This window comes from Lemur catta, chromosome 1, assembly GCF_020740605.2.
Source record: "Lemur catta isolate mLemCat1 chromosome 1, mLemCat1.pri, whole genome shotgun sequence".
Lineage (NCBI taxonomy): Eukaryota > Metazoa > Chordata > Mammalia > Primates > Lemuridae > Lemur > Lemur catta.
This window is the reverse complement of record NC_059128.1, coordinates 224,740,182-224,866,281: the sequence shown is the minus strand read 5'-3', so window position 1 is coordinate 224,866,281 and position 126,100 is coordinate 224,740,182. Positions and strand designations below refer to the sequence as shown.

Genomic DNA, 126,100 nt, shown 5'->3' with positions numbered 1-126,100 from the left:
TTTTTTATGTAGCTCTTCTATTACTTCTAAACTGTCCTCAAATCAAAGATTTGAAAAAGCATATAAGAAAAAGACCAGGTATTTATTGAACACATACTATATGCTAGGGTGGACCCAGCTACATTTGCATACTGCATTTAACCCCACAGTGACCTCTGAGTTAGATATTAATATTACCCTCATTTAGCAGAGGAGGAAACGAAGGCTGTGAGAAGGTAAATTATTGACCAGAGGCTACCCAGGTGATAGTGCTAGAACCCAGGACTGGAACCCAGGTGGAACTGTTAACAAAGGCCTGGGTACTTTCCACTATACCATGATTGACTCAGGGGCTTTAAGTTCCTTGTATTATAGAATCTATGGTCTCAGGCAGAGGTCTTTGATCTATGCTGCCACGTGAGACCCCACCTGCCTCTCCATCAAGGAGGAAGTAATAGTGATGAGTAAACTTGTATTATAAGCTAATTCCTTCTACTTTCCTGTGTCCCTGACTTAGAGATCCTTACTAAGACCTCTTTGTAAGGTTGGATCTGGTAGTGAGTGACTTTAGCCATCATCTTCTACCAACGACAGCATGTAGGCATGAGGAAACAGAAGTCTAGAGAGGTGAGATTGTTGTCCAGGGTCACGTAACTTCTATACAAGAAGTATTAAGGAAGTCTGATTTCATGCAAAGGCTAGTTGGTCACTTTTTAGGTCTACTCTATACGAGCCTGACAATTAATCAAAACACTCATGACACTACTGCAATCCTAGATCTCCTAGTAACCAACTATGAATATTATACAACTGTTAAAAGTACTCATTAAAATGCTTAATGACATGGGGAAAGGCTCACACTATCACATAAAAATTTTGAAAAACAAGATGTTAGCATGTATGTGTAGCGTGAGCCCAAGTTGTTTAACTATATGCAGATTAAAAAGATAGAATGTATTATTAACAATAAATACTGGTTACCTATGCATAATAGGATTATAGGCAATTTTTATTTTCTTTTTTGTACTTGTGTTTTATGAAACATTCTATGATGAACATGTATTATTTTTAGAGGCCAAAAAACTATACTTTAAAAAATCTTTAAAAGATATCTTTGTGAAATACGATCCACATGCCATATCACCACCCATTTAAAGTGTACAATTCAATTGTTTTAGTATATTCACAGTTGTGCAATCATCACCACTATATAATTTTAGAACATTTTCATTACCCTAAAAAGAAACACTGTACCCATTCATAGTCACTCTCATTCCCTTCACCACATCCCGCCGTCCTAGGCAACTGCTAATCTACTTTCTGACCATATAGATTTGCCTATTTTGGACTTTCATATAAATGGAATCGTACAATATATGGTCTTTTGTAACTGGCTTCTTTCCCTCAGCATAATGTTTTCAAGGGTCACCCATGTTATAGCATGTATCAGCACTTCATTCCTTTTTATTGCTGAATAGTATATTCTATTGTATGGATATAACACATTTTTTTTATACATTCACCAGTTGATGGAGATTTGAGTTGATTCCACTTTTTGGCTATGATGAATGCTGCTGCTGTGAACATTTGTGTCTTGGGTATATACCTAGGAGAGGAACTATTTTTTAACCTTTTGAAGAATTGCCAAAGTGTTCCAAAGTGGATGTACAATTTTATATCCTCAACAGCAATGTATGAGGGTACTGATTTCTCAACATCCTTGCCAGTACTCATTATCATGTCTTTTTTATTTTAGCCATCCTAGTAAGTGTGAGTGGCATTTATGGTTTTGATTTGCATCTCCCTCATGGCTACTGATATTGTGCATCTTTTCATGTGCTTATTGGTGATTTGTATAATATATCTTTGGAGAAATGTCCAGTCATATCCATCACCATTAAAAAATGGGTTATTTATCATTTCATTATTGAGTTGTAAGAGTGCTTTATATATTTTGAATACTAATCTCTTATCAAATATATAATTTGCAAATATTTTCTCCCCTTCTGTGGGTTCTTTTCACTTCTTGATGATGTCCTTCGAAGTGGTAAAGTTTCTGATTTTGGTGAAGCCCAATTTATTTTCTTATTTTGTCACTATCCTTTTGGTACTATGTCTAAAAAATTATTGCCTAATCTAAGGTCATAAAGATTTACTCCTATGTTTTCTTCCAACAGCTTTGTAATTTTAGCTCCTACCTTCAAGCCTATGATCCATTTTAAATTAATTTTTGTGTATGGTATGAGATAGGGGTCCAAAAGATTATTCTTTCCTCCTTGAATTGTCTTGATGTCCTTGTTGACAATGAAGTGACCATAAATATAAGGGTTTATTTCTGGACTCAGTTATATTCTATTGATCTATATGTTTGTCCTAATGCCAGTACAGACTGTCTTGATTAATATAGCTTTTTAGTAAATTTTGTCACAGGGGAGTGTGAGTTCTTTAACTATGTTCCCTTTTTTGAAGATTGTTTTGACTATTTATGTTTTGGCATTTCCATATGAATTTTAGGATCAACTTGTCAATTTCTGCAAAAAAACAAAAACAAAAAGCACCTTGGATTTCTATAATGTGTTGAATCTATGGATCAATTTTGGGAGTATTGCCATCTTACTGATATTATGTCTTTCCATCTATGAACACAGATGTGTTTTCATTTATTTAGGTTTTCTTTAATTCTCCTCAATCATATCTTATAGTTTTCAATGTATAATTTTTGTAATTATTTTGTTAAAATACTTATTCCTAAGTATTTTATTCCTTTTGATGTTTTATAAATGTAATTGTTTTCTTAGTTTCATTTTTAAAATGCTCATTGCTAATATAAAGACATACAATAGATTTTTGTGGATTCCTTAGTATTTTCTATATAGAAACCATGTTATCTATAAATAAAGATAGTTTTACTTTTTCCTTTCCAATCTCGGTTGCTTATATTTCATTTTCTTGCTAAATGCCCTGGCTATAACCTCTAGTACAATGCTGAATAGAAAAAGTAAGAGCAGACATACCTTGTCTTGTTCCTGATCTCAGGGTGAAAGCATTGAGTCTTTCATCATTAAGTCTGATGTTAGTGGTGGGTTTATTGTAGAAGGACTTTATATCAGGTTGAGAAAATTTTCTTCTATTACTTGTTTGCTAAGTGTTTTTATCATGCATAAATTTAAGATTTTGCTAAATGCATTTTCTGCATCTATTAAGACGATCATCTGGTCTTTGTCCTTTATTCTATTACTATGATGTATTATACTGATTGATTTTTGTATGTTGAGCCAACCTTGTACTCCCAGTACAAATCCCACTTGGGCATAGTATATAATCCTTTTTACATGTTGCTGGATTCAGTTTGCTAGTATTTTGTTGAGGATTTTTGCATCTATATTCAAAAGAGATATTGGTCTATAGATTTCTTTTCTTGTAATGTCTTTGTCTCTTTTTCATATGAGGATAATATTGGCTTAATAGGATGAGTTGAAATGTGGTCCCTTTTATTTTTTTGGAAGATTTTGTGAGGAATTGGTGTTAAATTTTAAAAATTCTTTAACTTCTATTTATTTTCTTTATTGTTTTCATATTCTCTATTTCATTCCATTCTAGTCTTTATTATTTCCTTCCTTCTGCTTGCTTTGGGTTTGGTTTTATTTTCTTTTTCTACTAACTTAAGTTGAAAGGTTAGGTTATTGCTTTGAGATCTTTGTTTTTTTAAATATGGGCATTTCCAGCAATAAATTTCCCTGAATCACTGGTTTAGCTGCATATTATAAGTTTCGTATGTTGTATTTTTATTTTCATTCATCACAAAGTATTTTCTAATTTCCCTTGAGATTTCTCCTTTGACCCATTGTTTATTTAGGATTGTGTTGCTTAATTTGCACATATTTATGTATCTCCTAAATTTCATCCTGTTATTAATTTCTAATTTCATCTCATTATAATAAATTTTAAAAATTGGAAGTGTGGGCCAGGTGCAGTGGCTCTCACTTGTAATCCCAGCACTATGGGAAGCCACTATGGGAAGGCAGGAGGACTGCTTGAGGCCAGGAGTTCGAGAACAGCCTAGGCAACATACCAAGCCCTGCCTTGACAATAAATTTAAAAATTAGCTGGGCATGGTGGCAGGCACTTGTACTCCCAGCTACTTGGGAGGCTGAGACAGGAGGACTGCTTAAGCCCAGAAGTTTGAGGCTGCAGTGAGCTATCATTGCATTACTGCACTCCAACCTAGGTGACAGAGCACCTGTCTCAAAAAAAAAGAAAGGAAAAGAAAAAAATTAGAACTATGAATTCTTTAATTTTGTTCTTCTTTTTCAAAAATTTTGTGGATAATTGATATCTTTTGCATTTTCATATCAGTTTTATGATCAACTTATCAACTTCTGGTCAAAAGCAATCTGGGATTGTGTTGAATCTATAGATCAATTTAGGTAGCATTGTCATCTTAATAATATTAGCTTTTTTGACCCATCAACATGTTACATATTTTTGTTTATTTAAAGCTACCTTTTAAAAAAAATGTAAAATTTTTTGTAAAATGTAAAATGTAAAATAAAATATGGAGGTCCTGAGATTAAGTGAATTTGGAGAGAAAAAAGGCAAGTATGTGACACACTAGGGAAGTGAAGTCAACTTTAGTATTATTTTGCTACTGTTTTATTTTTGAAGGGTGTAATGGCTCAGACCCACCCTACTGCAAGAAAGATAAAGAGAAGGGAAAAAAGAAGGGGAAAGAGAAAGGAGGGAAGACAAGAGAGAGAGAGAGAGAGAGAAAGAGGCAGAGGCATGCAGGGAGAGAGAAGAGGCAACATGTATTGGCCCAGTTAGATAAAGACTGAAAAGATTTATCTCATTTAGTGGCTTGCAGGTCTTTCATGACCTTAGCAAGAGCTGCTCAGCAGAGTGATTGCCCAGCAACCAAAGCAGAAAAGATTAAGGATTGATAATAACAATATCTTCCTCATGGCGTTGCTATGAGAATTGAAAGATTTAATAAAGTTAAAGTTCCCAGTATAATTCCTACAACATAGTACACTAACAATAAATTGTAGATGTTATCATTAATGATGATATTATTTTTATTATTCTAATATATTAAGAATGTCTTTGAGAGGGTAGGATTATAGATTGTGCCCTTTAGGCACTGTTTTAGAGTTATGAAATCATTGACTAATAAGGGGCAAAATTTTAAATAAAAATCAGAAAAATCTGTTTAAATAAGCTGACCAGGCATAATTGGCTGTGTATAAAAAGATAAAAATAAGAAAAGGTAACTCCAAATTTAAAAAAAAAGCATATGCTTATTTTATTTTTCGAGTACACTGTGGACAATTCAGACAGTATTGCAAGAAGAGATTATAATCTTTTTCCTTCCTATGAACTTATTATAATAAACATGTATTTTTCTGATTAAAGAAAAAATATAATGTGTAGGCACTAGATAGACTTCAGAGAAGAAAAACAGGTTTATATGACATAATATCAAATTGGAACCTTATCCTAAGAAGAAAAGATTAAGAGATTGTTTAATTTTGGTCTTAGATATTTTAAAGGATTGTTGTAAACTAGATGTTGATTAACTGTTCATGAGATTTGTGAAGGAGATAATAAAATGGAATAGCCATAAATTAAAACATGAAGATTTCAAAATATCATGAAAAAGCTTTTCAAAACGGTAAGAGGTTACTGAAAAATTGTTATTTATCTGAAATTCACATTTAACTCGGTGTCCTCTGTTTTATCTGGCAGCCCTATATTTAAGAGATGAGGAAGTTGAAGCTCAGAGATGGTCAGGAGGGGGAATTCAAACCTCTGGAAGAACAGAAAGTAGAAACTAAAGAACTTTTTCATGCTTTCTGTGCTTATCCCTAGAAGAAAGGGACCCAAAATCATGATTATGGAGGCTACTTCCTCTCCTATTGTTCTGTGTCTTTGGGGAAGCCAGGTGGAAGCATTCATTTATTCATCAACAAGTATCAGCAGAATTCTTAGTCAGTGCCAGACAGTGGCACTGCATCATGAAGACAGACAAGACAGACATAGTTCCTGCACACAGTTTAGTGAGGAAGGCACGGATCAAACAAGTGAGCATTGCAGAGTTATGGCAGAGAGAAACTGGGTGCAGCAGGAGCACGCTGAGGGCCCCCTTACCACTGACACCATCTGGGAGCTTGCTGGAAATGCAAATTCTCAGGCCTCACCTGAGACCTGCTGAATGACAAACTCCAGGAATAGGCCTAACAATTTATGTTTTAACAAAGCCTCCAGGTGATTTTGATCCACACAAGTTTGAGAACCACTAAGGTAGGAAATAAACCCTTGGTGGTGGTGAAGACACCCAGAGCATCTCCGTCCTGTCCCTCCCCGTAGGGATGGGATGCCAGCTCCTCAAGGCTGTGTTCGGCAGGTGAGGAAAGCAGAACTCCTGGCTCCGTGCCCTAGTCCAGTAAAACAAGACTAACCAGACAGACTAATAAATTTAAATTTCCCATTTGAGTTGGCCTTTCCTTCAAAGGAAATAAAAGGGGGGCTTACTTATTCCCCAGACTTTTAAGTCTTTCCCACATATTCAGGAGAAGTGAGAGGTCTTTGAATATTACAGTGGGCCTCAGGTTCTCTTCTGAGAGCCCTAGGATATGTTATTAATTAGCTGGCTTCAAGGAAATCCCTATTTTTTATAACGTTAAATTTCAACACCCTACAAAAAGGTCCTAGGAGTGCCTGCAGGCCCCTATATTTTACTTTTCTTCACCTCTTTTTAAGTACTTATTTGTATAAGGCCCTGTGAGATCTGGCATCTGCCTATTTTCCCAGCCTCACAGCTCACTGTTTCTCAACACATAGACATTGCTCATTGCTCTGGGCTTCCTGACTCCTTGTGGTTTCTAGATTGTGTTTGTTTTTCATACTGCCAAGCCTTCGTACAGACTCTGCCTCTTCTCAGAATGCCTTTCTTATCTTGATCTGCCTCAAACATTCCTGCTCATCCTTCAGGATTTGACTCAGACTTTAAGCCCTTCTTAACTCTTTTTCTGTTGTTTCCATTTGTTCGATATTTCATTTGTTCACTCATCAAATATTTGTGGGCCCCAACTCTGTGCCACATACCCTTTCACGCATTGGAGATGCAGCAGTGAACAAAACAAATTCCTATCCTCAAGAAGCTTACATGCTAGCTGCAGGAAAAATAGGCAGTAAATAAACAAATCATTAAAACATACAGTATGTCACTGTATGGGTCCATTTACTTGAAATGACAAACCAGGAACAATTAATCTATGCTGTTAGAAGTCAGGACAGGGTTCCCCTGAGAGTGTGGGAGGGAGAGAGTGACTAGGAGAGAGCATGAGGAGGCTCGTGGGGTGTTGGCAATATTCTGTTTCTTGATCTGAGTGCTGGTCACATGGTTGTATTCAGTTTGTGAAAATTAGTTGGACTGGACACTTACACGTACTTTTCTGAATGTGTATTATAAAGTAAAACATAAAACATATTTATGAAGTATATCATATGGTGAATAGTCATACACAGAAAAATAAAGTAGGGAAGGGAGATTAGCAAGAGGGGAGGTGGAAGGGAGGGCTGTAATTTTAAGTAGACTATCTGGAGAAGCCTTACTGAGAGGTGAAACTTTTACGGAGATTTGAAGGAGGTGAGGGAGCCAGGCCTTGAGGTAGACAAGGGTTGGTGGGTCTGAGGAACAGCCAGGAGGCCAGTGGTTGGAATGGAGAGAGTGTGAGAGAGTACAGGAGTTGAGATCAGAAAGATAACAGGAGGCTAGATTGCATGGTGCCTTACAGGACATTGTAAGAGTTTTGGTTTTTGCTCTACTATGGGAAGAGATGGAAGCCATTGGAGGGTTTTGAACAGAGGTGTGAAATGATCTGTCATATTTTATAAAGATCTTTCTGGGTACTCTTGAGAATAGATGCAAGCGAGGCAAGGATGAGAGCAGGGTGATCAGTTTGAGAGATTATTAGAATAATCGAGGGAAGAGAGGATGGTGACTTGGTCCATGGTGTTAGCAGTGGCAGTGGTGGGAACAAACTGGATTACATATATGTTATTCAAGATAGAGCAAATAGAATTTGCTGACAGACTAGCTGATAGGTGTTAAGGGAAAGAGAGGAGTCAATGATGGCAAAGGCCTTTGCCTTGAGCCACTGGAAGAGTAAAATCACCATTTATTCTGATTAAGAAGTCCTGGAGTTTGGTTTGGGACATGGTAAGTTAGAGATGCCTATTTGAGGGCAAATGTTGAATGAGTGGTTGGATGTGAAATTGGAGTTTAGGAGAGATTCAGGCTTGAAACATAAATCTAGGAGTTGTCAACCTATAGATGGTATTTCAAATTACGAGACGAGATGGGCTTATCAACGAAGTAGGCATAGATGGAGAAGAGTAAAGGTCCAGGAACTGAGCTCCGGGACCCTCCAACATTTATAGTCAGGAGAATGAGAAGGAGTAGACAGTGAAGTAGAAGGGAAACTAGGAGTGTGTCATGACCAGGAAGCCAAATGAAGAAAGCCTTTCAAGGAGGAAGGAGTGTTTGTTACTTTGGGTGTTACTGATGGGTCAAGTAAGACGAGGATTGACAATAGATCATTGAGAGAAGGAATATGGGCAACTTTTGGAAACTGTGAATACATCACTGGAGTGCCAACACAGAGGACAGTTTGACTTCAAAGAGGGGCAGCAGAGAAATGTGTATCAACAGGAGAAGCTACAGGGGCTCGTTTTTCTCTTTCTTTTAGATGGGAGAATTAACAGCATGTCTATGTGTTGATAATGAACAGACAGAGAGGGCAAACCTGACAATGCAGGAGAAATTGAAGAAGTGCGGAGTAACGTAAGCAGAGGGATGGGGTCTAATGCACAAGTAAAAAGTCTGCTGTTTGTAAGATTATGTAAAAAGAGGAAAGACAGGATATGTGGGCATAGATGCAGAAGGGTGGATAGTGTGGCAATGAAAGCTTGAGGAAATTCTTTTCTGCTTGCTTTTAATTTTCTTAGTGAAATAGGGACAAGTCATCTGCTGAGTGTGAGGCTGGGGTGGCAGTGCTGAGGAGAAAGAATGAAAGTCACCTAGGAGAGGAAGAGAGAATAACTAAAGAAATATAACCAGCATCGTGGGGAGTACTAAAGACACTTTTGAGATTCACAGACATGAATTTAAAATGAGAACACTCAGCATGGTTCTGTATTTTTCTCTAGTTTCATGTACCTGCTTGAGTGCAGAAGTAGAATGGGAGAAGAGTTGGGTTAACCAGATGTTGGAGTTCTGCCATGCAAGCGTGACAAAGGAAGACAGTCGCATGCTAGAAAGTGGTTATAATGATCAACCATGGAATCTAGGCTGAGTTAGGAAGGACAAAGGATGCAAAGTGAGAGAAAGGCAGTGAAAAAATGTTAGGATCATTGGCTTTTAGGTCCTGATGGCAGCCAAAGAATTTTTAGAGTTGGGGTGGAGAGAGTGGGTTGGAAGGATAGAAGGTTGTGGTGTAAGAGTAGGATGCTTGAAACTGAGATAGTGGAGAGGTTGTGATTATTGATAATGATCATCTAAGTTCTAAACCTGGAGAAGGGAGCTAAAATAAGAGAGAAAAAAATCCTTGGAGAAGAAAAGGTCAAGGTCCAAAGAAAGTCAACAGATAGATCATATATGAGATAGTGACACCAAGAATTATAACAGAAGTGATGGAGAGCTTGACAGAGCCAGCAGCTAAAATCAAGGAATGGTGGGACAGGGGAGAGGAACAATAGAAAACTATAACATGGAAGGGTAGTGGATGGCAAAGCCTAATGACTTGAGATTTTTAGAGAGAAGGGAGGGAGAATGATCTAGGAGCCATAATGAGAAGCAAGAAATTTACCTACCCCCATGTATGAAGATGTTGTAAACAAAACCACCACCACTTGAAATGGCTATAGAGGAGGGGGTGTCCTTCGAGGAGAGACAGGTTTCAATTAGAACAAGAAGGTGAGGGAAATGTTAACAGAAGTTGAAAATAGAAGGGATTTGCTGATGATTGATCAAAAGTTCCGGAGGGCACTAAAGAAGAGTTTCAGAAGTTAGGAATGGGTTGGGATGGAGTAAGAAAAGGGAAGGTACAGAGCTATATGGACTCAGAGTCCATGAGATGAAGGATAAACTGGGGGACTTTGGCTTCTTGTGGTTAAACATGAATTGGGGGAAAAAGGTAATGATATTAGATATGGGGTCTCAAGACAGGTCATTGCAAAGGTGTTAATGTGTGTGTGTGTGTGTAGGGGGTGTGGGTGTTGCCAGGATTACACAGAATTCTGAGGTTCCATTTTTGCTCTCAGTAATGGAAGTATAGAGGCCAGGGTGGATCTGACTTGTCTGTAACCAGTAGAACTCTGAGACCCCCTTATGATCTTGTTGATGATGGTATAGGAGTTGGAGAATGGGAAGCAGAACAGCCACATACAGCAGCTCAGGTTGTGCATATTACAATTCAAGGGTGCTCTATTTACATAGACTGTCATGTGACTGGCACCCCTGGAAGAATGTAGTGTGACTGCCCTGGAAAAACACACTCTCCATAGCACCTCAAACACATTGCATTTGCAAACTTATTGCATTGCTGAAATTCATTATTTATCTTGTCACAAGACTGTGAATCTCTCATGAGCAGGGATAAAGTGCTCTCTTTTCTGGCTCCTGACATATAGTAGGCTCTTAGAACAGGTGTTAGTTCTTAACTCCTGAGTCTTATCACCATGGCGCTAGAGATGCAAAATAACTTAGAACCTTGAAATGGAAATGTATGACTTCTTGATTCCTTTTCTTAGGGTACATCAGGAACATCCTCCTCCCTTCTACTCCTATAGGCTCACAAGCTAACAAGCAGACTCTGCAGTCTTTCCTTGGCCTGGCATGATTTCCTTTCAGAGCATACTGGAACATGGTGGATTTGCTGACCTAATGACGTCAGCTCCTCTGCCGTGTGTCTCAGCTTCACAGGCTTAACAAATGCGGAAGTGCTATGCCAAGGCCTTAGGCCTGTTTTGCTTCTGTTTTCCTTCTTTCTCAGGAAGTTAGTAGGAAATATCAGCCCATTTACTCCCCTTAATTGTTCCCCAAACAATATTTGTTGAATCAATGAACGGGTAAATTAGAATTTTATCTAACAAATGAAGGAGAGCTGTGGGGTAATGAACGAGTTATTTCCAGGCTACCACTTTTAGGTGGAACAAAGAATTCATTTTTTGCAGCCATTACTTCCTGTGTGACTTTAGGAAATGCCTTGTAGCTAAATGTAGATGCTGCCTCTACCACAAAACTCTGTCCTACCATGTTTTTCTGTATTTCTTTCCTTTTTTTTTTTTACAGGGAGAAAGTATACCCATACCCATGACTACTATTAAGAGATCTGAGTAACATCCTCCTAAGAACCTTACTGTCTTGCCTTTAGCCGCTGGTGCTCCCGGTTTTCTCCTGTGGATAATACTCCTTTTGTCCTAGACACCTACCTATCATAAGCAGATGAAAGTAAGGAGGTAACAGGTCCAATGTGTTGCATGTTGACTAAAACTATAGGAGTTCTTATATTGTGCCTCCCTTGAGTCTGTATATTGAAGTTTTGCTTCTTTATCTCTATTTCTCTGTTTTATTTATAAGATTTATTTGATCTTATTCCTCTCATGTATTAAATTCTGAGTAAAATTTAGAAATCGTAACTGCAAAATGAAAGAAGATTAAAAGCCTGATGAACTGTCTACTTTGTGTATATTTCCTTGGTGTGGTGCTTCAGTGATGGATGACTTATTGGAGAATTCAGAGGAGGGAAAACCTGCTTCAGGTTTTCTCTAAACCAGATTTTTTGTTTATTTTTGGTAATGATGTATCTTAGTCTGTTTTCTGTTGCTATAACTGAATACCTGAAACTGGGTAATTTATAAAGAAATGAAATTTATTTCTTATAGTTCTAGAGACTGGGAAATCCAAGAGCATAGTGCCGGCATCTGGTGAGGGCCTTCTTGCTGTGTCATACATGGTAGAGGGCATCACATGGCGAGAGGGCAAGAGTGTGCATGTCAGCTCAGGTCTCTCTTCCTCTTCTTGTAAAGCCACCAGTCCCATCATGGGGGTCCCACTTTGATGACCTTATCTAATTCTAATTGCCTCCTAAAGGCCCCACCTCCAAATACCATCAATATATGAAATTAGGGAATAAGTTTCCAACACATGAAATTTGGGGGACACATTCAAACCACAGCATGGTTTTACATGGGCACTTTACTGACACAAGGGAGAAGCTGAGAAAGAGATATCTTTTTAAAAAGAATTATGGATGGGGATTATATGTGTTAAAGCTTTCTCTAGGCCTTACTGGACAAAGGCTATGAAAATCTTAGAAATTCAAAGAAGGTGAAATTAGCCCTCACACTTTTCTGATTTGCCTAATTGATTTCAGTCTTTATTATTCTTATAACCTACCTTCCAAATCTCTCCTACCTCTGTGGTTTTTCTATATAGATTCTCCTCTGCTATGGTCTGAATGTCTGTGTCATCCCTAAACTCAAATGTTGAAATCCTAACTCCCAAAGTGGTAGTATCAAGATGTGGGGCCTTTGGAAGGTGATTAGATCGTGAGGGTAGAGCCCTTATGAATGGGCTTAGTGCCCTTATATAAAAGAGCAGTTCCTTGTCCTTTCTACCATGTGAGGACACAGCAAGGAGGTGCCATCTGTGAACCAGAAAGGGGCCCTTACCAGGCACCGAATCTGTTGGCACCTTGATTTTGGACTTCCCAACCTCCCAAACTATGAGCAATAAATTTCTGTTGTATATAAAGCCACCCAGTCTATGGTATTTTGTTATAACAGGCCTAACGGACTAAAACAGCCTCCTTTGTTCCTTTTGGGGTTGAGGGGAAGAAGGATAATATCTTTCCTGGTGGATGGGCCATGTGGGACTCCAGCTTAGGTTATGGAGGATAAGAGGAAAAGGTATGGAGCAGAGAGGGAAAAGAAAAGACAACAGTCCAGGCATCAGAGATTTTAATTGGCTCAAAACTCAATTTTTTTTTTTTTGTTTTGAGACAGAGTCTTACTCTGTTGCCCGGGCTAGAGTGCTGTGGCGTCAGCCTTGCTCACAGCAACCTCAGACTCCTGGGCTCAGGCAATCCTCCTGCCTCAGCCTCCCGAGTAGCTGGGACTACAGGCATGCGCCACCATGCCCGGCTAATTTTTCTATATATATTTTTAGCTGTCTGTATAATTTCTTTCAATGTTTAGTAGAGACAGGGTCTCGCTCTTACTCAGGCTGGTCTCGAACTCCTGAGCTCAAACGATCCGCCCGCCTCGGCCTCCCAGAGTGCTAGGATTACAGGCGTGAGCCACTGCGCCTGGCCAAAACCCAAATTTTTGAATCATTGGATTCAGATGATGAAATAATTGCAGTGAGAATAAGACCTATTTCTGCTTCTGCAACCCCTGCAGGAAGAAGGAGGCCCATCAGGCAGATTTGTGCAATTGTACAGATCTGACGTCTGCATTCCTAAGGTAAGCTTTTGCCAGGCCAAACCTATAGGGTGTGTGCTGAAGGTTGCTGGGGGACCCACACTGGCTGGCATGACTCCTGGATATGGCATCTCTGGGCAGACCAAGTTGAACTGGGGATCACTTTTCAGGGAACTTCAGAGGCCTACACTCATATGTCTACTTAAAAGAAACCAAACCAAGAAGATGTGCAGTTATTCGAACAACATGAAGGAATATATGAATTAGTTATATGTCCTCAGCAATTACATTATAGAGAACACTAATTAGAAATTAATGGTTCACATTGGTGTGATGATCTTTAAAATAAAGAAAATATTATGGCAAGGTAGAATGAACACAAGAGGGAACTGTGTTTGAATCCTGACTGTGTTTCTTGCTAGTTGTATAGTCTTTAACAAGTTTCCTTAAACTTTATGATCTACATGTTTTTATCTGTGAAATATCTTTTTCACAGGGGCATTGTGAGAATTATGAGAATACAAATAGGCATTAATAATTGGTAATAATAATGATACCTGATACTTACATAGCACTTTCTATATGCCAGAAACTATTTGGAAAACAATTGCATACATTAGCTCATTTTAATCCCCCAAAACAAACAAACAAACAAACAAACAAAAAAATGAGGTAGGTACTACTACTATGCCACCTTAAAGAAGAAACTGAGGCACAGAGAGGTTAAATAATTTCCAGAAGCATAAAAGGTAGGAGCAGAGCCAGGATTTAAACCCGGGAAGCCTGGCTGTTAATTAAACACAGCATTATCTTGTCTCTCAGTGAAGTATCAATCAGTAAGAATGACTTGCTGATACAGGACAATTAGGAAGAAGTTAAGCCATGAAATTAAGAATGACTGGCATTTATGAAAGACAAAGAATATGCGAAGGTATAAAAATCACTAGCTACCAGCTTTGACCATGAAGTCTGGTGGAAGAATTCTGGAGCAAACACATTGTCCCAGCACCTCGGAAAATGACAAATTCTGCTAACTTGTGTAATTTAAAAGTAGGCCGGGAGACCCTGCGCACGGCGTGCGCGTTTCCGCCCAGGAGCGGCCTCTCTTGATCTCGCCTGCAAATGGGCCGGGTGGCCCAGGGCCCCTGACCCCGCCGCTCGTGATGGCGCCGAGGCCCGCGAGGGGTCCCTGCCTGGGTTCCCACCAGCCCCTAAGCAAGAGCATGGCGGCCGTCCCGTGCGGCGGTTGGTTCGTGGCCACCCAAGACTACTACCGGCGCCCCCTGGGTTCCATCTCCAGCAGCAGCCCCTGCGGAGGTGCCATGCGGCGTCCCCTGGGGAAGCTATCTCCCAGCACCTGGGTCTCCCCAAGGCTGACCTGGGTCACTGATGGGCGAGCTTCTTTTTCTGGAAGTCCACTCTCCTGTTCACGGTCTCTGTGTTGAAGTCCCCAAAACACTCAGAATCCCCCCAGGCCTCTAGTAGCTGACACGTGTGGCCTGGCTCTGGAAGCCCGGGGGAAGCAGCCCGCAGCCAGCCCAGCAAAGCCAGCGCAGGGCCGCCATCCTGACCTGGGCGGCCACCACCGGCCCCAGGCTTGCCGAGGCTCTGGGAGGTCAGGACCCCACCCCCCCGTAGACGAGGCAGGCGGCACCAAGCAGAGAAGCAGGTGGGTTCTTTCATATCAACACAGCAAACACAAAAAGGTAGTCAAGAGAGTCCTGTTCTTTACTGTCCAAGCCACAGGTGAGCTTTCCCGACAACTATTCACCTTGCATCAAGTGGAAAATAAACTGCAAAGCAGCCAGCAAAAAGAAAACAGAACAAAAACTAGGCCGGGAACTAGAAGAATACGGTCCTTTTTCTTTTGTAGGAAATTTCCATTCAAACATATTTCATTCTCTTGACAATTTTGTACAGCTTCCTGGTTAAATATTTTATTCTTATTTCATTAACAATCTTGTCTTTCTTATTTTTCCTAGCAGCACATTGTTTTTACAGGCCCTACCATTGTCAGGTTTCTGTGTTTCTTATCTGTGCATTCCAGTGATAACTAGCAGGGTGCCTTTTCTCTTCCTTTCTCCTTTTCGTTTGTTTGACCTGTTTTCCAGCAAGTTGTGTTACTTCATTCCATATGTGGATGGTAGTCCTTTATCAGTTTTGACCTCTCAGTAGATCCAACATCATTTCTCATCTGCATTCTCTACATGCTGTACTTCCATATATGAATCCAACCCATAACTACCATTTTCCTACCTGTGTATACTTTTTGTTAATGATGCCATGAGGAAGCCGGAGAAATACCCACACCCAGAGTTTGTCAAAAGTGTTTTCTTTCTTTATGACGGGCCCACCCAACTCAACATTTTTTTTTTCTCATTTGATACATTTTCCATGGGCCAACTTGTAACCACAAGAAGTAGCATTTCCACATTGTCTATTCCCGAGCTGTATCCCCAGCCTAGGTCTCTTCTAGAAACTTTCTATCCGACTCATAAGACATCTCCATTTGGCAGCTAAAATTCAACGTGTGTAAAACTGAATTTATCATCTTCTACTCCTTCCTTCCTTCCCCAGTCAAGTGACTTCTGCTCTCTTCCCAATCTCAGAAAATGGCATCACTAGCCCCCAAATTGTCCAAGCCAGAACCTTGGAGTCATTCTTGACCGTTACTTTCACTTTAACTCCCATAGTTGGTCAATAGCTAGCTCCTGTCAATACTACCTTCTTAACCTTCTGTTAATCCCCACTGCCATCACCTTAATTCAAATCACCATGATTTCTCACCTCATTCCTGATATAGCCTCCTCACTGATCTACTACTGCTAGGTCTCACCCCTTCCTATCTATGTTGCAACTGAGGTAAAGGGTTCTTTCTTAAACTGAATCTGACCATGCCTTCTCCTGCCATTAAACCTTCATTAGATCTCTCTTGTGCTCAAGATACAGTCTGTATAAATATCATATGTAAATATTATCAATATATGTTACAAGGCCAACAGCAACTATTTTTACTGAGCAGTCATGTACATGACAGGGACTTTACATGTTTATTTCATTTAATCAGCACAGCAACATTATGAAGTGTTGTTATTACCTTGATTTTGTAGAATATGATAGCAACAACAAAGGCTAATAGACTTAGCACACGTCAGGCACTTTCTAAACTTTTTGTATCTTTTATTTCATTTAATCCTCATAACAATGCTATGAAATATAAATTACTATTTCCATTTTACAGATGAAGAAACTTAAGCACAGAGAATCTAATCTGCTCAAGGTTTTACCTCAGTAAGTAACGGAGTGGGATTCAGAGCCAGATCTGAATCTTAAAGCCGTATTGACTCTTTCACATGCCTGAATCTCTGCACATGCTACTCCTTCTGAATGGACTTTGACTAGGCTAATTCTACTTGTTCAGATTTCAGCTTAGAAAAATCTTCCATGATTGCTGACTCCACAGCATTGATCTTCTTGTTTCCATAACAATGTGTGCTTCTTTCTTTCTTTTTCTTTTCTTTTTTTTGTGACAGGATCTTGCTCTGTCTCCCAGGCTACAGTGCAGTGGCACCATTAGAGCTCACTGCAACCTCAAACTCCTGGACTTGAGATCCTCCTGCCTCTCAGCCTCCCCAGTAGCTGGGACTATAGGTGTGTGCCACCATGCTAGGCTGAATTTTTTAATTTTTTGTAGAGACAGGATCTTGCTCTTGCTCAGGCTGGTCTCAAACTCCTGACCTCAAGCAATCCTCCTGCCTCAGCCTTCCAAAGTGCTAGGATTACAGGCGTGTGCCACTGTGCCTAGTCATAAGAATGTGTGCTTGCTTCTTATCTTTGTTATAGTATGATCACAGGATATCGCACAGATTGCTGGCCTGTCTCCCTGAGTTTGATTATACTTGTAATCCTAGTCCCCTTTCCAGTGCCTGACATGCAGTACCCAATAAAAGCCTCTTCAATTCTATCCGTTCACTTCATCTATTTGGACTTCCCAGGTCTCATCTGTTAACAGAGCATGTATCCATATTTCTTTTTAACAGATTCTTTTACACACCTAAAGCTTTTTCAAACATGCATTATAGTAAACAACCTCCGGTTTTCCTCATTCTGTATTAGCATCTTGAAAGGACCTACCTGGTGGGTAGCTATATACACCAATGCATGAAGGATGGTATAATTCAGGGTGTCATAAAGGGTATCACAGGAGTTTTCAAGACTAATTGGGCACACATGCAGAAACAAGGACCATCTATGGTTTACCCTACTTATTTTCAAATAACAATCTATACAGGCTTCTTTCTGACTCAGAGTAAAAGCCAGAGTCCTTACATGGCCTGTTAGGATCACAAGATCTACCTTCCACACTCCTCAATCCCTTACCCTGTCCTGTCCCTTCTCTGTCCTCATGTTCTGCTCTCTCCATCATTCACTTCAACCCAGCCAAGCTGACACTCCTGCAGTAGCTCTCTCATCAGGAATGCTCTTTTACGGACATCACAAATCTAACTCCCTCAGCTTCCAGGCTTTGTCCACTTTCCCAAGGCAGCCTATCCTGACCGCCCTATTTAAAACTGAATCTGAGAGACTGAGATGCTCTCTCGCCTTTAAAAGCACTTCCAATCCCCCTTCTTGCTACACGTAGTCTTTATCACCTTCTGACACACAACACACCGTGAGCTTTACTTATTTATTATGTCTGTTGTCTATCTCTCCCTGCTAGAATGTAAGCTCCACAAAGGCAGAGATCATTATCTCTTTTCACTGGTCACTAATGAGTCTGAGCACTTAAAACAAGCATTTAGAAAATGCCCAGAACATAACATAGACACAAAAAATGTTTGCTAAGTGGACATAAATGGTATGGATCTAATCTCCACTTTTCCCTTAAAAAAGAACTGGAAATCACCTTTAACCAGTCATAGAATAGAATGGGTCATAGAACAGTTGTGGTCCTGTTTGGATCCTCTTCTGTACTGTTCTTATTCCAACTGGAATATTCTATTCTGGAATATTCCCTTGATTAGAAATTAGATTTATCTCATATGCTCCTTGACCCTGGCAATGACTGCATCGTACCATGCTCTGTCCTCACCTGGAGTGGACATTTCCTGCATTTTTTTGAGGGCCTCAAAGTTCTGCTGTGGCTGTTTTCTGTCCTTAAGCTTCAACAATGGCACAGATTTGAAAGTTCTTTCATCTTAAAGACAAAAAGGAAAATATGGATAACTTGGGTTATATAAATAGTGAAGTTTTCAACAAGAAAAAGAATACTATGGATAAAGTCAAAAGGGGAAAAACAAATTGGGAGAAAATATTTGCCACACTCACGGCAAAAGGCTTATAACATACTTCTGAACTATTGCAAATCATTAAGAAAAAGGCCAGTAACCATTAAAAAAACAAGCAAAGGGAAGAAAAGGACAAGAACCAATAATTCGTGGTAAGATGCTCAATTTCACAAAAGGAATAATAAATAAATTAAAAATAAAACAACAAAGACTTACCATTTGTCCTTGATCAGAGCTCAAAAAGTTTGAAGACAATGTGTTTTGCAAAAATGTAGGAAAACAGATACGTTCAGTATATGTGTTTTTGGCGGGAATGTATATGGGTGCAACCTCTTTGAAGGGCTTTATGGGCAATCATAAATTTATCTGTACACCACCTTTAAGAGGATGATTTTTTCATTGTATTTTCTTTGATAAATGTGGATTTTTGCAACCATGTGCACATATTATCCTTTTCAATGAAAAAGTTAAATAATTAGAAACAAATTAACTCCTATTGATAGGAAGACCCTCCCATTCAGACAGGAACATTTTGCTTCCTATGTCACACCATGAAACAGCCCCCAGCAGCAGTAGCTGAGTGTGTTGTCTTCATGTCCCACATCCAAGCTAGGTTTACTTCAAGGCTCTGAGGGCATCTGCTCAGATCTACCTACTCATTCATATTCCTTTTTCCCCCTCCTTCCTTCTCCTTATTTCAGAAATAGTTCAAGAGGATTGATGGGAACTTGATAGAGGTGTTCTAAAAAATAAAGCTCATCAAAGTAACTTATATTTATTTGCACCATCCATAATGTTAAATTTTGATGAAAGGAAACTTACTTTCTAAAATTGTGCTTTGTTTAGGCTATTTTAATGTTTTATTTCCTAAATATGTATGTACTATAACAGCAGGAAAAGTGCTCCCAGAATATGGTGGAAGGTGGGGAGAAGCCAGCCAGGATTTAAAAGTGGTTATGAACAAGGTACTCTTCAAAGGGGGTTAAAGATTCCCTTTCGAGAATGAAAATCTGAAGACTCAAATTGTGATATATGACATCAGGAATCCGCAGCAATAACATCACCAAAGAGATTGCCTTTTAATATTTGATTAGCATTTGGATAATATCCCAAGGTGATCTGGCTATTATTTTAGGAAAACAAGACTTCCACATATGACTGAAATGAAGAAACCTTAAACTTCATCAATTATAATGTACTCTTTCAGAAAACAGAATTATTGGAGGTAGGGAGTGCATGATAGGTATAAAAATGGCAAGTTGGAAAGCAAGTATTTGTCATGTGTCTCCAAGATGAGCAGAACAGTCTTAATTCAGTCCATTTGGAAATGTTTATTTCCATGGAATGTGTATTGAGGAAAAGCCATTAAGGTTATCCAACCCGTCCCTGGCAATGATTCCATGTTCCCTGTACTACCTTCCTATGTTTGACTTCTCACAAGTTTACCTGCAGCCAGCCTCACTGGATGCCATTCTAGTCTTTCAAGACCCATGGAGGCTTCAGGAGGTATTTAGTTTAACCTCCTCCCGATACAGAAACACACCCTGCTATGGTCTGAATGTTTGGTGCCCCCATACTCCAATTCATAGGTTGAAACCTAAGCCCCAGTGCAATGGTATTAAGAGGTGAGGACCTTGGGAGATGATTAGGTCATGAGAGCTTAACCCTTCCTCATTAATGGGACTAGTGCCCTTATAGGAGAGGCCTGAGGGCGCTTGTTCATCCCTTCTGCCATGTGAGGACACAGCAAGAAGGTTCCATCTTTGAAGCAGAGAGCAAGCCCTCATCAGACACGGAATTTGCTGGCGCCTTGATCTTAGACTTCCCAGCTTCCAGAACTATGGGCAATACATTTCTGTTGTTTATACTTACCCAGTCTAAGGTATTTTGTTAGAGCGGCCTGAATGGACACAGACACTCCCTGGCTTCTCGTCACCCTCTACCCCAGACCCACTATCCACAATCCTTTTAAAGAAGCTTGTTCTACCAGCCCCGGGGGAAACTTTTCCTCCCAGCTGCAGTCCCCAAGACTTTTTAGGAGAAACTCTTCAGCCCCTTTTCAGACTCCTGAAACTCAAATCCACTTTTATGAGGTAAATAGTTAATGTTCCACAACACATTATTTGGCCTCAGTTGGGACAAAGGAAACCAACAAAAACTATTACTTTAATTTCTTTATTTGTCAATAGTGTCTGGGAAAAAAAAAAGAATCAGGAGTAACAAAAACAAGTTAAATGCAATATGGAAGCCTACTAAATACAAATACATTTTCACAAACACATAGGCAACAGAAACCTGTTCAAAGTGTTTCTTGAAATTTGACTATTTAAAAACATAGGTGTAAAGGAAAGACATTCAGGCTTGTCCACATGGGCTTATTTGCAGGTGGAAGAGCCCTGCTTTCTAAAAACAGTGATAGAGTCCAAAGTCATGGCATGTGGGAAAGTTTCCATGGACACTGGATCGTAACAGATGCTGTAATGTTTATAAAAGCAGACACACACACACACACACACACACACACACACACACACACACACACACACACACACAGAAAGCCCAAGGAAGCTTGCAGTCTAAGCCCTATGCTTTTAGAGGGCTGAAGGAACTGAACCCGATTCAATGCTGTTTTTTTGCTCCATGCAAAGCTCTACGCAAGACTCCCCAGACAAGGCTATTTAGCAGCTTTCCATGAATGGTCCTCAGATCATGTGATTCTATGGTACAGACAACAACTGCCCTATTTACACAGAAGCAGCAGAACTCAAGAATGTGGATTTGCTCTTGGGAATTCAGTGTTGCAGGGTAGAGTAGTCTTGGATAGTAACCACTATCCTAAATGTGACTAGTGAAGAGACACTGTGGTTTCTCGCTTTAAATAAACTTGTACTCCTGCCCTCTCCCATAGTGTCCAAGAGCTGGCAAAACTTTTGATTAAGGCATGCTGCTGTGAGTTCTCCAAGGCACTTGGACAGGGAGCTGCATTTCAGACTGCACAAGTGGGGTTCAAAGAGTTTTTGAATGGGATGATACATAAAAGCTTGAAATGCTAAACAAAGTGGAATTTTCTCCTTTCAAATGAGAACAAGGAGAACTATTTAGAAGGAATTCCATTTTGGGCACATTTCTCCCAGTTGCCTGTGCAGCAAAACCTAAATAGTTTCCTTCTGATGGTCTTTAATCTGCTTTCTGCAAATGAGATCTTATGTCAAAATTTTAATCTTTGTTATTCAAAATGCATCTTAAACGTGGTGGTGAGTATGGTTAATAATCACAGAGGTCAAAAGACACAGGGCTGACTGAACAACTGACTTTTCCCCATCACAGTTTTAAGATTCAATCTCCATTTTTCCTCCTCTTGAATTTGAAAATTTCTTTTGTCCTCATCTCTAAAGGGAAAGGTCTTTCTCTTTCCAACCAGAGATTAAACATGAAATGCCAAAGTGAAGACAAAGTGGGATGGCTCTTTCGGCTCTCTTCCTGGGCAGGCGTTACCCAGAGGGCTCTATACCACAGCACAACCTGCAGGGTCATTCAGGCTGAGGTCAGATTTGGTCATTTTGTTTTTGGCTGTCTTCTTGTTGTCACAATAAGGTTTCCTTTATTCTGAGAAAGGAAAATCACAGGAATCTGTCTACCTCTGGACCAATGACCAGAACCACAGAATATATAATTTATCAAATCAAAAGGCTAATGCATTCTTACGAGCTCACTGAGGAAACTGAGGCCCAGAAATAGGAGGAGGCAGGGCCAAAACCACTCTTCTAGTTAGCGGTGGATCAATGAACGTATTGGTAGGCTGGGATATCTTAAGCCCTGCTTAGCTGCACTTGTCTCCAACCTTTGGAACACTGACTTGCCTGAACTTCTCAGAATAAATAAAAGCAAATTAACTTTTGGATCTTGAAAGCTCTGTATGAAGATACTTCTTGCTTCTGAGGCACCCTCGGCTCCTCTGGCAGACAGCTGCCCCGTGGAAGCTGGGGGGCCAACTCTGGGCTGCATCTAGCATGGCAGGGTGGGGGGCATCTGGGTTATATAGGTCCCTGTACCAGGAAGAACCCCAAACTCCTTCCATCTCTGAAATGGTAGGACTACTGGAAAATAATTACAAAAGCTTAATATCTAGTCAAGAAAATAAAATATTAAAAAACAACAATAACATAATGATAATAATTGAAGAATAAAGTCAACTTGCAAAAAAAAAGTGTTTTACAGAGAAATAGCACCTTTGGTAAAAAGTATTTTAAAAATTTGGTTAGGTCTCTAAGGGGCTCGAAGTATACAAGTATCTGCATCATTTGGGCGCACCCTCCCAGAAACTCCATCCAAGTCTGAGGGACACTGGGTAACTAGTAGGATGGCTGTGTATTTAGAGGCAGTGGTTGGGACCAAGAGGAGAAGCAGATGCTGCAGGTCTGTCATGCTGACAGCAACAGGAAGGGGCCAGAAGCAGAACATGTTCCTTTGCATTGAGCTTCCCAAAGCCCTCATCCAGGGACAGCCTGCTAAGTTCTCTCTGGCACTGTGTGCACTCCCTGCAGCCCGCGGACAGCTGCAGTGGACTCCGAAGGGGTTCAGATCTGGGTCTGCTCCTCTTCCAACCCTGATGCAGTTTCTTTACCTGCCTCCAGCCCCAGAGCACCGTTTACAGTTTCTCTCAAAGCACTCCTAGAAATGAAGGCTATGGCCCTTCCCCTCCTAGCCAGCCACCCCCATATCCTTTATTGCAAAACAAATAAACAAAATAAAACTCATTGCTATACAAGCAAATACTGGTGATTTGGCGATTGTAGCAGACACTCGTGTATACTGGACTCAGCGCTGAAGTGGAAGAGAAGGTGCTGGACTCCAGACACCGTTAGGTGCCTCTTCATTAGATCTCTTTGGTGCTCACCCTCTTGGTCTTTTCAGCTGTTTCCTTTGAGATGCAAGAGAAAATAACATCACGGAAATATTACAAAATCATGGGCATTTATCTAGTTCTCAAGACTTTGACAGCATTGACAGACACATGCTTATGTGGAATTTTACTTTATTTGTGTGGCTCCTCCATGACGGACGAACAACTAGAGAGCAAGAGCCATGTCCTACTCATGGCCTGGTCATGCAGGAGCTATTTACTGAATTAAGAACTGACTCCATTTGAACTCCTATGAAACAACCAAATCAGAAATTATTACTCCCACTTTAAAGATGAAGAAAAGGATACTAAATGGAAGTGCTACAAACTGTTCTGAATCCAACAAGTCCAAAAAAGTGTTAAGAGCAACAGGCTCTACAGGCAGATTGCCTGAGCTTCAATCATGGCTGTGCGACTTTCTGGGACCTTGGGCACATTATGAAAATTTCTGTGTCCCAATGTCTTCAACTGCAAAATGAGGGGAATAAAGTACCACATCTTACAACAGTGCCTGGGCACATTTCTCCAAAGAAGATATACAAATGGCCCATAAGGACATAAGAAGATGCACAACATCATTAATCATTAGGGAAATGCAAATCAAAACCACAATGAGCTAGCATTTCATACCAACTAGGACAGCTAAAACAAAAAGTAATAATAACAAATGTTGGCGAGGATGTGAAGAAATTGGAACTCTGCTGGTGAGGATGTACTGTGGTTGCAGCCACTTTGGAAACCGCAACAGGTCAAACGTGGAGTTATGATATGACCCAGTAATTCCACCCGTAGGTATGTGCCCAAGAGAAATGAAAATATATGTTCACACAAAAACTTGTGCAAGAATGTTCATAGCAGCATTATTCATTGGAGCCAAAGAACTGAAGCAATCTGAATATTAATATCCATCAGCTGATGAATGGATACACAAAGTACAGTATATCCATACCATGGAATGTTATTCAGCCATAAAGAGGAATGAAGTCCCAGTTCATGCTGCAAGGATGAATCTTGAAAACATTATGCAAAGTGAAGAAGTCAGACAGAAAAGGCCATATGTTGTATGATTCCATTTATGTGAAATGTCCAGAATAGGCAAATCCATAGTCAGAAAGTAGATTAGAGGTTGCCAGGGACTGGAGAAAGAGGAGAATGGGGAGTGACTTCTAACGGGTTTGGGATTTCATTAGAGGATGATCAAAATGTTCTAGAATTAGACAGATGGTTGAAAATCTTATGCATATACTAAAAACCACTGAACTGTACATTTCAAATGCATGAATTTTATGGTATACAAATTATATCTCAATTAAAAAAAATAAAAAAAATCTGACAACAGCACTGTTGCTTGCAGATACTCTCGGTGCTCCATCCTTACCCCACCTTGGGTTTAATGTTCCGGTGTACACTGGACTGACGTCTCACTGCCAGTGCTGCATCTCCTTGCCTGAGAGTTTCCTCTGGCTGCCAGAGCCCACTCTGTCCACACATGCTGGCAGGCCACAAATGCCAGGGACTTAATCTTTCCTGGTAGCAGGCTCAGGCATTGGGTGATGGGAGTTTTTGTAGAAATACCCCCAGATCTCTCCCTGCTCATCTGTTCCCAGAGTCCCCAAAAAGGATTAAGTTCCACTTGCTCATGGTGGTGCCACGCCTGAATACATACTTATTATTGCTTCCTCCCTTCCAGGACTCATTTCCCAAATCCCCTTTGGGTGTTTCCTAGGGTTGTCTCCCAAATAAACTATTTGCACTCGAGTCCTTGCCTCAGCATCTGCTTCTGAGAGGACTCACATAAAACAGACATTTAAAAATGTTAGCTATTATGATTCACTTCCCATTATAGGATAACTTCTCTATCCTAGATCGCAGTAATTCCTATGAAGTTTTTTTCCCCTGGTTTATGGGGTTGAACTCATTTGAGGACTCAAGATTGGTGAAATCTGGAAAAGCAAAAGACTAGAAGTTTCTGTTTTTGCTTAAACAACTGACATGAGATTTCTACACTATCAGTGACAATAACAACAAAATGTACATAACAAACAATCGATAAATATGAGCATTTACTATTAATATTAATCATTCTTTTTACTCATCTCAAACATTTCATCTCAATAGTTCAGCAATTCTTATGATCATTATATTCCTTAAAAACTTCCATGTCAGAAAAAAGGCTTGCACTGCTAGACATGGTCTACAGACAGGTAGTTAAGATGCAATATCTTCTGTTAAGACTACACAATAACCCTGTGGGAAGACAGGCCCAGCAGTCCAACATTTCCATAATATGTCAGTGGATCACTATTCTGCCAAGAACACCTTCTGCAAGGAGGCCTTCAACTTAATAACTGGAACCTGAACAGAATGCTTATTTATTGTCTTCTTGAGCCTCCAGAAAAGAGAATCTTTGTCAATCACAGGCTATTTTCTAGCCAGACGGCTATTTAACTTCAATCCTTTATGCTGTGGTTCAAATCCACTAATTTCCCACTCCTTGAGTGTGACTATGTACCAGGCCGGCCCTGTGCTAGATGCGAGGGTACATGGTGAGCAAGTTTTGGAGCCTGCTCTCGAGGAGCTCATAGTCTTTACGTCTGGGCCCTGGTCACGGCAGGAAACACTCCTGTTTCTTTAAACCATGCTCATTTGCTAACCACTTCCACCTCATTTGCACATCACCACCTGGCTGGTTCTTACTTATGCAGCCACTCACCAAGTTTTAACCTATATCTGCTGGGACCTATTGGACCCTGTGAAGGCTCCCCAGGGAATTGTTGGCACCATGGTTTGACAGTACAGGTGATGTGGTGTCATTCAGGAACCACTGTATTGAACAGAGTGTGTCTCCTTGGTCTCCTGGGGCAGGAGGCAGCATCTGAGTGGCATAGGACCTGGTGGACCAGCAGTACCTGAACCAGCATGGAGGCTGCCACTCACCTGGTGCTTTTGGAGCTCCTGGACATATCTGGTCATCTCCTCCTCTGTCTGGGTCTGGGGGCCCTTCTGATTCTTTCCTGCAAGAAGAACTAAAGCTCAGAGCAGAGGTGGTTATGGTAAACCAGTGAGGGACCCCACCAAGATCAACCTTATAGATTCTCAAGTCATCTCCCATTTAACACATGGAAGGGGAGGTGAATTACCCACACTTCTCTGAGCACGAAGCCATGAGGGGGTCCCCGTGTAACTGACACCTCCAAGGTAACACTGTAAACACAGCACTGTAGCTCCACTCTTCCCTGGCCTCTGTTCCTGGTGTCCCCTTCAACTGCTCAGCACATCCCTGCCAGGGGCTGGCCTTGCAGGAAAAGCTGGGGTGAACACCTGGATCCTGACTCAGGAAATTCCTCTGAGGCAGTGTTCTCAGCCTCAAAATGTCCTGAAAATATAACGGCCTAGGTTCCACCTGCAGAGATTCCAATGTAATCAATGTGAGGTGGGACCTGGACACCAGTAATTTTTTTAAAGTATCTCTAGGTGATTCTAATGTGCAGCCTGGGTTGACAACCATTGCATCTAGCAATGTTTCCCGAACTTGCACAGTGATAAACCAAAACAAAAGCAAAAACTACACAGGTTCCCAAGCTGCTCTTTTGCAAGTTCCAATTCAGTAGGTTTGGGATGAAGCCCAGGAATCTCTCGTTTGCTGAGCATAACATTTACCATTAGGAACCACTGCTAGGACATGTCTTCTAGACACTGGCATTAACCTGCCCCTCACAGCAGTTTTCCTTGGCTCTGGCTCCCCCTGGCTTCACGTCTTGATGCCCCTTCTTGTTTGTCCCATTGAGAATTGTGATCTAAGACCAGACTACTAACTTTCGGGTACTAACCTGAAAATGCCTTGCAATGCTACTTCTACTATTTCCTCTCAGATCCGTGGCCTATATACCGAGATGTGGTCAGCCCCTGGGGCACCACTATCTAGATTGCTCTTTATATCCACATAGAGCTTTGGACCTGGCCAGCCAGGGAGGGAGGACCAGCAGTCCGTAGCTGTGTGGCTGTGGAAATGGGAAACATCCCATAGAGGTGATAACTTGAATTTTGTCTGATGCATGTGATGGGGATTATTATCCAGATGATCACGCTACGGTTCTGTAAGCTGGTGCATACCGACTGCCTGTGTCTTAGAAATGGAGGGCTACCTTTTCAGAGCCAGAACAGGACAGCCTCTTTCACCTGTCCCTAGAGTTAGGCTGGCTTCCTGCCTTCCCACACTGAAAACAGACTTGGCCCTGGACAATGGTAGATCAGTGATCCCTTGGATACCGCTGGGCTCCTTGTCTGGAAGAACCTTTTCCTAAGTCTTTGACCTCTGTCTCCTGGTTACTATTTTACTTTATCATCCTCAACATGATCCTAGGCACCAGCCTGCTCTTTCTTGACTCAGTAAACTTACTGTAGGTTCACCCCATCTGGTATAACTTTTGGGTTTAGTTCCAACTGACCTTTCTTCCCAAACCCAATGTGACACACCATTCCAACCTGGCTTCAACACCCTTCTCTGTCTTGCCTCCAATCTGAAGGGTCCCTGGCTATCTGCTAGTGCTTGGCTTTGATTTGAGTCCCTCTTGATCTTTGGCATCACCGTAGCCCAGGACCCTGATGGGAAGCTCGTGGTTCCAACATACCCTGTAGCCTCACATAGGCCCCCAACTCTCTGACATCTCCATATCCCCAGCCCACCCCGCCCATATCTCAATTACGTAAACTTTCTTGCTCTTTCTTTTTTTTTTTTTAAGGATCGTCCATTTCTGTTAGTTGAAAGGATGGTCTACAAACATTTTTTTCTTTTTCTGCTGGGTAGGGCAAGAGGAGTCTTTTGTCTTCCAACCACCAGAGTCTTTTACTTATAGTATTTCCTAAGATGTTGTAAGGATTAAATGGGTTAATCTGTAAAGTACTTAGAAAATTACCTGGCACATGGTTTTCACTGAATAAGTATTTGCTTTCATTATTATTATTCCAATCTCATGTCAGCATTTACTCTTGCCCTAGGTTTGGTACTGTCTTATTCAAAGCCTCTGGAGTGATGTCCAAACTTAATGCATATGGGGTAAGTGCTCTGTCCCCAAAGCTGCCTACCGGGAGCTCGACCTTACAAGCTTGGGTCTGTCACTTGCTCCCCGGGTTCCTTGCTCCCAGCCACTGCCCCTTCTCCATCATCCCCACCCCGACTTCTCTCATGCTCATCTCACGAATCTCTCTCTTTGCTGTTCCTTCTTTCCACCTGGGGCACAGCTCACCGTCACAGGTCATGGCTGTACAGACCCAGTTTCCACAGGCACAGACACAGCGATTACAGTCCACCTCGGTCTCAGCCCCATCTGCGTATGTTTCATCCTCCAGGGCACACTCTGTTGGGCCAGAAATGGAGGGCAACAGTTTAGTTGTGTGGGTAGAACAGGCCATCTTTGCTACGCTCTGCACATGTTACTCTTTTCCCAGACAAGACCTGCCTGTCCCTCGGAGGCACTGAATCTGAGAAAAACGCCACCATCAACCTAAAGACTTTGGGGCCCCAACTTCACTAAGGGGATGATGGGCTGGGGCCCATTCTAGAATCATGGAAGGGGATTTTCTCAGCTAGCTCTAGAAAGTTCCACCAATCTTCTCTCTCTCCCCACCAAATGCCTCCATCCCATACAACACTCTAGTTCTTAGGTAAGGCATACTCTTCTCAGGAGGGTTGAAAGATGGGTTGAGGCACTTGAGAAACTCTTGGAAGCTAAGTTTCCAGTCAGCATTTTCATCAGACAATTCAATGAGAGCATCAATACAGAGTCCTCTGAAACAAAACACAGGAGAAATGTATGAGCAAGACCTCAGCTTCAGTTTGGAAGAAAGGAAGTAGGCATCAGGATCACATATACTTGGGGCCTCCACAGGCCACCAAGTAGACGGGTGTTAATGAAAAAGTTTCTCTCTACACTGACCTGCTACAATCATTATCCACCCTGACTTAAGCATCCAACCTTTAGTTTGTTATCCTTGGCATCAGATCACTCAAGTTGTTCAAATGTTCCTCTTAAGATGACTGACGTTTCAGGAATGGTTTTGTCTACCTTGATTGACAAACGTTTTCGTACCTGCACACCTTTCACTAGCAATTGCCTTTCCCTATGGTGTTAAGTGTCAAATCAACCAAACGAGGAAAATCAAAACAGAAGAGATATGACAGATGATATGAAAGGAATATGAGCTTTGAAAGAATGGGGAGCTCAGGCAAGAATCGCCACTATCACCATTCTAGAAAGAGATTTTGAGAAAAGCTTTATAGAACCTCAGGTCTATCACTCTCCCTGTGGTCTGGATTTGAGCCCTGGCTCAACCACTTACTGTCCACATGGGCTTGAGTTAGTTAGTCAACCTTTCTGAGCCTGTTTTCCCATCCATAGAAGAAGGACAAGAAGCCCTCCTCCACTGGTATGAGGACCAAATGTTGAAACTGTAAAATATTATCTAATTTCAGGTTATCAAAACATGAAAGAATTACACATACTATACTTTAAGGCCATGGACTATTATTAAGGAAGAATCTTTCTAGAAGCTGTGCTTTGTACTTATTTTGAACACAAGAGGTGCTTTTCCTATTTTTAATTCTTACTGGTGTACCGAAACCACACCAAAATATTTTTTATTAATATTTCTTCTGGAACAATACCAGAAAAGGAGAGGGACATACATTTGTAACAATTAGGACAATCTACATGAAAGAACACTGATTATTTTAAAAATCAGAACTAATTTCCAAGCTCCGGCAGGCAGAAAATGTCTCTGTGAAAACTACAAGCTGGCCAGACTGCTCTGTGAATGAAAATGGTCAATGCCAGTGTACTTCAATCGGTTCACAAAATACCGTCATTTGCTCAAAACCGGCTACCAAATGTTTGGTGATGAAGGCAGAAGTAACTGGCTCAGAGTCCGGGAGAAGAGCCAAACCTGAGGGGGCTCTGCAGAACAATGATGGGCTTTATGAACTGGGCCGTGATGAGTGGGTGGCTCTTTAAAGCCAACCAGTGCAAAGGCGCTGCCACATGCTGGGGTGTGAACACTGCTGGGGTCAGAAGAATCAACAAAGACCCTGAAATAACCTGCTCCGAACGAGTGAGGACCTTCTGGGTCATCACTGAACTAAAACACAAAGCAAGAGAAAAACCTGATGATGTTCAAAGTTTGCAGACTGCACTTCAGGAAGTGATCACAATTCATTATCAGCTGGATTCAAAATTTATAGCAAATATTCTGTATGAGAATAATATTATCACTATTGATTTGATACAAAATTCTTCTCAGAAAACTCAGAATGATGTGGATGTAGCTGATGTGGCTTATTATCTTGAAAAAGGTGTTCAAGGTTTAATCTTTGTTCCATTCTTCTAAGAAAATGGGCCTGAGAGTAAATGGGGAACAACTGGATCTGGATCCTGGTCAAACTTTAATTTACTATGTTGATGAAAAGGCACTTGAAGTCTCAATGCAGGATCTAAAGGCTGGTGTTATTGTTGCTCTAGTGGTTGTGACAATAGCAATTATTGCTGGAATTGTTGTGCTGGTTATTTCCAGAAAGAAGAGAACGGCAAAGTATGAAGAGGCTGAGACAAGGGAGGTGGGTAAGATGCATAGAGGACTCAATGCATAACTACTATAATTTGAAGACTAACTACAAGAAGGGAAATTAGCAAACGGACTCAGATTACAAATGTATGAGCATAGGACAATGAGAAGATCTTTGATGATTACTATTTTGTTAGTTAGCATCATATATTTGTAATAGTGACATCTGTACTCAAAATATAAGCAGCACAAATTGGCTTTACTAATCTTAAAATTTGACCACAAGAGTCTTATATATGCAGCTCTAATGGAAAACCCAGAACTTGGACTGCATAGTTAAAATTACTTAATGTGTAACATTGAAGAGTGTACATTAAATACGCTTCCACAGTAGAGTTTGAATAACTGCTGTCTCCTTTGTGATTGAAAGCTGCCTTTTCTATTTACTTTGAGTCTTGTACATATAAACATTTTTTATGAACTATGAAATAAAACATTTTGAACTGAAAAAAAATCAGAACTAAAGCTATTTTAAACCTACACTAAAATAATAGATTAATGTAATTCCTTCAGAAAATTAATTAGTAAAATATCACTCACAACATTCAGAAACAACCTTGCTCTGATATGACCTTGACAATTATTTTAAAATTATGTTTCTCTATTCCTTGCAAGTTCTGACCCAAAACAATAACTATTTGATCAGATATCAGTGGGACTCAATATATTCATAATGTTTATAGAATAGAACAGGGCAGAATTCCCATCTTGCTTGTTTACTTCACATTGGCATTGGTGGCTCTTCTGCAGGTAGGAAGGGGTTCAAATCCCCTCTCCTAGGCAGCGTTCTCCTTGTGGACCACTCCCTGACCCCTCACTCCTCTCACCTAAGCAGCTTGTTGTTCTCCTGGTCTGCATAGGTAGTGATGTTGATGGCAGTTTCATTCTGCTCCACAAATTTCAGGAATTCACTGGAGTCCAAGCGAGAGTCACCATTATCAAAGTTCTAGAAAGAGCATAAAGAGATCTTTTAGGAATGTTTTGTAGAACCCCAGTTCCATCATTGCTCCCCTTGGCCTGACCCATCTCTGGTTCATCTTGTTCTTGCAAGTTTCAGCCCTTCCCCGGCCTGGCCTCAGACAGCTACAGCAACAAAGGCCACCAGGAGCCTTTCATATCCAGACTCTGCTCAGGAAGGCAGCCTGAATAGAGGCCTGAGCTGCCCCAGAAGCCTGGGGTGCCTAAGAGTAGCCCCATCTTTGACACTGTACCCTTGGGTTCAGAACAGCCACCACACCATGTTCTCAAACCCTGATGAAAGGTAACGAGAGAGTCTAAAGTTGCAAGCTGCAAATCAGAATCTCTGTAGTGGGGCCCAGAATGTGTGATTCTCATAAGCTTCTCAGGAACAGCAATGCAGGCAACCTTCAAGCTCACTTTGGGGTTGCAAGATCATATGTTGCCGCTTGATTTCCAGCCTCCCAGCCCTGTTACCAGTGCTTAACTTTCACACTGGTGCCTATAACTGACCACATCAGTGAGAACTCACGGGCAAAGGCCCCAAACCAAGCTGCAGGCAGGGGTGGGGCAGAACCCCCCACCTCTCTGCCCTGTATTGTGGGCCCCACTGCAGACATGTGCACAGGACCCAGACTGCCCAGCGCAGGGTGTGATGACCCAGCTGACATCCCGCCAGCACGAGGTGATGATGTGGTGTGCTCAGGCATTGTTATCTCTATGAAAAGATGCTAAACCAAGACCTCAGCCATTGGGGACCATTCAAGATGCCCAGGCCCCAGCTGCAGGAGGCAAATTACAAGTTGGATATTGCTGCTTTCCTAACGAGTTCCAAGGGTGATTTTCCTCCCCAAATTCTTTCCCTGAGCTGCCTCATACTGCCGCCCTGGGAAATGATCAGCATCCCCATGTTACTTTCATGGGGATCCCCAGATGGTGCAAAGGATTCTGGAAGAAAAGTCTCTCCAGGTTTTCTGGGTAGAAGGGAAGGATGTAGCTACAGACTTTCCTTTCATGACAGCCACGTGTCACATGTGTTGGACTCTAAGGTTGTAAATCTTTCCATAGCATGTATAATGACAGGTTTATATAAGGCAACTATTAGGCCCTTGCTTAGTACCTATTTATTCTTGTCCTAATTCCCAGGAACAGGTCTCAGATGTTCTTTATTCACTGAACATTCACACAGAGGAAACTTCCCTAAGTGTTGACCTAGTGAGGTCTTGATTAATTAATGGAAAATAATTAAATATGCTTGGCCAGGGGCCATTCTTAGTAGCACAGGACTTTCTGAGTCCAAATGTTCCATGAACTGGGCAGACAGGAGCAACCCTCAGAGACCCCAACATCATGAGGGCCCGAGAACAGAGTGAGTGCAAGGAGGGGAACAGTCCAGCATTGGCTGCAGACCCAGTGCTGGAGGGTCCCAGTGGGCACCCCGAACCTGGAAACTACAGTCCAGGTAGCTCTCAAAAGGCAATACTGTGCACACTTCAAATTCAGTGGGACCACAATCCAGGCCTGAAACTGCAGGGAGGTCCACCCTATCTGTATTCTCATCTCATTAGGACCCAGTTGAGTCTCCCCCACCAGATTTGCATGTGGAACCCACAGAATTCTGGTACCCAGAAACAGCCTGGAGTGCCTGGGGTGGGGTGGAGTGTCTGCCTGTGGGGTCATGATCTTGCATCACAAACCAACCTAACTCATTCAGCCTCTGTTCAGCCAACCAGTTACACTGGCATAGTGTCTCTTTATGCCTGCATTTCCCGTCTCTATACAGGCTGAGTGTCACTGATCTGAAACGCTTGGGATCAAGAGTGTGTCAGATTTTGGATTTTGAAATATTTGCAAATGCATAATGAAATACCTTTGGAATAGGACCTGAGTCTAAACACGAAATTCATTTATGTTTCAAACATACCTTATATACCTAGGTTGAAGGTAATTTTATACAATATTTTTTAATAATTTTGTGCATGAAACAAAGTTATGACTTTGTTTTGACTGTGACCTGTCACATGAGGTCAGGTGTGGAATCTTCCACTTGTGGCATCTCACTGGCACTCAAAAAATTTCAGATTTTAGAGTATTTTGGATTTCGAATTTTTGGGTCAAGGATGTACAACCTGTATTTGAGATAACAACACTTTTTTTCTATATAGCTGTAGGGTTGAGGAAAGGCAGGAAGATGTCTGTACAGCAGCAGGGGCAACAGGGGACATGATGCCAAGGCTGGTTCCAGGGTCAGTCCTGGCCACCAGGTATCTGCCACCTGTAGCCATGTGTATGTGCAACATGGTCCCGGAAGGCTCCTTCTACCTGGGTCTTCCCCTCTTCATTCTGTTATGCTTTCAATTAAGAAATAGTGACTGACTCAGTAGGTGAAAGTCAGATTTTGGCTCTATCCAAATTCTGATTTAATTTAGTTTTTGACTAATTTTGATTTAAGAAATGCTGGCTGGGCTGGAGAGTGATTCACTGGTTCAGAAACAGTCTCTCTGAGATATCACATCTCTCACCAACAGGCAGCTGCTGACCTAGAGGGAGGAAGTCTCCCTTTGAAGAGAGCGCCATGTAGGACTCTGATAATCATTGAAAAGTAGAAAGTGAAACCCGTTTTCTCCTGGAAGGCAGTGCCAGAGCATCTGGGAAGAGCGAGCCTTGTGTTTGTCAGTCACAATCAAGCTTGCTGAGTTGAGAGTGAGCAGGCCCCAGAGAAAAGCTACTTTCTCAAGGGGCCTTGCAATGTTCAGAAGGGAGCCAGCGAGAGCGGGTTACTGCTGGAGCAGGTGGAGATGGGTTGGGGGGAGTGTGGCCCAGGTACTCGGGAATCAGATCCAATAGCAGATGTCAGCAATGCCTGAGGCAGGGTGTCCCCAAAGGGCTCCTAAAAATGATTACAAGGTCCCAAGTGGCCCCTTGGAAGAAGTGTCCTGGGCCCCACAGCTCCCATGCTGTAATCACAGGGCAAAGTCCCCGCTCACAACGGGCCCTGCAGGTACTGCTCACTCAGCTTTTTTTTTTTTTTTTTTTTTGAGACACAGTCTCACTCTGTTGCCTGGGCTAGAGTGAATGCCATGGCATCAGCCTAGCTCACAGCAACCTCAAACTCCTGGGCTCAAGAGATCCTACTGCCTCAGCCTCCTGAGTAGCTGGGACTACAGCATGTGCCACCATGCCCGGCTAATTTTTTCTATATATTTCTTAGTTGTCCAGATAATTTCTTTCTATTTTTAGTAGAGAAAGGGTCTCGCTCTTGCTCAGGCTGGTCTCGAACTCCTGTGCTCAAAAGATCCACCCGCCTCGGCCTCCCAGAGTGCTAGGGTTACAGGGGTGAGCCACCACACCCAGCCTCTCACTCAGCTTTTAAACAATCATTTTCTTTCAGTTACATTTTGCTCCTGTCCAGCTCTCCTAGCTCAGCACTACGATGTGCTTTTCTGTAGAAGAGGAAACACTTTGCCCAAGGGTTCTGCAACATGGGAGTGGTTGAGACACAGGACAGAGTGAAGAGGCTGTGGTTTTTCACCTGGGTATGAGCTTGAAAACCTGGAATCCAGAGAGATCTCATCTCTGCCATAGAGGAGAGAAACCTCTATATAAAAACAAGACAAATGAAGTCTTAAATGACCAGATATCCATTGGAACCCAATGCAGTTTTTCTCCATCGGTGGGGTCTATGTCAGAAAGAGGAATCCACAGACTAGACTGGTGCTGACCACACTGGGTGGCCCCAGAGCTGCCAAGAAGTCCCTCAGGTATCTGGAGTTACTCCCGAGTCCTGGCTGGTTAGGCCCTGGGACAGCAGGCCCTGGAAACACGGGAGGGAGTGTTTGTCCAGAGAAGAGCATTTCTGCGGCATCCACCTAGAGATCTGTGTGTGCCAGTGAAGGGGCTTCTGTGGGAATGTGGGTATCTGAATGTGTCTGCATGTAGGACACGTCTCAGTGTGGGGTGTGCATCTGTGCATGTGGTCTGTGTGTCCGCCATGTCGTGGGTGTGTGTATCTTCTTTCTCTGGGCTTCTGAGTGTGGTATGTTTATTTGAGTGCGATGTACCTACGTGTGTCTGTGTTCTTGTCAATCAGCTGGAAGAGTTCCCTCAACTGCTGCTTCTAACACCTCTCAAGCCCTCTGAAAGATCTCCATGCCATGGCAGCCCCACTCATTGCTAAATACCATTTCTTCCTTCATTTTCCTTTAGTAGCACCTCTCCTGCTGTCTCTTCACCTAATTTTGAAGGGAAAAACAATATCTAGGTTCACGAAGACTCTCTGGACCAAAGGAATGCCAGTTCAGTGATCCTTCTCAGGTGAAGGCGCTGTCTAGGCCATGGATAGTCAAGTTACCAACTGAGAGAAATGTCACACTGTGGGGGAAAGAGGGCTGAAGTGGTCCGGGTCTGGGTGAGATCAGAAGGTATCCTGAGTCGGCAGCCAGCTCCAAAAGGTGTCCTATGGGGCAGGGAAAGGGCTAGGCCTTACTTCACTGACAGGCTCTCTAAGACCTTTGTGCCTTTAATTTCCCACAAGGAGCAGCACATGTGTGTTAGATCCCAAAGCCACTGACTCCCACGGATGAAGCTGGTCAGAAGGCAACTTTCACAGCTTCCTGGAAGGATCTGTAAGGAGACACTCAGGGACTCCAAGCAGGTAAGATATGACCAGGCACTAGGAGGAGCAAGTTTCCTTTTTTCTGGATTACCTTAAAGTACTTGTCTAGGATTTCACTGTAGTTGCTGCCTTTAGAGAACCAGCCATCTGGGATGATCTCGGCTTCCAGCCACTGGATGATGCGACGCCGGAGCTCATCGCGGTTCGACTGATAGCAAACGACTGCGGGAAAGGGGAGAATGTCAGCTGAGGTGCAGGGAGCAGGTGCAGGTGCATGTCGTCTGGCGTGTACTTCACGGGGGCTGTGCCCGGGGCTCTGCACATATCATCGCACTGGATCTTCAGCACCCAGGGAGACAGGGCTACCACGTCCAGGGTACGCAGCTGGAAAGTGTCTAGCCTGGGACTCAAGGTCACGCCTCTAAAACATTTATGAAGATTGAGAATATTTAAACGGAGGGATTTGGTTGCATAGGCGAGAAATAAGTAGAGTAGAAAAATAAAGGACATTTTCATTAACTTTAGGAAGCTGAGGGAGAAAAGAAATCAATCAATGGAGCTGGGTCTATCAAAACTCTCCTTAAAATTTTTCACTACCTGCATTATCCTTTATTATAAACAACAGAACGTGAGGCCACGGAAGGGCCACGTGGAAGCCTGGCTCTGGACAGCTATTGTAAGCCTCGTGGAAACAGCAGGGACGACTGAGAGTCTGTGAATGGGGAAGCAGAGGACAGAAAGGCCTGGCAGAAGGGAACCCCTGGAAGACAACACATGTTGGGCACTGGGCCAGGGAAATGAAAATCTGGATATTCCTCCCACTCTGCCACCTCCCAGCTGTGTGATCTGTGGAAATTCACTTAGCCTTTCTGAGCCTCATTTTCTTCATCTATAAGGTAATTACAGTAAGTTCTACCTTACAAGGTCATTGTATGAATCTAAGCAAAGTATCTGCTAAAGAGCTCTGCAACTAAAAATCACGATGAAATTTTAATTCTTCTTAATAGAAAACCCCATAACAAGTCTTATTGGCATTTCCCATTATCCCCTTTCAAAAAGAGTTGCGTCTTCTGATTCTGCTAGTCCCGCGACATGCAGAGCAGTGAAAGAAGGACTCAGTGGCTTTCCTGTCCTTGCACAGTTCAATCACTGCTCAGCAAAAATGGGAGGACACAGCCAACATTCTGACCCAACCAGCCGCTTCAGCTGGCAAGCACCAAAAAAATGTAGTTTTGCAGCTTTTCTGAGCTGTGAAGAGTGATCAGTTCTGGGTCACAAGTTCCGACACACAGAAAATCTTGTGAGCTTGGCAGGGATTGTGGAACACAAAATTTCCGTTATGAAAAGAATTTCCTCCCTAAGCTGCACACTGCAGGAAAAATAGGCACTTACCTGGGCTGGCAGATGGACTTACAGATTTCTTCTCTGCAAGGTAAAAGGAGAAAATGTGTAATCCAAAGTAAAGAAAAAAATAATTTCAGTGTATTTCTAGGATTAAAACTGCCCCATACTTAGGGGGCTATTTGTAAGCTTTTCATCATTTTGTCTTGAATCTTTACTTCCTTTCCTTCCTCCAGGGCCCAAGTGTGGTGATCTTTTTTTTTCCTGCTTTGTTTGACCATTTTGGGGCTACTGAGTTGCCCTTCTGGTCTCATACCTCCTCCTGTCGGGTTGAGGGGTCACGGGGACTTTGAGAATTCACATAGAGAAACATTGTGGACAGGGAATGGAGTGGGAACCATCACCTGCTTAAAACTGCTTGTTTCTCCAAAGAAGGCCAGGCTGAGAGGGGCTGGGCAGGCTGCGGCTTGGCAGGGTGTCTAACTAGCAACAAGCTTGGGACTCCTTCCCTCTTATTCCAATGGCAATGGTTTCAGCACAAAATGGAGGAAACATAACTCTACCAGGGCTGAGGGGTACCCAAATTAGAAAGCATGGGAAAAGTAAAATTTAGCTACTTTCTAAAAAGGTTTGGAATTCACTGAAGGACTTCCTATTGTTGCTGATTATTGACGTGGTCGCCTTATCTACCATCCAGCTGCAGACAGTGCTGGAAGCCCCTCCGGGGGTCTGATGCAGGAAGCCCTGGGCACAGGCCTGGGCAAACCTAGCAGGCTCATGAGTGCCGAGAGGAAGCATCACCAACCAAGTGGGTGGCTGCCACAGCTTTGGGCAGCTGTGGTCATGGTGGAAAGGCCATGTGGTCAGCCAGGCCACGTTGATCTGTTTCCTGGCTCCCCACAGTGGCCACACAGTGGTGACAGCGGCCTTACCTTTGCAGTGTCCATCATAATCTACTTGGATTTTGGATCCAGTGAGGCAGGCATCTCGATGCAGTTCACAGTGGTTGAGGTAGGTCTTGCCGTTACTGCCACACACAGGCCTCTTGTGAGGTTTGCATTGCTGAAACAGACCCACAGGGGGACGTGTGTGCAGTCATGGGTACTGACACACACACGCATGCACACAGACACGCAGGCACACATACACAGAGCCTCTTGTGAGAGGACTCCCCACCGCCAGAGATGGAGCCTCTACCCCACCAGGCACAGGGAGCCTCAGCTCTGGCTTGACCTAGCAAGCCCTGGGCCCTACACCACTTGATGTGGGAGGCCCTCTGTGCCAATCCTGGTCCATGGTCATCTCTTCTATTCAGTGAAGAAACAGACCCCCTGCTATGGTTTGAATGTTTGTGTCCTTTCCAAAATTCATGTTGAAACTTAATCTCCAACACAATAGTATTAAGAGGTGAGGCCTTCAGGAGGTGATTGGGTCATGAGGGCTTCTCCCTTGTCAGTGTGATTAAGGCCTGTACAAAGGAGGCTTCACATGGCATTTGGTCCTTTTGCCCTTCTGCCTCCTGCCACGTGAGGATGCAGCGTTCAAGGCGCCATCTTAGATACAAGGACTAGGCCCTCGCCAGACATCACTTTGATCTTGGACTTCCCAGCCTCCAGAGCTGTGAGAATGAAATCTTTATTGTTTATAAATCACCCAGTCTCAGGTCTTTTATTACAGCAGCATAAGAGACTAAGACTTCACCCTATCAAATCAGCAGACAGGGCGTGCCTCCTTTCTGAGGCAAGGGGTCAGGATCCTTAACCAGGAGGCTAAGTTGGGTATATTTAATTAGCAGAAAGACATGTGATTCCAGGTTATGGGTTGGTTTGACAGAAAAGAGAAAAAAAGGCAAATGTCTAAAAGAGGGGGAAACCCTATGTTTATAGTAACATAGAAATAAAACCACGTGGAACAATATATGCCAAACTGTTAACACTGGTTACCTCAGACTAACAGAGTTATGGACAGTTATGGGGGAAGATTATTAATTTTATGTCTGTAAAAATATCTGTACTATTTGACTTATATAAAGCAACTGTCAATTTTTTAACTTAAAAAATTGTAACATTTTTTTAAAAAGAAAAAATATCTCTGCATTAAAAATCAGGCATCTGCTTTTTAATCCTTGGGATAAAAATTCCACCTGTCTTTCAGATGGACAAGGGATGCTTTTGCAAAGACGATGAAATCACTGGCGCTGCCTGCTGACTGGCGGCTCCCTCACAGCAGCCACGCTGGCCTCGGACGCTGTCGTCTGGCTCCCGACAGCAGGACTCACCTCAATGCAGAGGCAGGTGGGCTCTCCTTTCTCTGTGACGGCACATTCCCGGCCGGCCCCACAGAACACATTGGCACAGATCTTGGATTTGCTCCTTAGTTCTTCCTAAAACATAATCATAAAGGAAACCATGTGACTGAGATGAGCCCATGGTGGTGATTACCTGCCAGGCTTGGGCTTTGTTTGGTCTGGGGTCGTGGCTCTGGGCAAAGGGTCCTGAGCAGCCAGAAGTCGCCTCTAACAGCCAGTGCTACATTCCCAGGCACTGCTCTCTCTAAGACTGTTTCTCGAAGAGCAAGAGTTCCTTTCTCACATGCTTCCTTTCTTCTAAAAATGTTTATCGAGCACACCTATTTTATGCCAACGCTGCACTGAGGGCTGGAGATACAAAGGACAAGCAGTCCCTGTCCTTAAGAAGCCCATGACTCGCAGAGGAAACTCACAAAGAGACACTTAGGAAGCAATATGGAAGGGCAGCAACAGAAGCACCAGCAGGCTGGGGGGCGAGATCAAATGAGACTGTCTGAGAACATGATGCCTAACTGACTCCTAAAGATGAGAAGAGTAAGCCAGGCAGAAACGGAAACATTGGAGAGAAATATGAATATGTGAAGGACCCAAACCTTACTGAGTGGTGTTCAAGGCAATGTCACCTCAAAGACAAAAGAAGGATGGGTAAACCACTGGAAACAAGGATTTGCTGTATTCTTTCTGTACCTATTCAGCCCCTGTTCACATCTGCCGCTGGCTTCAAGATTCAGAGGCCAAACCACCTGACAGACAGTAGAACTATCCTCAAACCATTTGCTGGTCAGGCATTCCTGTCCAGACATATGCAGCAGAACTGACGAAGCAGGGAACGGTCTCAGTGTCTGCCCCCTGCAAATGTGGGTATGGACAGGAACTAACCTGTTGGGGGCACATCCCTTCCCTCCCATTCACTGGTGGCAGAAAGCCTGCCCCATCTCGTTTGCTACTCAGCCCAGAAGTAGTGGTGGCTAAATAAAGGAGAATGTAATTTCCCCAGCCTCTTGCCCTGACTGGCTGGGCAGGCAGAGTCACCGAGACCTCCAGGCCCAAGCTCACTAGGCCAACATTGGCTGTGACCAAACAAAGACGGCAGGGGACGTGATGAGGTCGTGGGACCGGCTGTGGTAAAGGCGGGGATGGAACCCAAGAGTCCACCCTCCAGGCCACGTCTACCATGTCATACAGAGAACTCACACCCACCAGGCCTGCAACAGTAAAATTCTTAGAGTTGGTAAATGTTTCATATCCAAGATTAGGTCAAAAAAAGGCAAAAAACAAAGTAGATGCTTTACAGCTGAGGGGCTGTGTCCAATACAGCCGGTCTGCTGCCACCCGAAGGCTGCTCTGCAAACTCCACGGCATTGTTTTCTGTGCTAAGCCGCCCGCTGCAGTGCAGGGCTCCCATTGGTCTAGAAACTGTTCCCATGCTCACGTTTCATTGGTTCCCATGCTGTTGCTAAACCAATTCTTTTCTGGATGTTGCTAAGGAGAATTCAATAAAGCTGCCAGGCAGGGAAGAAAAGAAGTAATTCCCAGAAGGCTGGCAGGACGGGAGAGCTGTTTTTTCCTAAACAGGGAGTGGAGACTGAATCAAGCATATTCCCCAGGCAGGGCCCCCTTGTGGAAACTGTGCCTGGGAAATGTAAGGCAACACTAAAAAGGAGGAAAGGGCTACTGCTGACCAGTGTAAAAAAATCTCAGATAAGATTACATTCTCCTCCTCCCTCCACTCCAGCCAAGGGATAAAGAGAAATATGCACCCCTGTGGGTGTGTCACATGAGCTACAGACACACAGATGCACAAAAAAGCACCTGCAGAATCTGCCTGCACTCAGACACAGCCGCACACAGCTCCACTAACTGGCCACAGGTCCTTAACCAGTGATTTTCATTCTTTGAGCCTCACGTTTCTCATCTGTAAAATAGCGGTAAATACCTGCCCTGCCCTGTGAAGATTAAATGAGAGAATGTATTTGGAAGCACATCATAAACCGTAAAGCAAGCTGCCTATGAAAAGCGTTATTGATGGGAATGCACTATAGAGCTGCTTGCAGAAAAGCCTGTGGCATTTATGGAGCCTCCCTGTATCTTATACTGCTGGTTTCAGTGAGTATTAAAAATAAGAGCTTTTACTTACTTAACCCAAGTCACTTTTCAAAAAAGGTTCTCAAAAATCCATTTAAAGAAATAGATACCTTTTATTTAAGTTATAACAACTAATATTTTAATGATACAATTAAAATTTATTAAGTATTTTCATACACATTTCATCTTATTGCGTGGACAACCTGGCAAGAGCATGTATATTATTATTAACCCCATTTTGTAGATGAGGAAATTGAAGATCAGAAAGGTCAAATAACTTGCTCAAGGTCCCAAAGCTGGAAATGACAGGAGCGAGAATTCCAACCCATCTCTTCAGACCACAGGTAGGTAAGCTCCCATTTATAAATATCTGGCATCCTGCTAAGTGATTTTTAGTGTATGTTATTTAAGTTCTACAATAACGTCCTAAGTTAGACATCATGACTATCCCTAGAGGGAAGTGAGACTTAACGAACTAGAAAGTGGCAGAGCTAGGATTTTGCCCAACCAAAAGGAAAGCAGTTTATATTTGATTTATTTTCATATTCTTAAGTTAAGGAAATTACGATGGATATGTGAATTGCATAATAAGCAAGTATTGGGAGAAAGTGCATAAAAGTGCATCAGAGGTTTAGATTTGAATTACCCACATCCCACCTCTACTCCTTGCTTGCCATGGTCACGGGCAAGGTACTCTCTTTAAACCTCAGTTTCGTTATGTGTGAAGGGGGAGATGATCCTTAGAGGGCTATTGTGAGGACTGAATGAGATGTACTGAATGCAGCACAGTGCTTGCCACACAACAGAAAGTGGCTACTATTACAGTGTGCAATTTATTTTCTGACAATTTTCCCACTGACACACTGTCATCACCACCTTGGGCTGTCCTGTCCTCGTCCCCCCCTCCCCTACACTGGAATGAAGTCACACAACCGTTCCTCTTTGCAGGTGCCATGTCTGTCAATAGGTGGCAATCTCTCTCTCTGTGTCGCACAGCCCAGAGCCGCAATGCAGAAGCACAAGGCACAGTCTTGCGGCTTACAGCTTGGCCCGGCTGTCCTCCCAGGGAGAGGGGGTGCGGGAGGGCAGGGCGGGCGCCCCGCAGACACAGGCACCTTGGGAAAGGTCTCCCCTGCAGCCTCACAGCCCTCCCCTGTTCTCCCCAACCACAGGCATGCTTTAATGCAGAAACCACAATGAAGACAATTTCTCCAGAGAGGTGACTTTTGTGCCATTGAATGCCCTTCTCCAAGCTCCATCTTCACTGGGAGTCAGAGTATCAGGTGCATCTCTGAGGTGCCTAGAAAGTTCCTCAGGGTGGTAGATGGTCTTATCCATCTGCTGGTGAAGGAAAAGAACACCTTGAGAGAGGATGAATGTGGCATGGGCAAGCTCCTGGGTCAGAGTGATGGCTGCCTGGTGGGGGTGGGGGTCGTGGAGAGAGAGAGAGAGAGGGGGATGGAAGCAGGGCAGCAGGGGGTGGCATGGAGGGGGCTCTCCATCAGTCCATGGGCAGTGAGGACCCTGGAAGCTTGGGACTGGACAGGTGACATGAAGAACGTGGTGCTTTGGAATGTTAATTTGTGTCAGGTCTCTTCCAGTTCTGAAATTCTGATTCAAAGTACAGGGCAGCCTGGATGGAGAGAGGCTGGAAGCAGGGAAACCTGGTAGGTCTAAGGCTGCAATCTAGTCAGGGATGACAAGAGCTTAGGGCCCACAGCTAATATGAATTACAGCACCTGCAACTGAGTAAGAACCTGCACAGGTATCTGTCATTACAACCTCTGTGCAGATTCCTGTATTTTTAGCCCCATGTAACAGATGCAGAGGCATCTGAGAGTCAGCAAAGCTCTGTGATATGTGGAGGCCACATAACTAGTGAGAGCTGAGTCAGGAACGGAACACAGGTTGGCCTGACACCAGAGCTTCGAGGTTCCCTTGCGGGGTAGAATTAAGGCAGTAAGCTGCAGGGACAGGGGACAGCTCCAAGGGCTGACCCAGGGCAAGGTCACAAGGTACAACGCAGTTCTGCAAATGAAATAGAATTGTTTGCTTTACCACTGCTATGATTTTAAGAAGTAGGCTCCAAAGCTGTATGAGAGTTTCACCTATGCAGAGATACCCACGTTGGCAAGTGCATGTTCTCTGTGAGTACGAGGTTACAGGCAGGTCCATTATTATGAAAGTTTGTACCCATAAGTCTGAATGTACCTGTGAGAACGTAATTGATTGAGTGGGGTAGGAGCTGTGCTCTGGAAGTGTGGACACCCAGATATACTGATAAAAACCAACAAAATATCTGCCTTCAAATGGAGAAACATTAGATTTCTAGATTTATCCTTCCACATCATCTCCCTGACGTGCCTCCATGTCGTTTTCATTATGTGTGTTGCAAACTGGGCTCTGGAAGTTTGGTCTCATGGTTAATTTCACATTACAAACTCCCTTGATAAAAGACTGACCAGGAATATTCCCGACTTCTACCAGGGAGAAACTTTCTCTCCAAACATCTGTCAGCCATTGCATGGCAATAATGATACGCTATACCTGGACAGTAATTTTGATTAATGTGTAATTTCTACTATCATTCTTGATTCTCAAAATCTTTTAAGATAGGCAGGCAGGGTGACTGCTAAGGCCCTTCCAGATTTACAATCCCATGATGAAGATGAAACTAAGGCTCATAGCTACATGTGACTGTTCCAAGATCTCACAGTTGTAGAGCTGGAGCCTGGCCCCAGGTTTCCGGACTTTAATTTCAGCCTTGTTCCTTTAAACCATTCTGCCTCTTGACAAATAAAAGCCAGGAAAGGTGTTGTCTTGAATCCAAGGTCTTAAAACATTGAAATTATTATTGCAATCAAAAAAGATCCTTTGCAAGCAAATGGAAAAGCTAGTTATTTGCAAAACCACCAGTAGAGGTGATCATGTGTCTGAGTCTCTGGGCCGACTAGCATTAACTCCGAACATAAAATACACTTTGAATGTTTAAAAAAACGTCTTCTGAAGTGAAACAAATTCTGGAAGAACAGCCTGCTTTGGCAGGGGAGGAAGCTTATAGGCAAAGCCATAAAACTGTCAGCTTAATATACCATCATTTCACTAATGTGAACTGGGCTGGCTCTGTCCCCTCCATTCTTTTCCTCCTTCCCAACTTTCTTTTCTGAAAAAAACAACAAAAAAAAAAAACCAGCCCTACTTATGCCAAGGTGGAATTTTGGCTCCATTTGCCACTATTCTGTGACAGAGTGGCTTTGTTGACGTGAGAAAGGCTCCCCCTGCTTTGCCAGAATTAGTCATGGAAACTTCACAGGAACACCAGGGCCCTTCAGATATACACAGAGTACCACAGAGCTGGGGACAAAGGAATCCACAGAGCTGGGGAGAGCAAAGGGAGGTCTGGGGTGGGGCGTATAGGGTGGGATGCTGGCTGCTCCCAGGCAGCTGTCGTGGTGTGGAATCCAGTAGCACAGGCCTGGGAAAGCTGAGGAGAAAGAGCAAAAGGGCTTCAGGGCCTAGAAATCTAGCTGGAGTACCATGTGACCTTGTTCAAATCTCTCTGATTCTTTTTCTCTGAAAAGAAATGCGCTAGTGCATCCCATATACTCTAGGGAAGGAGGAGGAAGGAGGATTTCTAGCCGTGGTTCTGATGCGCTTGGCAGTCGGTACTGCATTTGTGCAGTCCCTGCTGTAAAAGTGTCCCTCCCTGACGTGCTCACCACGAATCCCTCATTTCAGTGCACCAGAGCCAGACCCAGGTTTTCTGGGCCCTGAAGCATAAACAATTTGGGGAGCCCTCCATAAGAAAAAGACACACAACTGTGGATGCCAACTTGGGCATAGTGCCTTGGAGGGGGCCTTGCAAATAAAAGGTCCGAAACTGAAGCTTAATTAGCTTCACGGTAAATCCAATTCTCCATTTGCCCTGTTACTTTCTTCATAAACCAGATCTTTCCAATAACGGCTTCTGGGCCTTCGGTCTGTTAGTGAGAGCCCTATTTCATATTGTATGCACATATGGCTTATCTCAAGTAGACTCTTAGTGTGCCTTGCACATTTCAGCTTCCCACAGACCCACCACAGGGTCTTGCCTGAGAAAATGCTCAACAAATGGTTTTTCCATTAGTTATTGGGGGGCACGGAGTACAAAGTTTCAGTTATGCAAGGTGAGTAATTTTTGGAGATCTACTGTATAGCATGACAATAGCAATGATAGTTAACAGTACTGTTTTGTGTGTGTATACATATGCACACATATATATGTATGTATTTTTTTTGTAGAGACAGGGTCTTGCTATGTCACCCAGGCTGGTCTCGAACTCTTGACCTCAAGCAATTCTCCAGCCTCCGTCTCCCAAAGTGCTGGGATTACAAGTATAAGCCACCCCACCAGGCCCTGTTTTATATATTTTTAATGTGCTAAGAGGATAAATAGTAAATTAAATCTTGCCAACACATACACACACACACACACACAAAATAGTAACTAGGCAGAGGTAATGGATATGTTAATTATCCTGATTATGGTGATCATTTCATAATGTATACTAATATCAAAACATCAAACCATTGTTACACCTTAAATATATGAAATTCTTATATGTCAATGATATCTCAATAAAACCGCTTAAAAATAAATAAAAATTATTTTAAAATGTCATTTGGGGGTTCAGGTTAGTATCAGTGGCCAGTGACAGCTGCATTCAGGATGTTTTCAGGAAGATATGGCTGGGCTCCATGACATCAAAATAAGAAATGGATTATCCCAAGAGGATTAGCTTTAAGATAAAAAACAAAAACTATTATGGACCTGTCAATCAAGAATTATTTTATTCTCCTTTGTATTAATTTCTGTGTTCAGCGTCTATCTCAGCTTATGGGATATAACACATTCCTGACTTTTACTACTCATTGTGTGACAACGTATTGTGTGCCTGGAAATTACTACATTCAGATTTCAAATGGGACAATGCTGTTTACCTTAACAATTTTAAAAATTATTTTATCTATTCTCTCACATTCTCTACATGTCTGCCTTTTCAGACTGAAGAACCTAAGTTGGCTGAGGCCACCGTCACATGGAAGCCCTTTCATGGCCGCGGCTGCACCGGTGCCATCTCCGGGCCCTCCTGCTCCATACACTTAGGGCTTCCTAGGGGTGGTCCAGACAGGGCACAGCACACCAGGTGCTGGGTTTCCATATAGCGCTAAGTTTTGGTTTTCCGTAATGGTCTTATCTAGTCATAGCAGAAGTATAGCAGCCTTTAGAGAGCACTTCCAGAGTTAGAAACATGCTAGGTGCTTTCATATAGAACTAAACACAAACTCATAGAGATCTAGGAGCTGGAGGATTCATCCCTGTTTGTACAGAGGAGACTGTGAGTCCAAGAGCTCTGCTGTGACTGAGGGAAGAGTCAAACTCAGGTGACTCTGACTCCAGCACCTGAGGAAGGCGTTTCCGCTCTCACGTCTCAGGTCATGGTTCACAGTGATGAGCCGGGGTGTGTCCCACATGAAATGCCACGCTGCCTCCTCGACACAGGAACATCCAGTGACTCCACTCATACTGACAGTGTCTACTGGGCTCCCCAGTGTGAAAACCAGACGCATCTGTCTGAGTCCTCGGTGTGATCCCTGGGAGTTCCCAAGATATCCTGTCTGTCTTCCTAAAGAGTGTTTTTGTAAGGGCCCTATTTTAGAGTTTCACCCTTCAGTTTCTTCAGAATGCCTGGGTGGAACCTTGTAATACAGACTACTTATCTGCCCCGAATTAGCCCGTTAGGTTTGAGTATGGTATTCATTTTCCTCTCCAATCATCTGCCTAAGGCTTGTTCACTTTAGAGGCCAATGTAGGGGGTATGAGTCCTCCAGTCTTCTTCAGTAAAGGCCAAGGCAAATAATTTAAACCTATCAAAAAGCATATCTGATGAATGCCTATAACAGCAAAATAAAAATAACGGTCTGTGGCCAGCATGGTGCAAGTCTGAGGCATAACTCCAAAAGGAGTGGAAGATGTGGCACCTGCCTTCACAGGCATTTCTAACCTGCTGTGGTGATGAAACTGACACAGACCAATGTGGTCCTGAAACAATGGGGCCAACTTCAGGAGATAGGGCTGCATGGAAGATATGGGACTTGAGCTGAGCCCTGAAGAATGGTAGGATCTGGATGGAAAATCTGTAGGGTTTTGAGCAGGAGGGTTTAAAGAATAGTTGGACAGTGGTACATGGCACAAGATGGGTGGGACGGAATTGAGAGCAGAAGGAAGAGATCTAGACAGGGCCTGGGGTGGTGAGAGTCTCACGCAAGGTGGTGGTGGCATGCGTACAGAAGAAGGAATCCAAATGAAATTTCTAAAGAATAACAAGGTCTGGCAACACACTAGACAGAGGAGAGGAAGGAGAGAACGCAGGGAGCTGCCAGGATCTTTGGCTGTGAGGCCTGGAGGGTCGGTGCTGTGTCTCTGTTGGAGATGGAGCCCTGGGAGGGAGCTGAGTGAGGACAGGGCAGGAGATGGTGAGTAGGTTATGGACATGTGTCTAAAGGGACAGTAAAATATCCCATGACAGTTGACAATAAAGGCCAGCAATGCACATCTGGACGTCATCTGTGTAGGAGTGAGAAATGGGGGCAGGGGAACAAATATGCTCAGGAGGAAAGTGTGGGAGTAGAAAGCTGAGGGCAGCCGGGAAGGGGAAGGAAAAGGCTGAGCATGGGGAACACTGAAAGAGCAGGAAGAACAGCCCATATGGGGTCTCTGCAAATCAGAAAAGGCACCTTCCCCTCTGCGCAGATGCAGCACCAGGCCAGGGTACAGGGCTTGGCAAGCAGAGCGCAGCTGGGGTTTCAGCCCCCCTCATCCCCTTCCACAGTCAACAGCCTGCACAACGGTATGAGGGCTATGAAGGCAAAGCAGCCAAGAAAGTAGAGTAGGAGCATTCAGAAAACTGGGAGGAATACCAGGAAGCCTAGAGAGCTCCAAGAAAGGATGATGAATGCCACTGTACAAGAAATAATTTGGCAAACGTTGCGATGAAACAGCAAAAAAAAAAAAAAAAAAAAAAAGAAGAAAGAAAACCTTTTAAACCTTTGCTGAAACCTGAACCAGTAACCTAAAGGGTAGACCACGCAGAGGCAGTGAGGTCCTGTGTCAGGAGAACTGATGCAAGAGGAAAGAAATGGGTTTGTCTCTGTCTCTAACGCACTGTATGACATAGGGCAAAGTGCCTGACCACTGTGGGCCTCAATTTCCTCATCTATAAAATGTACGGGTTATACATGATGCCTAAGTCTCTTAAATTACTAGAATTCCATTAACTAGAAAGCTCAGGAATTTACCATTTCAGATGTTCCTGAATATCACACTTTAATCTCCCAAGGAAACTAACCTAAATGCCCAGACTATAGAGGCTGGTTATGTATAGAGCCGCTTGAGTGCGTTTCAGAGTTTTTGCTGGGTTTGGATGGGGGGGAATTGAAGTTGGCTCTCATAGTCAACGGAGTTTCATAAGCAACGCCTTCTCATTCCCTCCTGCATCATGGCAGAGGAAATCAGGAAGCAGTAATGGGACCCCACTTGAGTGGGCTGATTTCACTCTCAGTGAACTAGCTGGAATCTTCTACCCCCCTAGAATGCTATTAATGAAGTTTTTATTCTACTTGTGTTTGCCTTGCAAGGAAAAAAGGGAAGAAAAGAAAAGAGAGAATGGCTAAAGGAAATTCACATGAGATTCACAATTCTTCATTCCTGCCAAGAACCTGTCACTGAACTATGTCTGGGGCTGCCAGGGCTCACATTTACTCAGCATTCATGCTCTAATTATTTCCACATGTAGTTCAAGGAAAATGGTTGATCAAAAGTTTTTAAAAAATCCCACACACCTAAATCCCAATACCCTCAACTCAAAGACGGGAGAAAGCTCTAGGGCAGCTGTGCGAGAGTTCCAAGACAGCCAGTTTTAGAAGCGTCTGCTGCAGTGCCTGCTACCTCTGGACCAACACCCTGCCCTGTCCCATCACTCCATCCCAAGCAAGCCACCCCCCCACCTCCCCAAGCTTCCCAACCCTGAACCTACTAGGATTCACATTCTCTGGAATTCTAAGTGGAATGCAGGATTTATTCCCCGATTTGGTAGAAGGCAGAAGAGTGATGGATATAGCCTAAGAGGTATCTAGTTCTCCTCTCCGCCCTTTTTGCCCTAGGCGCCACTGAATTTAGGTAGTCCCGAGGTGGTTCTTATACCACATACCTACTAGGAATGGAATCCACTGTGGCAGAGAAATTGGGTAACTTCCCTGAGCTGGGGAATAGTCCTACCACCTGGTCTGTGCCTCCTTTCCATTACCCCAATTTGCACATGGATCCCCTAAACCTGACGACAAAGCCATCTGTTCTCCAAGGTGGTTCACATGACCTGGTGCTGAGTTGGATGTCCAACACTGTCACCTACTGCCATCTACCTGGCCATATTTAATAAAGTCTTTGCTATGGGGCTCAGAGTCTTTTTCCTCTCTCCTTGGTGACTTTATTGTTTATATGGCCTCAAGATCCTTGGCCCCTCACCTCAGGCAAGGCTCCACTTTTGGGGGTCCCTGGCTACAGAGAGCTTCGGGAGGTGTCTGTGTGTAGAGCAGGTAGCCACAGCAGGTTTCAGTCACAAGCAGACTACAATAAAGGGCACAGGGCTCCCAAGGCTCTACGTTTTGAAATGAGAACTCATTACCCTTTCAAAATGTCAACACTGTGAGGTATTGTTAGATGCTTCTTTAACCTTCAGATGGCAGAGGATGTCCCACAAGACCAGCTAGGAAAATAATGTCACCATCTGGGAAGTCTGATTTATTGTCTGGCTTGCTCAAATTCTTCCTGTCCTTCAAGGCTTACCTCAAGTCACACCACTCCATCCTCAGTGACCTTTTACTTTTGATTGGTATGAATTCGTCCTCCTTTCTTTGAACTTCAATTCCTCTTTGTATGAATTCATTTGATCATTTATTTTTTTTAATTTAATTGTGCAGATTTTGTCTTTCCAGCTAACCTATAAGTTCCTAGAGGACAATGATTATGTTTCAGAGTCCTTTCTTAGGTTCTAGCATAGTACCCTGTGCCACTCAATCAACCTTTGCTGAGAGCATAAAAGGGCAGACTGGACCACACTGCCCTGGGGACTTGGAGTAGGGGCACAAAGGAACAGCACCTGCCCGATGCCTCTCCTTGGGCTGTTCCCTCTAGGGCTGGTCTTTTTGGGGAAATTGCCTAAAGACCCCACCCTCCTCCACCAGGCCATAAACATTTAGACTGGAATTTCAATAATTAGAGATTGTCTTAGACCCACAAAAAGACACTGGGGTGTGAGCAACATACGTGTGTGTATGTTGATGAGACAGGAGAGCAATGGGGGACTGAAATGGCTTTCAGTTCTTTCCTTTGTCCACGGCTAGTGTATAACCTAGCTGAGACATGCTGAGGAAATGAAAATTTGGTGGAGGGAAAGAAGGAGGAAGATGAGGTAATGTGGGAATGTGAAGTACCTGGGAGGAAGGCAAAACCGGGTGAGACTCCAGAGTACAGGGTCAGGCAGCCAGAGAGCAGTCTGACACCTTGGTGGTAGAGATGAGGAGGAGCAAGTGAGAAGAGGGCAAGAGAAATTGTGAAAATGAGCTTATCCAAGGCCACTATTTTGAATTAATTCTTCTCAGCAACCCAGCCCCTACATCGTCCTCTGACGTAGAGGAAAGCAGGTTGGTCAGTATTCCTAGACCAGAAAACGAAGCTTCTTGCCTTGCTCTACCCCTCCTCTACTCCCAGAACGTTCTGGGGGGTCTCCAACCACTGACCTCAGGTTCATGCGCTCAGCTGACCTTGCAGTGGGCTGAAACACACTGAAACAAGGGTTGCCAGGGAAGGGCGAGGCCTTAACTATGCCCAGGTGGTTGATTTCTCCTGGGGATGGACACATTAAAGGGAACCGTGATGCCCAAGCAAAAGCTTGGACTGTTTGACAGAATGACAGGGGCTGGGAGGCATAGCAGGAAGGTCAGGGTTGACTGGAACAAAATGCAGTGCAGCAGGGAGAACCAGCAGAGCAGAGCAGTGTGAGTCTCCACTTTAAAAACAGGGACAAAGCCCTTGGAATCTTTGAGGGCAATGTGGCTGCAGAGCAGCTGTGCACCCTGGCAATTACTCTCTAGCCCAAGGGTGCAGAAACAGTTAAAACCCAGCAAGAAACTCCAAGCTAAATGAAGTCTCCATATGTGTGGCTCGGTAGGGTTCTAGGAGAAGCAGACAGATGTAATTAGAAGTTCTCAGACACTGTGTTGCCATGGCAACTGCTGGCCGGGAGAAAAGTGGGGGGAAACCTGGAGTCCAAGGAATATAGTCTTCCAAGGAAATGCCAGCGGCAGGTGGTGTTCATCACGGTCAGGCTTCACGGCTGGCTCCTCCAGCTGCCCACGCCCAGGCTCTCGAAAGCCCTTTCCCTCAGTTCCTCCTCACTGCCCGTTGCCACTGCCCAGTTCTACACCCCGAGCCATTGCAGATGCGAATCAAGGGCTCCCTTCAGACGGCATCCAAAGGAAGCCACAAGGAATTCCTGGAGGAGTCTGTGGGTAGTTGCTGGTCGCAGGGGCTTTCTGGATCTGAGTCTGAGGATTAGTCAGGGAGGCTGCGAGCTTAACTTCTGTATCACTATGGAGCCCAGATCCTCTGCGAGGATGGGTGCCCCAGGACAGGTAGGGGTACATGAATATGGCTCTCAGGCATATATTTTATCCTCCAACCCGGGATATTTGAGAATAAAAAGGGACCTTTTAAATAGATACACTTGAACAATAGGCATAAACTGTGACACATAGTCACCTTCATTATTAAGCTTCTATGGGAAAAACATTATTTTTATTTTATAAAATGGGCATTCTAACCTGGTACCTATGGGCCCCCCAAAACCCAGCTATAGATTTTGGGACTGGATTTTCAAGGGGGCACATATGGTTCAATACCCACAAACACAACAACCTAGGAAAGACGAGAAACCCAAAGAATGTACTACCCTGGGCATAGACTGCTTCTTGTAACCTAATCTTCCCTGATGCAACAGCCACATGAGGACTTTCAGGGGGTTGTGCTGCTGGGAAGCTGGAAACCCGGGCAGATGGGACTGTCTTTGCTTCTAAATCTTGGTCATTACAAATCCTTCCAACTGCTCCTCTAAAGAGAGAATCATTCATTTCACACATTGTCACCAAAATGAGTGGTTCCCTATCAATTGTTTATGGGAACAAAGTGGTCAGCGGAGTGGGATCATTCCACAGATGTGAGACCTGATAAATCTGTCCCTAAATAGGGGTGGTTTCCAGGGGTGCATTCTTACACATTCCTTAGCAACGGAACCAAAAACAGTGGGTCAGGGATCCTGCGGTCATGAAACCCAGGGAAAGGTCAGACTCTCCCAGGGGACCAGCAGAAATGACTATATTTTAGGCATAATATAGCCAGCCTAGATATTATGAGCATGTGGTTCAGCCAAAAGCTCAGTTACAAAATTGTAGCATGTTTAAAAGGTAAGGCCCACCCAGATGCATCTCCTACAATTTTCTCAGAGACTCTGGGAATCACAGCCTTCAGGTATGCATTCCTGATAGTTAATTCGCAACTGGGGCTGGTGGGGGCCCTCTTCTCAACTCTGGCTTAAGGTGGAGAGCCACTGGGCCAACAGGCCTTATTACCTGCACCCATACCCAGACTGGTCCTGGAAGTGGGGCACAAATTTCTGAACTGAATTTGGAATTTCCGCAAGGTTGTGGGGGTGGGGGTGGCTGGGTGGGTAAGGAGAGGCTCCTTAAAACCTGTAAGCATCAATTTTAACACCACTGTTCTCTGCTGAGCGTGTGTGACAGGAAGTTCTGGCACCTCCTGCAGGTCCTCTGGATTTTAATAGTCCGGTTTAGAGGAATGTTAATCTTTCTGGAACAAATTAAGAACTACATAAAATCAGTTCCTTTGTAAAAAAGCAACAATCCAAACACAAATTAATCTGTTTCCTTATCATTGTCCAACATGAAAATGGATGAATGCTACTTCCAGGTGAGTTGGCAATATATAGGATAATCAGCAACAAAATAACCAAACATTGTGCTGAGTGCTGGGGGCTCAGGGAAGAAGAAACACAGCACAGTCCACGGAGCTTATAGTTTAGGTGAGAAGGCGGGGCATAAATCCATGTAATTTTAAATAAAAGAATGACAATCTAACAAGGGATAATTCAAGACAATGTGTGGCTACAAGCAATGTATGGGTAAGTGACAACTGCCTAGAGAAGTGCTGCCCAATAGAAATAGAATACCTGTCTCATATATAATTAAAAGTTTGCTAGTAGCCACATTTTTAAAAGTCAAAAGAAACAGGTAAAATTAATTTTAATAATTTATTTTAAGACAATATATCTGAAATATTATCATTTCAACATGTAATCAATTATTGAGATATTTTATGCTTTTTTCCTACTAAATCTTTGGAATCTAGTATGTATTTTATTTACGCTTACAGCACATCTAAATTGGACTGGCCACATTTCAAATGCTCAATAGCCGTTTGTGGCTAGTAGTCACCCATACTGAAAAGCACAGCTCTAAACAGTAAGTTCTGAGTTCTGACTTTACTGCATCAAAGGAGAGTTTGGGTAGAAAGAGTAAGACTTTCTTTAACTTGGAATGTTTTAGAAGTGCCTTGCTCTATTATCTGAACATATGAGCAAGGCAGCATTCTGGGCTGCATCTGGAACCAGGATACTGAAGTAATGCATACCTAAGTCCTTTGTAAAGTCCAGGCGGCATGGGCACTTAAGCCTAACTCTGACTCAGCTTTCAATGCCTGTGGACAAGTCACTTCACCCTTCTGGTCTCCTCTGTAAGATAAAAATGTTTGCCATTTCCTGTCTTTAGGACTTTGTATGGCTTAGTTCAGAACCAATGATAAAAGGGCTAATTAAACTGTACATATCTTGAGCCTTCTCTTAACTAAATACACTTTTTTGGCATAAGAATCCATGGACAAATTTGGCAATGAGGTGTTTACATTTTCTCAAAACTTTTTGTTTCTCATTTTCTTGGTTTGATTGCTACACTCTCTTGCAGCCAGCTTTCAATATTACACACACACACACACACACACACACACACACACACACACACAATTTTAGTGGCTTGAGATTAAAGTTAATGAAAACATGCACATGCTATTCTTCTTGAAACATTCCTGCCTTGCATTCTTTCTTTGGAGCAGTTGGGAAGTCGCAGCTGGGGGGAGGAAGCTGTAAAACCTACTTGCACAGGCCAATCGGGCCTTAGCTGACAGGAGGCCTACCAGTGAGCGACTGCCAGGTCTTCTGTTCCATTGCAGCAAAGCCCACTATTTTTGCAAAGATTAAACCCCTGTGAGACCCTCAGGCTGTACCAACAATGCACAAAGACCTCCTTTTCTGTTCATTTTGTTTTTCCCCAAGGACTGCGTTAGAAACCCTACATAAAAACCTACTAGCTTAGTTGCTATGAACAGATTATCCATTTGTGGTAGAAACACTTCCAAGTATCACGTAACAGTAGAGTTCTCAAAGCTCTGTTATCCTTCATTTCTAACTGACTAAACACTGGAGAAATGCCACATATTTAACTGTTTGTGGTTACTGTAAAGGGCCCCCAACTCCACTGAAAAGTGGAGCAGTATGCTATGGTAAGTCAGGAAACTCAATGTATAAGTCAAGTAAGAGAGTTTAGAGTTAAGACTGCAGGTAAGTGGGGGTGATCTGCTTCCCGGGACTCCAATGCTGATCACTGTGCTATTGGTGGAACTTTCCCCAGAATAAAAGACTTCTCCTCTGAGATCTTAATGTGCAAATCCAGTGACATTGAATGCCCTTTTCTTTTTCTTTGTTTTACCCATACTGGGACATTACAGTTGCCGTTCAAATGAAACAGGAGAGAGAGCAAGAGCAGGAAGGATTCCAGGAAGTAATGGTCACAGAAAAAGGTGAAGTCAGAAGACAAAGGTGACTAGTGGCTTTGGGCAAAGAATCATCAACAACAGAATTTAATGCTTTATTTTATATTCCTTGAGACATTAGCTTCCTCTGGGAAGGGTGCCCAGTTATATCAGAATTGCTGATCATGGAAAGAAAGAACAAAAATATGTACTATTCAGCTAGCCTCTGCTTAAATTACAGCTTCACTAAAGCTGACAGAATTCGAATCCAGGTGTCTGATTAAGCAAGCCCAGCATTACTACCATGTCCAAGGTTAAGCAAAGTGTTGATGAGCAAGTGTTGTCCACCATGTTCCCAGGTGCACAATACACTTGCAGAATCTGGCACAGAGATGATTATAATTGGGATACAAAGATTACAGGTAGGAAACGATGCACCTCCTTGTATTATGTATGAGACACTGGGCCTCATTAATCCATTTGGCCAGTGGATTGATCCAGCAAATATTTACTAAGTAAGCGCCTACTATATGCTAAGTTTGTTCTAGGTGTTGGCGATGCACTGGAGAATGAGACAGTCAAGGGCTCTGTCCTGCAGGAGGGGAGACAGTGAATAAATAAACAGGAATAAGTTCATTTCAGATTGTGACAAATAAGTTAGGGGGAAAACAGAGTATGTATGACAGAAATCTGGGAGAGAGGGCACCACTTAGATGAGTGGTCACAGAATGCCTTCTTGAGCTAAGACCTGAAGGATGGGAGCAGTTCAGACAGAGAGAAAAGTGCAAAGGTTCTGAAGCAGGGTGGAATCTGTTACATTCCTGGAACAGAAAAAAGGCCGGTGTAGCTACAACACAGTATCCAATAGGGAGAGCAGCAAGAGGTGAGCTGGGAAAGCAGGCAAGGGCTAGACCCATGTAGAGCCTTGTAGACCTGATAAGAAGTCTGTAGTTTATTCTGAATGCAATGGGGGCCACTAGAGGGTTTTGCCCAGGGCATGATCAGATATGTGTTTTACAAAGATTACTCAAGCTGCTTGTAGAGAAATAGATAACAGGGTGGCAATAGGGAGAAAGGAGAGAGCAACTAGGTGCTACTGCAATAGTCCAGGCACAACATGATGGTGGCTTGGACTAGGTAGTGGTAGAGACAGAGAGCAGTCAATGGAGAGGTGATATGCTCTGACAGTACAGCCTACAGGACTTGCTGACAGACTGGATACGGATAGGGAACATGAAAAATCAAAAAGTACTTCAAGGGTAGATTCAGTTGATATCCAAAAACTCGACCAGTTCTAGGTAGGTACAGACATGGCCATGCTGTACTTACCCTCAGACAGGCCCTGGGATCCAGATGAGTCCCATGCCTTCTTGGTGAAACTGAATTAATTTAGGATGTGAGTTTGGCAAGTCTACTAAGACCTGGGGTCAGATGTAAACAGACTCTTCTGGAAGCCTGTCCAGACTGTTCCATTGAACAACTAACCTTGAAATATTTATGATCTTTTTTGAAATGGTGTTCTGTGACAAAATGTTTGGGAAACACTGCTTTACTATACTTTCTTCCTAGAGTCATAAATAATGCACATGAACTCTGGAAAACTCTGAAAAGTCCTGTAGCTAAAAAACCATTTTACCTAGCACATTTCTTAACACTATACAATGAACAATTTGAGGAGCATGGGTCCAGGCTCTTTATGTCTCCCCTTGCAGTTCCACTGTCCCCTGGAATTCAAGCAATAATAACAAGAAGAATAATAGCCACTACCATTTATTGAATGCCTACCTTGTGTTAGGCACTTTATATACATCATCCCCTTTGCTACACACTATATACAGATGCTATTTTAATTTATAGCTTTACATTATCATTTCTCTTGTGAGTTTTCCTTACAGACCATATATTCACTTAGCAAAGCAGTCATATATCTTTTCTGATCATAATGGCAGTGTTCATTCACACTATTTCCTCATGAGCACTTAAGATAAAGACCAGAAATTCTTCACTTTATCACCTTGTCTTCACTGGCTAAACCCACCACGATTAACAGTGTCTGCGTGACCTGCATCACTCCCTGCTCTTCTGCCAGTCTTCCTCCCCTCTATTTTCCTTCTCCCTATTTGCTCCACCCATTTTTAGGACAAGAACCATTTTGGGACAGTTCATCACATTTTTTGAACACCCGTGGCTTAGAACCCTTAACTTTTGTCTCTCCCTCAAAGAGAATGTCATGACTTTCTGAATGTGGCTACTGTCACATCTGAGCCCACAGACCGGCAGTCTAGAGCTCAGAATAGTCCTCAGCTATCTGAGATGGAAACACACACACTCACTCACTCACTTCACCAGCCTAGGTGGAGAGAAGGCTTTTTCCTGGAGTTAAGCAACAAATCACTGGGGAATGAGGAGGTCTTTACATTCCAGGTCACTGTAATGTGAGTAATTAGAGTCACCAAATGACAATGACATTTATACTGGGCAAAATAATGACAGCATTACCTAGAAAAAAAACCCAATCAGCCAACGGAAACATAGCCACTGGGGAGGAAGCCAGTGTGTGCTCTAATCCACACAGCAACTCCACCGAGCAACTTAAGCAGGAAACAAAGAGTCATCTAGTTGATCAAATGTGTAAGGGAATTTCAAGGGAAAGTGCAATTACCTAAGCTGTAAAATGACCAACACAGTGGGCTTAATAATACTCAGTCATTGGTTGTTCTTATAGGGATTTCATATTGCCACCATAGTTTCTTTATTTTTGTCTAAAAAAAGAGAGTGCCTAAAAATAGGGCATGTTATATAAACCAAAAACACCCCAACCTTTATAGTTTCTTATCATCACCCAGGTTTTATCATACATGCTCTTTTGTAGGAAATAAAGAAACACAAAGATTCTTTTCCAATTGTACCTCTAAAAGAAACCTGTTAACTTTGTAACTGTCCTCTAAACAATCTGGTCCACAAGTACCTTGGGGAATTTTACTAAGAAATAAATCACAGACTTGAATGTCTGGCCTCTACTTAAAACACTTCTCAGTCGCATTCTGATCCCATCCCCCAAGAAAGGAAACCCAAAGTGGACTCACACCTGAAGTGGGTGTTCCTACAGGGAACTGGGGTTTTCTTTGATCGTTATCAAGCCTTTGGTGCCATGCAGAAAATTACTCTTCTGTTGAACATGACTCGGACACCAATTAGTGCATAAAGTGAAAGGCTTTACCCTTAAAATAAATAGTTAAACCAGGAAATCTGCTTCTCTGCATGCGGCTGTCAGCAAGGCCAAGGCCACACAGGAAGAGAAAAGAAAGAAAATAGAAAATGCCAAGGTGGAAAGACTAGAGAAAGACCAAAGCACAAACGGACACATTCCTAAAACATCCATGAGACTCCAAGGGGAAGTCAGGTAAATTTCCTGCTTCTGATGTAGGCCTCAGCCTGCTGCTATTAAACACAGCATCGAATTTATGGCACAGGATGCAGAGCCAATATAGTGATGCCCCTGGAGAAGTGAAGCAAGGTGTTCTGAGCCTTGGTGAATGACTGGCACGCGCACATCTGCCTCCACCTCAAGGCAGCTCCTGTGAGCTGGGCTGGGCCACTGAGAAGCCACACTGGGCCCTCCGGATAGGGACCCTGACAATAAAGGGAACTCAGGTATGTCTGAGTCTGTGCTCAGGTTAGGCAGCTGTATTTGTTTTAGTAGTTTTTAGCTTGTCTGATAGAAATTCCACATGTATCAATTTTACACTAAATTTAGATAAACTAGGTATCCTTGCAGAAGTGATCAGAAATCTCTCTGGCCTCTCTTTGAGCTCCCCATCCATTTTCTTTCTCTCTGTCACAAATGTTATGCCACAAACTTGGGTCCTCTCCATAACTAAAAATATATGTGATTAGCCTAACCCTTACAGAAGCTAATAGGACATGTTGATCATGGGATTTGGGAAGGAAAACATCTCTCTTATTTTCAGAATGAGGTACAGAATGAATGAATGAATGAATGAATGAACATACATTTATTAAATTCATTAACAAACTTCACAACCATAAAAATAAGCACGTGTCCATGTGCCTAAGATCAGAAAGAAATCAGGGCTGTATAACAGAAGTCAAATGCCAAACTAAATAAAAAAAACTGTCAAATTAAGGGAAATTTAATAACATATTTGCTTCTCTTCATTAGTTTCCATAGGGATTTGTTTTTGTTAGAGGAGTCTCACTATTTGAGCTAGAGGTAGATACACATGTTCTCCAAGTGGTGAAATTTATGTCAGTGTCTGTGTGTGTGTATTATGTGTGTGTATATACGTACACACATTCAGGACCAACTGTCAGCATAATTTAGCACACTGGGATTATTTGGGAACTGGAATACAGGCAAGGTACCAAGCATTTCAGCACGACTAAATCATCTGCCTTGGCTTGTACTTCCTACTAAGTTCACCCTCACAAGTGACTTGATTTAACCACTGAGGTCAAAGTCAAAGACCAGTGCCCACAGGCGGTAATAGCAGCCCTGAGTTGATTCAGAGATCAAGGCCAGGGGAGCCAGGCAGGAACTTCATTAATACTTGTTCAGGAGATGCTGAATCCTGATCCCGGGCCAGGCGACATGGTGAGAAGGCAAGAAGGATTCCAGAAAACAAAATTAAAGTCCAGACAACTGTTTTTGTAAACCATCTGTAATACTGCATCATTATTTACAAAAGCCAGAAGAAAGCCTTGTTTTTTTGTTTTTTAAATAAGTTCAATAAATCTCAAATTGCACGCTTTGGATTTGATGTTGTCTTTTAAGATTCCTTGCTCAAACTCAAGGGGATCGAGCATCCTTCATTTCTTGCCCCATGTTGTTGAACAGCTGGTTTCTGAAGTGGAAAATCAAGTGATTCCTTTTTGTACAGTAAACAGCATTTGGGATTCCTGGGCATGAAGACTGTTCAGGTGCCACATGCTGTACTGTTTATATTGCACTCAATACACACAGGAGGAAGTAAAGGACACAGAACGCCTCCTGTGTTTATTCATTCTGTTTTCTCATTCCTGGGCTAGCCTCTCTTTCAAATTGTTCCTCCCCAGGCCATAAATTAAGATAAGAGCTAATCAAATATCCTAATTCCATTAATTAGAATATTTTGATAATCCAATCTAGAATATCTGTCTCCTTTTATATGGATAGGATTTCAGGGCTGTGTTTTAGAGCTCACCTAATCTAACCCCCATATTTTGCAGATGAGGGGGCAGGTGACTTGCCCAAGTCCACATGGCATGAGGCTCATTACCTGGGGTGCTACTGTCTGTCCTGGGCTATTCGCCCCAGCCCACCACTGGCCAAAAAATGGAGGTTTGTTTGAAGCCAGCTTACACCAGGGATGGCTACAAACTCAGCCACAGCGTCAGCCAGCACTGCTGCTATCTTCTCCGCTCAGAACCTCTCCAGGCGGCTGAATCCTGACAGTCTCATAAATCCACTCACCTGCTTCCTACGTGTGCGGCTCACGACAGTCCCCCTGAGACAGTTTAAGGCTGACTAAAAAAACTGGGGAAAAGAGTGAAGACAGGCAACCAAAGTCAGAGCTGCAGAACCGCGCAGATTGTGCTGAAAAGGCATGGAGCCAAGCAGACAGTGTCTAGACTTTAACTGGCCTCTCCCAGTGGAGGGGCATGTGGGGAGGAGTGGGGAGCAAGGCCGGAAAGCCTGCTTGGTTTTTGTTCAGCTAATGCAAACACATGACACAACCTCTGACAGGCTCCAGGCTGGGGGTTCACTCTGTCTAAGACATTTCTTCCCAGGGGTTGGAATTCAGCTGTAGGCTGAGGAAGTGCTGCTAATCCAGCAATCAGAGGGAAGCTGGGAATGCTTTTCTTAATTCCTGGGGAATCATAGTTCCCAAACTAGATTGAGTTGGGCAACAGCCAAAAGTAGCACACTGTGGGTACAAAAGAACAGCTTTTTAAAATTTCCATTTGTATCATCTTTGCTTATCCATGAGGAAAATCCATAAAAACACAGAGCTGGCTTTTGATAAAGGCCTGATAATGAAAATTTTCTAAGATTCTGAATGAAATCAATTTATAAAACGTACAGATATAGAAATGACCATCATAGTCCAATAAGTATCACATGACTCAGAGATAATGGTGGGGTTGGAGAGCTTTGCACATCAGTTAGAAAAAAGGTGCCCCTTCCTATGGGTGGGCAGATAAGCCCTGTGCCAAGCACATGACACACTTGTGTAGTGAACAATCTGTACAACCACACCCATAGACTCAGCTGGAGTTTTAGAGTTATCTTGCAATTTGGCCTTATTTAATGTGGAACAGTTGTGAATACATCTGAAAGAGAAATCGCCTTAAAACATCTGAGTCACTAACCATTACGCTGCAAATGACCAGTGTAACAACTACATGCCAACGTGGGTCAGAGAAACAGCTGGACCTGAATCCAAGCGGAGACCATGCCAGTCCATGTCTATGTGGCCAGAATGACAAGGCCTGAAGCGTCAATCTAGGCACTTAAGCTGTTTAACAACTAATGTAACTGGGAGAATTCAATGACCAAGCTTGTACAGTGTTGAGTGCATGTTACCCAGCAAAAGTGTCTTTGGTTTGTTTTCAAAGTTACTTTCAGAAATAAGACACAGTCAGCCTAGAAAACTGAGCATTTATCTTGGGATTGATTTTAAGTCCTGGGTTTGCATCCTGGCTTTACTACTTACCAGGTGGGCTGATTTTGGGGTAACTAACTTCTCTGAGCCACGGTTTCTTCATTGATAAAATGAAGATTATAATAACTACTTAGGTGGTCAGAACTGAATAAGACAAGGTTCTTTCTTTTCCTGCCTGTTGACTGGCTAACTACTGGTCATTTTTCAGAGCACAGCTGGTGGGTCACTTCCTTTTCAAGGACCCCCAGTGCTGGGTCAGATTCTTAGCCCTGCCCTAGCACTTCCCACATTGGATCACTCTGAGTCTGTGTTCCTGTCTGCCTCCTCCAGTGGACTTCAAGCTCTTTGGGGAGAGGGTCTGTGCCTTATTCACCAGCACTAAATCAGTGCCTGACAGAGGAAAGATTTGTGGTATCTTTTACTTTCCTCTTTGAGTTGACTTTGAGAAATTACTTTGTTCCAGATGATGCAAAATAGTGTATCAAGACTTTGTGTACTTTAACCTCTGCATAAAATGTGAGCATGATGGTTTGTGGATACTTAGGCAGCTCCTAATGCAGCTCAGACACTTTGGGATGACCTCTCTGTAATGGCGGGAGGAGGAAGATGAGAAAGAAAAGGCTAGACAAGAAGGTGGAGGAGAAAGATGAAGAGATCAATGAGCAACACAGGGAGCAAGAACAAGATCCGGCTCCAAGGCCTGGGAAGGGGTAGGCAAGGGAGGCTGTGTGAGGACTGGCTGCAGACAGAGCAGTGCCTTCCTTGCAGGACTCAGGGTTTGTGTACAAAGCACCAGGAGGTATGGCCTTGGCTCTCAAATGGACAAATCCCAGCCTGCCCCAGGAATACTTCCTGCCTTGTCTTTGAGAGTAGTTGGTATATGTTTTTGAAACAATGAGAGCAAAGGGCCCTATTCTTTTGTATGATTATATTTTTGAAACCCAAAATTTAGAATTTATTGCCCGGTAACAGGCTATGCTATGGAGACTATACCAAGAATATATGAAAATGACCATCCAAGATATGTTGGCCACCTCTCTAAGTAAGAAGTAGGGACACAGGAGAGAGGAAAACAATGTGGAAAAATTCCAGAGGAGTTATATTACCTATTCTTTTGCCTTTTCTTACTGTTCTCTTGCCAGTTCTTTCCCTTCATTTACTCTGCCTTTCGGGAGAATCCATGCCAGCTTGCCCATCCCACTGCCTATGCACAGGAAGTGCTCCATGCGTGCTTAATTCTTTTCCTGGAACACTGATAAGCATTGTGGCTTTGCAGGGAAACACTATACAGAAGTTTAAGGGCAAGATTAGCTCAGTAGAAGCAAGAGTTTTGATATAAATTCTGGGTGTTAAAGCAGTCACTGAAATAAATATCTTCATTCTCTTTTTAAAAGAGAAAGGAATAGAAGCAAGCAGAGTTCTGCATGCCATGAACACACATGTGCATGTGTACACACACACACATCCCATGGCTTTGGAGTTCCTCCCACAGAGATGCCACAAGAATGATAACAGCTAACTGCACACTATGTAAAAAAACACTCTTCTAACTGCTTTATTATGTAGGAGCTTATTTGAGTCTCACAACTAACCTATGGGGTAGATACTGTGGATTAAGCCAATTTTATAGATGGGGAAACTGGCCAAGAGGGGTTTTAAGTAATTTCCCCAAGATTATATAGCCAGCAAGGACAGTGCTAGTATTTAAACTCAAGCAATCTGGCTTCAAGGCCAGAGTGCTGGACCATTATGCTATATTTCCTCTCAAGGATCAATCAGCAAATGGAGCAACAAGCTGAGCCAGCACACGGGCTGTACAAATATAGAAATGCATAGTGGATGTTGATGTGTAAATTGAGAATTCCCTTGTTCACATCACCATTACAGAGTCAAAAACATTCTTTATCGGTGCTTAGTAAGGTCTGGTAGGAAGCACTTTGACTCCCGCAGATATTTGTTTTTGGTGTTGACTATATACCATGAATAGAGAGAGGAAACCTTTTCTACTACCTAATTGAATAGACAGGCAAAGAGATAGGCATTATCCCCATTTTACAGATGAGGAAAGTCAGTTCAAGAAAATTAAGTAGGTTGACCAAAGTTTCACAACTAGACAAGGCCAGAATTCAAACCGGGTCCACTACCCCAAAGACCTCAATCTTAACTGAAGCCGCAAGTCGGAGATAAGAGGTGACTTTTAAAAGGTGACATGAGCTAGGAAGGGGCAGAGCAGGACTTCTGTGTCAAGGATGCTTTCATTATTCCACATGTTGCTCTTAATAATGAAAGGGTTCTGTAACAGGGTCTATGTAAAAGATAGACTTGGAGACACCCAGATATGAGAACAGGAGAAGACAATGAAGGAAGGAACTCCGTGGAAGGCTGGAGTGACATGAAAATGGGAAGTAAGAGAAAAACACCAGAGCCCCAGGAATAGACACAATTTCAGATAAAGTTCCACAGAAAAAACTGCCATCTACTGGACATACTGACCAGGTGGACAAGGTGGACCCAAGGTCGAAAATGGTCCCAGCTGCCCAAGTGGAGCCTCTCAAATTCTGAAAAGGCAGGGGCCATCCATCCCATTGCCACATTTCAGGATTTTCTGAACCAGTGGCGGGAGATGAAGAAGGGGAATTCCTGCTAAAGCCTTAGATCTGATCCCTAATGGCCAGATCTGAGCTGTACAGTAGCAACAGTGGTAGCAGCTCCTCCAGAACAGGGATCTGTAAGGTACTGCCTTTTAGTCCCACACTGTTCCTAACAGTAGCACATGTGCAAAGTGACTAGCATAATGCCTGACATTTCTATAGGAGATCAATACATTACACTTACTAATTATCATTGAAGGATAGGAGGAAAGACTGGGGGAAAATATTTTGCCTCAGACACAGTATTTTAAATCTTGAAAACAATAAAAAGTAGAGAAAGACAGATACTTTCCCTACACCAGTTCAAGCCAATATCCCATGACACATGCATGCACACACATATAAATCTGGGTCTGCAACATGTCATGGCTTTTGCCAAGAATCACATGACTTGTTTGGCAACAGCTTGGCTGGTCACAAATAGTGTCTGGGATTATTCAGGGGACATAGTAAGAATCACAAATTCAGACTTAATCCTGGGAACAGTTTATTGGTGGTGGCTTCCAGAAGAGCCTATAAAGTCTGTGAAGGGATTAAATGGAAATTCTCCAATCCCAGTAGAAAATGCAGATTTATAGGATACATTTTGTACTCCAACTACCCAAAGAGTATCCTATTAGCAAGTTATTGCCAGACTGCTGCTAATGCAGACACTGTTATCTGCAGCTCTTAGAGTCTTAGCAAGAGCAACTGCTTACTTCATCAGAACAGCCAAGAAAATTCTTGTTATATTTTGTTGATGGCCAACATTAGAGGGTTTGGCTTACTTTAAAGTGTTCAGATTCATCCAAAGAATGCAGAAGCTTGGGCCAGAAACTGGTAAGTGCTGTTTTCCTGACATTTTCATCCATTTGCTATCCCAGTTCTATCACCTATTACCCCATGTTGTTTTTGTCAGTTCCACACAGTCCCAAACTCCTTCTAAAATTACCTTAATTTTGGCTAAAGATGTTTGTCAATGTTTGTCAAATTGGACTGATTTTCTTCCAGCAGGAATAGCAAAGAACTTTCATCTCACAATCAGACTTTGAACGATTGCTAACGGCTACCTGGAATATTGCTGAGTAGGATTTTCAAACCTCCTCCAGGTTCAGTAAAAGAATGCTAGGACTGATTAGCAATGTTTGTCATGGGTAAGGGAAAGGATAGAGGTGATCTGGATGCGATGTTTGTGCCATCGCATGCCACCCTGATTGCGGGCCATGATTCTCATGTGGGGAGGCACTTATTTTTATTGCCTACCAGTGTCTAGTAGCCGCATCACATACATCTGTTGTTTGATTGATAATTTCTCTGAAAGAGGGGATTAAGCAATCGTGGCTAGCTATAGAACCTCAAATAGAGAGCGTTAATTTACCTTCTGATAATTATTAAAGGTTTATTATTGTGAAAATATGGATTGAAACTTGCCAAATGTTACTAGGGCCAGACACCAAGAGAGTGGACTGATTAAAAGATAATCTTTGGGAAAGGAGTCATGAAACTACCCTAGATCATTCTCACTTTTCTTACTGTAACTCTCTCCACACACTGAGTTCACAACATCCTTTCTGCACCAACTCCCTCAGCCTTGATAGGGTGGTGCTTACGTGGGCACATCCAGATATAAAAGTTCATCAAGCTATACATGAAAGACTCGTGCATTTTACTAATGTAAAAGAATTTTACAAATCAAGGGAGGCCCTACGTTAATGTAAAAAAACAAGTGTAAAGATACTTGTTTACTGTGCAGTTACAATCATATACATTGTAGCTGCCACAATTTAAAGCACCAGGCTCCCCACTAGATTGTAAGCAACCTGAGGGCAGAGAGCACTTCCTGTGTTTCCCTCGTGACTCTGTCCTGCATGCAGGGCATGCTCTGCCTGCAACAGGAAAGTCTGTGCCATCAAAGGCTCACTCTTGGAGAAAGTACCCCTCGCCAAAGTCACAGGAGTCAGAATAGGGCACACTGGAGAAAAGTACCCATTTGACCTCCAAGGACATTAATCATCTAGCCCACAAATGAAACTATGTAAGTGTAAATTTTTTTCCAATTGTATAACATCTGGTACCATTAAGCTTAGAAAATTTATGTCTGCTAGCAACATTCTGCCAATGTCCAGTTATTTGAAGAGAACCGGAACAAAGAGACCATGACCTTTTCAATTCTCATGTGTGATCACTGGTATTTACAGCTCATCCTTACTTTTCTGTGGGAAGCATGTGTCTTTCTGCTTCACTGACTTTGAAGACTTTCTTCTCTGGGCCATTTCCTCTAGGGTCATTACATCCACCTCTGCCCACGACCCCTGAGCTTCTCCACCTCATGGCTCCTCCCCAACTTGCTCCTGTGAGCCTGGGAATGCACTCCTGCCTTCTGTCACAGACTTCTACAGGAACTGTAACATGCCCACCTTCTAAGGACGTTTTCAATGGCCAGGGCCTTGGTTTGCTGGGTGCTTGCCCATCTGTTGTGGCTACTCAGCAGAATGCCTGCTGTTTTAACATCCCAATTTCCAACAATAGTCTTTAGAATCAGCAAGTAGTTTATTTGCCAAAGGATAAACAAACAAGAGATCATTTTAGTGGTTAATATACAAGCTGTAGCTCTAAGATGCAGCTGCAGATGTGGACTAGACTGAGGGCAGACTGGAATCTGCCATTAGAACAATTCTAAAGAATGTAGAGGAGCTCCGAAATCAGCCAGGAAAACCCCTAGTGGTTAACTATATGCTGACAATTGGGTGTGAATGAGGTTAAGAACGTGGCTTCAGAGGGACAAAGGCCTAATAAAGAGTACTGCATGCCTAGAGCTAAGTGAAGCATATCTATCTGTAGGACTGTCATTGTTCCCCTTACTATTCTCTTAGGTGACGCCCTCCCAGTCAAATATGGATCACTTACTGGAATATGTCTTCTGAATTGTAAATCAGTCACCTGTACATGTCATTTATAATAATGAATTTCTGGACCTGGAATGCTGGGACTCAGAGTTCCAGCAGTGGCAACCACCAAGGGGGAGGAGGGTGTGCTTGGGTACTTGCCCAGGCTGCCTTCCTGAAGCAGGCAGTTGGGCCACAGGGCCCCTCCAGCCTGCCATGTTAGGGTGACAGAGATCCACCAACTGAGACTCCAGGGACACACATGCTAAGGCCTGGGTTCTCAGACTTTTCCCAGCCTCCGTACCATGCCTCCGCCATCAACACGTCTCAATGAAGTGCAGTAATTCCCAAGGGGAGAGGGACGGCAGAGGGAGAATGAGCCAGCCCACGCAGCCCATCCCAAGAGGATCTAGAAAAGGGGTAGCTGTGTAATTGTTAGTTGCAGCACTCCCTCGGCAGACACCCCCATGCCTAGTCCCATCCAGATGTTTATATTCGCACATCTGGAGACATGTGCCACACCCCAAACCCTCTTTCAAGCCAACTCTAAGTAGGACAGCGGTGTGTGCTCAGGTGGATGCAGCAGAATTTAGAGGGAGGCTGGCTGAAGAAATACGCTGGTGACAGAGTAGCAGGAGAATGAGTAAGAAAGAAAGAGAGGAAGCAACTTTGAGGTGCCAAGTAAGTAGGAGATCATGGAAAACATTCAAAACAATATAACACTTTCCTTAATGAGCTTTGTTAATAGTTCCGTGAACCTAATCTGAAGGGATTTACACAGACTGGCATTAAGGATGATGACAACCACCTTTTTTGGAACACCTCTGATTCTGGAGGTTTACTACAGAGGTTTTGGCTTCTTCAAATATTAACAGGATTTGTAAGGCAATTACATTATTAAAAACATATGCTGGATTAAGTATTTATGCTCATATTAAAGCAAAAAGCACCAAGAAATTCACTTTATTTCCTAAATTTCATTTCTAAAAAGTGCAACAATATTTGTACAATTTTAGCTGATCTAAAGTTTACTAAAATAGATTCATGTCAATAAAGGCTGTAAATATCATTATTTGACTGTGTTTGCTCAATGTCCTTACAGTTAACAAGGAAAAAAGTTTCCACAGCAAGCACCATTAACTACAAGATAAAATGCTTAAAATAATATCCAAATATGGAGAAGTTTTTTTTTTATTAATAACTAAAGGTCTATTATTATTAACACATAGATTTTAAAACTTGCCAAATGTTACTTGGGCTAGACAGCAAGAGGTTGGATTGATTAAAAGTGAATAATCCTTAACAATTTGGAGTCATGAAATGTGACCTAGATCTTACCTACCCCTCAAGCTTTTCACTATAACTGTTTCCACACACCGTGAGTTCACGGCCTCCCTTCTCCACCAACTCTCTGTTTTCATGCCTCCGCACTTCTCTATGTTGCCTCTTTCCTTGGAGATTTTGCCTGGGAATTCTGTGAGAGTACTGGATGCTCTTCTACCTCCAGCAGGAAATTGCTGCTGAGGGAACTTCCTACCAGGGCTAGGCTTTTCCCTGCAATGTTGGGGGTGGGGAGGAGGGTGTGGAGCTAGGGCCACACACTCTGGTGAGTGAACCAACAGGCTCCTCACACCTCATATTTGCATTCCAATTCACAGAGTGATTTCACACCCTGGCTGGCAATTCCTAAACCTGCTGGAAAACCAAACCGGGATTCACCACATCCACCATTGGACTGTGGCTGACTTTTGAGGGTCACAGCAGCGCATGGAGGAATGTTCCTTAACCAGGACTAAATCAGCCAGTGAAGAAGGATACTCCCTCAGATTCAAGCCCTGGAAAACAAAATGAATGACAAGCAGACCTGGAGTTTTAGATGGGCTCCAAAGGTAGAAGGAGCTGGATTCAGATCCTCCTGCAGAATGAACTAGTTGTATGACCTTGGGCAAGTACCTAATCTCCTTAAACCTGTTTCCTCCTCTGTCAAATGGGGTTAACAAGATCAACAATACAGGGCTTAGGGAGCTTTAAAAGAAATGGTGCAGATAATGCACATAGCCCAATGTCTGATATACAAAAAGTATTTGGTAAATGCTAAAGTTTTGTGCTTGGAAGTGGTATGAGCTGGTGATGAAGAGCCTTGGGTCTGGTGACAGAATGCTTGGGTTCAAATACCACCTCTAGTATTTAGTAGCTGAGGACATTATAGGCAGAAGTTATGTAACCTTCCCCGACTCAGTTTATCTATCATTAAAATGGAATTTTATTACAACACATGGTAGATATCTAGTAAATATTAGCCATTTTTAATTTCATTGGGAGTAAAAACAGTTCAGTTCCCACCTCAGGCAACAATGTAGTAGTGAATTAAATGATAGCTCAGTATAATATGTATATTTAAAAAATCGTGAAGACTTATATATGCGTTTATTATTTTTGAGGGCAGAGTCAAGCTGTGATGCTAAGGGTGTGGCTACACTGTAACATGTAGAAAAAAATTCTAAGAGGCAGTATAAACCACCCACCAGGGAGCTATTTCTTTTGTAATGTGCATTCCATTTCTTCTCCCTCATGCTTTTTAATTCCTTCCACATTTCCTGCCATAATTATCAAATGTTTAGTTTCTGACCTCAGTTTTCTGGAGACTACAGCCCAGGGAATTTCGAATTGTTTATTTTCTGTCCATAAACCTTTGAGTTAATGGAGGGGCTTGTGAGTGAAGGGTTTGTTGGTTTGTTTGTAGTGTCTCAGGAAGGTCACTGGAGTTGAAAAAAACATTTTTAAAAAAGCGGTGAAATACTTTAACTGGAAACGCAGAGCCCCCAAAGAGCTGAGCAACGGATCTCTCACACTTGCGCAATGTTGGTTTACAGGAAAGTTCAGAAAAAGGCCGTTATATGTATGGCCCAGATAATAACACAAAACCCGAGGGTACTTTACAAAAAAGAAAATAAATTTCAGGAAATCATGATCTCACTTTATAAAAGAGAAAGGAAAATTTATTTTGCCCCCAAAGAAGCAGCTCGAGATTCTGCCCCGTCCCCGGCGAAGAGACAGACTTGGAAAGGAAAAGTCCCTAACTTCTCAATCTCCTTTAAAGTGAAGGAAAGAACTCAAGGCGCCTTTTTGAACTCGCTGCTGTTCTGGTCGCCGCCTCGTCCCAATGGGCCCTGCCGTCCTCTCTCCCCCTCCCCACTCTCCCTCCATGTTAGTCCCGGTGGGGCTCCCGCTTTCGGCCCAGACTACTTTCCCCGATTTTGAGATTTAAGTTTGTAAGCACCATTTCTGCTTGGAGCGCTTCCCCCAGCCCCACCCCACCCCACCCAAGTGCGGAGAGTCCCAGTGCCAGCCCGGGAGGGCATCCCCGGGTCGCACGCCCGGCCCGCCCGGCGCGCAGCCCCGATGGCCCCGGGACCCGAGTTCGGACCTCCTCAGCCCCTCGCCTACCTCGGCGTGGACCCAGGCGACGGCCACCAGCGCGAGCGCGAGCCAGCGTTTCCACATCTGCGGAGGAGAGAAGAGAGCGGGACTGAAGGCGCCCACACCGACCCGGGAAACTTCTTCGGGTCCCGCAGGCTCGGCTGCGCCCCCCCGCCCTGCCAGCGCACCCGCGGCCGCCCGCAGGGGTCCGGCCTCCGCGCCCTGCTCCGCGCCGCGCGTCTGAGCTCACCGTGGGCCGGTCCGGGTCTCCGGAGGGCGCGGAGCAGGGCGGCCGCAGAGAGCTCTAGGCGAAGGTGGCAGCTGCGCCGACCGCCAGCCTCGGAGGAAATCCGACCTGGGCTCGCCGCCCCGTAAGACCCCTCCTTCCCCGATCGCCTGCCCCCCAGCTCCTCCCCATTCTCCTCCCCCTTCTGCAGCAGCGGCCCCCGCGGCTCCGGCTCCCCCTCCCCCGCCCCCTGCTCCGGGCGGCCCGCGTGCGTCCTGGCGCCGCCGGCACCCCTCTCTCGGCACGGCCCCTAGCCGAGCTCCCCTTCGGCCCCCTGGACGTGGGCCGGAGACAGAGGGGGTTGTCCCCTGGGGCGCGGCAACAAAGGCGGAGGGAGAACAGGGGGAGCCAAAACCCCACCCCCGGGATGGGAGGTTGGCTCGCGGCAGCGCGGGCAGGCCGCGGGCGCGGGCTGCGGCTGTGCCAGGTGGGCGGTGCCGCGGGGGGCCCGGGCCGGCACTGGGACTGGAACCCGGAGGAAAAGGCGCCCCGCGGCCTGGGGAGCGAGAGCCGCCCCCAGCAGCTGAAAGAGAGAGGACCGGGGAGGGAGAGGGGCCCCGGCAGCCTGGGGTCGAGGGTGTCACTGCAGCCAGAGCACGGGGAAGTGGGTGCAGGGGCCAGAAAACCGGCCGGCGCGGGCTAAGGCTGCTTTGGGTTCATTTGAATTTCCAGGGGAGAGGTGGCGGCCGACCAGCTCTGCTGAGAAGACCGAGTCCACCGTTTGCCTGCAGCCTCAACCTATGCTTCCCTCGGGTCTAGGAGCAGTGTCCCCCTCCTCTACTCTGCCCACTCCTCACCGGTGCCCCTGCCCCCACCCCTGTCATCCCAGGCCACCCTGTCATCCCAGGGAGCCTCCATGTTCGTACCTCCCAATTCCAACTTCTTCCCAGCGGCCTTCAAATGTGTGCTACTTCTTTGATGGTGTTGACTGTGACATGCTCCAAATTAAGGCCTCTTTCTTGCCTTGAGTCCCATGTCACTGGTGGGGAGAATGAATCCACTTGGCACCTCTGATTGAGCATACCCAAGGATGAGCCCCACTTCCCCGAGCTCTGCTGCCTGCTCACCTACCCCTTTCAGAGTGACTGCCTTCAAAACCTGTCCCCTTTTCCCAGAGCCGGGTTGTCCCCATAGCCTGGCAGTTTTCGCTTTGCTATCTCATATTCATCCCTCACCTCCATTCACTTTCACCTCCCCTTTCCTACGCCGGACCTCACTCGGAAATCTGGAAACCACCTCTAGTTGCCCTCTGGCTCCAGGCTCTCCCCTCTAGTCTTCCGTTCAGCCCATTGCCATATTCTGTCACTGCCTGATTTAAACATTGTCTTCCTCATGTCCCTGTTCTACTCAGACAATTTCAGCTCCCTTCCTCCCACATCAAATCCAGAGTGTCTGCCTTTCTTGTAAGCCCTGCATTAACTGGGTCTACTTTATCTTTCTAACTTCTCTTCAACTACGTCAATATACTCTCCCTGCTCAAGCAGGCCAGTCTTCTCACTGTTCTCTGAACTTGTCATATTCACTCTTCTGCCAAGGTCTGTCAAGTGCCTACTGTAGTGGTTTTACCAGGCTTCAAAATAATACCCATGTTCCCCATGCAAAGAATCCATTGAGACAGCAGCAGGAGTCAGACCAATGGACAGCAAAATGTCACCTTCCTCCCCCCACTCCTCCCCACTCCGCGACTTTAAAGCTGGAATAGCAGCCATGGCTTTAGATCTGCAGGGACAGTGGGCCCAGAATTGAAGAGACCCACTCAGTTACAAGCAGAATTGGGAAACTTGCCTGTGTAAATCTGACTACTTGGAAAAGCAGAAAACCCATGCTTCCTGGAGCATGCCTGCTCTCCAAATTCAAGGAGGGAGAGTGACACGTGCCTAGTTCTTCTTTCAGACTTACCAGTCAAGCAACTTACTCCTTCTGGTAATGTGAGAATTAGGGAATAGATGTCCCCGCACCAGATACTCTGTCGCAGTCACTGTGCTAGGATTGAAGGGGACTGTGATGTACAAAGTTTTGTGTCTGCCCTCTAATAACTCATACTACTTTGCATCCTGCATATGCACTGCACCCTCCCCCCCAGAGTCTGGCATGATCTCCTTTCCTCCCTTCCTCCTTCTGTCTATTGAGATTCTGTGGTTCATTTTGTTTTCAGGACTCAAGTCAGGTCTCATTGCTTCTCTAACACTTTTTCTGACAACAACTTGGCATAGTAGAAGACACATGAGGTTTGAGGTCAAACCAACTTGGTTTTCAATCCTGTCAGCCATTTACTAGCTTCATGACCTTCATCAAATCACTGAAGCTCTCTGAACCGAGGTTTCTGCATCTGACAAATGGCAGTGATAGTGCTTTGCAGGGGGTTGTGAAATTTAAACAGATACAGTATAAAAAGTCTGGCAGGTAGTTTTATATATGGTAGCTGTTATTATTTCATTGATATCCTTTGCATCTAAATTGCAGTTGCTCCTATATACCAGGTACAATGAGAGCCATTCTACATCTCTTATTTAATTATCACAACAAACTGAAAGGTATTTTTTATTGCTTCCCTTTTCCAAATAAGAAAACTGAAGCTCAGAAAAATTTAGTTACTTTCCCAAGGTTATACAGTTGGTTACATAGCCTTACCACTTGGCATTATATTGCAGACTGTTCTACAGTGTTTAAAATTTGTTCACATAGTTGTTCTTAATTCTCTAGCTAGACTTTAAGTTGCTTAGGGCATAAATATTGTTTTTCATCTCTTTATCCTCTAAATTTAGAGCACAATTAATGGATTTTATTATATCAAAATGAAAGGTTCCTGTTCAATTAAGGGCACCATAGACAAAACAATAGAAGGAGATATAAATACCTAAAACTGATGTGTAACCCATAGCTGCTACATACATACACACACACACACACACACACATGCACACACAGTCTGCAAATCAATAAGAAGACAGGAAACCCAATTAAAAAATAGGCAAGAGGTATGAACAAGCAATTTGCAAAAGGGAAACCCTAGATGGACAATAAGTATAGAAAAGATACTCAAAGTCACTGGTATTATTTAAATTGCAATAACAACCCTTTGAAATCAGTATTATTTTATTACCTCTAATTTGTAGATAAGGAAACAGACACAGAGAGTTTAAGTAATTTGCCCAAGATTATACAATAAGTGATAAATATTACTTTACACTCATCATAGTGGCAAAAATTAGACAGTTGGACGATGTCAAATGTTAGTATGTGAGTCGTGTGTCTTTCTAGTGTACTGTAGCAACACGGTTTTATGAGATAGACTGTCTTGGTTCAAAACTGGCTTGGTAATAAATTTTGGCTTTACTGCTTATTATGTAATCTTGGGAAAGTTACTTAAGCTCTCTGCATCTGTTTCCTTATCTGTAAAGTGTGGATAATATTAACAATAGTACTGACTTCCTAGGGTTATTGTGCAGATTAAATGTTTAATATGTAAAGTATTAATACTTAGAGCACTGCCTGGTACATAGTAAGCCTATAATTAAGGTGCACTACTATGGAATTAATTCAGTCAAGGGATCTCGCGGGTACTGATGATAATTCTGTGCTACAGAGTGAGTATGGTTAATGCTGCAATAAATAAAACAAAACAAAAGAAACAAACAAATAAAAATAACAACAAAACAAATTGCATGAAAGAGTTGACAGTTATACCAGGGAGGGATTTTTTAGTTGTGGTGACAGAGAAACCAACTTAAATAAGTGGCTTGTGCAATTAAATGGAATGTATTGACCCATATAGCTGAGAAGTCTGTGAATAGGACTGGATTTAGGTAAACCTTCATCGGGAGGTCAACCAAGGTCACCAACAATCCCATTTCTTGCCATCTCTTGCTTCTACTTTCCTCTGTCTCATTCCCTGGGTCCCACAGGTGGCTCTTGGGGGCTCTGGTCTGTGCTCTCAGGGTGGTTGATACACTGGCTCCAGAGCTGGCCCCATCACACCCTTGGACTACACCATCTGGGCAAGGAAAATAGCCTCTTTCGGAGCTGCTACAAAAGTCCTAGGATGTACTTTTTTAAGAGCCCAAACTGAGTTTCTTGACATTCCCAAACCGATCATTATGTCTGGGGGGATAGGCTGGGCTGATTGGCCAATGAGGACCCATGCTTGGAATCACCCAAAAGAAAATCAGGCTAATGTTGGGAGGAGAAGCAGTGAATGGATTCTGGTAGTCACCAGTGTCCACTATGGTAGTGAAACAGCCAACTTATACTGAAATCAGTGCTCTCCGAAGTGGGGTGCGGGCTCCTTGGAAGGCATGAGAAGGAATATTAGAGCTTCTATTTTTGTTTATTTTCCATCTAAAAATAGTAATTGACTTTGAGAATATTTAGATTGACTCTGGCACTCATGTTTGGTTCGCATATCAGACAGTCATGAGTTAAACCCCATTTGCCAAGAACTGAGAGGAGAGAGTGGGCGTTCTCCCACACAAAGGGACTCAGGACAGATAATCCCCTTTAACTATCGGGATGCACTGCAGTGTGCCCATTTAAGTGGATTTACACGTTATACTATCTAGTTTTAACTAAACTAGGTTAAAAACATTTCAGCTACAGAACCATAAATTGAGGATTAAGCTTTTTCTTATTAATAAGAAAAGGGCAGAGCTGACATGTTTCTTACTTCTGAAAATAGCTTGCTGTCTGCCACATTTACAAGGTAAAAACAATGACTTAATCAGATCACAGGACAAGTCAATCAAAAAATTTGACAGTAGCAATAAGGTTATTTGAAATACAGATTCACATTCATTATTATTAATGATATTCTGATCTTAAGTATGCCTTGAGGTATTGGTTAAAGTACTTGAGATTTGCAAAATATTTAGAAACCAGATATCTGGACATAAAGACAAACCCTACCTTTTTTCTTTTTTTGGTGTTCTTTAAAGACATGCAATACTCAATTTAGTACTTTAGAAAATTTCACTCAATTTAATATTAAATGTTTAGAGATTTGACTTCCTTCTAGATTTCTTACTTAATGCCAAAAGACATATCTTTGGGAAAAACAATTGTCTTTCTGCTTAATCAGGAATAGTAGAAATAGTTCATGGAAAACAATATGATAACAAGCTAAAGTACATTCCTTGGTCAGCACAAAGAATGCTGAGATTGACCAACTATATCCTGAAAATTGATTAACCAAATTAATTCTGAAGATTAGCAAGAAAAACAAGTATTAGAGCAATTATACAATGTGGGAGATTTGCTATATAGTGAATAAAAATATAGATATCTCAAATGCTTCTCAGGTTATTATATTGGCTAGATTCTGTTTCAATATGAAATATACAAAGAACTGCTTTTTTTGTGTGAGCAACTAAGGAAAGCTATACCAAAAAAGATACATTCTTAATAATAAATGACTCCTTTAATGAAAACAATATTTTTTGGAAGAACAGCACAAGTAAAGCCACAGAGAAATGACAGTTTTAAATGGAGTGGAGGGATGGGGGTATGATTCCACAGCTACACTTGCACATGAAATCCTTCACTACACCATTTATGGATAAGCTGCTGCGGCAAAGACACTGAGGCCAGAGCTGAGCTACACGTTATAGAAAGTCACTGATATGGTTAATTTCTAAATTTTTATAAATTAATATATAGCAGAGTATTTGTAACAATGACATGAGAGGTGACTCTGAAAATATTTTATACCCGATTGTGGCTCACAGATGTTCTTGGGACAGAGGTCTTAAATGTTGCTAAACCTGAAAACACACATCTTTGTTGGACACAAAGACAGCTGTTCTCAATTTGTTGCCTTTTTAAAATTATTTTATTTTAATTTAATTTAATTTTTAAAACTTTTTAAATTTCAGCATATTAAGGGTGTACAAATGTTTAGGTTATGTATATTGCCCTTGCCCTACCTGAGTCAGAGCTTCAAGTGTGTCCATCCCCCAGATGGTGCGCACGACACCCATTAGGCGTGTACATACCCATCCCCTCCCCCCATCTGCCCAACACCCCATGAACGTTATTACTATATGTGCACTTAAGTGTTGATCAGTTAATACCAATTTGATGGTGAGTACATGTGGTGCTTGTTTTTCCATTCTTGGGATACTTCACTTAGTAGAATGGGTTCCAGCTCTATCCAGGATAATAAATTTGTTGCCTTTTTATTTGATAACAAGTAGAATGCTACCTATTTGATTTTTTAAAATCCACACACAATCCAATCTATCTCTTTAAGATAAAATGTGATGCTAATAATGGGTGAGACGGTAATTACTGTTTGAAAGAAATGTACTGTGGAGAAAATATTTTGAAATCAGACACTTGGAAATGTTTTATCTAACCACATTCATTGTAACATCTTGTATAATCATTGAGTGCACCTGTGACAAGATGTTTTCATCAGCAACTTGGGAAAATAAAGTATTTATTAAATATTTATGTGTTTATTGATGTATACAGAGCAATGCATAATTTAAATGTACACCTATTCTGCCCTGTCTAAAGGCACTAAATCCACACAATGTTCTGCAAATTAACTTTGGAAATTTCTGTAAATTGGTGGTATAAATGTCCACATCATATTAATAAAACTATGATTTATGATAACCCATCTACTCATCACAAGCTTGGCAGGCCTATTAATATGGATAAATAAGAAAACTTTATAGAATTTTTTAATGTCATGATATTCAGTACACATTGATTCCTTTTATATCCAGTATGTTTTCACCACACTTCAGGTAAAAATACCTAGTTTCCTTCTAGAATACAATTCTTCCATTCTTCAACCATGAAATGGCCTAGGATAAGCCAGTCACTACATTGTAACCCCTTCGCCACAATGATTAGTTTGGCAGAAGTCAGGCCAATAGAGCCAATGGAATCCAATTCCAAGATTTTTGTTCTACTCATCAGGGAAGCTGACTTTCTCCTGGGTGCTAGACAGTGTTGAGTCTGAAACTGCAGGGCCAGCTTCCGGGAGCTGAGATACTGCTGAAGAGGCAGAGTCAGGAGATGGAGTCTAGTAACATCATCAGAGCCTCAAATTGAGCTGTACCTGGTCGAGCCCTAGACTTTATAGGTTATTGTCTGCCTGCTTTTGCTCAAGCATGTTAGGTTGGGCTTTTTTTGGTCATAATTGAAAAAAATCTCAATTGATCATCAGGCCATAAATATAATTACAGAGTGTTTAAAACAATGAGATAGCATTAAAAAATGCAATAGTCCTTTAAGACTAATATTTGCAAGGATTATAAAACAGCAGAGCTGGAAAAGAGACATGTCTTCCCAGACACTTGCAGAGGAACAGATGCTGTGTCCACTGCACTATGCCACTTCTTCCACTGCCCAGCCTGCTGCAGACTTGGGGATGTTTATCAGGTACGAGGCCTTTAATGCAAGTGACTGAACCCAACTCATGCCAGCCTAAGCCAAGAGGGAACTTGTTGGCTGGTGAGGAGACTGGGGTGGCTCATGGGGCTGAAGGAAGAACTGCAGAAACTTAGGTCTCAGGGACTGAATGGGACTTGTGGTAGGCTAAAAAAAATGGATATATTCACTTCCTATAAATTGTAAATGTTAGTTTATATGGTAAAAGAGTGAATATTATATGGTAAAGATGTGATTAAGTTAAGGATCTTGCAAGGAGGAGCTTATCCTGGATTATCCAGTGGGCTCTAAATGCAATCATATACATCCTTATAAAAGAGAGGCAGAGGAAGATTAGATGCAGACAGAAGAGGAGAATAGACATGCACAGAAAAGAAGGTGATGTGAAGATGGAGCAGAGATTGGAGTGATGTGGCCATAAGCCAAGGGATGCCAGGAAATGCTGGCAGCCGCCAGAAGCTGGAAGAGGCAAGGAGTGAATTCTCCTCCAGAGCCTCCAGAGGGAGTGCTGCCCTGCCAATACCTTGATTTCAGGCTCCTTGCCTCCACAAGTGTAAGAGAAAAAAATTCTGTTGTTTCAAGCCATCAAGGTTGTGGTAGCCCTAGCAAACTAATGTAACTAATGCAGAACTTAGTGCTGTAAGTTTCTCTCTCTCTCTCTCTCTCTCTCAATCACACACACACACATACACACACACCAGACTCTCAACTTATTCTGCTGTTTTAGTTTCTCCATCTGACTGAGAAGATGGTTGGTGCAAATCCCAAAATTACATCCTCTCAGCTCTGCAATCCCACCAAGGAGAGAGAGAGTCTATTTTCCTGAGGTCCATATAACCAGCCCAGGGAAGGGTTCTGATTGGTCCTGCTTGTGTCATGTGCCCACCCCTTGGACGAAGCCCATTGCCAAGAGGGAAGTCCTGTTGTTGGCTGTGTTTGGGTCATGATGTCAGGTTTGGCAGCTTCATTCTGTATTCTTGGTTCTTGGTGTGCTTTTGGCCAAAGAATGACCAGGTACACCAAAGTAAGGCAAGCATGAGGTGAAATTTATTGAGGGGGAGCAAGATAGGATTATAGAGCAAGAGCAAGATATAGGTTTACAAAGCAAGATACATGCACACAGATGATGAGTAGACCCCTTGTTGTAGTAAGAGAGACTTTGGTTATGGTCTGTGTCTTGTTTTATAGTGTCTGGATAGGGATCTCCCCGTGGTTCAGATATCATCATGAAACCACTTTGTGGACACATAAGAGTTGTATGACCTGAGTCTTACTGTGCATGCAGGTCTCCCATGAACCTCTCTGAAAGCCCATTTGCAGGGGTGAACTGCAACATAGATTTAAGCTAATGACATGATAATTAGCCTTAGGTTGTCCTAAGTCACCTTGCAGACTCTATTGTACTTATGCCAGTTGGCCCATGGGCTAGAGAGTCCTCTGCATTCTTTTGCAGTTGGAGTGCTAAGTTCTGGGGAGATTGGTAGGGCGTTCCCTCTTCCCCCAGGTATAGCAGTCACTCAGGACAGGATTAAGGTAGGGCAGCACCAAGATGGGGGGCCTGGGGCTCACCCTTGTTCTTCTTCTCATACGGGGAAATTGCTCAAGGCAGCACGAAGGCAAGGCACTCACTTTCGTCCCTAGGAGACCTGGAATCCCTCGCTACAGACACAGTGACACCATCCCTATAGCAGGCTACACACTGTTACTGATAGCTTCACAAACCACATGGTATGGAGGAGGTTTCTCTAAAGAAGGGACACTGGGCAGACTAAAACAACCACTACCCAGTGAAAGGCAGTAGGCCAGATTCCTGGGCTCTTTCCCAGCTCGGGACACTATGAAGACATGTAGAATTGTGGACAGAAGAACAACAGGCTTGTTCCTCAGACATTGGATATTCCTGACTTTAGGTCCAGACAGAGGAATAAACAACTGCCTTTAGAATTCATGTGGACACTGGAAAAGCTGCTTGCTTGGGCACACCCTCCTGTGAGTTCCAGTCAGCATGAGACTGGTCGAGGCCAGATGAGAGGGTGGCCTCAGTGGCACCATGAGGTATCACTGGCAGCTTCAGGCTATGGGTAGGGTTGAGCTCTCCTGAGAGGACCCCTGGGAATAGGGTTTTTCATGGCGAAAGGCCCAAAGCTGGAGACAGCCTTTGCCTCGTTCTCTGAACACTTCATTTCCCTCTCTTTGTCCCTTTTTAGTCTCTTTCCCTCCAATGCCTTCTTTCTCTCGTCTTCTCTCTCATTCCCACCCTTGGAAGAAGCAGCAAGATGCTAATGCACCAGCCATGGGCATTATAGAAAGCAGTTCATGCTTTTCTTCTCCTCCCACTGAAAAGAAAATGCCTTCCCTTGCCTAGCTTTGGTGACCACTCTATTATCAGCATAATCACTGACATTTATCACAAAACCTCACTGACTGAGATTCTCTCGGGGTCTGGGCTACTCCCTGGGAGTTAATCGGGCACTTTTGAGCAATGACAGGGCTTCTTTCAGACCCTTAGGTATTATTTTTAATGCACCAGCAAAACCTAAAGATGGAAGAGAATAAATGCAGCTGCTCAAAGGAACTGACCTGCACAAAAAGGTCATGCAATGGAAGAATTTGGCTCATTAACAATGTGCAAATGTGGCAGGAAACGCTCCTTTTTACTGGCTTTCTGTGGTAAATAGAAACACTGCCACTAAGGGCTGAATAACCATGCAGAGTGAGCCTATCAGATGGCACCTCCTCTGCTGGCTCCGCCTCCTTGAGGTTCCTCATTGCCCTCATTAAATTTTTAGCTGCCTGTGGCTACATCCAAAGAAAGCTGACTCTTTCAAGCTACCGACTTAACTAGCTGTAATGAATGTGTAGCTGTAATGAATGTATGGGAGGGTGATGTAACATCTCTGCAAGGGAGAGACTTACAGTTTATTTTTTTAATGTGAGGAAACATGCTACTCTAATCTATGGATATCTATGGATCCGATTGGCTGTGTGTGAACCATGCCCAGGTTCAATGGTTCACTAGGAGGACGCACAGGACTCAGATATACTTGTGCTCATGGCTCTGATTTGCTATAGTGAAAGTGTACAAAGCAAAATCAGCAAGGGGAAAAGACACGTGGGGCAAAGACCAGAGGAAACCAGGTACAAGCTTCCAAGATCTTAGTGGAGTCACACAGGATGCACTTAATTTCTCTAGCAAGAAATTGGGGCAACACATGTGAAGCGATGTCTACCAGGGAAGTTCATCAGAGTCAGTGTCCAAGGCTTTTTGAGGGGTTGATCACATAGGCACTTTCTGCTTACCACGTACCAGAATTCCAGACTCCATGAAGGAAAGCAAGAACTTGGCATAAACCATTCTGTCTGTACAAACAGTTCTGGGGATGGTGGGAGCCCTCCTTAAATCTAAGTTTCCTGATGCTAGCCACGGACCAACCTTGCAATCAGGGCTTGCTACGCACAGCAGTCTCAGGCCTGCTATGTTAACTCTTTTCTGTACACAGTGACAATGCAACTTTTCAATTTTTCAGTCTCCTCTCCACAATTTGCCAGTGGCCATAGCATTTCCTACATTAAGGAAATTCTGAAGTTATAAAATAGAACTTACTAAATATGAATTAGAAGATGGACTATGAAGCTTCAAATTTCTTTCTTGCCCCCAGCTTTCTTCTGAATGGGCCTCATATGCCACGTGCTTATCTTGCCATCCTAGCCATAAATGATGGAACATGGGATTTCTCCTTGAGTCAAAATCTAATAGGTGTCGGTTGGACATGATCGGGACCAAGAGTCACAGAGTCTGACCAATAAGGGGAGCTCCACCAGTAAGGGATGGTGACAAACCAGTTCAGTCCACTGTCTTTGGAAGAGTAAATACCAGATCAAGAAAGTGAAAGTGGGGGACTAGAACTCAAACTGAGTGAGAACATGGTTCAATTATTGTTATTCGTGAAGCCCATTGTGTTCCTCAATCTTGGAAGTCTATGGTTAAGACAGAGACGATGCCTCCTGGCTCACATTCTCGTGTTTCCCTGCCAGGAACACACTTTCGTCACCAATATGGGTGTGTCTTTTCCAAGTAGCCTGAAAGAGCCTAGTAACATTGGGGTAGATACACCCCTTGACAAAGGGATTCCACAACCAAATGGGAATAGCTGTACTAGAGGGCATCCAGGGAAACTTGAAAGAGTTTGGTTGAGGTCAATATCAGAAAGTGGTACCTTACACTGCAAAAAGGAAGTTTTGGAACACATTCCAGCCTCTCAAAAATAGGAAACATAAGAGGCTTAAGAAAAGCTTTAAAAATTATCTATGTTGTGGAATCATAAGGAGTTATTCGGAAAAACCCAATATGTTTGGACTATTTCCTTTCTCTCCTTTGAGGTATATGTCAGGAAAGAGAGTGATACTCTTCTACCACACAGCTTTGGCATCCTTGTCACATAAAACTGCAAAAAGGATAAACTGAGGATGGTCTGAAGATGGAGCAAAGGTTCCTCTTCACTCTTTAGAGCAGGGGCTATAAAGTTGAGAATCTCCTCTGAGGATTTGAGCCCCAGAAGCCCCAGACTGGACTCAAATGATGAGTTAAGCATCCTGATGGGATCACCGAGAGCCAATATTTGACTCTTGCCTCCAAGTCAGGCTCTGAGGCAGGAGTGTAGTGTATTCATCAATTTGTGGGTTAGATAGCTCTCAAGAGTCAACGTTTTGAGGGCAATTAAAAGTGTATCTGATGGATCCTGCTTAGCCCAGGGTACTGTTGTGGAAGGACCCTCACGACATGCGGTTGGTGTGTGGGAACACACCGCCTGCCTTCCGACTAAGCACTTACGGAGACTGCCACTAACACGGTGTTGGCTGAGGAAGGAATGTAAGCAGAGTGGTTTCATTCCAACACCATAATCTTCTTAAGGAAAGGATAACCTTTCTTTATCTGGCATGTGTCCTTTCAGTTGAACTTGGAGTATTTGGAGGCTGTTCAGAGATAGTGCTAACTGGCTCAAGAATACTTATTCTGTGGTGATTGTTCCCTAGTGAGCTTCCTGCAGTAAAAATGATAAGGGTTGTTTGAAAATATCTGGCATAGTATTGGAGCCATGTCCATTCCTTGTTATTAAAAATGAGGTCAAGTTTTCTTTCCCTACAGGGTCAGGGGAAGATGAGTAGTTTCCTTAAGCACTCAGAGTATGATTATGCTTTTGAATACGAGGTAGCGGATATATAGCTTATGGAGTAACAGAGACCTGCCACTTGCTAGCTGCTTGTGCCAGTTACTGAAGCTCTTTGCTTCTTAGTTTCTTCTTTTATAAAATGTAAACAATAGTATCACACAGGGTTTTTGTGAGGATGGAATTGGATAATGTATGTAAAATACTTAGCATAGTGCCAGCACAGAGTAAGCACTCAATTATTATTAGCTGTCTATTCTATTTATTCATAGGTTCTGAATCTTCCACAGGATTATTTTATTCCTGAACTTCCCAAGATCAGAATTCCATCACTGAAAGTGATCGGCAATAGAAAATTTTATAGTCATTTAGCAGGGATAGATTTGGGCTGTTTGTAAAATGTAGACTTTTGGCACTTGTGGATTTAGGTTTTTTAGTTTCAGCTATTCATAGACAACCTCAAGGATCCATGACATGGTATATTTTATCTAAAACCTTAATCTAAAAGGGACAAAAAGTAGTCAGGATGCGGTAGAATCATCTTGAGTATGTGCCAAGCAACCACATGCTTCTCTGAGAACTGACCCCACTCAGAGAGATGTACTCAGAGCTGGGACTGTGCCCTGTGACCCTTCACCACAGCTGAGCGGACCAGGGGCTGAGACAGCTGACCCAGGGAGAGCCAATGTGGTGTTTGAGTCAATCCAATGTTCTCTCCTGGATTGTTCTTGTTTTCAAGAGATACAGGAAAAAGAAATTGGTGATAACATCTCATGATGTCTGCAACTTATTTTCCAATGGTTGAGGGAAAAAAGTATATATGTCTGTATATATCATACAGAGAGAGAGAGAGAGAGAGAGAGAGAGAGAGAGGAAGAGAGCACAAACATCGCAGAGTGCCAACAATTGGTAAATCCAATTAAAGGGTGTACAAGTGTTCATTGTACCATTCTTTCAACTTTTCTTTGGTTTAAAATTTTAAAAGTTGGAAAAAATTTTTAATGGGAAATAAAATGCCCCTTTAAAAAAGATTTTCTTTAAAAAATCCTCAAGTTAGAAATTCCCTGCAGAGCCTCTAGTCATCTCCTCTGAGCGCTGAGCTGAGAAACTGCACGTCAGTCCTGGGTAGCAGGGGCCAGGCACACACAGAAGGGGAAGCCGGAGGACTTCAGAGAGAGACAGAGAAGCAAAAGGGCAGAAACAAGCGAGGGGAGAGAGCTGGGATCCCTGGGAAAGGGACAGTGTAGACTTGATTCTTGGTCTCCTGGTTCTGGTGCGAGGCCTAGATCATCTTTCTGCCTCTGAGTTCCACCAGACACCCTGGCATCCTTCCAATAAATTCTTTTCAAAATTTGCTTAGATGGCTTGAGTGGCTCTGGTCCCTGTGAACAAATGGGCTCTCATTAGAACCCTGGCAGGTCTGTGGTAAACGGTGCACTGAGGCACCCATGGGACTCTTCCCCTGAGTTGGTGGAGTGTGTGCCTTGGAGACTGCTAGCTTCTGCAGCTCATGGAGCACAGGTGTTAGCTGAAAGAATCACTCTCGATTGCACTTTACAGCTTTGGAAGGGGTAAATCATATGTGTAGTAGAAATATATTCCTCAGGCCATAAACTCAAGTGTGCAGAAAAAAATAACATTAACTAAACTTAAGTCCTATCTGCAGCCTTCCTTCTATGTGGTAGCAGAATCTGGGTTTGCTCACTGGGTTCAGCGCTTTCCCTCTTTGCCCCTGGGGGAGGATGGGCCATAACCCTGGGCCATTCCTCCCACCCCACTCCCTGCCCCGACTTATCCCCCCACCCCTGGCCCCAGTCCTTGCCCTCAATGTGAGGCTTCTCCTGGCCCACCTGCTCTCAGGTTCCTGACCGGCTGCCTAGGCACACAGGGACTCTCTGAGGCAGCCTCTGGCCTCTCTGCCCACACCTGTCCAGACCATTCAATTATCCATAGGCATGGAGTCTCACCTGTCTCTGGGCTCAGATTTCCCCAACAGATTCTGAGAGTTCTTCTACCCACTTTCCTCCTTGGACTTAGCTTGCAGGGGGAAGGGTGCCAATGTGAGTGTCTCTTCCATCTCTCCCGTGCCTCTGGAAATGGGGGACCGGATCAGAAATGTGGGATTCATAATTTAATAATATATACTATCGCATGATTTTATGCTCTGAGTCTTTTGGGGAATTAACTTTTGATGTCTAAAAGCCAAGTTTTTGGATCTGTGAACTAAAATAAAATCTTAAGGCCCCCCCACCGACTGACTGAATGGACCCCCTCTCGGCCAAGGAGATACCCTAAAACTGAGTTGCTAGCCATGAAAAGGGAGGTCAGACAGGCCTCATCATGCCCCTCTCCCTTCTTGGAGATGATATCATTGTAACTTATTTAAGAGGCCTAACGCTATGCAAGACAAACCTGCAGGTCCTCCATACATAGCACTTGAGTCTGGGTATACTGTTTGGTGGCTTGTCTCTGATTAACAGACTTTCTTATTTTAACTTAAAACATTCCAAGCCTTTATTTATTTATCTTTTTAAAGGCTCAACAGTGGCAAACTTTCCTTTATTTAAAAAGGAAATTCAGCCGGCCAGGGTGACTTTTGCCTGTAATCCTAGCACTTTGGGAAGCTGAGGCAGGGGGATTGCTTGAAGTCAGGAGTTCTAGGCCAGCCTGAGTAAGAGTGAGACTGCATCACTACTAAAAATAATCAGCCGGGCATCATGGCATGGGGCTGTAGTCCCAGCCACTCAGGAAGCTGAGGCAGGAGGATTGCTTGACCCCAGGAGTGTGAAGTTGCAGTGAGCTATGGAGCTATGGTGACACCACTGCACTTCTAGCCGGGTCAACAGGGCAAGACCCTAAGGAAAGGCGGGGGGGGGCGGGGAGGAAGAGGAGACAAGAAGAGACCAGACGAAGAAGAGAAGACCAGAGGAGACCGGAAGAGGAGACCAGACAGGATGAGGAAGAGGCCAGATGAGGAAGAGGTCAGACCAGACGAGAGTGGACAAGGAAGAGGAGACCAGAGGAGACTGGAAGAGGCGACCAGACCAGATGAGGACGAGGAGACCCGACAGGACAAGACCGGAGGAAGAAGAGGAGATGAGACCCATTCCAAGCCTTTAGACAAAGCTTCATGTATTTAACCAATCATAAATCAAAGAGTCTTTACACTCACCTATAACCTGTAAGCCCCCGCTTTGAGAGGTTCCACCTTTTCAGGCCAAGCCAAAGTACTCCTTCCAGGTATTGATTTATGACATTACGTGTAATTCCTGTCTCCCTGAAGTGTATGAAACCAAACTGTAACCAAAGCACAGCAAGTCCACTTGTTCAAGGGTTCTTGGGTGTGGCTCTGGGCCATCGTCCTCAAATATGGCTCAGAATAAAACCTGTTTAAATTATTTTACAGAGTTCGGCTTCTTTTCCATTGACAGATCTCAAACCCCTTTTTGCTTACAAAGTCCATTTTGAAACCCAAAAGCAAAAAGCTGGCTTCTTTGTAACCTGCATTTTGTTGTAGCAAACCTACTCTCAGGTCTGGGTCAAATGCAGACTGATCGAGTGATACAAAGAAGTGTGGGGTGTAGGGGGTGAACAGAGGGGAGAACACATAGGATTATATTATACCACTTTACGTGCCAATGTGGTATTCATGAATTTGAGGATTCAAAATAGGTCCTAGAGTTTCCTTTGCCAATGTCAAGGTTTTTCTCTATGGGGATGTAAGAGATTTTCGCTTGCCAAGATTCCATGAGATGGTAACATCTCCTCTGCCTGAAACTTGGATTGGATGAAGCAACTTCAACAATCCAAATGCAGCTGGGGATGGGACGTAGCAAGCAAAGTCTCCATGTCAGGAAAACAGGTTTCACAGAAGCCATACAGCAAAGAGTTTGTTCATAGGCAAGCCCCTTAAACCTTCAAATAAAGCTTATTTTTTTTTTTTTTTTGAGACAGAGTCTCACTCTGTTGCCCGGGCTAGAGTGCCGTGGCATCAGCCTAGCTCACAGCAACCTCAAACTCCTGGGCTCGAGCAATCCTCCTGCCTCAGCCTCCCAAGTAGCTGGGACTACAGGCATGTACCACCATGCCTGGCTAATTTTTTCTATCTATCTATCTATCTATCTATCTATCTATCTATCTATCTATATGTTTTTAGCTGTCTGTATAATTTCTTTTCTATTTTTTTTTTTTTTTTTTGAGACAGAGTCTCTCTCTGTTGCCCGGGTTGGAGTGAGTGCCATGGTGTCAGCCTAGCTCACAGCAACCTCAAACTCCTGGGCTTAAGCGATCCTACTGCCTCAGCCTCCCAAGTAGCTGAGACTACAGGCATGTGCCACCATGCCCGGCTAATTTTTTCTATATATATTTTTAATTGTCCATATAATTTCTTTCTATTTTTAGTAGAGACAGGGTCTCACTCTTGCTCAGGCTGGTCTTGAACTCCTGACCTCGAGCGATCCACCCTCCTTGGCCTCCCAGAGTGCTAGGATTACAGGCGTGAGCCACTGCGCCCGGCCCTATTTTTTTTTTTTTTTAGTAGGGACGGGGTCTCGCTCTTCTCAGGCTGGTCTCGAACTCCTGAGCTCAAACAATCCACCCACCTCGGCCGCCCAGAGTGCTAGGATTACAGGTGTGAGCCACTGCGCCCGGCCCTAAAGACTGTTTATTTTTATTTACATATTGAACACCTCAGTTATCAAGTTTCTGGGCTAGGGTGGGGTTGGTAAGTGGGAGAAGGAACTGGTTGTATACTGCAAACAGTAAGAAAAACTGATGAAAGCATGAGAGCAACAGAGGAGTCACAAGTACAACAAAAATCAGGTGCAAACATTTAAAAAATCAATGTTGTCATGGGACTTTAGTGCAAATATAATGTGTCTCAAATTTCTCATTTGTTCCTGTATCTAGTACTGTAATTAATCATAGTGTCTTAAGTCTCAGTGAGAATGCAAAGGAATCTGATTATGAAATATGGGATTTGTAATTTAATAATATGACATAATAATAATAGTATGACATGACTTTATGCCCTGAGTATTTTTGGTCATTAACTTTCAATAACTAAGAGCTAAGCTTTTGGATCTCAAATTCCCCCCCCCTTTTTGGCATAGATTGTAATTGAATTGTGTCCCCCAAACTCATGCCGCCCTAGCCCCCAGTACCTTAGAATGTGACTATATTTGGAGATAGGGCCTTTAAAGAGGTGATTAAGTTAAAATGAGGCCATTAGGGGACTCTAACCCAATTTAACTTGTGTCCTATTTGTAGAGGAAATTTGGACACACAAAAAGACACCACGAATGTGTGTCCACAGCAAAAAGGCCATCTGCAAGCCAAAGAGAGAGGCCTCAGAAGAAACTAAATCTGCCAACACCCTTGCTTTTGGACTTTTAGCCTCCAGAACAGTGAGAAAGTAGATTTCTGTTATTTAAGCCACCCAGTCTGTGATACTTTGTCATGGCAGCCCTAGCACACTAACACAAAGACTATTTTGAAACCCAAGTGCTAGGAACTGACTTCTTTGTTATCTGCTGTAAAAGCCTACCCGAGGCTTTGTAATTTAGTCACAGAGCAGTCCAGTTGTTTTTCCAAGGTCTCTAGGAAGACACAAAATGGAACCCAGTGCCCTTGCCCCTGTATAGGCAGCTTGGTATAGTAGAAAGAACATAAGGCTTCAGGTTCAAATCTATGCCTTGCATTAGATGGGCTGCAGTTTGTAAATGTCTTAACTTCTCTGAGCCTCAGTTTACTTGTTTACAAAATGCAGATGAGCCATGCAAATTACATGAGGTTATGTTCAGGAGACATATGTAAAATGCCTAGTGCAGGCCTGGCACAAAGTAGGTAGGTAACACATACAGTTCTGTTATTACGTCTACTACACTATCCTATAACCTTAAGCCATCAGTAAAAGGTTAAATTGTGTTTGATATCCTCTTTTAAAGAAGGCAAGGAAGTATATTATTTTTAAAATAGATTTTTAGCTTTATGTGATGAGAGTCAAATATCTTGGTGGTTAGAGAGATAAGCGTTAGGTATTCTGAATGTTGGCTTATCCACAACTATTCTCCAAAGATGGTCAATAGTTGAGAATACAGTGTGAACATTTTGTGTCCTTTGAACTGTTTTCAGTATGTATTGTCCTTTTTTAGTTTTTCACTCCAAGGACCCCAGTTCTCTCATAGATGCCCCTTGGCTTCAGAGCCCCACACAATGATTTTTTTTATTATATTATTTTCTTTTCTGTAATGAATAATAAATGTGTATTACTCTTAAACAAAGAAAAAAAATCATAAAATCTACCAAGAGGTTGGGTAAGAGAAGTACATGTTGAATTTGGCCATTTGGTCATTGCTGGGTGACCCTGAGTGACAGTGACAGATGCCAGACAGCATGGTGGGTGGAGGAGTAGCCGGCAAGTGAGGGGGTGAAGCTGTGTGTGGATGAGAGTATGAAAAGGGAGCTGGATGTGGGGAAGCCTTTTTTAGGATGAGGGAAGGTGTGGGTATATTTATAGGTGGGGAGGAAGTAGCTCCTGGAGAGGGTGAGCTTAAAAATAGAGATAAGAAGGCAAGGCCTGGGAGGAGGCGGGAGGGACCAGGCTTGAGGCACACACAGGCGAGGGCTTAGCCTGGGACAGGAGGACTGCAAGCTCCTCCTCTGGGACAGGCAGGAAGGAGGAAAGTTAGCATCACGATAGGTAACTTCAGAGGAAGAAGGGGGAGAAGCTGAGGAACTCCTGTCTGAAAGCCTATTTTCTTTGGGAAAAATTATCTCAACTGCTGAGATTGAGGGGGACAGGCTGGAGAAAGGGATTAAGGAATGTGCGTGGAGCTGCCAGCATGGAGAATGAGAAAGAGCATTCAACAGGGACCGGTGAAAACATTGCTACCCAGGACTGAGGACCTGCCCAAGGTTGAGAGGAAACAGGGACATGGAGACAGCTGTGAGTTACTCAAGGATTCTGAGGGGAGGAGGAGTGTGATGACAAAGGTATTTTAGGAAATTTTAAAAAGTGGTGGTTTACCAGATGGTGCAAGTAAGTTTTCTCCAATTGTAGGGCAACTGGCAGGGGGTCAAGGAAGGGATGCCCAGCAGGGTCGTCTTGAAGGAAGACCACTGAGGCCTTTGCAGTGAGGGAGATGCCGCCAAACCACAGTCTCCGAGGCCAGCTGGCTCCCTGCGACTCTCTCACAGTAGGGGATGAGGAGGGGACCCGAAGGCTGTGGACGAATGTTGGGACTGTTTTGCTTTCTGATCCTGTCCGTGTGGCCTAGGAAAGGTTCTCCACCCTGGTGACGATAACTGGTTCAGGTGTCCATTTCTCCCACACTTCTGAGCTAACCTCGTAGTGTCCCCTTGGAGACACCAGTGCCAGCCAGCTGGTCCCTCTCCTCAGAGGCCTGAGTTCCAGCCTGGTGGATGCCTCTGAGCTCAGAGTCACCAGCACTGACAGGCAGCCCCGGCCTGGGCCTCCCTTCTAAGCTGCTAGATCCTGATCACCCTGCCTCTTCCCTCTGCCCCCCGACCCCTGGAGAGGGCAGCTGCTTCCTGCAATTGTGGGTTACCTTAGTCCTTCCCCTTTACCTGGATAGTCCTCCAACACCTGTTTGACCAATTTCTAAATTTAAATTTTTTCTGAAAAAATAACTGGTATGACCTTTGTTTTCTTGACTAAACCCTTGTCAGAGAGCCCCTGAGTTTGCTAGCGCTGCTATAACAAAGTATCACAAACTGGTGGCTTAAACAGTAGAAATATATTGTCTCACAGTTCTGGAGCAGGTTCCTTCTGAGGGCTGTGAGGGAGGATCTGTTTCAGGCCTCTATCTCTGCCTTGTATGTGGGTGTCTTCTCCCCTGGTCTCTTCACACTGTCTTTCCTTTATACCTGTCTGTCTCTAAATTTCCCCTTTTGCCCGTATGGTGGCTCACACCTGTGGGGAGGCCAAGGCAGGAGGATTGCTTGAGTCCGTGAGTTCAAGATCAACCTGGGTAACACAGTGAGACTCTGTCTCTACCAAAAGAAAAAAAAAATTCAAATTCCCTCTTTTCATAAGGACACCAGTCATATTGGATTACTGCTCACCCTAAAGACCTCATTTCAACTTGATTACCTCTGTAAAGACGCTATCTCCAAATAAGGTCACATTCTGAGGCACTGGAGGTTAGCATTTCAACATACAAGTATGGATGGGGGCAGGGCGCAATTCAACCCATAATGCGGGTTGAACAGAAATGAGAGAAAACTGTTTTAATTTGTCAGCTTACATGTAGGTCTGTATCCTTGTGCAATAGTTTAATCTCTTAAAGCCTCGATTTTTATCCTTTATATCAATAGTTGAGATTACATTAGCAACATTTTGTGTCTTCTGTATAAAATAGTAATTCCTATTTCAAAGATTAAATTCGATATTTTAAAAAATCTTCTCCATCTCTCTTTTTATTTTCCAGAAGGTAGAATAGTTTGCTTCTCCTCTTGTCCTGCTCACTCTATTATTTTTACTGTGTTTAGATAAAAAGATGAGGTTTGTTTGCTCGTAACTCACCGTGAGACTTGCTGCCAAGGGCTGCACTGATCACTGGGAACCCAGATGTCCACTCCCAGCTCTGCAACCTTTCATTCTCACTCCAGTGGTATCGCCTGTCCCCAGCACTGACAGGCAGCCTCAGCCTCGGCCACAGCTCAGAACGGCCTCCCTTCTAAGCTTCTAGATCCTGATTGCCTCTTCCCTCTGGCCCCCCTACCCCTGGGGAGGGCAACTGCTTGCTGCAATTATGGGTTACCTCAGTCCTCCCCCCTGCCTTTGTTCTGCAACTCACTTCTCCCCTCTCTTTGGCATGACCTGGGTGTGTCTCTGTTAGAGACCCCACTTTCCCAAACAAGTCTCGGCCAAGTTTCTCTCTGCTAACCGCACCCCTGCCTCTCAGGGGAGAGTGCATTTCCACACATTACTTTGTTTGGGAAGCCTCGTTCCTGGAAGCTGACAAGCTGTGAGTTGCTTAGTGTAATGGTTTACCTACGAACAGCACCGTGAAATATAGTCATGCAATATGTAGTATTTGGGAACAGAAGAGCATTGTTTAAACACAATTTTGAATAGTTCCTCCATGTAAGGATACAGTGGATGGCCTCAGCAAAATCTGTATTACAGTTTGAAAATAAATGGGATTTTTAGAGCAGGAAGGAAACTGCCAGCAGCAGTGCTTCTCAAACTTCAATGTGAAAAGGAATCACCTGGGAATCTTGTTAAATGCAGATTCTGATTCAAGTGGTCTGGGGTAGGGCATGAGCTTGGTCTGCACTTTTAAAAAGTTCCCAGGTGTTGCTGATATGTCTGTCCACCAACCACATGCAATCACAGGGCAGAGGTTCCCTATGCTGGCTGCATGGTAGAATCATCTGGAGTGCTTTTAACAAATATTGATGCCTGGTTCCAACATCCAGAGGTTCTGATTTAATTGGTCTGTGGTAGGACTCAAGCATTAGTGTCTTTTTTAAAGCATCCCACGTGAATCTAATGTGCAGCCCAGCTTGAGAATCACTGGTCTGGTCCATTGCTTTTTTTTTTTTTTTTGAGACAGTGTGTCGCTTTGTTGCCCTGTAGAGTGAGTGCCGTGGCATCAGCCTAGCTCACAGCAACCTCAAACTCCTGGGCTTAAGCGATCCTACTGCCTCAGCCTCCCGAGTAGCTGGGACTACAGGCATGCGCCACCATGCCCAGCTAATTTTTTCTATATATATTTTAGTTGGCCAGATAATTTCTTTCTATTTTTAGTAGAGACGGGGTCTCGCTCTTGCTCAGGCTGGTCTCGAACTCCTGACCTCGAGCGATCCGCCCGCCTCGACCTCCCAGAGTGCTAGGATTATAGGCGTGAGCCACCACGCCTGGCCCGGTCCATTGCTTTTTAAACTTTAATATGTATACAAATTGCCTGGGGATCTTGCTAAAATGCATTTTCTGATTTAATAGGTCTGGGCGGAAGCCCAAGATTCTGCATTTCTAAAACGCTTCTAGGTCATGTTAAACTAAGGCTGCCTGCCGGTCAGCGGACCACACTTTGAGTGGGAATGGGCTAATCCAGTGTTTCTCAACCTTGGCACTATTGATACGTTTGGTGGGGGCTGTCCTGTGTATTGTAAGATGCTCAACAGCATCCCCTGCCTCCACCCACTAGATGCCGGTAGCACTTCCTACCACTACCACCACTTGTGACAGTCACATGTGTCTCCAGATGTTGTCAAATATCCCTGGGGTGAGGGGCACAAAGTCATCACTATCACACCATCATCACCTACCATGTTGGCCTAATCCAACCTTCTCATTTTATTGGAAACTAAGGTCCAAAAAGTCCCGCATTACAATGTCCTCTTCTTCTAAAGATCTCAGATCCTCTAGTCTGACAGATTACAAAGCTGACAGCTGCTTTTACAGGGTGGGATAGGTAGAATAATGTCCCCCCAGTAATAAAGATGTCAAAATACTAATTTCCAAAACCTGTGAATATGTTACCTTACATGGCAAAAGAGGTTTTGCAGATATGGCTAAGTTAAGGACTTTGAGTGGGGGCAGATTATTTTGAATTATCCAGGTTGGCCCAAGGGTCCTCAGAAGAAGAAAGCAGAACTGTCAGAATTAGAGGAGGAGATGTGACAATGAAAGCCAAGCTCAGAAAGAAAGAGAGATGATGCTATGCTGTTGGCTTTGAAGATGAAGGACGGGGCCACGAGCCAAGGAATGCAGGCAGTGTCTAAAAGCTGGAAAAGGCCAGGGAATGGCTCCTCCCTAGAGCCTCTAGAAGGAGCACAGCCTTGCCAACACCTTGATTACAGCCCAGTGGAACACATTTTAGATTTCTGACCTTCTGTAAGAGCACTGTATGAGAATAAATTTGTGTGTTGTTTTAAGCCAAATTTGCTACAGAAGAAATAAACTAATACACAGAAGAACAAGATAAGCTGATAAACAGTCCTTTGTTGTGGGGCGAGCAGAAGTAAGGTTGCATTTGGTTGGAATGGAGTGGATGGGAAGGTGATTGAAGACACTGAACAGACCCTGAGTTGAGAGGAAGAACTAATAATGTTGCTCCAAGTTAAGAGTAATGAATGGACAATTCTGCCTGGAGCAAGGCAGGGCTAGTGGGAGCAGATGGGCAAGGCAGGCACCTGGCGTGTTAGGCAGGACAGTGTTGGGTGCTTGTGTGAGCCAGAGAGCATCAGCTCATTGCTTCTGTGTTGAGGGCCCAGAATGCTTGGACAGGGCTCTGTGGTCCTCAGAGTTTGCTGTGTATTAGAATCACATGGGAAGATGTTTAAAAATCTTGCTGCCCAGGCTGCACCCATACCAATTCAGTCAGAATCTCTGGGAATATGAGTAATTTTTAAAACTTCATGTGATTCCCAGGTGAAGCCACATTTGAGAACTAGTGCTGTTGAAGGTGAACAGGTAAGAGACAGACCAATAAATGCATTGAACTCTAACTTGTTTCTGGAGTGACAGTCCTTTGGTACTTTGAGGTGGCTACTTTCTTGCAGGGAATGAAGCAGATGGGAAACAGCTGGTGGAGTAAGGATGACGGCTCGACCAGGTTGTGTGTAGAGGGGTCCAACCACAAGGCAGTGGTGACCTCAGCAGCAGGGCAGGGAAATGGGGAAGAGAAGAAAGCTGGGAATATTGGAGGCCAGGACTAGGGTGAGGCTACTTATCTGAATCATGGCATCCAGAAAAATTTGGGGAATTCATATTTGTGCTGGACTGAAGTCAATATCAAGGAAAAAAGAGAAAGTGTCCAGAAAGACATGAGCTGCAATAGCCTTCATCTGATTTAACTTTCACTGGCGTTTCATGTTACATCTTAGAGATATGTCTTTCAGGAAGCCTTCCCTAACCCTCAAGCTTGAGTTAGATTCTCCCTTTGAAGGCTTTTAAATAGCCTGAACCCAGCTCACTAGATGCCAGTAGCATTCCCCAAGTTGTGACAACCAAAAGCGACTCCAGACTTTGTCAGATATTCCCTGGGGACAAGGTCACTACTGGCCTTGAGGAATGAGAAGCACTGGCAGAGCCACAGTGAACATGTGCACATCAGACACGCCTCCTCATTGCCTCACCACCTCACCTTCCCTTCATCCTCTTTCTTCAACCCAGACACTCACTTGGGTGTTGGAAGTAGCAATGTGACTTTTGCAGAAGCAGTAATTACCTCTATGCTGCTCAGTGAAAAAGAAAAAGTCATTAGCCAGGTGCTTTGGCATGCACCGGTAGTCTTAGCTACTTGGGAGGCTGAGGCAGATGATCTCTTGAGCCCAGGAGTTTGAGGCTGCTGTGAGCTGTGATCAGACCACTGTGTTCTAGCCTGGGCAACAGAGCAAGACTTTAGCTCTCTTAACAAAAAAATTAAACTTTCAGTCCTATAAAATTGGGACTTTTTCTCTGGCCTTATTTCATACGAGAAGAATGCTTCCCTCTTGAGTAGGGGCCCCTCCCTGAGGTGCCCCATAGCTCCTCTAAGCTCTTAGGGCCCTGGAGAGTAGCTGAGACCCTTCAGAGAGGGTAAGTCTGCCTGGGGGTGGGTATGTTTATGAGGAAGTTGATGACACAAGTCTCTCTTCTGGGGCTCCACACATTAACCCTTCTCTTTCGTGGTTGGAAAATACACGTTAAGCTAAGCACACAACAGTAGCTCCAGGCAGGCCAATGAGTGATGTTTCTCACAATAGATTTAATCACCAGAATGCTGCGTATCAGCTGAAGTCTCAAAATGAATCTGCTCTGCTTTCCAATCTATAGGAGCATGAGAAATAAGGCCACAAGAGGAACTTGGGATGAATATATGTTATCCCATAACCTTGCTGGGAGCATGTTTGGAGATCCTCCCTTCAGAGTCCAAGTTGGGGTGCAGGAAGGGTTGGTTTCCCTCCCCATATCCCTGTATCTCCCAGAACATCTGCCACGCTTGGAAAATCCTTGTTTAGGTTATTGTGTATGAGAAAGCCAGCTCATCTAAGAAAACATTGCCTATTTTTTTGCTTAAAGTACTAAGCATTTTTGTTTTTCACTGTGCCTCATGATGAAATGTCATTGTAACATGAAAGCAGGAAACATGGAAGGGGCTACTGGAGTGGTCTCTATGGTAAGGTGATGAAAGTGGGTAAATGAGCACTTGACCCTTTCATCATTTAACACTTAGGGGCTTCTACCATGTTCCAGGCTCTGTGCTAAGTAAGCACAGGAGATGTAGGTGGAAACGTTTGGAACTCTTGGTTGGTGGTCAGCTATTTAACAGAGGAGTTAAATAGCTGACTGCCAGCCAGGGTGGTAAGCTTAATGACGAGCAAGGGGTGGTGTGGGCACACATGGGGGCGCCCTAAGTGCCTTGGGGCCAGGGAAAGTGCCCCAAAGTGGGTGTCTTATAAGCAGATGGAAGCTATCCAGGTGAAGTACATGGATGGTGGGAGGGGCGGGGACGAGAATTCCAGGCCAAGGGCAGTGTAGAGGCCTGGAGGGGAGAGGAAACCATGGACTGGAAGCAGTCTTGTCTGGCGGGAGCGGACAAGGTCTCAGTAGGACGTGCATGGCCGAATCCATGCAAGGAACTTGGCTGCTTTGTTTCATCAGGAGCCAGAGCCAGCTTGAGACTGGGTGTAGAGACACAGATATCCGCACCATGGAAGCCCTCTTTAGCCTCAGCAAGAAGGTCCTCAGGCTTCCTTCCAGCTCCAAACACAGGGATCAGGGTCAGTAAGATGCTAAGAGGCCTAGAGTGAGCTTTTGTGCCTTGGCAGGTGGTGGAGCTGAATTTCTTGAACTCTGCGTGGGCACAGGTGTATTAGTCACACCGTGGTTCGAGGGCTCAACTGAACTGACTTCAAGGAGATACTCTGAGGGAACAGATAGGTGGAGTGGGCAGTATAGCTCATTTTCATTAAAAAAAGAAGTTTCTTCTTACCAAAACAGGGGAAGGAATGAGCACATTATGATGCTCAAGAGGGAGGCAACGACAAAGCTGGAGTTTCTGTCGGCCATCAGGGGATCAGTGGACGGAACAGCTCAAAGGTACAGAGTCACTGTGGCCCCTTCTTGATGCCAGGTGTCAACAACAGCTCTTCCCCAGCTTGTCCAAGCCCAGGATCCCTGCTCATAGGTCTGCGGCACCTCTGCCGTGGCGGTTCTGCTTCCTCACACCTGCCGTGGTCTGCTCTCCGCTCCTCAAGATCCCTCACATCAGCAGCTCCTCAGGACTCCTGATGCAATTCCATCAAATTTCAGAGCCAGAGGGAGCTCGCAGAGCATATTATCCAACTTCTTCATTTAACAGCTGAGGAAACACAATTTACAGCTGCGAGCTGTGGGTAGAAGCCATTATTTGCTATGCAGGCTGAGTAACAGAGAAAGCCCGGCAGCAGCAAGAGAGCCATGAAGCAGAGAGATGCTCCGAAAGGAACAGAGCTTGCGAAAACGGACTTCCTGGTTGCCTGGATCCATCTGTTCTTGGGGTCCAGCTGCATCCTGCCCTTAGGCTCCTGGAGACCTCCACCCCCCTCCCACCCCCCGCACCCTATTTACAAATTCCCCGTTTTGCTAATGACAGCTCAAGTCAGTTTCAGCTACTTGTGTATCTGTTACTTAACAGACATAGTGAACCAGGATTCAGACATGTAAAGTTATCTCTAAGAAAAAGAGTGGCTCTCAAACGAAGGTAAGAGTATAGGTATACTAGTTTCCCGCAGCCGCTGCAGAAAATTGCCACAAACTCAGTGGCTGAAACAATGGAAATTTATTTTCTCACAATTCTGGAGGCCAGAAGTCTGAAATCAGTATCACCGGTCCCAAATCAGGATGTCAGCAGGGCCATGCTCACTGGCGGCCACGCTCCTTCCAGAGGCCCTGGGAGAGAATCCGTTCCTCGCCTCTTACAGCCTCTGGCTGCTGTCATTCCTTTGCTCACCCTCGTCTCTGCCTTTGTGTAGTGTTGCCTTCTTGTCTTCTGTCTGTATATCAAACTTCCCTCTCTCCCTCTCTTAGGACACTTGTGACTGCATTTAGGACCACATGGATAATCCAGGGGAATCTCCTCATCCATCTCAAGATCTTTCATGTAATCACGCCTACAAAGACCCCCTTTTGCCAAACAAAGTAACATTCACAGGTTTCAGGATTTGGATACATTTTTTGGCGGAGGGGCATTACTCAGCCTACCACAATTGGGATATTTACAAAACAAAGTTCTAGTTAAAAAGTGGGCTAGCTGTCAATGGAAGGGTAAAGAAAGGTAGAACCAATGAGTGGGTCAAACAAACAAAAGGCATCTGGACACAAAGTTCTGATTGCAAGGAAATTTCTGATAATTTGGGAGTTTACAATGACAGAATATGCTGATCTCTACACCAAAGTATCTAGTGTGTTAGCTCATTATATTTCTCATTGTAAATATAAAAACCAGAATTCTGGTTTTTTGCTCATTAGTTTCTATCAGTTTGGGTAACACATAACAGGCTCTGAGATGAGGACTGTCCAATCCTACATGTTCAGAAATATAATGTGCCAGCATATCAATAGTGAATTTGTCCCTGAATGGGTGCGGTCAAATTGAGTTTTAATCTCTTGGACATGATTCTAATTTCCTAATGAAGGAGTTGAATGGGCCAAACTTGAGTCAATTTCCCACCCTGGAATAATCGATTATGGCTGGGAAATGAAGCCCCATTGAATGTACTGCTTTTATTTTATATTCATTTGGGAGGGATAGGTCAGTTGCCTTAAAAGTTGGGGAATACGGCAAATTAATAAAATAATGTTCCATTGCAGTGTGTATTGTAATTTAACTCTCGGAAGACATTCTATTTCCAAGTGTCACCTGTGCTATCTAAATCTTCATGATTGCCTATTTGTGTGTGTCTTTAGGATTCATAAAACTATAACTTAAAACTATGGTTTCTCCTCCCTTTGATGTAGTCTTCTTGCTTCTACACATTAATCTTCATAAAATACCTTTGATTTACAATCTATGATGACTATTACTCATATACCATCTCTGTGTTTTTAGTCCTAGCTATGTCTCTCCTGTATTTTATTACTTAATATTTTTCTTTAAATCAACTCACTCTATCATTAAGTATATTAATTTAAAAATAAACTCTCTCTCCTGTGAATGGAAAACAAGTATTACTTTCCTTAAATAGAAAGTAATGAAATGAATAAATATAACAGGATGTTAGAATGGGGATTGACAGAGGCTCCAATACAATAGGTATATTACCAAGTCAGCGTGAGACAAGCTGCTCATGTGCAAGTTTACAAAGGAAATTGTGAAGAACTGCTTCCATAATTTTTGGACTCCTTAGCCGAATCAAAGCTATTAAAAATAAGTCAGAGTGTGGAGAGAGAGGAGGATTTGTGAAAGATCTCTTAGGAGGGACCTAGGGCTATGCCAGAGACCTGAGGGAGGGGGTGCTACCTTCTCCTCAAACCTAGTGCAAGAAGCTTCCTTGGGACCACATGGAGAACTATCAAAGGTATTCTCTGCATTTAGGGGATATAGATCAATGGTGCCTGACTCCCACCTAAGAAAGGGTAGAAGCAGCTGTGTTAGGACTGGCCTGCCCTAATTTAATGGCCTGGAGGAATTCTAGCAAGATGCCAGAGGAGAATGCTGGCTTTTTAGGGGATGTGAAAGAAGTCATCAGTGACCACGTGGACAAGAAATGCTTGAGTTAAGTGCCCTGCACCAGGGAATGATAGAAATCTTTTTTTTTTTTTTTTTCTGAGACAGAGTCTCACTCTGTTGCTCAGGCTAGAGTGCCGTGGTGTCAGCCTAGCTCACAGCAACCTTAAACTCCTGGGGTCAAGTGATCCTTCTGCCTCAGCCTCCCAAGTAGCTGGGACTACAGGCATGCACCACCATGCCCGGCTAATTTTTCTACATATTTTTAGTTGTCCATATAATTTCTTTCTATTTTTAGTAGAGACGGGGTCTCGATCTTGCTCAGGCTGGTCTCGAACTCCTGAGTTCAAATGATCTGCCCGCCTCGGCCTCCCAGAGTGCTAGGATTACAGGTGTGAGCCACCGCGCCCAGAAATCTTCATGAAAGTGCCCAGGCAAGGAGTCAGGTCTGACCACCTGCTTGGCCCAGAGAGCTCTCAGCTACTAGCCAGCAAGTACTGTCCTTTTGCCTTTACACCTCCTGCTTCCAACCTCCCCTTTTCTAGCCCTGGAAAGAAGTAGTACTGCAGCTAACAAGTGAAGGAGGAAGTGAGTGGCGAGAGCAGAAGCCAACCACACTCCCTTTCTGGAAAACAGGCAGCCATCAAGTAGAGGCCTTGCCTAGGAAGAGGGAGGAAATTGAAGGGTTGACTAATATCTAGGACTTGACATTCAAAATACCCAATTAAGACTCAGTTTTCCCATCAAAATCTGTAAGACTATCTCTTACCTAGGAGTTAGCAAAAAAAGACACTGGGGTTGCAGAGATATTATCCAGTGGTGGAAAAAAGAAAACTTTCCCCATTGGATAAAGTTTAAAGGGGACACAAGAAACGAAAAATGAAGTTGGATTTTGATTGTGTCACAGTCCTGCTTGTTCAGTGTACTGCTTCCATAAAAATCATGAAAATAAAAAAGTTATACTTTTAAAAGTTAAAATTTAAAAAAATGAAAATCAAGTACTAAATATAGTTTGTTTTTTAAATGCACACCAAAAGAAAAAATAGTTACATGATTTAAACATGGGAAGAACTCCTTGATCCAGGTTCACGATTGGCCGATTGAGGGACTGATGTGGCTACTAAACCTGGATGTTTCCTTGGTTCAGAGTGATGCAGCTTGGTGATGTGACACAGTTGGGGACCTTAACAGTCCACCCCTATTTGGATGCAGTCTTAAAGTGGGAATGATAGCCTGCCCAGACCACCATGGGAGAGGTGATGGGAGCAGTCATACTTACTTCTCCTACCTCTAAAAAGTTGTGGTGAAATATTTAGTACATGAAGGTCTGAAACATTCATGACAGAGTCTGTTAGTTTATATGGTTTGTGTAACCATGTTTCTACCTACAGCACCCAGTGTATTTTTTTCTGTAATACACTTTAAAATAATTATTAAGTAAAAAACCAAAAAACTTTAGTGATATGCCTTCTGACATCATGCTTCGTACCACACTCTGCCAGAATCCTCAGGCCCCATCTTACTTAGCAGATGCTGTCTCTCACTGAGCCCAGTGCAGCCTGTCTGTGCAGAGTAAAGCCTCTTTACTGTTTTCCATTTCTGTCATGTTCTGTGGGCTCCAATCCTCCAATGCTCTGAACAGATTCAAATCTGCCTTCCTTCAGGGATTCTCTATTTTTCCATTCAGTTTTATCAATTTTTGCTTCACATATTTTGCGGCTCTATTGTTTGGTGGAAGCACATTTAGGATTGTTATATCTTCTTGATAGATTAATTCTTTCTTTGTTATATAATGTCCCTCTTTGTCTCTGGTTATTTTCTTTGTTCTGAAGTCTGCTTCATTTGTTGTGAATAACAAATTCCGCTTTCTTTTGATTAATGTTTGCATGATGCATGTTTTTCCATCCTTTTCTTTTTTTTCTTTTTTATTGAGAGACAGGGTCTTGCTCTGCCACCAAGGCTGGAGTATGGTGACCCGATCACAGCTCACTGCAGCCTTGAACTCCTGGGCTCAAGTGATCCTCTCACCTCAGCCTCCCAAGTAGGTGGGACTACAGGTGTGTGCCGCCATGCCCAGCTAATTAAAAGATTTTTTTTTGTAGAGACAAGGTCTCACTGTGTTGTCCAGGCTGGTCTCAAACTCCTGGGCTGAAGTGATTCTCTCACCTCAGCCTTCCAAAGTGCTAGGATTACAGGTTTGAGCCACCATGACTGGCCCACTCTTTTACTTTCAACCTGCCTATATCATTATATTTGAAGTGAGATTCTTGTAGAAAGCATATAGTTGGATCATATTTTTAAAACCAATCTGTCAATCTCTGTCTTTTAATTGATGAATTTAGACCATTTGTATTTAATGTAATTATTAGTATGTTAGGGTCTAAGTCTTCCATTTTATATTCTTTATTTTTCTTTATTTATGTTAATGAATATAAACTTTATTACATGGAAGAATACATATAAAGATCAAACAGTTTTAGTCATTTTTATGTATGTTTTGATCAATTTACAATAAACACAGAACTGAAATCTATGTGCAGTCTTGGTATAAAAATTGTTAGGTTTGGTTCATTGCTCTTTCTTTTGTATTTTTAACTTGTGCATTTTAAAATTGATTTCAAAGCACTAATAGTGATGCAAATGCTTAAGCAAAACAGATATTACATTATACAGAAGTGCAGATATCTCTTTGACATGCTAATTTCAATTCCTTTGGATATGTACCCAGAAGGGGGATTACAGGATTGTATAGTTCTTCCATTTTTATTTTTTTGAGGAAGCTCCACATTGTTTTCCAAAATGCTTGTATTAATACTAATTTACATTCCCACCAACAGTGTACAGGAGTTCTGTTTTCTTCACAGCCCTGCTAACACTTGTTATTATTGTTTTTTTGATAACAGACATTTTAACAGGTATGTGATAATATCTTATTGGGGTTTTAATTTTCACTTCCCTGATGATTAAAGATGTTTGACTTTTTAAATATATCTGTTGGCCATTCATATCTCTTCTTTTGAGAAATGTCTGTTCAGACCTTTTGCCCATTTTTAAATCCGGTTATTTGTTTTCTTGCTATTGAGTTGTTTGAGTTCCCTATATATTTTGGACATTAGCCCCTTATAAGATGTATGGTTTGCAAATATTTTCTCCCAGTCCATGGGTTGTCTCTTCATTGTTAATTGTTTCCTTTGCTGTGCAGAAGCTTTTTAGTTTGATGCAATCCCATTTGTCTATTTTTGCTTTTGTTGCCTGTACTTTTGGAATGATGAACTTTTATTTCAAGGGAAAAAGCTGGGCTGGGTTCTGCTCTCCTCTCAGATCTGAAGGAAGTTGGCCAGGTCTCCTCTTCCTGAGGGTACATGACTAACTGTGATGGGAGGGGGCCCACAGCACAGAGACCAATCGCCAAGAACATCTCAGGGTGGAGAGACCTCTGGAACATTTTTTCCACTCTGCATCAGAGTAAAATTGATTAGCATTTAATTGGTTTCAGCTGTTCTTAACATGTTGCATAGAAAACTTCAATGTACTTTGCTAAATTCAATATTCCTTATGGTTAACATATTGAAAGCCAAAAACATCCTTGAAGAAAACACCAGAAATCAGTGCTTTGGATCACACTGAATTTTTTGCTATTGTTCACCCATTTGGAATGCTCTGGGAATGCTAAATACTTTATATTGGGTGTATATGCAAAAAAAGAAACAAACCTATGTCTACTAAGCCTCTTGGATAGATAGCTGTCTAGAAATCAAGATTTCTATGTTGCAGTTCCAGCTTTCCCTGCACAGCCATGTGATTTTGGGTAAACCTCTTCACCTCTCTAGATTGCACTCAGGTTTGTAATCTAGAAAATGAGGATATTGAGGTCAGTGAACTCAAAAGTGGCTTTCATCTCTTACATTCTATAATTGATTTTTGTTCTTCTGATGCTTCAGTATAATTCTGTAAAAACAACGATATCATCCTCTCTTGTTAAGAAGTGTGTAGATGGCCAGGTGAGTGGCTCACACCTGTAATCCTAGCACTTTGGGAGGTAGAGGATGGAAAATTTCTTGAGGTCAGGAGTTTGAGACCAGCCTGAGCAAGAGTGAGACCCTGTCTCTACTAAAAATGGAAAAAAATCAAGGAGGAGTAGTTGTGTGTACCTGTACTCCCAGCTACTTGGGAGTCTGAGGCAGGAGGATGGCTTGAGTCCAGGAATTTGAGGTTGCAGTGAACTATGATGATGCCACTGCACTCAAGCCAGGACAATGGAACAAGACTGTGTCTCAGAGAAAAAAAAAAAAGTATATAGAATGGTAATGGCAAATTGTGTCTTGGAATCCAATGAGAGAGAGGTGTCAAAGAAAATAACCTGGTCTAGGCTTAAATAATAAGACATTTTAGTCTCAAAAGACCAGAGGACAAATGCGGGGCTGGGAAAATCTCTGCCTGCTTCACTGTGCATTCTTGGGCAAGGATACTTCAGTCCCTACTCTTCATGTCTCCAACTATAAAATGCAAATAAGGACACCTCCTGTTAACAAAAAATCTGTTAAGAGGTTTTGTCAAAAGTAGGGTGCAAACTCGGTGGGGTGGTGCAGGCTTATAAACCCAGCTACTTGGGAGGCTGAGGCAGGAAGATCACTTGAGCCTAGAAATTCAAGGCTGTAGTGCACTATGACCATACACATGAACAGCCACTGCACCCCAGCCCAAGCAACATACTGAGACCCTATCTCTAAAAAAAAGTGGGGTACAAATAGTGTGTATCAGACACTGAGGGCCACCAATGGGGTGCAGCTTCAGTAACTGCTCTTTCTCAGTCCTCCCTCCTGCTCTTTCCTGCATTCCCTTAAATTGTTCATTCTCCAACTATCTCTTTACCTTTATTTCTCCTCTCTTGCTACTTCTGTCCTGCTGCATCACCTTCACTGAGTCTTCCCTTTACCAAAGCTCATGGATGTCCAAAGTGGCAGATTAAACAGTGAAAACTCCAGAGAAGTTCTGTTCTGTGACTCAGCTGCTTACGAGGCCCCAAGAGGGAGCCATCTGATGCTCAGCTTGCCACCCACTTGCCTTTATAAGGCCCCCAACAGTTGTTGGTCCCTTACCAGCAAATCTCAAGTTAGCATTCAGCCGACTAACTTGCAGGCCTAACCCCAAGGCCTGGGGAATACCTGACTCACTCTAGCAGCCCCAGGAACTTCCTCACTGACCCCCACGGCTACGGGGCTGAATGTGGACTGACTTATGCTTGAGCAGAGAGAAGCGTGAGGCACCTCCATTGAATGTCTTCCTCATTCCCCAAAGCTAGGGATTCTCCTGTGCCTCCATGAATGGATTAGTGCTTGAGATGGCTCAGACTGCTGGACCCACTGCTGGTGCTGCTGCATCCATGGTTCAGGCCTTCAGGATCACAGACTATCAAAATCAGCACAAGGCCAAAGCTGGCTCTAGCAAATGCTGGAGCCCTGCTGCAAATGATAATTTTGAAGGAAAAGTTATTGGCTTTGGCTGCAATGGTTCTCCCAGAGTTAATGCTTCTCATAGACGGAGTAGATTTGTGTTAGCAATACAAAGAGCTTGCTGGGCATAGTGGCTCACACCTGTAATTCTAGCACTTTGGGAGGCCAAGGCAGGAGAATTGCTTGAGGCCAGGAGTTTGATGTTACAATGAGCTATGATGACGCCATTGTACTCTAGCCAGGGTGACAGAGTGAGACCTCATCTCAAAAAAACAAACAAAAGCTATGATAGTGAAGGCAAGACTAGATATTGAAATTTACAGGTTGTTTGTAAACTTCATAAGGGTTACCATATCAATGTGGAACTCTTATGCAGGGCTGAATTACACACTAGCAATCTGAAGTGTGGAAGAGAGTTCAGTCTTGGCCATTGACTCGTGCATTGGGGAACACCAGCCTTACTAGATTAGAAAATGGATGAATAGTGCTCTCTTCCTCTGGAAGTGTCATGTGTCCACCCGAGAGAGCAATAAGGGCTTGTAGGCCAAAGAGTCTTCCCAGCCCCTCTGGGGGCTGTTTACCACACCCTGAGTGTGACACCTGCACGTAGGTGATTCTAGAAAGCCTCACAGCATCCCTCAACTTTCTCTTCTCCATAAGCAGAGGGACATTCTATCTCTCTGAATACCCCTCTAGAGCCTCTTGAGTGAGCCCTCTAATGCAGCGAAGTCCACAGTGCTACACACTGTCATGTGCTAGCTATGCCTTCAGAATCCGATTTTATTTAAAATCCTTTACTGCATCTTTCCCAGGCAACTTGGGAATGGCACGCTACTTCAGGCATCATTGCTCCTGAGTTTACTCATGATTAGGAACATGAGGGAGTCCATGGAATAGAGATGAGAGAAAGAAGATTAAAGTGCTTTGTAAACTCTAAATGCTAGTGTTGTTTATTATTGTTGTTATCTAAAATCCCATACAGCCTTCCCAGTCGTTCCTATCTCCTATGTGCCGAGTCAGGGGACAGAGCCCTGTCATCTGGTGACTTACATGCTCATATTCCCCAGGGCAAAGCCCACTCCCATCCTTCTGGCCTGGCCTGTCTTGGCAATAAGCCCAGACTCATCTTCTTAGGGCCTGATTCTGCTCTTCCTCCCTGTGGTCACAGCAACACCCAGACACGTCAGCCCCAGGCATTTCCCTGGTCTCCCAGCTCTAATTCACCTGGAGCTACAAATGGATGATGGAAGGTCACATAACTTTTTCGTTTTATCATAAAGAGAGAGAATAGGGGAGCTTTTATCCTTGCAGTCACTCTGTGCTCTCCAAATATTGCTTTGGCTCAAGCGTGGGAGAGGAGGGTGTGGTTACAATTGTGCCCCAAGCCCTCAGCACAGCCTCTGTTTCTCCTCCAGGCTCCTCTCCCAGCCTTTCTGAAGGCTCCTCTTTCTGTCCCTGACATCCTGTTATTCTGAACTCAAGTGAGCTATTTAATGAACCATGCAGTATTATCCAATTTTTATAAATTGAATGATACAGGTTTATAAGAAAACAAGCCATGATTATGAAAAGTGCCAGGAATATCAAGTTCTATACTGCTGCTTTTGAATTGGCCTTTATTAAAAACTGATTATAATCCTTCCAGGGTCAGGACTGCTAAAAATATTAGTAACTGTCTTGGAAATTCTATGCTTTCATTATGCCTATTTTCCCCAATTATTTGTTTTCAGCCAAAAAATCTGATATATCTTAAGATATGTTGCTTTTGCCATGGACCATAAACTTAATTTTTAGCTGTTGTACTCTGGAAACCCAAGACACTCAGAACATTGTTATTTATATTCAGAAAAAAAAAATTTATTTTAATCAATCAGGTTTACTTTAGCAGTAATTAGGTCAGCTGGGACAAGCCTGCACTTTCTCTACTCTTTTTTAGTGGTGATGAAATTATAAGAGCTATTGTGTCTCATAATTATGCATTCAGATATTATACTATCAAAAAAACACCATTTAATGAAAAACAATGAAAGAAAACAGATAAATAGGAGAAAACTCTGTTCTTCCCTGCCACCCACCCTCCCCTTTTTTGGGGGCTGAGCAGTTTCACTATTGCCAAAGGAGAATTTAAATTCCCCTTCTGTTAGAATGACTATTAGGAACCCCTCCCTAACTGAAGATTTTGTGGTCTGAAGTCATTGTGTTCTTAGGCTTTGGTCCAAAGTGACTTCATTTTCGGCCTGCTGGGATTTAAGAGAGACTGTTAATGTAAGGATGGCGGTTTTGTGAGCCAAAGATATCTTTTTTTTTTTTCTGACTCGTGTTAAATAGGAGTGAACTGTGTATTAAGATGCCCATCAAGTTTCTCTAAAATTTCAATTAAGTATTATAGAACCCTACTTGGCCAACCATGGGGTTAATTAAAATGTACACTCCGGATCTGATAAACTTAATGAATTGGCATTGGGAAGGTAAGGGAACAGCTACTAAAACTCCAAAAATAACAATTCTCGGAGAACAGGTCTCAATCTCAAATTAAACACATCAAAATTAATTTCAGCTGCATCGAAAAGTTGACATGAAAGTCATTTCAGGGTTTGTTTGTTTTAATTGGTTTGAATAGAATGGCAAAAATAATTCTAAAGTTTCAAAAAGGAAATGAAGAGTTTACTAATCATGAGCCTGTCCACTAAGAATGATGCAGCCATCTTAGCAACATAATGACATCAAACCTTCCAGTAACTGGCACCAGAAAGCCAGCACTCCTGGGAGAGCCTGTGCTGGAGGAAAACTGGCACTTACAAGTGAGCCCTCGCGGTAGTTACTCCAGCCTTCAGAATGAAAAAAGAAATGTTTTGGAAGTCACTTTAAAAGATAATCCAAGAAGTGCAAAAAAGATTTTTGCAGAAGGGAGTTTTTTGCAACATTATTTATCATAGTGAGAAATTGGAAACAATCAAGTAGCCAGAAAGCAGAGGACTGGTTAAACAAATTATGATACATTTCATTTACACAATGGAATACCATGCAGTCATAAAACAATGTTGTGCTATAGTAATGTTAAAGTTCATAAGAAAATTTTGTAATATATTACGCCAATTATTATATATATATATATATTTAGAGAAAAAAAGCAGACTATAAAATAGCAGACTCTAAAAGTTAAGAGTAACCGTCTCTGGGGCAGCACCAAAAAACCTGACTTTTTTTCCTTCTCTGCCCTTTTTAATATATTCTTTGTAATCAAAGAAAGAGCAACAATGCCATAAAACGGCACTTCATTTGCACATCTGCTGAGGGATGGTGCATATTTTAATGCCTTATTTTTGCCTAGAACTTGCAAGTTACTTGGCTTTCCAGAGATGTGTCTAATTTTTATATTTGTCATCATTTTTTTTTAAATACTTATCACTTCCTATCACATTTGGAAGTGTTCTGCTTTCTACTCAGGCAGTACTTGGGGGAAATTAAATTTGATTGTGCCAAAGTTGTCAGAAATGGCCTTAATTTGGTTTCTGCGAAGTCTCTAAAAAGTTGTTAGGTGGTGCTAATAGGCTGTTAAATTGGTCAAGAGTCCACAATGCCTGCAATGAAACAACTCTTTATTAACGCAAAAATCTCCGTGGACAAACCATCCTCAAAGGAACACAGAGAACCCAGAAACTGAAAAGAGGACACAGCCGCTAAGCCAGGGTGCTCCTGCTTGCATAGCACAGATCAGGCTCCTTGACTGAAGATGGGGAATAGAGGCTTCCACCTGCAGGCCTGTGTTCTGGGGAAGGATCAGGTCAGTACATTCTTGTGCAGGAGGAGCCCTGCCCCTGCAATTTCACAGCACAAATGAGAATGACTCTTGGTTAGATGGGAAATTCCAATAAACCCTATTATCCAAGAGTGTCAGGAAACAGTGTCATCCTACTAGCAGCTCCTGATTCGAGACACATGTGTTGAGGGAAACCACATTTTAAAAACTACAAAATCCCAGTGATCTCATCTCTCTCTCTCTCTTTCTCATGAGCGCGCATACACACACACACACACACACACACACACACACACACACACATACACACAGACACACGCACACACGCACGTAGGGGAAAGGGAGACATTTTAAGATCATGAATCATTATGGCAATAACTAGAACTGGAATTCTCAGCATTCTCTCCTGTCACAATTCTCTGCCCATGACCTGGAGCTCCTCCTTTTCTCCCAGGCACTCATATTTCTTACTTCTCCCCCACCTCCTACACAAACCCGATTGCATGAAAGAAAATGGGGCAGCATTCCCGCTCCGGGGTTGCCCAGGTTGCACACTATAGGGATGCAGGCAGCAGAAACTCTAGGTCACAGAGGTGTGACTGGCTAGCCGAGGTGGTGACATGCAGGAGAATGCAGTTGAGTGGTGCACACACCTTGGGGATAAGGAGCCCTAGGTCAGTGGGGGACAAGTGAAGTGAGGAAGAGTAGAGATGAGAGAGAAAGGGTTAAAAACGTGAGCAAGGTAAGGGCAGCAAAGCAGGGCACAGACAGGGAGGAGAATGAGGCAGGAGCAGTCAGGAGAACTGGTGACAAAGGGTCAGGGAGGAGGCACGATTGGCAAAGCCATGGTTGGATCTTTCAACAGAGGTCTGTGCATTATAAATAGTCTTAGTCTTGTGTGTCTGAAAATATTTTTTATTTTCTCTGTCACTTAAATTGGGGTTTAGCTCAATATAACAGTCTAAATTGAGGGTTTTGTTCCTTCAGCACTTTGAAGACTGCTTTCTCTGCTGTTAGATAGCATTTAGTGTTGCTGAAAAGTCTAACAGTGTTATTCTCTTTGATAATCTGTGTTTTCTTCCTGGCACATTTAAGATTTCCTTTTATTCTTTATATCCTAAGTCTCATTACAGTGTTCCTAGGTAGGGATTTATTTTTATTTATTTTTTTGGTATCAAGAGTGAATTTTCAATTTGAGGATTTATGTGTTTTGCTTTGGAGAATGCTTAGCCATTGCTTTTATGTTAAGGATCTTACGTTGCTTCCCTGTCATTCTTTTCATTCTTGTTTTCTGGACTCATATCATGTGCACGTAACCACTCGTTCATATATTTGAACTTTCTGTGAAAGGTCTTTCTGAGTTGAATTTGGTGTGAACTCCTTGTGATCTTCCCAGTCACCAGAACTTCCTCCAGGGATCTTGAGTTCATTCCATCTATTAAATATTTTTAAAATATCAAGGGCTACATTTCCAAGAGTTCTATTTGGCTATTTTGCATATTTATCTGTTCTTGCTTCATTTATGTCTGTTTTTGTTCCACAAAGGCTAGTTCTTTTCATAACTATTATTCTCTTATTTATCTATTTGAGCTTTCTTATTTTAACCAATTTGTCACCTGTTCATTAAAATTCATTTCCTTCTGAGTTAATTCATGCTCTGATTTCAGATTTCATTAACTTCTTTTAGGATTAGATTTCATGGGTGTTGAAATTTTGATTTGCAGGCTTATTTTGAAGGTTTTTTGTTGTTTGTTTTCAATCTACTTTTTATCTCTCCTTCCCCCTGCCCCCATTTGTACTTCTCCAAATCTATTGGTTTTGTGACTTTTTTTAACCTGGCCCCTTGGAATTCCATTTCAAACCCAGGTGCTATAAAGACAGCTCAGGGCTTTTGGTCATGGTGATGTCACAGATAGCTCAGGTCCAGTCACCAAGCCAACATATGGCTTGGATCTTGGATCTTTTCCTGGTTTTAAGGCTATATCTGTGTCCTTTCACTTCCCTGGGCCCACAGATTCCCTTGGTCAGCCTTTGGCTAAGAGCAATGATTTGAATTCAGGTCCCTGTCTCAGGTTGAGTAGATTCCCAGTCACCCAGCTGCCACCTCCTGACTCTGGACTGGAGGTCAGCAGGTTGTAGCTTTGACCCAACTCACACTCTTTTGTCTTCTGTTGCTTGTTCTTATTCATGGAAATAGTCATTTCTTTTTTCTTGAACTCTACAATGTCATTTTTGTTTTTCTTTTTATAGTTTATCCATCTTTGCTATGTGCTTGGGGAAGAACAGCAATGCCAAAGTGTGAACCTCCAGTCTTATCTTATTAGAAGCCCAGCAACTGTTTTTAAAAATCTACCTTGTCATGCTTTCACTTTTCTGTGACAGACAAATGACCATGAATTAGTACAAAGGCTGTGGGTTGTCATGCTTAAAAACTGAATGCCTGGGCACAGTGGCTCACGCCGGTAATTCCAGAACTTTGGGAGGCCAAGGTGGGAGGATCGCTTGAAGCCAGGAGTTCAAGACCAGCTTAGGCAACATAGCAAGACCCTCTCTCTACAAAAAATAAGAACAATTATCTAGGCATGGTGTCACATGCCTGTAGTCCCAGGTAATCAGGAGGCTGAGGCAGGAGAATCACTTGAGCCTAGGACTTCGAGGCTGCAGGAAGCTGTGATCATGCTACTGTACTCCAAGCTGGGCGACAGAGTGAGACCCTGCCTCGAAAAAAAGCAAAACAGGACCAAAAAATCCCAAAACTGAATGAGAATTTTGTATTTAGCAAAATTAGGATGATTTGCTGACTACAAAAATAATAGGGCATGGTTTTCCCTGCTAAGGGTCAAGCTGTTCTCACTACAAAAGAACTGTGTAAATTGATTTGCAAATTCTGTGGTCCCTCAAGACTTAAATCCAGAAAAAACTAAGTATATTTTCTAAAGATTTTTAAAAAGATATGTAATCATAGGATTTTAGAGCTCAAAAGAACATCAAAGATTGTATATTATTCCCTTCATTTCTGAATCTGGAAGAGGAGGCTTAGAGGAATTAAAGGTCTTGCTCAAGGCTACATACTATACTGATAGCAAAGCTAGAGCTTGAATAATTGGGTTCTCATACATTTGTACTTTTCCAACTAAATTGTCCATAGCATATATCAGAAGTGATAGAACTTGGAGCCTGATAAGTGATTTCTACTGTGGTGCTTAATTATTTACAAAGTGGAAAACAAATTACACCCAGGTTTCTGTAAGTCTCAATTTCAATCTGCTGTGTGTTTTTTAAATACAAATACGTGAACACCAGCATTTCTTACTCCAGACAGAAAGCTGAGTTAGCCAGTATGCTCCTTAGTCCATCTGTCACATGACAAAACCCTGTTAAGTGTCTAATTTAGATAAATATAAGAGTATCAAAAGTAAGAGCAGATACAAAACCAGAAGTTGTGTGTATTTCAGGTTATAAGCATCAAAAGCTGATTCTGGCTGATGAGTCAGAAAAGTTAATACAAGGATTTTGTGTAGCTCGCAAACTACTTGGGAAGACCGGAGGGCCAGACCTGAGGATAAGCTTCCAGAAACAGCCTAAAACTTTAGAAGTAGCCTGCTGAGAAAAAACACTTGCTGCAAACACTGACCACTAAATGCCATGGTGAACTAGATGCTTACAGGAGCTCAGCTTTACTGAAGCCACAGCTGCCACCAGTGTCACCGCCATTTCTGCTGTGAAGGCACCCTCTGCCGCATGTAGGTGCTGCTTCAGTCATGGGCGCTCCAGTTGTTAGCCCTGCTGAGCCCGTCAGCTCTCTCGCCATCCTCAGCAGCATAGTGGATTCTGTGCAAAGCTTCCTTCTTCAATCAAGACTCTGCTGTGCTTGGATCTATCTCGTCAGTGGACTCTGCTTCACATGCTAACAAGCTAGCTGCAGACGAGGGGCTGGGGAAGCAAGCTTTCTGTCTTCTATCTGGGAGAAACAAGGTTTTTAATGTGGAAACTTCTCCAAACATAGCAACAATGTTCAGGAACCAGGCAACTAGCAAGTTTGCCAATGTTGACTACATTTAATAAATTAAAATTGGCAAGCAAGCAAAGGAGTAGAGGTGCCCATGGGATTGCCTGTGGAGTAAGAGCATCCATTGTGCTCGACATTGTCCATTTACCCCTCTGAATCCACTTTCCACACTTCTGCACCCCGCACCTGCCCCGAGGCGGACCTGTACGGACTGAATCAACCAGCTTTCTTGCCCTCTGCCTCTAGCGGGGTTTTGCCAGGGCGAGAGGCTGGCAGTTGGGAAGGTAGCAGAAGGGTGAGGTTTGGGCACTTCGTCCCCAATTTCCTCTTGGCTGGCTTGCAGGCTGTTTCTCTCCTGACCGGCCCTGTGTGGTGGCCCTCTCCTGGGATTCTGGACACTCCTCCTCCCCCTGCCCTGCAGCCTAGCGGTTCCCACTAGGGAGCCTGGGACACTCACCCATCCCTGTGGTTCCCCTACCCCTCACTTCTCTGGTAAATTGTTTCTTTTAAACTCTCTCCATTGTCCCATCTGCATGTACTATCAGTCCCCTGCCAGGATCCCAAGTAATACATCCATCTCCACTGTGACACATGCTTGGCTGTCATTTTCTCTTTTCACCAAAGTGCTGTAATATATTTCCTTTTGTTTTCTTAATTGAATTAGAATTGTTTTCTTAATTGAATTAGACAAAGACAATATTTTAAATATAACAGTAGGAGAAATCCATCCTTAAAGTTTTAAAATTTATTTTCTGTAGTTCTAGCCAATTTTTTTCAGTCCTGGCCATGCATCATAAAACCTCTAAAAAAACCATGAAGTTGGGGCTTCATTTCAGACCAGGGGAGACTAGAGCACATATATCGTCATTTAAAAAAGTGCTCTGACTGGTTCTGGGGCAAACCACAGATAGATGTCAAGGACAAAGAACTCACAGAAACAACACAAAATAATAGATACTGCTCCCAACTTTGCACATAGTCTAATGCACATATTGCTTCCTCAGTAACACACCTCAGAGAGGGCTAAACGCAGTACCATGAGTGGATTTTTTATTTAACACAAAGGAAAATTGTATGTATCTGAATTCTCAGAAAACTCTATAAATGGCTTCCTTGCTTAAATAGCTGTTTTTCCTAGTTGCTTTTGATTGATGGATAATATCCTCTCACATCCTAACAGATGTCTTAGCCATTTCTGCCACCTGTAGCATAAAATCCTCTGCACGTGAAACTTTTACTAATATAATACAGTAATGAATCAATTGAAATTTTACTGCATGCTGCTTTAAAGAAAAGAACATCTGAAGAAAACAAAGTCATAATGGGGTAACAGTAAAAAAATCAACTGGCAGTATAGGTTCAACTCCCCTATAGCTCTTGGACTCATATATATAATCAGTGATCTTCAGAATGATGGATGAGAACTGCATTGCCATCAGCCTTAAGAAATTGTTTTATTATGTTTAATATCTACTAAATACCTTTTATGTGCCTAGCTCTCCTCCAAGTTTTATAGAGAATGAAAAAATATGATACATGATGCCTACCTTCAAGCAGCTTAAAATATAAGAAACAACAGGGAAAATTATTTAAACCATATTAAGTGCTAAATTGTTTGGCCTTAATGGAGAGAAGTTTGGAGAAGTTTGGCATGTTCCTGTATGATATGTATTTCAGTGTTTCTAACTGGTCAAGCAGCTTGGACCAGTGACTCTTGGTGGATGACCCAGTGGGAACTGTGAGCACACCTCTCTTCCCAAACCTCTTCGTATGGCTTGAAATTGTGTTCTATTTTTAGCATCAACATCATAATTGGCTTCTAAAACTGTTTCACAATAATGACTATAATGCTAGATTTCTTATATCCTGCCCTTGTGCAATTCATTGTTTGAACTTACAAGCAAAACTTCATATTCATCCCTATTCTATGGTTGTTTGAGGACCATTGTTACAATTTATTTAAATAATTTGGACCCTGGTTGTATCATTCAATTTATTATTAGCTTTCTATCCCAACTTTGGTCACCTGAAACTTCAACTTGGATTTTCTCAATGGTAAGGAAGTTCAGTGCTCTGTGAAGTTTGTGAAACATTGTTATATTATTATCTCATTTTATCATCAAATTCTCAGGGCAGTGACTACTCCCTTTTTTACGGGTGGGGCCACTGAAGCTCGGGGCACTGAGGTGACTTATTAGCAAGTGCAGAGCAGGGACAAGGATACATGTCTTCAGACTGCTGCATTGGTGCCCTTTCTTTCTCTAAAATATTATATTTTTTAAAGAGAATCTTTTCATTTATGTTTAATTTTACAGGCAACATGTTAAGTATGTTAACATTGCATAAAACCAAACACTGCAGATAGTGAACATCCCCTTTGGCCCTTCCTGCAAACCCACATCCTTCTCCAAAGGTGTTCACCAACTCAACTGGGAGCATATTCTTCAAGACCCTTTTCCACCATTTCTTCACTTCTGGAAAGTTCATTTTGTAGGATATCATTTTGTATTTGTTTTTCTGAAACTTGCCTTTTTCACTTCATGAACTATTTTAGAGCTCTTTCCATGTCAGCATTTACATATATTATTTATCTTAACTGATACACAGGGTTCCATTGTAGAGATGTGTATAATTTAACTTTTCTCCTGTTTATAGACATTAAGATTGTTTTTAGTTTTATTTCTCAAAAAAGTTGGAATGATATATTGTACATGACTCATCGGGCATGCATGTAGGAATTCCTCTAGGCTGGACACCTGGAAGTAGATTGATGCTTGCAAGGTATATGCATTTGAAATCTTTATAACAAATGTGAAAATTGTCTTCCAAAGAGGCTGTCTCAATGTATTACTATATTCCCACCAATGCATATGGGGAGAGTATTTCCCACACTTTCAGTAACATTGATTAGTATTAATTGCTATAGTTTTTAGTAATCTCAATTTCTCCAATTACTATTGAGTTTGAGTATCTTATATAGCCTTTTCCATTAATTACTTATTCTTACAACATTCTATTATACCTTATATTGTCTTCCTATAGATCTTTAAAAAAAAGTGTTGAATAAAGTAGGAACCATGTATAGAGCTATAAGCAGCCTTATGGATCTTCCTCTGTGATGGACACGAATCTACTAACAAACATTAGAACGCAATTATTTGACCAGCAACGATTCCCCTAACCAGTCCCCAAACCAGGCAATATCACTCCATCTTGTTCAAATGAATGTTACAAGCATCTCTGCAAAGCATTGTGCTGGCAAAAAGATTCATTATGCCTAGTATTCCTATATTCTATCTATCTTGTTGCTCTACCAAAAAATAATATGAAGGTAGTTTAGCCTGTCTTAATGATTAGCTTACAAATGCTTATTTAATACGCATTTTAGAATATTGCAGAAAGTAATGCTAAGCTCACTCTATAGCTTCCCTAATTCATTTTTTCTCGTTTTAGAAAATCCATATTTTTCCTCACTTAGATTTCTGGCATCCAGTCCATTTCCTATGTCCCTGAGATGAGAGGCAGTGGTTCTGAGATCTGTAATCTTTCATTCAGTCTGCAAAGCCTGTACACCGGGTTTTCTCTGACTCTCTCCTCCTCATTTAGGTTGTTCTTCAATTTACTCTCTGTGATATCTGTCCTGCTCTTCTCAGTTTGGAAATCATGTTCCTTGCTGGAGAAGAAAGAAGCCATTGAGTGGCTCTGCCTTTTCTCTGTTATCATTTAACAGGATCTTCCCTCAGCAGACAGCTTAGCCTTTCCTCCATCTGCCTGCTTCAAACGGGGTGTGTTTTTAAAGCCCTTTCTGGGCTCATTCTCATTTAGCATTACTCTGCTCATTTCAGAGTTTTCCTTTTGTCATTTTCTTACAGGAGTTGAATCATCTTCTTACTCACCTCAGTTTGTGTCCTTTCTATCATTTTTTGCACATCATTTCAAAATATAGACTCATCAGAGAACCCCCTGTTGGGTCATATTGGTTTCTACAGGTAGTATTATAGTACAAAGTTTAATTTTTCACAGTTTCACAATTTATAAAATGTACTTCTTTCCATTGCCTCTGGTCTTGGGGTTATAATTATATTTCTGTGAACTTTTCAAAGTTTGTTTTCCTAAAGCCTCAAGTACCTGTCTACTATGACCGGGGGTTCTTCTTTTTTTTCCTATTAATTACAGAATCTGGGATGACATGATCCCTTTCTCCGGTCTTCAGGAAGGCAAGGACTGCATTTGATTTCACATGTTTGTTGAAATAAAGATTTCTATCATATAAACGTCACCAACAAATTCTTCCTTGCTGGTCAGAATTGGGTGTAGAGTAGCAGTTCCTACCATTCTTTCTTGTACCCTTTGAAAGAGGAAATTATCAGGAAGGCAAGTCAAGAATGTATTAGACTCTAAGATTGTTATAGAGATTTAGAACAGGTGTCTAAATAGTTCAAGTAACCCATCAATATTACATCTTACCTCTGTGACACTTTTATCATTTGATGTAGGAAAGCATCCTCCAACTCTTCCATTTAGCCTGGCATGTTAGTATGCTCCCACACATAACAGTATTCTCTGCCTCTCATTTAATTTTCTTCCATATACTACTGTATGCCATACTTGGGGGGGGTCCATATATTTGCAGATTTGACATATGGAGATATGTATGTTTATCAGATCTGGGTTTTTTTTTTTTTTTTTTGCTTTGCTTTTTTTTTTTTAAATCAGAGTCTCACTCCAGAAGAGAGCAGTGGTGTCATCATAGTTCACTGCAACCTCAGACTCCTGGGCTCAAGCGATCCTCCTGCCTCAGCCTCCTGAGTAGCTGGGACTACAGGTATGTACCACAATGCCCAGCTAATTTTTTTATTTTTAGCAGAGATGGGGTCTTGCTCTTGCCCAGGTTGGTCTCAAACTCCTGACCTCAAGCAATCCTCCTGCTTCCACTTCCCAGAGCGCTAAGATTACAGACATGAGCCTCCACACCCAGCTATCAGATCTGTTCGAACTGAAAAACATATTCCATTGCTTAAACCAGTTCCATTTCCCCAAGTCTCAGTAACACCTAGGTAATTGTATTTATCTGAGTATGGATGCTATCATGCAGCACTTCTTCCCCTTCAGGAATAAAGGATTTATTATTCCCGCTACTGGGAGTGCCACTGAAGCTGGTCTTTACCTGTCACCCTCTTTGGGGACTGCCCCACCCCCTATGGCCATGCCCCTTCCAGGGTAGCCTGCATCCGTTGACTGATTAATGTAGGGGGTGAAGGGCTGCATGGGGCCCCATGCCCAATTCAGGACAGCTCTGAGGGTCATCTCATCCTCAGACCTCCTCAGCAGGGTTGGCTAAGGCAGTCCGTTGAGACTGCATCGGAGCTCTACTCCCTCTGCTCATTTCTGCTTCTTCTCTTCCCTCCCACAGGTATTAATTCCAAAACCACTCCCCAGTAAGCTCCCTATATGCCAATCTCCATTGCAGGGTTTGCTTCCTGGGAAACCCAACTTGGGACAATCTGCTTGTTTTAAAGTTTCATTTATACTGTATTATCTTATGCATTGAAATCTGAATAATTAAGTCTTAAGTATTATTCTCAATCTGATTCTCTGCTACTTTTTAAGAATTACTGAGCTTCTCTATCTTCCTCTGTGAATCTTCTGTCTATGTCATTCATGGTAACTTCTATTTATGTGATTCAGAAGTTTCTTCTCAGCCTTTTTTCCCTCTCCCTCAAAACTTCAGGCGAAGCCCTTTGGCTAGGAAGCTTTATCCCCAAAACATTTTCTCTAATCTTCCTAACATGCATTCCTTGCTTTGCCAGGAATCTGTTATTTTGGTATTAAAAGTCAGAGTTGAGAAGAAAAAGTGTTGACACTATGTTCTGAGACAGCTTTTCACTTTCAATAATCTTCTTTTTTTTCCCCATTTGCTGTTTGTTTGTATGTATTCATGGGGCACAAGTGCAATTTTGCTACGTTGATATATTGCACTGTGGTGAAGTCAGGGCCTTCAGTGCACCCATCACTGGAGCAGCACACACTGTACCCACCAAGCAGCCTTCCTCCATCCACTTCCCGAACACCACACCCCTCTGAGTCTCCCTTGTCCATCGTCCCACACTCTGCTCCCATGTGTACAGATTATTTATCTCTCTCTTATAAGTGAGAACATGTGGTATTTGTCTGTCTGTGTCTGAATTGTTTCATTTAAGATAATGGTCTCCAGTTCCATCCATGTTGCTGCAAAAGACATGATTGCATTCTTTTTTATGGATGAAGAGTATTCCACATTTTCTTTATCCAATCCTCTGTTGATGGACACCTACACTGACCAGCAATGTTCTTATTCCTCCGAAGGCACAACTTTCAACTGGAAAAGCCAAGATAGTGCTGGTGCAGTAAGGCCTCTGCCTGTAACCCTCTCTAACCAGTAGCTCGGGCCCTCTGTCTGAGCACCTCTCAAAGTGAGGATTCAGGCACTGCTTCTCCAGGGAGGGCCCAGTGGGCTCACATTCTTGGAGGAGTCTTTGGGGGCCAATGAGCTCTGTGTGTTAGTTTGGGAGTATGATGGGACCAAGTCAAGAGTTCAAGAGTCAAGATAAAGAGGAGGGTGTTGGGTGCAGTGGCTCACGCCTATAATGCTTGCACTCTGGGAGGCCGAGGAGGGAAGATTGCTTGAGCTCAGGACTTCATGACCAGCCTGAGCAAGAGTGAGACCCCGTCACTACTAAAAATAGAAAAATTAGCCAGGTGTGGTGGTGCAAGCCTGTAGTTCCAGCCACTTGGGAGGCTGAGGCAAGAGGATTGCTTGAGCCTAGAAGTTTGAGGTTGAAGTGAGCTATGATGATGCCACTACACTCCAGCCTGGTGACAGAGCAAGAACCTGTCTCAAAAAAAAAAAAAAAAAAAAAGATAAAGGAGGAGGAGGCAGGCTAGAGCAGGGAAAGATTTCAGACTGTGATGTGGATCAGACACTGGTGAGAGGAAAGTGAGGAGGAAGCAGAATTGGGCAGGGACAACTTCAGACCGTGCTGCAGATCTAACAAAGTCTTGGCCAAACCAATGAAGAGATTTGGAGCAGAGACATCTTGTTGGAGGTGTCCTGCGATGAGCAGAAATGGCCAGGCCCCAGCACCCCTGCTGTGCTCAGTCATTGACTGGGGGCTGCCTGGGAAAAGCATGGCTTGAGCTTGAAAGTTGAGGCAGACACTCCTGACAGCTGAGTGCCAAGTCCTTTCTCTGAAGAGAGATCTAAGTGGTAGACCTTGGTGACTACCACAGTCCTCCCATGTGCCATGTGGGGCTCCTTCCCTGTACACGGTCAGGGAGCAGCTCCTCTATGGTTCCACAGGGGGACATTAGAAGAGAAAGGTTAGTGGGATGAGCCACATCCCCCACCACTCACAGTAGCTTCCAGAGTGAGGTCCTCACTGCCAGGCTGGCAGTCAGTGAGCCAGGCCCAGCACCTCACCTAATCACCGGCTTTCTTGAACCATTGTCTCTATCAGCTATGTCAGCTGAGTCCTCCAGGAAGCAGATGCTGAGATACAGCTGGGAGTGCCAGAGGTTTATGGAGGGTGGGAGTGGGGGGTGTGGATGACACCCAAGAAAGATAAAGGGAAGGAAGCAGGACAGAGTAGGGAAAACTTTAGACCATGATGCCGATCTGACACCTGTGAAAAGAAAGGGGAGAGAAAGTAGCATTGGGAAGGGAGCTCATCAGACCGCACGCAGCGCCCATCTCACAGCCTTGGTCAACCCAGCGGGGAAGTCTCGGTTAAAGATGGTCTGTTAGAGGAGTCCTGCACTGAGTAGAAATTGTCTCCACCATGCTTAGCGCCAGACTGAGAGGCTACCTGGGAAGAGCATGGCCTTGGCATTGCAGCTTCAGGCTGTCAGCTAAACTGGATCTTTGCAGCTGAGCCGCAAACTGTCTCGAAGGGAGACCTGGACGTGGCACCTCTCTGCCACCACACCTTGCTCAGGCAGGCCAGCTCTGACTCAGTGCCACTAGGGAACTAAGTTTCATCCCCCATGGCACATCCCATATCTTTGCTTGACCATGGCTTACAAGGTGCCTTATCATCAGGGGGCCTAGCAGTCTAGTTTGAGGGGGAGGAAGGAAGCCCTTGTCTGTAAAATAAAGCATTTCATCCTATAGTGAAGCTGTCTTTCTGAGATGCTTCGAGAACATGTGCTTCTCAGTGCCCAATGGAGCAGGACGTGCTACTGTGTTCCTGGAGCTCCCTCCATGGGGAAGCCCGTGGTACTCTGGTTCCAGCAGGTGCTCCTTCCACTTCTCAACCTCTTGAGAATTATTTGGAATCATCTCCGCTTCCATAGAATCTTTTTTTAATGTTTTTTTCTTTTTCTCATAAATAAGGACATACAAAAGAATCTTTTGTATTTCTGATTTCTTTCCAGTATAATTTCTTTACAACTATCTGGGGATCCTCTTGCTTTCCAGTGGTAAATTGCAGCCCCAGAGAGATTGAAAGGAAATAACTCTGCTGCTAACACGAATGTTAGGGGATATTGTGTTGGATTCTGAGATAGTTGAAGGCAGCTATCCATTTCCAAAGAAGTGGCAGGGCATCAGGCATGGTAGGCTTCATTGAGAGGGAGGGCCTTAGGAGGCCAGGGGGAGCCCACCTTGTCCTTGGTTAGGTGCTCAGGGGCCTCGCTGTCCGTGAGTAGACTGCAGGTTGCATGGAGTTAAACATTTCATTCCCTGAGTAAGGGACCTAGGCAAGACCTCATTTACCACAGGTCCAAGGGAATAAGACAGATTGAAATGCCTGGAGAACAAACCATGCTTGTGTTTAGATTGGCTTCATTAGTGGCATTCTCTGAGTTTATTTTCCCATTTATTATTCCCCCAGTTTGTACTTCAGCCTTCTCTGAACAACCCAGCCTCATAGAGGCTGTGCTATAATTTTCAAGGAAGGACCATTTGCCTATGCTCTGATCAGAGCTTTTAAAAAGGAGGTGCTCACTTAGTAGAATGGGTTCCAACTCTTTCCAGGAAAATATAAGAGGTGCTATATCACCATTGTTTCTTTTTTTTTTTTTTTTTTGAGACAGAGTCTCACTTTGTTGCCCTGGCTAGAGTGAGTGCCGTGGCATCAGCCTAGCTCACAGCAACCTCAAACTCCTGGGCTTAAGCGATCCTACTGCCTCAGCCTCCCGAGTAGCTGGGACTACAGGCATGCACCACCATGCCCGGCTAATTTTTTCTATATATATTTTTAGTTGTCCAGATAATTTTTATTTCTATTTTTAGTAGAGACGGGGTCTCGCTCAGGCTGGTCTTGAACTCCTGACCTCGAGCGATCCACCCACCTCGGCCTCCCAGAGGGCTAGGATTACAGGCGTGAGCCACCGCGCCTGGCCCATCACCATTGTTTCTTATAGCTGGGTAGTACTCCATGGTATACATATACCACATTTTATTCATCCACTTATGTATTGATGGGCACTTGGGTTGTTTCCACATCTTCGCAATTATGAGTTGTGCTGCTTAGTATCCCAAGAATGGAAAAATAAGCACCATATGTATTCACCATCAAATTGATTTCACTGATCATCACCTAAGAGCACATTTAGGAATAACATTGATCGGGTGTCGGGCAGATGTGGGTGGGGGAGGGGATGGGTGTATACATACATAATGAGCACGATTCGCACTGTCTAGGGGATGAACACGTTTGAAGCTCTGACTCAGGGGGATAGGGGGGCAAGGGCAATATACGCAAGCTAAACTTTTGTACCCCCACAATATGCTGAAATAAGGAAAAAAAAGGAGGTGCTCAGTATTAAAGGGGCGGACCCTAAAGATAAGGTGAATCTCACCAGGATGTTCTTTTTGGTCAACCTTAAGAACGGCACATTTCCCACAGGGGTGCTCATCAAACCTTAGTTAGCATTCTGTCTTCTAAGAGGGTGACCACCTTGCCTATACACAATAAATATTTGGTTTAAAACACAGGCAAAAAGAGAAACAGCACCCATCCTCCAAGTCCTACAACATCCTCCTCAGAGAGTATACTTTCTGGGTCTTAAATCCTCCTTCATAAAGAAATAATGTTATTATTTCTAATGGCTGACACTTCAGAGGTAATGGTAATTACTATTCAGGGACTGTTTTGAGCATCTTATAATTACACATTCATTCATTTGATTTTTACTCTTTGAGAAAGGTGCTGCTATTTTCTTCATTGTGTAGATGGTAAAACTCAGGAATAGAGACATGCAGTGACTTTCCCAAGGTTATACAGCAGCAGGCAGTGCAACCAGTGTGTAGGTCAAAGCAGCCTGGCTCTAGGTCCACCTAGAAACCCCTAGACTACACTGCCCATTAAAAGATTCATCAAGCCTCCCTGTGGCGCCTCAAGAAATCTTACAGAAAGATTTAAGAATAGGCAGTTACTTGATAAAATTTAAGCCAAAGAAAGGTCCTTTTCCGAGTGGAATCTCCTCCTTGTTTCTCCCCCTGGGAACCAATGTTGCCACGTGCCAGACCTCTTCACTTGGAGCCTGATTTACTTCATTGCTGATTCTGGGCCTTCTGAGAAGGCTCTTTTAAGTCTGAAGGTTGGTCTCTCCCTAAATTCTTACTCTCTCCGCCCCCTTTCTAAGCTGTCTTAGCCTAAAAGCAAAGCAATTAACATCTGGAAGGGAGATCACCTCCCCAGCAGCAATCTACAATGGTTAATTGATTTCTTCCCACCAGTTTGCCAAGACTATTCTGTGAACCTCTTGGTTTAGGGACCTGTGAGAAGCCTCTTAAATTCACTTTGATCTTTTATAAATTGTGATTTTCTACCTTTAGGAAACAAGCAGAGCAGTGAATCCTTCATAATAAATTAAGATGGAAAGTAGACTAATCCATTTTAGAAAGATTTTTCTACTGGAAGTTTTCTTCTAGTTAACTTTCCTTCTCCCATTACTGAGAAAATTAAATTAAAAAGAATGTCCAATTCCCTGAGCAAGTTGGTTAACCTACATTTCAATGTAAAACAAAGTTAATATTTATGGCCATTAACCTGATTTTTCTCTAGAGAACCTATTCGTTTGATTAATGTTTTCCTCTGTAACTCTATCACTTACCTTGTGAATCTCTCCAATCTAATTTTTCCTTGTTTGGGAGTGATTTAAGAATTCTGCCCTTATTGAGTGCCAGGCGCACTGTCTGGAGAATGGACACGCTTGAGGCTCTGACTCA

At 43.2% G+C, this 126,100-nt stretch overlaps 1 protein-coding gene and 1 pseudogene across 1 annotated transcript; one reads left to right on the top strand and one right to left on the bottom strand.

Moving 5' to 3' along the window:
* Window positions 1-20,913: 20,913 nt before the first annotated feature.
* On the bottom strand, window positions 20,914-72,747 carry FSTL1 (follistatin like 1). Its single transcript, XM_045540184.1, has 11 exons — window positions 72,404-72,747; window positions 72,181-72,237; window positions 40,464-40,568; window positions 39,118-39,247; window positions 38,237-38,269; window positions 36,936-37,066; window positions 32,100-32,218; window positions 29,331-29,443; window positions 28,902-29,012; window positions 26,593-26,669; window positions 20,914-23,673 (listed from the first exon to the last, which is right to left on the bottom strand). Exons 2-11 carry the CDS (start codon window positions 72,235-72,237, stop codon window positions 23,629-23,631), a joined length of 921 nt encoding a protein of 306 aa, XP_045396140.1. The 5' UTR covers window positions 72,404-72,747; the 3' UTR covers window positions 20,914-23,628.
* On the top strand, window positions 29,465-31,297 carry LOC123643267 (annotated as a pseudogene).
* Window positions 72,748-126,100: the final 53,353 nt, after the last annotated feature.

Coding starts and splice junctions, on each gene's coding strand:
- FSTL1 (XM_045540184.1), bottom strand. CDS start 72,237: ATGTGGAAACGCTGGCTCGCGCTCGCGCTGGTGGCCGTCGCCTGGGTC. Junction 29,444..32,099: donor GAGAACAACAAGCTGCTTAG/GTGAGAGGAGTG, acceptor GTTTTGTTTCAG/AGGACTCTGTATTGATGCTC. Junction 26,670..28,901: donor TACAGCCATGACCTGTGACG/GTGAGCTGTGCC, acceptor TTCTTCTTGCAG/GAAAGAATCAGAAGGGCCCC.